General features: G+C 35.6%; 1 protein-coding gene across 2 annotated transcripts; it reads left to right on the top strand.

Annotated features, from left to right (window-relative positions):
• Positions 1 to 23,184: 23,184 nt before the first annotated feature.
• CABCOCO1 (ciliary associated calcium binding coiled-coil 1) lies at positions 23,185 to 126,759 on the top strand. Of its 2 annotated transcripts, XM_054436566.2 has the most exons (8): positions 23,185 to 23,484; positions 33,139 to 33,242; positions 41,618 to 41,787; positions 46,515 to 46,659; positions 51,049 to 51,121; positions 120,487 to 120,609; positions 121,291 to 121,431; positions 126,365 to 126,759. In XM_054436566.2, exons 1-8 carry the CDS (start codon positions 23,395 to 23,397, stop codon positions 126,437 to 126,439), a joined length of 921 nt encoding a protein of 306 aa, XP_054292541.1. In that variant the 5' UTR covers positions 23,185 to 23,394; the 3' UTR covers positions 126,440 to 126,759. The 2 variants fall into 2 exon arrangements, with proteins under 2 accessions (XP_054292541.1, XP_063526012.1); XM_063669942.1 differs by lacking the exons at positions 120,487 to 120,609; positions 121,291 to 121,431; positions 126,365 to 126,759 and adding an exon at positions 71,273 to 72,633 and having other exon boundaries at positions 23,202 to 23,484.
• The last annotated feature ends 17,420 nt before the right edge of the window (positions 126,760 to 144,179 follow it).

Genomic DNA, 144,179 nt, shown 5'->3' with positions numbered 1-144,179 from the left:
TTTTATTTCACTTTCCAGGAACGTATTTATTGAATATGTGAGCATTAGGTACTACTTTTGTGTTGACTTGCACTGCCCTCCCATGAGAATTTTCTTTCTTAACCAGATTGTTCCCCTCTGACTACTGAAAACATTTAACTGTATTAAATCATTCACCATATTTACATACTATTCCCTCACCTGGAACTGTATCCTCAACCTTGTCACATTTAAAGGACCCAACCTTTAAACCTAGCTCCAATATTGCCACTATCCCCCTCCAAAACAAGGGGTATCTGTTTGCCTTTTAACCTCAGGAGTCATTGTCTTCATGATACTCGCTTGCCTCAGTTTCAAATGTGCCTCCAATAAGCACTAAGGAGCCTGTTTCACTTGACTCCATAACGTACATTGCCTGGACCCCCCACCTGACACTGCTTTTCATTCTCAATTTTCTTGCTATGTGTTGGGTCCTCTCTGCAAGCAGTTCATAAGCAGCTTGGAGATAGACACCATGCCTTGCCTCTCTCAGCATGCTCCACAGTATGTAAGACAATGACTAACCATCCCAGCTCACAATGTAAATACTGGGAGGATGACTTAGAGAGGCAGCATCTTCTTTTTCCTCATTCACACTCAATTTGCAATTAATCACTAAATGCTACACAGACCACTTTGTATCTTTATATTCACTCTGCCATATCACTGGTTATTTTCGAATTATACTGGAGTTGGGAGGTGACATCAAGGAATCAGCTCTTTTGAGAAGTTTGGCTAGGAAAGAATGAATAAACCTAAGTTAATTGCTTAAAGAGAAGGCTGGATCAAGAAGGATTTTATGAGCAGGGCTTGGAGGGAAACATGAGAGTGTTTATAATAAGATGCACAAAAGAGGACGGTGGAGCAAGAGAGATGGATAGGACACAAGTTAGGATTCTGATGGGTAAAGTGTAGGAAAGAGAGAATGCAATCAGGTGGAACAGTTTATAAGCTTTTTTAAAAATACACATTCGTGTGCTGGGAAAAACTAGAGCACATCTAAATTTTCAAACAAAGCAGTTAGGTGGATGTCCATTTGAAACCTAATATGCACTGTGAATACAGTGGATCGCCAGCATCATTGTGGGATATTTAGCATGTGTTGAGCGCTCACCATCTCCCAGGCACTGTACTGATGCGAGCTTACATACATTATCTTATTCAATTACCACCTTAGCAATTTAGCATGCTAACACCATGAAGTATTAAATGCAGCATAAAAAACTTCCACTAGGAAAGCTTATCAAAAGGGTTATTTTGCTTTTTAACTCAGTTGTAGCAGAATGTCTCGGTGCCATTTTATAGGAACTGAAGAGATGTATTTACATAGTGACTGCAACCAGAATAACTCCCTCCAAGAAAGTTCCCATGAGGCAGTTACAGTGCTCTTGAGGCAGTTACAGTGCTCTTCTGGAGTTGCAATAAAGCAAATGATTCAGTAAGTTCAATCCTTCCATTGTGTGATTAACAAAGACACAGAACATTACACAGATCACCAAACTGCAGCGTGCTCACAGCAAAGCACCATAGCCCCAGCCTGTCAGCCCAGAGACCGATAGATACCGCTGTCCAGAAAAAAAAACAGCCTTTCAGGTAAAAAAGACTGGTTACGGCAGAATCCAGAAACAAGGTGTTGCTGCTTTTTTGTTTTGCTTTGTTTTGTTTGTTTACTATTTTGTCCTTTACTGTACAGGTAAACCAAGCACCATTTTCTAGCGTTTTTTTTTTCTTAAGCAACATGTACATTTCTCAGATAACCCCACTATATTTTTCAATAATATCATTGAGAAATACTATCCACAAATATATGAACAACCTGGGTACCTTTCACTCGTGTCAGCCATCATATTTGTATTCTGAATTCATAAATCAGAAAATATTTCATAACCGTTGGGATGAGTTTATATGTGGAAATGCAACCAAGAACAGGTTTTTTAAAAAATCTATGGAATATTTCAGAGCGTATGTACAGAAGGAAGTAGAAATAAAGGAAATTTAATTTTAAAAGACAGTCTAAAAGCAAGAAACCAGGCCTAGGATGCATAGTTGCTTCATCAAAATCGCTGCACACCTCTACATGAATGTCCACGCATATGCCCTTTATTCTCACAGAGTTATAAAGAATAAACCCGAAACTCAAGAGAACAGTCTCACCTCACACCCCAGACTACACTAATCCATGCACCAGTAGTCTTGAAACATAATGAAATTGATTGAGCAAGACAAAACACAGAGAATGAAATATTAGTCTCAACAATAACTGTAGCATTCCAAAATCCCAAAGAAAAAAAAATTATACTGTGATAGGACTGACAAAAAAAGAATATACATATATTTATTTATTGCTTTAACTCATACAGTAGAAAGATTAAATTACATCTAGATTTTATTATTCTATTCAACACACATGGATTATTGAGGTACTCTACCTACCTCGTATCAATAAATAATATTAAATGAAAGAAGACTGATTCATGACCGGCATAAATTTTTTCAGTATTACTACTTTCCATGGACATTGCTGCTTTAGTGTTCTCTCTCTGATACCAACACACACATACCACAATCATAACCATAAACTAAATGACTACATACTCCGAATAGATGGCTGTTAGAAAATACTCACACTAATTGATAATGACATCATGCTGGTATGCACATTACAATGTAAATGAGGCTTCCAGACTCATTTATGGCTCTTTTATTCAAAGTTTAGTACTTATTGCTTTTCTTTCCATGGTTAAGAAGGTTCTTCTTAAGGCTGTGGGATTACTTATTCCTGCTGATTTTGCCCCTTGGAATTGGACCAAGAGTACCAATTTTTAACTGTATTTTAAAACAGATGCTTACCAGCAATGAAGCAGAATTGAAATGTATAATGGAAACCACATTACTGGAAGAAAACAAGTAAAGAGAAAACTGATTAACAGATTTATGCAGGCAGCCGTTTGCTTTGTTAAAAATTGAATTATTCTTTGCATCAAAATACAATATCACTGTTTCCATGCATTCGTCTGAGTGTGTACAAAGAGAAAGCATCCAAATGAATATCTTTTATTACAGATCGATTTTGAAAGGTGGCTTAAAATCCATCTCACACACATCTGTAGGCTTAAGTGACTTCTCAGGGTCATATGAAACATCTAGGAATAAAAAGCAGAACTCTGAACTTCCCCTGAAGTGTTTGTAAAACTCGGCCAGATTTAGCAAAACCTGGAAAGAAAACAATGCTTGATATCATGCCCAACTTTTCTTTGGCTCATATCTGTAATGATTCACAGCAAGACCACATGGTTTGCCTATGTCTCAACTCCTTCCTTTTCTACGAATTCATGTTTCGAGAAGCCTCCATTATTCTCTTCAACACTATAGAGCATGGAGGAAAATTAGAGAAATGCAAAGTTACGATCTTGATGGAGATGTAGGAATCTTTTTTCTTTTTCTTTGTAAGTAAACTTGAACAAAGCTAATCAGTCACATCATTTGGTAGTAAATACTTAAGTACAAGAAGGCTTATGTTCGCTGCATTTAACCCACTTATAAGAACATTCCTCTATGTTTAAAATAATTGCACATTACACATATAAATCATAACAAGTAACTCATTACCTAGACATTGTTCACTTATTACACTGCTCATGATGGAGGGAGGAAACTGCATGTGTTTTCATTCTCAAAGAACTGAATAAGTTTTTTTTTTTTTTTTTAATGCATTATATGCTCTACCAAAGTGAAGGAGGAGAAAACACTTCATTACCGAAAATAAATTACTGAGATGTAAAATTGGGATCGGAAATGATGGAAACATTAAGAGAAGTAGACTGTGATGATCTCACCAAGTGATATCACTGTAGTCATTTTTCAGTGCAGTAGTAATTTGGCAGAGGAATGGTCTGACAGTAGCTCTACATTTTGCTTAGCTGAGAGCTTCCCTTGTAGCATAATACATCATGGAATTGAAAGCATTCAGCTTTGTTTTGCAATTCACAATTCAGCCCAGGTGGGCCACTATTACACAATAACCGTGCAGCTGTTAGTATCATTGCCTAAATTGCCCTTCCTTTTTAAAATTTACAGTGTAATCTGCTCAACCAATAGATACTAATGTCCAAAAACTCAGCTCTTATTTACCATTTACTCCCTGTAAAGGTCCAAAATAACTAACAAATCATTCTCAAAGGAATTCCAATTATGCTGCTTGTTCCCTTAAAGAGTATAAAGGAGTAAAATGTCAGCATTGTGTGTAAGAAATAAAGTGCTCACAACACCTGCTAACAATACATACTGTATAAAGCACTTAGCCTGTAATGCGTTTCTGGAAATCATTTCAGAAATTTACAAACATAATTTTTGGCCTATCTTCCCACCATTGTAAAGACCCTACCATATGCTACAATTTTCATCTGAATTGCCTGATTCTTTATTCTTGATGTTAATATGGTGGGGGGAGCCTACAGATACATAGATTTTTGTCAGACTTAATGCTCATAAAAATTAATAGCTTCTGTTGAAACTTTCTGATCCCAATGAAATTGTTCATTTATTTCACTGATAGTGTTTGTCTTCCTCCAAAAGCTGTTGAGCACATCCAAAGAGCTTTGTTCAGTCTGACAAATGATAAGTAGAACATGTGTTTACTCATTTGTTTTCAAGGCTTTGAAAACATTTTTTTTGGTTCTAAGGGCTTTCAAAGAGAACAATAAATTAAACAAATAAGTGGGCTGAGAACAGAAAGGTCAAACCTAGGTGTAATCTATGATTTGTCAATAGATAGTAACTAAAATCACACAGAATGACATCTTTATATTTTACAGATGAGACTGACTCATGCTAAAGAGGCCCTTACCCAATATTTTCACTCTTAACCAGTTCTTTTGGCAACTTTTATAGGATTTTCTTTTTAATCAGGGAAGCATTTTTCTCATCAAAAATCTGCCATATCATGTTTAAAATTAGTTCAGAAACAAGCAAATTTCCTCATCCTATTGCCCCATGCAAGCATCTCTCTTTGTTGTTCACACTGTCTATGTGAGCTTAAGACCAATTCTGTGACTGAAGTGATGTTTCCCTCTGACATGGATATTTCTACATGACAATATTTCACTAACAAGTATATGAATATACCTGACACAGCTTTAGGACTCTAATCTCTATGAACAGTTTCTCAGTATGTGTTATTAAAAAGTTATCTGATCCTGGTTCTGTTGTTTTCTGCTTCTCTGAAATAACTCTCATTCATTAATTATTTATTTGATTTATATAAAATGTGTTCACTGCCCAAGGACTTCTGGGCTTTTGCATAAAATTTAAACTAAATCTGGCAGCTAAAATCCCTCTTAAACTATAATGAAATTACCAAGTTAATGGAGCGGTGTAATCAAACCAAAGTTAATAAATATAGTGTGGCCTTAATAGATGTCATAAGAACAAATGTCAATAGATATTGACAATTTGCCATGTGAATGCATGACATTTATTATGTTTATGCTCATGTTGTCATGCATTTATTATTTTTATGGTCCAGTTATACCCAGTGTATTGGAACCACAGCATTGGGCCTCGCAGAAATTGAAGAAATAAACAATTTCCACTTTCCAAAAGTAAGTTATCCAGGATTTTTTAAAATAGCACACATTAAAGTTCACCAGAGGAGTTAGTCCATCAAAATGCACACACTCCCACTAACACACACTGTGAAAAATGTGCCTTTAAAGCTCAGTAGAAACACACGAGTCTAGAGGTGAGGTTTTTATTTGGAAATATACTAAATGGTGGTTGATGCACCTCTTTGTGTCTTTTATCCTTCAATGGGGAAAATACTTAAACTCACAGGAGTCTGTTTTTGGCATGCAGGCACATAATCCTTTGGAGCACCCATGGTTCTTACCTTTTTCTAGAAGCTCCTTATAAACATCTGCTTGCACAGCACAGACTATATTTCGAATTCTGAACTGAAGAATGAAAGTGCTCCCAAAACTGATTGCAGAGCACAGAGAGACAGCCCTTTTACTGAAATGTGTTTTACCAAGTTCTGCTCTGATCCCTAAATTAGATGAAAAGAGATGGCAAACACACACACACGACTGGCTACATCACCTTTTAGATCTTATTATTCTTAAGTTTCTTGTTTATGTGTTCAAAGAAACAGTAATAAACTGCCAGAAAAGCTATGTGTTTTTTACTGGGATAAAAAAATAAGAAATCACATTATTGATTTACTATTTTCATTAACAACACTGAAATGCTTTTAGCTTTCTCATACAAACATTGTTGGTGAGTAGGCCAAAGCTTTGAAAACCAGGACTTGGGCAGTGGAAACACAACATTTTTCAAGGGAAAATATAACAAATTCTTTATGAAGAATTACAATTAATAATAAGTTGCTCCAGGAGGTTTGAGCACAATGGTTTCTGCATAACTGAACTTTTAAAAAATATTTTCCTTTTTCTTTTTAAAGAAGTGTAGTAGATAATTGTTGAAATGGGAGGAATAGCTACACAGAAGTTCATTATACTACTCTCTCTATTCTTGTGTAAGTTTGTAAATTTCTCTTAAGAAGTAAAAAATAACATTGCATATATATTGTAGAAAACTTGCAAAGTACAAATAAGAAAAAAATCACCCAAAGACATTTAATATTTTAGACATTCCTCTAGTTCTTCCATTAAATAAACATATATTATTATAATTATACAGATAGATACACAAATGAGTATCATGTTGTATATATCTTACTTTGTAATGTATTCTCCTAATTTATCATTAACAACCTCTCAAACGTGATACTTTGTAACCATCTAAAATTTCATTTTATGAGTCTGACTTGATTTATTTTATCATTACCCCATTACTGGACATTACCTTATTTCTCCCTTATCCCCTACAATTATAAACAATGTTAGACTAAAAATTATAGGTGTATTTGCAGACATTTATGATTATGTCCTTAAGACACATTTCTAGAAATATAATTTCCAAGTCAAGGGGTATGCAAAAATTTGTGCATATTGTCAAGGCGTATGCATAAATTTTTATGCATATTGTCATACGAACATCCAGAAATATTACGAATGCACATGCCCACAAAAAGTGCATGAGACTGTCCTGCCCCCATGCTTGCTAATGTTGACAGGCAAGAGGAGCTATGATTGTTTTAGCTTGCACTTCTTTCAAAATTCGTGAAGTTGAACACTGTTCATGTTTTTCTTTTCATTATTTTTTTCTTTTGAGATACACTCATTTACATTCTTACTTATTTTTCTATGGGGGTAGGAGATTTGTCTTTTTCTTATTACCTCATACTTATTTCAATAATTCCACTAATGCAATATAAAAATTGGTTAAATTTTTATGCCTTAATTGCCCCATATCAAGACATGATTTCCAGACAGGTGCAGTGGCTTATGCCTATAATCCCACGCTTTGGGAAGCCAAAGAAGGAAGATCACTTGAGGCCAGAAGTTCAAGACCAGCATGGTCAACATAGTAAGACCCTGTCTCCACAAAATACTTAAAAATTAGCCAAGTGTGGTGGCATGTGCCTGTAGTCCCTGCTACTTAGGATGCTGAGGCAGAAGGATCACTTGAGCCCAGGTGTTCAAGGCTTCAGTAAATCATGATCACGCCACTGTCCTTCAGCCTGAGCAACACAGCAAGACCCTGTCTCAATTAAAAAAATAAAAAGACATGATTTCCATACAAGTGAAACCATGCTAAATATATTAATTGGCCACTGAAGACAATTCTCTGTAGTGGCCAAAGTAATAATTATGGAAATAATATTATGAATGCTCACCCCTTGTATCACTGACAAAAAACAACTACTTTCCACCTATGTAAGTGGACTTTTTACAATTTTTAATTTGTATGGGTACATGGCAGGTGTATGTATTTATGGGTTACCTGAGATATCTTGATACAGGCATACAATGTGTAATAATCACACCTAGGTAAATGGAATATCCATCACCTCAAGCATTTATCATTTCTTTGTGCGAAAAATATTCCAATTGCATTCCTTTAGTTATTCTAAAATGTACTGTAAATTACTGTTGACTGTAATCACCCTATTGTGCTATCAAATACTGTATCTTATTTAATCTATTTAACTATATTTTTGCACCCAATTACAATCCTCACTTTCCCCCTCCCCCCTGTTCCCCACCCTTCCCAGCCTCTGGTAATTATCATTCCACTCTCTATCTCCATGAGTTCAATTGTTTTAACTTTTAAACTCCCACAAATGAGTAAGAACATGTGAAGTCTGTCTTTCTGTGCCTGGTTTATTTCGCTTAATATAATGACCTCCAGTTCCATCCATGTTGTTACAAATGACAGAATTTCATTCTTTTTATGGCAGAACAATGTTCCATTACGTGTATATACCACATCTTCTTTATACATTCATCTGTTAATGGACACTTAGGTTGCTTCCAATCTTGGCTATTGTGAACAGTGCTGCAATAAACATGGGAGGGCAGATATCTGTTTGATATATTAATTTCCTTTCTTTCTGGGTATATACCTAGCAATGGGATTGCTGGATCATATGGTAGTTCTGTTTTTAGTTTTTTGAGGAGCCTACATACTGTTCTCCATAGTGGCTATACTAATTTACATTTCCACCAACAGTGTAAAGGGTTCCCTTTTCTCAACATTCTTACCAGCATTTGTTATTGCCTGTCTTTTGGATAAAAGCCTTTCTAACTAGAATATGATGACAGCTCATTGTAGTTTTGATTTGCATTTCTCTGACAATCGATGTTGAGCACTTTTTTATATACCTGTTTGCCATTTGTATGTCTTCTTCTGAGAAATGTCTACTCAGAACTTTAGTCTTTTTTTTTTTTTTTTTTTTTGAGACACATTCTTGCTCTGTCACCCAGGCTGGAGTGCAGTGGCACGATCTCAGCTCACTGCAAGCTCTGCCTCCCGGGTTCATGCCATTCTCCTGCCTCAGCCTCCCAAGTAGCTGGGACTACAGGCGCTTGCCACCACACCCGGGTTTTTGGGGTTTTTTTTTTTGTACTTTTAGTAGAGACGGGTTTCACCATGTTAGCCAGGATGGTCTCCATCCTGACCTCATGATCCACCCATCTTGGCCTCCCAAAGTGCTGGGATTACAGGTGTGAGCCACCACACCCGGCTGAACTTTTGTCCATTTTTAAGTTGGATTATTAGATTTTTTTCCCCTTAAGTTAATTGAGCTCCTTATATATCCTGGTTATTAAACCCTTGTCAGATGGACAATTTGCAAATATTTTCCCCATTCTGTGGGTTGAGTCTTCACGTTGTTGATTGTTTCCTTTGCTTGCAGAAGCTTTTTAACTTGACATGATCCCATTTGTCTACTTTGGATGTCTATGCTTGTGGGGTATTACTCAAGAAATCTTTGCCTAGACCAATGTCCTGGAGAGCTTCCCTAATGTTTTCTTTTAGTAGCTTCATAGTTTGATGTCTTAGACTTAAGTATTTAATCCATTTTGATTTGATTTTTGTATATGGTGAGAGATGGGGGTCTAGTTTCATTCTTCTGCAAATGGATACTCAGTTTTCTCCAGTACCATTTCTTGAAGAGACTGTCCTTTCCCCGTGTGTTCTTGGCACCTTTATTAAAATGAGTTCACTGTAGATGTATGGATTTATTTCTGGGTTCTCTATTCTGTTCCATTTGTCTATCTGTCTATTTTTATGTCAGTAGCATGCTGTTTTGGTTACTATAGCTCTGTATTTGAAGTCAGGTAATGTGATTCCTCCAGTTTTGTTGCTTTTGTTCAGGATGGCTGTGGCTATTCTGGGTCTTTTGCAATTTCATGTAAATTTTAGAATTATTATTTCTATTTCTGTGAAGAATGTGATTGGTGTTTTGACAGGGATTGCATTGAATCTGTAGATTGCTTTGGGTAGTACGGACATTCTAACAATATTGATTCTTTGAATCTATGAACATGGAATATCTTTTCCTTTGTGTCCTTTTCAATTTCTTGCATCAATGTTTTATAGTTTTCATTATAGAAAACTTTCATTTCTTTGGTTAAGTTTATGCCTAGGCATCTTGTTTTATTTGTACCTATTGCAAATGGGATTACTTTCTTGATTTCTTTTTTCAGTTTGCTCCCTGTTGGCATATAGAAATGCCACTGATTTTTCTATGTTGATTTTGTATCCTGCAACTTTACTGAATTTTTTCCATCAGCTCTAATACTCTTTTGGTGGAAAGTTAGGTTTTTCCAAATATAAGATCATATCATGCAAACAAGGATAATTTGACTTCTTCCTTTCCAAATTGTATGCCCTGTATTTCTTTCTCTTGTTGCTGTAGTTAGGATTCACATTCTATGCTGAATAACAATAGTGAACATGGGCCTCTTTTTCTTGTTCCAGATCTTAGAGAAAATGCTCTCAGTTTTTCTCAGTTTTCAGTATGATACTAGCTGTGGGTCTGTCATATATGGCTTTCATGGTCTGGTGGTATGTTTCTTTTATACCCGGTTTTTTAGGGTTTTTATCATGAAGTGACATTGAATTTTATCCCATCTTTTTCATATGATCAATTGAAATGATCATATGGTTTTTGTCCTTCATTCTTTTGATATGATGTATCTTATTGATTTGTATATGTTGAACCATCTTTGCATCCCTGGGATAAATCCAACTTGGTCATGATTAATTATCTTTTTAATATGTTGTTGAATTTGGTTTGCTAGTATTTTGTTGAGGATTTTGCATCAATGTTCATCAGGAATGTTGGCCTGTAGTTTTCTTTTTTTGATATGTCATAATTGTCTGGCTTTGGTATCAGGGCAATACTGGCCTCATAGAATGAGTTTGGAAGAGTTCCCTCCTCCTCTGTTTTTTGGAATAGTTTCATTAGGATCTGTATTAGTTCTTTGAATGTTTGGTCATATTCAGCAGTTAAGTCATCGGGTCTCAGGCTTTTTTTGCTGGTAGACTTTTTATTACGGTTTCAATCTAATTACTTGTTATTTGTCTTCAGGTTTTGGGTTTCTTCATGGTTTAATCTTAATAGATTGCATGTGTCTAGGAATTTATCCATTTCTTCTAGGTTTTCCAACTTATTGGCATATACTGGCTCATAGTAGCCTCTAAAGATCCTTTGAATTTCTGTGGTATCAATTGTAATGTCTCCTTTGTCATCTCTGGTTTTATTTATTTGGGTCTTCCCTGTTTTTTCTTAGTCTGGTTAAAGATTTGTCAATTTTTTCATCTATTAAAAAAACCAACTTCTGTTTGTTCATGATTTTTACTGTTTTCTTTGTTTCAATTTCATTTATTTCTGCTCTAATATTTGCTATTTCTTTCTTCTGGTAATTTTATTATGGTTTGTTCTTGCTTTTCTAGTTCTTTAAGATGCATAGCGGGTTGTTTATTTGAAGTTTTTCTCCTTTTTTGATGTAGGTGCTTACTGCTGTAACTTTCCTTTTAGTACTGCTTTTCCTATATTACATAAATTTTGGTATGTTGTGTTTTCATTTTCATTTGTTTCAAGAAATGTTTACATTTTCTTCTTAATTTCTTCACTGGCCCACTAGTCATTAGGAAGCATATTGTTTAATTTACATGTGTTTGTATAGTCTCCAAAATTCCTCTTGTAATTGATTTCCAGTTTTATGGATTTCTCTCCACTGTAGTCAGAGAAGATCCTTAATATAATTTCAATGTTTCTGAATTTTTTAAGACTTGTTTTGTGGCCTAACATATGGGCTAACCTTGAGAATGACTTGTGTGCTGAGGAGAATAATATGTAGTCTGCAGTCATCAAATGAAATGTCCTGTCAACATGTATTAGGTCCACTTGGTCTATAGTGCAGATTAAGTCCAATGTTTCTTTGTTGATTTTGTGTCTGGATGATCTGTTCAATGCTGAAAGTTGGTGTTGAGGCCTCCAGCTATTATTGTATTGGGGTCTATACAATCATCTGTCCTTTAGTTCTAATATTTGCTTTGTACTTCTGGGTGCTGCAGTGTGGGGTGCATATATATTTACAATTGTTATACTCTTTTGATGAATTGATCCCTTAACTCATTATATAATGACCTTATTTGTCTCTTGTTATATTTTTTGTCTTGAAATCCATTTTGTCTGACATAAGTATAGCAATTACTGCTCTTTTTTGGTTTCCATTTGCGTGGAACATCTTTTTCCATCCCTTTATTTTCAAGTATATTTGTAACTTCACAGATGAAGTATATTTTTTGCAAGAACAGATCATTGGGTCTTTTTTTTTTAATCCATTCAACAACTCTACATTTTTTGATTGGAGAATTTAGTCCATGTACATTCAATGTTGTTATTGATAAATAAGGACTTATTCTTGCCATTTTATTTGTTTTCTGGTTGTTCTGTGGTCTTCTCTTTCTTCATTCTTTCTTTCTTGTCTTCCTTTTTGTGAAGGTGATTTTCTTGGGTTGTATGTTTTAATTTCTTGCTTTTTATTTCTTCTGTATCTGTTGTAGGCTTTTTGATTTGAGGTTACCATGAGGCTTGCAAATAACATCTTGTAACCTATTATTTTAAACTTATGACAACTTAACACTGATTGAAAAAAAAAACAGAGAAACTAACAAGCAAGCAAAGAAAACTAATAAAAAACTCTACAGAAAGACCTTAGTTGTAGGTCTGCAAGTGAATGGAAGGGACAGGGTCTGTGTACATAGCAGTGGCAATCTTAAACTCAAGTGAATTTTCCTTTACCCCCACCATTCCAGCAATTATCCCTATCCAAGTTTAGTCATCTATCTGAGAAATGAAATTGTGAAGGTTTTCATATTATTTTACTTCCTTTAATGGTACAATTATACAGATTAAAACAGGTGAGAGAAAACAATTTTTTTCTTTTTTTTCTTTTTTTTTTTTTTTTGAGACGGAGTTTCACTCTTGTTGCCCAGGCTGGAGTGCAATGGGCAATCTCGGCTCACCGCAACTTCCATCTCCCAGGTTCAAGTGATTCTCCTGCCTCAGCCTCTGGAGTAGCTGGGATTACAGGCATGGGCCACCACGCCTGGCTAATTTTGTATTTTTAGTAGAGCCAGGTTTTATCCATGTTAGTCAGGCTGGTCTCGAACTCCCAACCTCAGGTGATCTGCCCACCTCAGCCTCTCAAAGTGCTGGGATTACAGGCGTGAGCCACTGCGCCCGGCTGGGAAAACAGATTATTTTGGTCATTGGACTATTTATTTTCACAAAACGTGCAATATTCCTTAGCTTCAGTTAAAACAAGTATGTGCACAATCTATGTTTTCTATTTCCTTTGAACAGTAGACACCCCTCATTTTCAGGGATACATTCCAAGACTCCCAGTGGATGCCTGAAATTGCAAGTAGAATTGAACTCTATAAATACTGTTTTTTCCTACATATACATACCTATGATGAAGTTTAATTTAAAAATTACTCACAATAAGAAAGTAACAATGACTACAAAATGGAACAACTATGACAATATACTGTAATAAAAGTTACATAAAAGTAGTCTCTCTCTTTCCCCTCACGCCACACCAAATATCTTATTGCACTGCACCACACGTATGAAGAGCAAAACCATGGAAAAGGGGGGATTACTGTGGTTGTCATTTTAGAAATCCATGTCCACGTTTACATCACTGGATTTTACCCCATTCATCTCCCTTGCTAATGTTTAAAAAACTAAACTTCAAAGGTAAATAAATGAATGTGTTATATTATTTATATAAATTATTGTCCACAGTATATTTTAATGTATTTATTATAACTATAAACATACATTTACTTATTGTAACATACATTTGTTTATCATTATAAAAGCTAGCGTAATGAGACTCTTCCAGCTACATCAGTCTCAACGTCAAATTTATTTCAATATTCTGACTTGGTTTCATAATACTAAAATGAATTTTTGAACTACATAAGTAATTACAAATGATAGTTTGAAAAAAAACGAAAACCTTCCCTAGTTGTCTCAGGATACACTTCAATTAGGTAATTCAGACCTTAAAATAAAATCAAGGTTTAATCACTAATTGTATCCCAGCTTTTCTCAAAATAAGGCAGGCAAAAAGCACCTAAACCTAGTAACACTAGAAATACCTTTAATATCACACTATATAATTTGTTATAGGTTCCGTCGTTAATGAGTTGCCAATGATTCCACTACGATGTGAACATATAACCACCAGACATACTTGATTCTACTCCATGCTATACTTGAGCTGTTAAGCAATTTTATGTAAACAGGCATGCTAAGGCCTGATTTTTTTTACATTATGAAAAATTAAAACACCCTTAGCCAAGGAAACATTTACATACTGTTCAAATGCATAGAGACAAAAAAACGTTTGCACATCTGCAACAAGTACCTACCTAACATAGTTTAGTAAGCTGGGTCCCTCCAATATGTTAATATGTGGACTATAATATATTTAAGTATGTGCTTTTTAGTATGAAAATATGGTTAATAATAGATGCTTTAAAAGCTAATAAATAATATCCTGGTGATCTGTATTTATAAATACAAATACAGTTTGTAAGCTACTGCTTTGAGACAGTACAGTGTATGTAACTTGGGTTCTTGATCAGATAGTCCTGAGTTAAAATTCTATTGTCTCTACTAAATAGCTGTGTAATACTGGGTAGATAATTAACTTCTTTAAGCCTGGGTGTCCACATCTGTTGCAAGGTTTAAGAAAGAAACATACAAACGGCACTTAGCCAGAATGCTACTTATGATAATAGCGATGATACACTTTGCTCAATTCTCATCTTTTGTCTAAGGCCTATCCTGATTGTCCTATTCAAGACTGCAACATACCTTGATTTTCTTAACCCCACACTTCTGATCTCCTCAATCTGCCCAATTTTTCCCACTTGCTAAACAAACCATTAACCATCAGCCCATAGGATTTCCAGTTTTAAAAAATCACATATAATTAGGCTCTTTGTAGATCTTAACTTCTCAGAGTCACAAAGACAGGATGCCTTCCAAAATAATAATTAGCAAGTTCATAAATCTTCAGATAGAATATAGATTTTTCAACTCATCAGAATAGAATTTCTGAGAGGACAGAGTTTTTGCCTCTTTTGCTGACGATGCTTAGAATAGTACCTGATACCTATACAGTAGTCCATAAATATTTGTTGGATGAATGCATGATAATAGGAAAATGTCTCAGTGTGCATTTTCAGCAATTTTACCTGGTCTTAAATTGTGGAAAAAAATTCTTTACTCCATTTTTTTGTTCCTGATTCTCAGTGTAATAGTATCATTAAGCACTAATCACTAAAGGTGGAGTTAGAAACCAGGCCTTAATAAGGAGTTTGACTCTCCATGTATGGATACAACCCAAGCCAGCTTCATTGGTGTCCCCCAGGATTTACGGTTTGCATAAGGAAGAAAGGGACAGCTCTCTGGGCAAAGACAGAAGCTAAAGTCTACAATGTTTCATCTAGCATATGCTGCTGCCAGAGAAAAATTATTGCAACATTATGTGTCCACAAGAAAAATGGGCCCTTCTTTGTCCAGTCAAGGAAGGAACAGCAATTTTGCCAACGGTTTTTAGAGGATGCAATAGCAAAACGAAATCAGAAGCATATTCTGCTCTGCTGTCTTAAGCTGTCCTTGGACCCTGTACCAGTGACCACTGGAGTCTCCCACTTATGGAGTCCATCGAGTAGTCTGACTCTTCTTGAGTATGGCCCAAGATTTGATGGGAAGGCTGCCACATCAAGAATGGCCAGACATTCAGGAGAAGACTGCCCAGGCAAGAGCAACCCACCAAGCCTTTAAGAATCTGTAGTTGAAACATATCTCCACTGCCTAATTCATCTGCTGAACTGCAATCAAGTTGCATCGGTCAGCTTTGCATTTATGGCCATGGCATCAATTTAAGTCTAATGTTCAAATGGGAAAAAAAGTCTCATTTCAGAGTCTCATTTGTGTAGAGGATGTAGGTCCCAAAAAGGGCATTGTCCTAGTGACCTTCCTAGTAATTACAAGGGTGATTCCTGAGCAAAGCAGAATCTACTGGAATTCTGTCGCCCAATCTCATATGACTCCTGATGACAGCTGTGCGATCTCATGTCATGGTGGTTTTGACTCAGATGTTCCATTTGACTCCATTTTCTCTGTCCAAAGTCTGAACATCACTTCTGTTCTGCCATCCACCTTCCCTTCTTTTCTCTTTTCCAATTGTCTACTTTTGTTTTTCTGTGCAAACATTCTAAGTTTGTATTCCTTAGCATAAGGAACTGTTTAAAAATTTTCTGAGAAGAATCATCAATGTTACACAGAGATAGAGTAATTTTTCCTAAGGTTTCTCAGCTGGTCAAAAATATCCCTCAACCTTCACTATTCTAAATTGCACCAAAGCTACGCCTATCTGTGTACCAGTGACCATGAGTGGCACCATAAGGGGCATAATGAGACTATCATCAAAATAACAGGCTGGAGACCAACCATTAACCACCAAGAGGCTATGATTTCTAGTTTCAGAAATATCATATATAATCTTCTCGTGCTCTTTACAGACCTACATTTCCAGCACACATAGGCAAATGGTCTATTTCCTCCCAAAATTAATGACTTCTATTATTATAAGATAAAATAAAATAGAAAATGGCTAGTAAATCCTGCGATCATTTGTTACAATCTTCTGAAAGCTGCACAATGGCACCCTGAATTTCTCTCATGTAAATGCTTAACCTAGCTTTGAGGCACATGAAATGCATTTCATTAAAAAGAAGGCACATGGACCTTTTAGCTATGTAGAAAAATAATATTTAAATTTTTCCTGCTGGTCGCAGTGGCTCATGCATATAATTCCAGCATTTTGGGAGGCCAAGGCGGCCAGATTACTTGAGGTCAGGAGTTTGAGACTAGCCTGACCAATATGGTGAAACCCCTTTTAAATAGGTGAAACCTCTATTAAAAATGACAAAAGTTAGCCAAGCTAACAGGTGGTGTGCACCTGTAGTCATAGCTATTCAGGAGGCTGAGGTGGGAGAATCACTTGAACCTAGGAGGCGGAGGCTGCAGTGAGCCAAGAATGAACCACTGTACTCCAGCTTGGGCAACAGAGTGAGATCCTGTCTCAAAAAAAAAATAATAATAATCCATGTAGTGTACTAGAATCAAGATTAACCACAGCTACAAGAATATTTTCTACTGATTAATTTACTTTTTTCATCATCATGCTCTACCATTTATTGGATGCTTAGCAAAGCACTGTAACATTCTGTGGAGGGTAGAAGAAATCATCATAACAGCTTCTGACACTAGTAAGTGGAATAAAGCTGTCTCTCAGGTGAAGTCTTTGAAGGCACCAGAAAAGACCTTCTGTTTTGAAAATATAAGCCCCACAAGTTGGCAATCCTCTATTAAAACCTCGTTCATTTGAGCTGCAAAAGAATTTTCCATCTTCAAGAGTCTCCTAGTACAAAACAAAACAGATGCCTCCTGATAAGTGCTAAGCCATATCATCTCATACTTTAGTTATGACTACATACCTGGGTTGATAACCTACAAGAGAAACACACTAAAGGATTAGCAATTATTGTGAAGGCCTTGGGGAAGTGGGGAGTAGGGGGTGAGAGGAGAGGCATTGAAGGAGAAATGGAAAGACTCCAGAGATAAATTTCATAGACCCGGCCAGGGTCTTGAGCACACCACACAGCTGAGGTAGCGTGGCATAGTGAGCAGAGTGGGTAGGCTGCAGAATCATAGAAACTAGTTAATACCTGTGCCTGCCTGCCACATACTTAGCCATGAGACATTAGGTCAGTTACCTTGGCCCTCTGAACCTCAGTGTTCTCGTCTGCAAAACAAAAATAATACTATCTACCTCTTAGTGCAAGTCTGCTGATTACATGAAATAATGCATGTTGTTTCATTTCCCTGGAATTATAAATGTGCAAATACACCAGAAATGTTTAATAGCAGTAATGCTTTGTATTTACCAAGGTGAATGTCTCAGGCAATGAATTCTTTGGGAAATTATATCACAATAGAATTTTCAGAGATGAAGCTTCCTTAGAGATTATCTAGTGGCTTTTAAACTTCTTAAAGCTCAAAATCCTTCCTTCTAACAAAATTTATAAGAAGCTGTTATGTAAAACAAGTAAAACTAGAATTGCTATTTTTCAAAGTTGGGGGGGTGAAAAGTGGTGCAGAGAAGAGGGCAATAGTTGTTCAGTCGAGGCACTTCCCAGAATCTCCTAGAAGAGGTTTCTTCAAAAACGTCTTCAAAGAGCAATGGAGTCCCCTGCCATTAATTAAGTGGCACCCAGTGACTTTTAGGCAGTTTCAGAAGGAAAAAATAAAAAGTCTGTGAAACTGTTTGATCATAGATATTTTGCAAATTTAAAGTGCAGGATGAATTTTGATTTTTACAAAAATTCTTTATGGCTAGCTCAAATCATCTGTTTAAAAATCCTGCCTTTGCTTTAGGAATTTGGGTCAGTCTACCTCGGCTAACATTCTGGAAACAAGGTGCAGTGTTTTCTCAGCTGAAGTATTTTCACATAATACGTATGTCCCTGCTTAGGATTGTTAACTTGTTTTTTGCATTAAACTACCAGTTCGCAAACATGGATCAGTGACCTAAAAGTGGTTCACTGAAGCATAAAAGGAGTGATGAAAATACTAACGTAAATACTGCCATAAAGAACAATCTGTAAATGGAAATAATTAATAAGACTCAAGTGCAAATATAGTTTATGAATCTAAATGTGCTGGGACAAGTGAATGTGTGAACGACACGCATTCTCACAAGCAGCACCCCCTGCCAGGTATACTCCTCGTAGTTTCCAAATTCACAACTTCCTATGACATGGGATAGGTTTTATTGGGAAATGTCAAAGCTTCAAGGCCAGGATCAGCAAGAACGAAAAAGGAAGGCACTATTGTTTCCCAAACACACCCCAGCATCTATGGAAAGGCTTGCCAGGGCCCAGGAGCCGTTCTTTTGACTTTTTATAGCACAAATTTTAAATGAGTCTTGTCAACAGGGGGACTATACTACACAGTCGCTTGACATTGGAAAGTTAAGATGTGGGGAACCACCAATCTACACAAGTTGTCTGAGACAGCCAGCTGTCTAAGACAGGGATAACACAGGTCCCCTGGGTAGTTACAGTCCCCACTGTCTGCCATCAGTCCTGAGGGTAATTGGGTGCAGCCCCTCCAGCTGGAGAAAGGGGTTGGCTGGGGTGCAGCCCTACCTAGACAATTGTGCAAGAAATCCACAATAAGTACCCTGAGTCACTTACAGACAATACTGCTTGCTGCACAGCAACTAACCAACGGGCAATAACAACGGTGTTGAACAAGCCAGACATCTTCCTTATTAAATGTTTTGGAGTTAGTTTTTGCTAAAATCAGTCAAAATCCAAGCAGGAAACAGCACAAATATGGTAACTGAGGAGAGCTTGTTAAAGGAACTGTTCACAAACAGGTAGGCAGCCATAAGTAAAATCAACAGCAGCAGGAGGAAGCCATTACCACCTCTAGGCCTGAAGAGGCGAGGGGAAGGATGATTACCAAAACCCCAAGACGGCTCTAGCTGTGGAAGGGGCTCAAGGACAGAAGGTGGCCTTCAGGGCTTTTGGTGCAGGTATCCAGCTACTTCTAATCTGTAATCCTGCAGAGAGGGGACTGGGAGAATAAATACCCTGATTCACTCTTCCACCTTCCAACCCCGTGGTGATACTCCCGTTGGCAAAACCCAACCACAAGTCAGAGGGCAAGGAATGTGGCAAAATGAGCTGATGAGGCCCATAAAGGTTGGCACGAGACCAAGCGGAGATGGGGAGAGAGTGGATATGAAGAGCAAGCGAAAAGTGTCCACATACTAAGAAAGACAGGAACCAGTGGCAATTTTTGGGAGGTCGGCTTAGGAGAGCTGAGGAGATGAGAGACTGATTACAGAGCTGGAGTGGGTAAGGAGAGAGGATAAGAGAGGGACTACTTTTTCAATATTTTGATCAGGAAGGAAAGGGAAATATCACAAAACTATCTTAAAGAGATCTCTGTAGTAGGAAAAGATAGTATTGTCTGGTTTGGAAAAAGGACTTAAGTTTCATCTGAAGAGCAGAAGGATCCATTTTAAAGGGAGTGACTAGAGAAGGAAGGACAAACATACGGACCCAAAATGGAAAAGGACAGTTTTGAAGACAAGTATTAGTGTTACATAAATATTCTCAAAATAGTATTATACCAACTGTTTTCTGGAAATCATTATCCCACCCCACAATAATTACTCACTCTTAGAATGTATACTATGGTATGTTTACTATATCATGTCCTAAGTGTGTTTTATTAAGGTAAGACTTCACAATGTTCTCACATATGACCTGAACAGACTATAGTACTTGGTTGAAATGAGAAGATCAGATTTAAGGATTAGGTAAAGGTTAAGAAAACTTTAAATACATTTCAAAATTGGTTAACTATTGGAATACTTTCTTTGCTAAAAATAAAATATGTAGCCAAAAGTGAAGGCAATTACTTACAAATTAAATTGCTTTCAGTCTTTTTTTCATTCTATATCTATCAAGTTTCATGGATCTCAAGGCAAGAAACAATGCGCTGTCTAAACTCCATCTCTAAAATGATGAGATCTCTCATTACCATTTAGGGGCATACTGAATTGTTTCCTGCCTGATCTTCTTAAGATTATCATTATCTATCACTTAATAGATTGAAGACCTCAGGAATCACAGTGTTTGAACTACTAACATGTCATTAATCTCATTAATGGCATTATTTTGTTCATTGTTGAAGAACCTCATCATATTTAAAATGAGCCAGAGACACAGGAACCATGAAGAATGGAGTAGAAATGTTTACTCACCCTAAGAACACAGTTAAAATCTGTCAGTATTCATTGCCAAATATTGCCACACCAGACTGTCAATATCCATTATAAAATTATCTAGCCCCCTCTTGAGTGTTTTCCTGGCACTTAAAAGTATGCTTTATTTTAAACATCCAATACTTGGTTAAACTGGTAAAATTGTGAAAATGCCCCGCTTCAAGAGAACCTGATTTTATTTATAAAGTGTTGTGCTACTCACAGGTTTATGGATATGTTGATTGGAAAACTTTCTTTAGAACAGGAAACTGAATTTAATTGATCAAGTAATATCAAGCTATCCCACATTTCAATGTGATGTAAAAGTCAGTGGTCTTTTAAAAAAATAACTGTGAACTAGACCCATATGCTTCCTCTTCTCTTCCAATCCTAAAACAATAGACTAAGATAGCAAATGGAATTTTGCAGGCTTCGGTTAGAGGCCTTTATCTTCAAAAGAGACCTAGGAAGGAAGACTTAACTGACCTTTCCACGTAAGAAAGTATATCACCTACTGAGATCTGTCTTTCTTGTTGGCACCTACCTACAAAAGAAATGGGAGGCTAAAATCAGCTTCAACTTGTGCAAATTAAAAGTACATTCAGGCTAATGGGTTTTCAACATCACTTCTTACTGAGCAAAACATTTGTGTCCCATAAAATTAAATTACCTCCTCAAAACTGACTTCTCTAACAAATTACAACATTAAATTTTTTAAAGTAAAATTGTAATTCCTACAAAGCAATTCCCCTCTCCCTGAGGTAACCCTCCTATTACTGTTAGAATTGATTCCATCTTTAATGGAGTTTTGCATCTAGTTCTGGGGTCCAAAACCAAAAACAGGAGAAGAAAACCTAAAAACTGTCAAAGAAATGGCAGCAAAATTAAAGGCCTGAAAAGTAAACCAAATCTTTGAGAAAACTGGAACTCCACGTTAGAGAAATAAATGCTTTATCATTTTATCAAACACTAAATTCAAGGAATATGGTAGAGTCCTTACCTTGAAGAAGGTGACCAGCTATTTTCAATTTCTTTGGAGTGGCGATCAGAAGGAAGCAATGAAAAAGATTAAGCACTGTAATGAGTGGTGGCTTTTGTACTAACTCTAGCAATCACTAAAAAGTGACTCTATTTTCACCAACTGAAGAAATTTTAATGCAGTCCTATTGAAATGGGGTTGTAAGTCATAAACTTATTGTTGCATGCATTCTTTGTACTGAGAACTAAACTAGCTCCTTCAGAAGTGAAAATATCAAGGGAAACAGTAAAACCCACTTGAAAAGATGGGCCATACATTTACAAGACTAGAGACAACTCATAAACACAAGTTGACAGTACAAACTGTATACTTTGAACTATGAGACAATTTGAAGGAAAGGCACAATTATCATGAGGTTATATAAAGCTAATGTGTTACATTTGGTCTAAAAGACAATGGGCTAATATAAAGGAGCGGTTCATGATGAAATATTATCCTGGCAGCTGTGTACAATATGGACTAACATCACGAGAAGCACAATATTAATACTAACACTAATAATATCAAAACACAGACCACTACTAGGTGTCAAGGCTGATATAAACATTTTCATATATATATAAATCTGTCAAATCCTCGCAGTCATGATTTGAGGCCAATACTGTTATTTCATTTAACAGATAAGGAAACTGAAGCACTTAAATGATATCTGATTTTCACAGGAAGTGTCCTGCATAGCAACCTCCATGCAGATAAATACAAGCCAAGTACATTTCATTTTCAAAGCAGGCATTGATCATCCAAAGAAGTCAAGAATACTCATGCTGCTATGTAATATTTCTTATTGTTTTTAAATGATTTTGTTGTGGAACACTTCAAACATATACAAAAGTAGAACAGTACACTTTCTTTCTAGTGTACTATTAAGTGTACTGTTAAAGATCGAACCCGTTCCATTCACATGCCTAATCTAGATTCATCTGCTATACCACCACTCATTTCCTGTGCCCCTCCCTCATTATTTTGGAATAAATCCCATATTTTCTATCATTTCATCATCACTAAATTGTTCGGTATGTATCTCTAAAAGATAAAGACATATTTTTCCTTCCAAACATGACCACAATACCATCATGATACTTTAAAATTTACAATGATTGCTTAGTATCAAACATCAATCAGTGGTTGAAGTTCTAATAATATATCTTACTTTAATATTTATTGAAACTTGCAATGTGCTAGCATTATTAGGTACTTTGACATATATCATTTCATTTAAATTACTGCTACTTGAATTGCCTTTTCCCCACTTTCACTCCTACTAACAGGAAAGACTGTCTCTCCCAGAGGATTCAGGGCCTCCGTAGCGGGCTGCTGTCCGCCTCCCTCCCGGCCTCCTGCTCCTCGGCGCGTTCCCCAACCCTGTACCCGGCGGGCCCATGCTCGGGCCCGGCGCCGCCTTCCGCTGGGATCTGTTCCCAGGCCCAGGGACGCCGGCCCCACCCCAGTTGCCTAGGTGACAAGGGGCCGCTTCTCTCGGCCGAGATCGCGGCAATGTCGCAGGGGACGACTCCTTGGGGGACGACTCCTTGCGGGCCGACCCCGGCAGGGCAGACCCCGGCGGGAACCACGCCCGAATCGGAGGTACGCCGCCCCTTTCCCTTCCCGGTACCGGTGCCGGTACCAGCGACCTCCGAGCGCTCATTCCCCGTCCGCGAAGTCCGCGGCCGAGCCAAATCCGGTCTCCGAAGAGGGGCCACACGTCTGACCCCGGCTGGTGAGCGGCCCGGGAGGGCGGCGGGGCTGGGAGCTGCGCTGTGGTCGCCGAAACCCTCTGCCGCCCGGCGCCCCCCAGCCGGCCCCGGCGCGCCGTGCACGGTGCCAGCGGGTCTAAGTGTATGAATTCTTCCATTGGACGGCTCCGTGCCCAACGCCCTCATAACCACGCGCTTCTACCGCAGGTTTTGTTTTTTGGTTTTTCGTTGTTGTTTTTTTTTAATTCTAGGTAAAATAAGTGATCTCAGATTTTTAAATGGGCCAGTCTCTTTTGGAAGTTGCTACTAATTCTGTAATGATTACAGTGTTGCGATTGCTCAAAAGGTGTCATGAAATAATAGCTGTTTACTGGTGTTGGATTGATTAATATTAGAAGATTGGTGTTTCCATTATTTTGCCATTTTTCTAAAATAAATACAGGTCAAAGGACACTGGCTGGAAAATCTTCTCTGGTTATGGCTTTAGTTGCTCATCAGCTTGACTTTAGGAAAGTTATTTAATCTCCTTGGACACCGGTGGCTTCCTGTGTGACAAAAGGTTGATCTTTAGGCCCCTCCCATCACCAGCTCTCCATAGTAAATGGGTTTTAAGTAACTTTACTCATAAACTTAATATCCTGAGATTTTAAGAACACACCTGCCGCGCCAGATATTACAAAAAAATGTTTAAATCTTTGCACACGGAGTCTGTTATGATTGTTCCTAGGAAGTTTTTTTTCCTCCGTTTTGTTAAGGCTCTCAAGGTGAATAATCATGTCTTAATTAACATTGCTTTGCTTGACTTCCTTATTCGTTGGTCTAAACAACATTCTTTGTGCAGAAGATAAGTGTTAGCTGCAATTTTATAAATGAGGAAACACAGAGCCAATAATTCCATGCCTTGCTCAGAGATATGTAAGCTGTTCCCAGTCGAGATTCCTACCAATACTAAATGCAGACCACTAAGGCATGCGGACTCTCATATGAGCCTTTTGAAATTAGCAGACATTAAAAGTACATTTTAACGTGATAAACTGGTTACTAAGCCTGTGATCGCTAATGTAAGTAATACAATTTCAAAAGTAGCACAGGAAATTTTCCAATTAAATTGTGTTATTTAAATATATACCAAGCTTAAGACAATGCACAATTATCAGCGTACACGTACACATGCTCACCCACGTAGATCATGTCCTTTCCAAAAAGACTGATCATTTGGGAGTTTTAATGAATCTGGACTTTAAAAAAATACATAATTTTTTAAAAGATGTAAAGAAGTGCTATGCTTCAGGAAAAAAGAAATCATTTTATAATGGTTGAGTCAGATGAATGAGCTAGTTATAGACCTTAGGTGATTATCTACCCTCTTAGGATTGTCAGCTTGCACATTTGTCAACTTCTTGGAGGGCCAGGTATTCTCATGACATGCAATTCAGGATGTGCTCAATCACTTAGTAACAAACAGAAGAAATCAAGTTGTAACAGTGACTCAATTAGCAGTGCTCATTTACTAAGATAACACGCTAATTCGCTGCTTGGTGGAAACTCCATTTTCCGTTTTAATGAAAGCAGAGTTTCTGTAGTTCATGGGGAATATAGTTGATGCATAGAGCTGTGTCACTCATTAAAACAAGTCCTGCCTGCCACCCATTTGTGCTGATTGGGGGTGTCGTATGTTAGATAGAAAAATGGCAAGATTCTCTCTTGTGGTCTGTTCCCAAGGCCACCACTTTTTAGGTAAATACCGAAAGGTTCTTCTCAGATCAGATTCTTTACAATGTTGATCCCCCAACAGCTAATCACTTATAGTGTCATTTCTAATAAATCATGCTGCTATAAAGACACACGCACACATATGTTTATTGCAGCACTATTCACAATAGCAAAGACTTGGAACCAACCCAAATGTCCAACAACGATAGACTGGATTAAGAAAATGTGGCACATATACACCATGGAATACTATGCAGCCATAAAAAATGATGAGTTCATGTCCTTTGTAGGGACATGGATGAAATTGGAAATCATCATTCTCAGTAAACTGTCGCAAGGACAGAAAACCAAACACCACATGTTCTTACTCATAGGTGGGAATTGAACAATGAGAACACATGGACACAGGAAGGGGAACATCACACTCTGGGGACTGTTGTGGGGTGGGGGGAAGGGGGAAGGATAGCATTAGGAGATATACCTAATGTTAAATGACAAGTTAATGGGTGCAGCACACCAGCATGGCACATGTATACATATGTAACTAACCTGCACATTGTGCACATGTACCCTAAAACTTAAAGTGTAATAATAATAAAATAAAATAAAATAAAATAAAATAAATAAATAAATAAATAAATAAATTCTGTATCCAAAATGACTTAGCTAGTAGCCCATGTAGTCAACTGAGCCAAGCAGTTCTGAATTATTTCCTTTCTTGCCAAGTCTATCAGAAATAAATCATAAACTTTCAGTAGTCTGATGTTTCCCATTTGTTGTTTGTGGCCAATACCTAGAATAGAAGTAATTATCCCAATCACATAGTAGGCACTCAATAAATTATGATGACTAATTAAAATCATGGATGGTCTGAGGCATGCCAGGAAAGGTAGTTGTCTATGAGTTACTCTATGAGTTACTGTGAACAAGCAGATATGAGATGCAGATCCAGGGAAATAATTTTTTCTGTGACACTGAATAAGTCCTGCTTGCCAACCTTCTGAATTCAACATCCTGAGTTCTTTAATAATATTGGAGGAAATGCCTCCCTTTACATGGTAAAACTAAACTTTTGGCAGATATCTGTATGAATGCACAACAGAAAAAATGACAAAAATCTGAAAATAAATATTTGTTATGCATAGACCAGTAAGTGAAAGGAGTTTATAAATGTGTACTTGGAATTCAGTGATCGATTTTGTATCAATGATTTTTTCATATACTGACTTTCTTAATATCTTCAAAAATATCTAGGGAATAGAATCATAAGTAGTACACTTACAAGGAATATACTTCAACTTACATCAGAGACCTAAAAGAAAACACAAATGATTATTTCCCAACTGCTTCTTCTGAGTAATGTCTCTTAAAGTGTTACCACATCACCCAATAGGTGACAATTACTCAGTGCATTCATGGCTTTATCAGGACAGGATGCTTACATAATTTTGAGGGATAAGATGATGTAACCTGTCTAGGAGATCATCAACATGTCCTGAAGCAGGCCATAGACAACTCTCTCTACATTGGGTGGTCCCTAAAGACTTCAGAAAACGGACCCCACCATCGTTACAGAGAAAACTCAGGGCTCAATTGAGCAGCAAAATTATCAGTTTCCTGCAACATCAGTGTCATTCAAGAAGTATTTCTTGAAATTATGAAAAATTCAATGTAAGTGAACACATTATAATCACACAGTACAGATCAACCTATGCATGCTATGGGGACAATGCCAAAAACGTCACTTAAAATATTATTGAGAAAACAGTACTAATGGACCTCAAAATGTGAGTACATGGTAGCTGTATTTATCAGACACTTACAACCTGTAGCAAATTCTGGCTGTAGCATGGAGATATTGACAAACACTTAGGCTTGTCATTCTTACTGTCGGTGTTTGGGGTTACCGTCTTATTTAAGAAGTCCTGCTCCTCCTCTCCCTTCTGTCTTCCTCCCTAGATGGCACAAATAATCTTCAAAATTTTTCTAATATTTAAAGTTTTATTTTACTATAAAGTTTGGTCTTTAGCAAGTCTAGAATTTTTTTATATTTGAAATGAGGACCTAATTTTATTTCCTTCTAGAAGTGCATTACCGATTATGTCAGCTTCATTTACTAAATAAACTATTTTGTCTCTTCCCATTGAGAACAGACTGACTGTTGCTATCCCATTATACGTATACATGAATGGACAAAATAGGCAGCAGAAGAGAATAGCAAATCCAAAACTATGTGTGTATATTATATATTATATATAAATTTCATATATTATATATAAATATAATTATATATTATATATAAATATAATTATATATTATATATACATTTCATATATAAATATAATTATATGTTATATAAACATTTTACATATTATATATATATACTTATAAATTATATATTTTATTATATACATTTTTATTTAAAAAATTTTATAGATGCATACATATACACATATTTATCTATACAAAATAAATTTTTGGATTCATTATGCTTTTCCACGCACTAGTTTGTCCATTACTGTGTCAATATCATGTCGTTTTACATTCATCTTTAAAATCTATTTTGGAAAGTTCACTCTATTTTTTTTTTGACAAGTATGTCTTCTTCCATAGGAACTAAAAAGTTATTTTGTAAAGTTCCAGAATAATCTCATTGGGGTTTGAGACTGTCATTACATTACATTTATAATGTAGGAAGGACTTAGTTCTTTGAATTTGAAAGTTTTTAATAAATCTCTTTTATCAAGTCTTGTTCTTGAAATTTTTATAGTTTTATAATTTATATAGATATTATACCTTTCTCATATTTATAACCAAGTATAATTCAATCAAGTTTTTACCATTTCTGTTTCTAATTAGCTTCTTATATAGGAAAAAACTGGCTTTTATATATTTATGTTATATAGAACCATCTTGCCAAATTTTTTATTAGTAATACCTTTTTTGTTAGTACAATGTCTGCTTTCTTAGATATGCAACCTTGTAATCCTCAAAAAAGGAGTTTCAAATTTCCTCATTTCTGCTATTTAAGTTACATATTTAGTTTTCTTATTGTATTAGTTAGAACCTCTATAGTGTGTTGAATTACAATAATGTTGGCATCCATAACCTTTTTTTAGTTCCTTGTTTTCATAAGAATGACTTAGGATTTCACTATTCAATATGATGCTTGCAATATGATTTTGGCAAATAGTCTTTTTCGTGTTTAGCATTTTGTTCTTTTCATATTTTACTGGGAGTTTTGCTGGTGAATCTTAGTAAGTTCCTGTTTATTATATATTTAAATAATCATATAATTTGTACCATTTAGTTTGACATAAAAATTATATTAGACCTGTTAATGATGATCCAACCTTGGATCTCTAAAATTAATCTTATTTGGTCATAGGTATAGCTTGTAATTGTTTTAGTATATTTTAAGATTTAATTTTCTAAGATGTATTTTAATTATAATTTTTACATCTGCATTGATTGGTGATTTTGGTTTATAATTTCCTTTTTTGTTAGTTCAGGGTTTTGTGTGTAAACTATGCTGGCCTCTTAAAAATGAACTCTTTATAGTCTGTAAATATTAGACTAACATAGAATTTATGTTTTATATGATTAATAAGTAAAACTACAAGTGTAAAACCATCTGGGCATGGTGACTTTTTGGAAAGCAGACTTCCGGTTTAGTTCATCTTTGATCAGATCAATTTTCTCATCTAACCTTGATCAATTTTGAGAACTTACATTTTCCCAGGAAATCACCCATTTTCTTAAAATTTTCTAATGTATTGCCCCTGAATGTGACACAAATTTGTTTTCTTTATGTTTTTGTCACATTTGCCAAATATTTGCCTATTTTATTAACTATTCTAAGGAATTACCTCTTGCTTTTACTTATTTTTCTTTCACTTTTTTATTATTTTTTAAAATACTGGCTTTTTAGCTTCATAGCAAGACTATGGTAAGGTGAACGAGGCACTCTCCTTGGGCACAGAATTGAAGGAAGTGCCAAAAAACTCAGTAATCAAGATAAGTTCTATTTTAATGCAATACTTTAAAAAAATCAAAACTAATGCTCCCAAAAATCCCTGATGGATTAAAATTTTCAATAAAGACCAGATCTGTATTACTGGTTTTTCCTTTTGCTTCAGCTCCAATATGGCTTAGCACAGCACTGCTCCTGCTCCTTGGTTCATTTATTTTCAGGCTTGGAAAAAAAAAAAAAAAACACCTTCCAAGTCTAGAATTTGCAGACCAGTCTATGTCCTCTGTGACTAGGAAACTTCTCTTTAGTAATCTTTGGTGAAATCTGTTATCTTTCTTTTGGTGAATACTTATTAAAAATCTTTTTTATATAAAGCACTACCAGTGATGGATACAAAGATGTCCCTAAAAGTTTACATTCTAGAAAGAAAAAATATATACAAATGTGAAAAGTTTAGTTGACATTAGAGAGGGAAAAAAATTAGAGAAAAACATCATCTGGCAGATAATATCAGGCTTACAGCTTTATTGCTCTTGGAATAACTCTTAAAATCCACCAGGTGGTGGAGTAAAATGAATTAACAGTGCCATTTAGCTTACATATTTTCCTAGTTGGAGATGTAATTTTACAGAGAAAGCCACAATTACATATCCACATATTTTAGCTTATTTATGAATTTTCTATTATATCTTTAATTTTTACAAAGCAGAATGTATGTGTTGAAAGATTAAACATTTTTAGCCATCTGATAGCCTTCTCATGCAAGGTACTGTATAAACAAACAAAAAAAGCAGTCTGGTTTAAAATAGGTCCAGGAATGTAATTTAAAACAGAAGAAAAACCCAGAGGCAAACTCCCCTAAAAGATGATTATATTAAGCCTGCAAATTTTAGTAAAAGAATGAGGCTCTAATATTAGGCATCTTAGCTAGAATTAGTACTGTCCAAAAGGTTAAGATTATTGGATTCTCTTTCATATAGTTCTTGTGTGACCTACTTTTCTCCTACCCAGAGATTTTTCAAATCAGATAAATTGATCTGAATGTCTGTATAATTCACTTTTCATGTATATCTTTATTCATTATTAATATGACAGTAATCTTGTGTGTATTAAAACACATAAAAATGATATTTAATATGAATTCAAATTTAGGTTCAAATGACTTGCCTTAAGTCATAAAATTAATCAGTAGTCAAACTATCATGAGATCTGGAGTTCCTCTAAGTCCTGCTTTTCATCATGCTCCACTCTCTAACAATGTCATCAGATGATGAAGATGAATTTAGACAGTCAGTTAGCAACGTATGTTGACATATCAAGAACTGCAGAATTCTAAAAAGAAATAAAAGATTGAATGACTGTCCCTGAGGAATTTACAATCTAATGGGATTGACACTATAGGAATAATTATACTTTACCACTAATAAAAATATATATAATGAAAATCATTTAAACAAATATATAACCATATATTATAGATCAAAACAGTATCTTAAACAAAAACTGGGTGCATTTAATTCAATTTGTAAATACCTGAGTACCTACTAGATGCAGCATACTAAAATACTTTTTTCTTAATGAGTTTATAATCTAATTATATGACCTAGTTTAGATTAATTGGCCTGCCGTAGCTTACAAAAAAAGTGGCTAATAATGTAGCATATTTTATTTCTAAATTAGATTTTCAAAGATAAAAATGTAGCACAATAACCTAATACTAAATTACAAACATTAAGCCAATTACCATTACCAATAAGTGGTAGGTTTGAGATTTTTCCACTTTTGAAAAAGAAAAAGAATTTGGTATGTTATCTGGTAAAGTACCGCAAGGCAGTTTTTTTTTGCTGCCCTTATCTTTTGTGACTCAATCGCACGGAAGGCTCAATAACTATTTGTTGCACTGAAAAACATTTGCCCTCTTTCCCCTCAAAGTCTCATAATTTTTTATTTTTGTGTAGCTGCTGCTGTCTTGCCTCTATTTCCCAGTCTCCTCTTCCATCTCCCCTTCACAGCTCTTCTCTTCATGCCCTGGCTTTGAGCAGTCTCATCCATTGTCACAGTTGCAGTTGACTCCTAAACCAATGTCTGTAAACTTGACCTTTGTGACTCCAGCATTTCTAACTAAACTCTAAACATTTCTTTCTCGCTATTAGTATTCCACCTTAAACTCAGCCACTGAAATCAACTCATCATCTTGCTCTTTAAAAACTAGCATCATCTTCCAACACTCTATTTCTGTCAGTATAAAAAGGGTTGCCTGGGCACCGTGGCCCACGCCTGTAATCCCATCACTTTGGGAGGCTGAGGCAGGCAGATCACGAGGTCAGGAGGTCGAGATCATCCTAGCAAACACAGTGAAACCACGTCTGTACTAAAAATACAAAAATTTAGCCGGGCGTGGTGGCAGGCGCCTGTAGTCCCAGCTACTCGGGAGGCTGAGACAGGAGAATGGTGTGAACCTGGGAGGCGGAGTTTGCAGTGAGCCGAGATCAGCCACTACACTTCAGTCTGGGTGACAGAGTGAAGCTCCGTCTCAAAAAAAAAAAAAAAAAAAAGGTTTGACATGTACAGTTATGCAGGTTGTGCTCTGAGCAAAAGCACTTGGCTGAGGGGTGAGTGGGGGCTAAAACTAGACTCTATTCACAGGCAATACGCTTGGACACAGAGCTGTGTCAGCATTAGGGAAATCTTTTTAGCACTTCCTCCACCCAAAGAGGATATCTTTGTCTAACTCACACAAAGGTGGCATATGTATTATTAGTATCACCACCATTTCCTCCAACTCACCTATTTCAGAAACTCAGAATCTCCATTCTTTCTCCCCTCTTTTAGGCTCCCATAACATGACTACATTCACCACCTTCTTTTCATCCACACTGCCAAGGAGACCGGAGCAGCCCAATGCTTCATCCCTGCACTGTTTAAATAGCCTCTTTGTTTAACTCTTCCTCTGCTCCTGTCTTTCCTTCACCTTCCAGTAGATTACCCTTCCTTAAAGCACAGTTTTGTCTTGTCATTTACCTGCTCAGAACCTTCATGGTTCTGAGCACTGTCTGTATTACTAGAAACAAACTTCTCAGACTACCATTCTTCAACCAGCCAGAGTCTAAAATATTGATGATGCCTTGCACAATGTCCTGTACCTTGTGAACACTCAGTACATATTTGTTGAATCATTAAATTTAAGATTGCCCACCGTACCTTTCCAATGCCCACTTCCACCTAAGTCCAACTAGTCACCCTCATGTAACCTTGGTAACATTGTGAACCGCTGATATTTACAGAACTCATTCCTAGCTATCCTATCTTCATAACCTTGGTGTTGCTGGTTCATTCACATGGGGCATTGGCCACACCCAACCTTCCAAATCCTATTCCTGGAATTCCTGTCTATAGAGTTTCCTTGTCTTGTGCCTATACTTGTCCTTTCTTTTAGACTGAATGCCGCATGTATTATGGCTTACTTGTGTTCTTTTCTTCTTTTAACATCAACCTAGGCTTGTTTCTCTCACTAGATGTTAAGCTTCTTGAGATTAGCACATCTTTCTTGTTTGTATTTGCCTCCTCATAAGCCCCAGATTCAATGAGGAATGTGCAGATAATAAATATTTGTTGAATTGAAAACCATCACCCAGTTGTACATATGCCCCAAAGACAGATTGACTAGCCATTTGACTTTTCAGGTGAAAGGTACCATTGCATAATATGGAAAAGAAAAGATACCATCTCGAAGATTGTTGTTTTTAAATGTTTTTCCTGACAGCAACTAGACTACAAGAAGAACCAACTTTGTTACTATCGTGTTTAATATATGAAACGTACAATTAAAATAACTCACTCCACATTGTGTTTTGGTAGAGAGACGCTGAATTCCAGGAGCATGAAAAGATTCTGTCTCCGGATTTTCTTTCAGTTGCCCAAATCACTGATTTGTTAACGGAGGACATCGATGGAGTTCAAGAGTAAGCATTTCACTATTACAATCACATGTAGAAGAACGGTTCGAGTTCTGCCTCTGTAAACGATTGTGATTACATATTTAAGCTTTTTTCACAATATTTGTTGTGATATTATGCACTGAAATATATCTGGACTTCAAAACACAAAAATTCTCAAATAAGTGACTTTTGGCACTACTCAACAGTCTCCTTTATAAAGAAAATACATTGCAAACCAACTTAGTAATATTTACCAAGAGCAGAGGTTTGTTGATAGAAGCAGGCTCTAGCATATGCTGTCTTCTTTTCTCTTTCATTCATAAAACTGTCAATATGCACATTAACTTAAAGGATGTTCTCCCTCATTGTAAGAAGAGTAAGTTGTGTTTTCTGTAATTATAGTGGTCAATGCATTTTATTATTTTGGAAATCTTGAGTATTTGCCATCCACCTGTGATTCTCATCAGAAATAATGCTATACTAAGTACTCTGATTGTGTACATGTTACTTAAAAATGTGAATACAATGGAATTTATAGGCAGTAATTCCAATATACGTACATCTCACTCTTTAGGCCATTTATTTCTATAGTAGATCATCTATTTAGAACTTTTGTCAGATACATCCAACAACATAATATCCTAAAAGGTGTTTTTAGTAATCACCCATTTAAAAAATCATCCCACTTTAGAATGGAAGCCTAATTGGCCATCGTATGTAGAGAGTGGGGATGATGTCATGTGCTAGCATCTTGGTATCAGGTCTCTGCAGGCCAGTCCTTGGGACACAAACAGGGTGTCACGGACCATAATGGACAAATAGAAAATGACTCTGTCAGTGGTTATCACTGACAAATCTTACAAATGTTATAGCATAAAGATGACTCTGTACTGAGAAGGGAATATGACAGATGTCCTGGCTGGAAGAAAAATCCGAGAAGGGAAGGTTTATCAAGAACCGGTGAATAACACTGACAGGCCTTTTCCCGAGCTGTTCAACTCTAGCGCTGGCAACCTCTGCTGAAAATTGATGATCTGTGATCAGCCATACCACTTACTATCTGCATCTCTACAAGTATGAGTGAAGTTAAAATTTCACAGATTTTTAAGCAAGTATCTCCTGATGATTTTACCATTTTTATAGAAATTAAGATTCATTAGGAATTCTGTTTCTTAATGTAAGAATTGATCCACAATACCGCTGATCATGTCTTAATGAAAAATGTTATTTTCCATTTCCAGGTAACCCCAAATGTTATTGATCATTGCAATGCAAAACAATAGGTATTTGATACTAGGCAAAATAGCACAATGCGAATAGCAGACATTTTATACAGTTCATAATTTATTTATATTAAATGTCAAGTAAAAGATATTATATTAAATACAATTAATATTAAATAAAAGGTGTTGCATATAAGTGCTTTTTAGAATTATTTCTTCCCACGTTGTAAATTGTGCTGTGTATCATACTTTGTGTGACGATTTTTTAAAAATTATTGGCTCTCTTTGTTGTTAAATATCTAAATTCTGAACATATTTTTAATCTTTAGGTGGTAAGGCCTAGGATACAGTAAGTGATACAGAAGGTGATGCAGAAGTTAGCAATATAAAAACAGCCAGGCTCAATAGCAAGTTGACCTTTTTAGACTGTCTCATTAATGTAGAAATCACCTGAAGTGACCTCAAATTTTATGACATCATCTTTGGATAAATAACATCAGTATTATATTAGGAGCCATTTCTTTGTAAAATGATTTTCTTGAGATTCTTTACATGATTTTTGTAATAGTAATCCTGAAATATTTGCAATCAGTCACTCACTTTCAATTTAAAATAGCATTATTATAAATGGGGGTTATATGCTTTCAAAATGACGGAAATATAGTTTAAGTATCCTATCACCAAGTGACAGAAAATCATAGAGTCTACAAAGTTATAAGCCTATTTAAATAAGTTAGAAGAAATCAGCACATTTCCCTACCTCTTAAAATTAAAAATTGCTCTCCATGAAAGCTGCCAACCAAATGAAACATTAAAGTATCATTAAAACATATTTCTGAAATTCACTTTAAGCAGTTAAATGTCTGGGTACATTTCTCATGATCCCTTAGCTGCTATCAATCATAAATATTTCAATGTAACCTTGACTTTAGTTATAGATCCATCTCAATTTTTTTAAAAAAAAGAATAAGGACTAAAATGAAAGTAACTATATAAGCACAAAAATAACACTGAGACATTTTTAATAACCTTTCGGTAACTGGGCCTCCATGAGCTATTTAGCTCTTGCCTTGAGGTTTATTTCTGCATGTCATATTTAAGAATTAAAACGCACCCCATTGTCAAGAACATGCAAGAATAATGTAATATTTTTACCCAAATTCTTGGTGAGACAAAATAGATAGGTGTATCACCTATCATCACTATACCAAACTTCCTAAAACACAGTGAATCATCTTTCTCTTTCCCTACGTTCTCTCATGCTACAGCCATAGCCATCTCTCCCCTCTCCCCTGTTCCAGCTCCCCTTATTCCCAGAGAAAAAGTTTACGTATTTGCCAGTAAAATACTGGAAACTTTGCATTCAAACCATAGCAATATCTTGCTCCAGATGCCTCCCTACATAATCTCCTTTGGAGTAAAATGACTGAGCAAAGAATGGAAATGATAAATCCTTAGCCCTGTGGTTCAAGTTAAAAGGGAAGAGACAAATGGTATCAGGTAAAGTGGTGGAGGAATTGTGGGGGACAGCAAAGGTGAAAAAGGTCAAAGAGATTTCACCAAAATATTCTTTGGCAAGTAGTTACTGTCATTCAAACACAACTAAACATTGAAAAGTAAAAATAAAAAGCAAAGAACATATGCAAATATTCAGAGCAAATATTTAATTAAAAATATGTAGTGTGCAGATGGCAGATGATGAGTACACTTAGAAGGAAAACTAACTGCTAGAAACAGAAGAAAATGTTAGGTTAAAGCTAATAATTAAAGAGGGCATCAATTTCGCAAAACAAGAGACCAAAAAAAAAAAAACCATGGTAAAATATATAAAGAAGAAGCTTTTAGAACTAAGGCAAGGAACTAAGGCTAAGAGTAAAACCAATGTAGAACTTACGTTGCTGAAAATCAAGTCAGTAATGTGGAAGACAAATTTAGGAAAACTTACATAAAGTGTAGATTAAAGCAATTATTCGAAGAAGTTAGAATATACATTCAACATAGTGAATCAGAAAAAATTAATCTACCCTTCATAAAACTTTGATTTTAATATTTTAATAGAATAAAACCTGCTAAATTTTTGCAGGATAAATTTAAAGCAAGTCACCTAAACAGGAAAATAACAGGTCTCAGACTTTTCCTTAGCAAGGTTAGTCTGCAAAAATCAGTGGTGCAACAAGTAACCAAAATGTAGGAAGTCAAAAGAATATGATTGCAAAATAAAATACTAACTTTGTCTGATGTTTAGTTATAGTGGCAACAAGACATTGCAATATAGAGAACAACTCAGAAAATACAGTATTCATGTGGTCTTATTGAAAAATTTACTTCATAACCCAGCTGAAAAATAAATCAGTTCATTGGTGAATTTTAAACAACAAAAACTGCCAATGAGAAATTGTGATATAAGAAGCCTGGCAGTAAGTATGGATCATTTAAAATTAAAATTAAATCCAATATGGTAATAATAGACTGAAACAATTATTCTAGAACATCAACAAAAATAGGCAAGCACATGAGAAAAAAAGTAATTGAATTTCCTTTTCTCACCAAAATAAAATTGAATTGAAGCAGATGACCCCTATTTGTAGTAATGCTATTTAAAATTGAAAGTGATTGCAAATACTTCAGGATTCGTGTTACAAAAATCACATAATCACAAGAAAATTGCTTTAAGAAATGGCTCATAACAAAATGCTTTTAAAAACTTGTATCATAAATGTAAAGGGTTAATATCCCTAAGTATGTGAAAAACTTTTATAAACTTATAAGAAAAAGTAACCAATAGAGGACATTAAAAAGAAATCCAATCTAATGAATAAGCAAATAAATATATAAGATAGTAATTGTTGGCCAGGCGTGGTGGCTCACACCTTTAAACCCAGCACTTCGGGAGGCTGAGGTGGGCAGATCACGAGGTCAGGAGATCGAGACCGTCCTGGCTAACACGGTGAAACCCATCTCTACTAAAAATACAAAAAAAATTAGCCGAGTGTGGTGGCAGGTGCCTGTAGTCCCAGCTACTCAGGAGGCTGAGACAGGAGAATGGCATGAACCCGGGAGGCAGAGCTTGCAGTGAGCCGGGATGGCACCACTGCACTCCAGCCTGGGCGAAAAGAGTGAGACTCCATCTCAAAAAATAATAATAATAATAATAATAATAATAATTTTTTCTGTTAGATTAGTAGATGTTAAGATTATGGACAAAATCCAAAGTACATTGGAGTATAGAGAAGTGGACCTTTCTGTGTGGTCTTGATAAAAGACTTACTTGGCACTGCCTTTCTGGAGGGAAGTTTAGCAGCATATCTCAGCATGGCCAATATAACCCAGCGGTCCCAATTTTAGGAATTTATTGCAAAAGATAATTGGAGTTTCGGAAAGATCTTAATTGATCATTTCTCTTTACTTTAGATTCTTAACCAATGGAGGACATCAAAGCCCATGTGGGAATACATATTTCTGATCTATTATTAACTGTATTTAAATCTCTCTCCTACTGATAAGACTTAAGAATGTATGAAGGCTTCCTATTTCTCCTTCCTTACCAAATACTAATCCTTTTTCAGTTATGTTCATTACCATTTTTTTTCCCAGTCTGCAGCTTGTCTTTTCTTTTTCTTTTTTTTATTATACTTTAAGTTTTAGGGTACATGTGCACAACGTGCAGGATTGTTACATATGTATACATGTGCCATGTTGGTGTGCTGCACCCATTAACTCATCATTTAACATTAGGTCTATCTCCTAATGCTAGCCCTCCCCCCTCCCCCCACCCCACAACAGGCCCTAGTGTGTGATGTTCCCCTTCCCGTGTCCATGTGTTCTCTTTGTTCAATTCCCAGCTATGAGTGAGAACATGCAGTGTTTGGTTTTTTGTTTTTTGTTTTTTTGTCCTTGCAGCTTGTCTTTTCAATGTAGTTAGATTGTCTCTGGTTCTCCAGAATTGTTTCGTCTGCTTAACAAGGACGAATTCATTAGTCTTTTTCTTTATGGTTTGTATCTTTTTGGTGTCACTTTTAAGAAATTTTGACCTATCCAAATGTCAGAAATATATTTTTTTATTTAAAGTTTGTAATGTTTGCTATTGCCATTTAAATCTTTAACCCACCTGGATTTCATTTTAATGTATTATGTGGGATGGTATTTTATTTTATTTTCCATTTGGATAACCAGTTCTCCCAGCACCATTTTTGAAGAATTTATACTTCCTCTACTGATTCGAAATAATACCTCTGCCATATACCAGGCTCCCACATATATTGGGTCTGTTTCTGGACTTTCTGCATATTCCACTGGCCTACTTATTTATCCTATAACAATACCACAAGTTTTCATTATTGTAGAAGTTTTCTTACTGACTTTCACTTAAGAGTGAACGATACTGTACATTAAACATTGAGAAATAAATCTTGCCAAATGATGTCCAGTGCAAATTAAAGATCCCTGGCTAATAGAGTAAAATCCTACCACCACCATCATCAGGATGTCTATATCTGCCAGTTGAGGTGAATGCCTGAAAAAATGTGTCAAAATGTATAGTGACATGCAACATAAAAAACTGACCATATTGACCTAAAAATTAAAAATACACAGTGTTCACATATATACATATATGTACATATATATGACATAACAGGAAATTCATAGATAGATTAACTTCAAAGTTAATTGAGTCAAGGTCTAAATAGTATCATCAAAAACTGAGGCTTACTCTTAGAACCCATTTTTCTTAGGGTTACAAGATAACTGGCGGTAGCAACTAAAGCCACTTATTCACTCTTTCTTATTTTTATTCAACAGAAAAAAAGAAACTTCATCCTCTGTTATGAATTATTTAGAATAATTTAGGAGCAAGCCCATCATAGGACAATAATTATTATTAAGACATGCCATATACCAAATGGCATTATGGCAAGGGGGTGAAATTAGTATGATTAGCTTAGAATAATCAGAACTCACTTTTGGGTTTGAGTGAACTATAGATGAAATGCATGTTGAAGAAATAGACCCATCTCGACATCAGCTTTATTTGTTCCCAAACTTGTTCAATCTTGCTGTATTTATTAATCTGATTATATCACTTATTTTGATGTTAAGAATAATAAGGACTTCCATTTTTGAAGATGGCAGTAAAAAGTTGTCACACACATATCACCCCTCTCAAAATCACATAAAAGCAACAAGGAAATACTACCTTCATCTTTGTCAAAACCAAGAGAATGCTAATGGTCCAAACCACAAAATATAAAGATGATGGCCACTGTCATTATAAATCAACCAGAAGGGCAGGAGAAAATATAAGGAAGGATGCTCGTAGTCACAGAGCTTAGAATGAGCTTATATCTATATCTATATCTATATCTATATCTATATCTATATCTATATCTATATCTATATCTATCTGTCTACCTATCTATCTGCTTAATCTCCCAGGAGGAGAAACCTTAGAGTACCATTCTAGGAACCCTTGTCTGCAATAGCAGGACCAGGGTGTGCAGGCTTGGAGCAGATCCTTTCTGTAGCACAGGAAATTGACTGTTTATATGATAATAAAGAGAATCTATTCATTCTTTTCTTTCTTTTTCCTTACCAATTAAAAAAATAAATAAATGCTAGAATAATTGACACAAAGTTACTTCATACAGAAAATGTCTGCTAGTTTGTAACTTGGCTAGGTCTCCACCTCCAGTGTATTTCTCGAAAGTAGGTATTCAAGGACAAAAACTCCCTTCATCCAAAGATAAGGTGTAAACAAAGAATATGCATTCCAGGACACTGCAAGAAAAAACAGAAGAGGAACAGGAAAGAGAAATAGCAAATCAAACACACCAGAAAGATATAACCATGAGCAGACAAAAAATATAATCAACTATTTTATCATGAATTTTAAAACATATGAAGCAACTACAGAAAGCATACAACAGAGATATAAAAGCTCAAGGAAGAGATAAAGAAAGAAAAGATTATAAAACAGTATCCAAAATGAAAAGAAAATAGACTTGAAAAAATTTTTAAGGTTGAAGAAAAAATTATAACTCTAGAAAAAATGAGTAAAATGTACATAATTGGAATGCTTTTTAAAATATAGCAGAATGAACTGGGTGCGAGTTTCACGCCTGTAATCCCAGCACTTTGAGAGGCCAAGGCGAGCAGATCACTTGAGATCAGGAGTTCGAGACCAGCCTTGCCAACGTGGTGAAACCCCGTCTCTACTAAAAATACAAAAAATTAGTCGGGCGTGGTGGTGGGTGCCTGTAATTCTAGTTACCGTGGAGGCTGAGGCAGAAGAATCGCTTGAACTGGAGAGGCAGCGGTTGCAGTGAGCCAAGATCACACAACTGCACTCAGCCTGGCCGATGGAGCAAGGCCCTGTCTCAAAAATATATATATATATATATTTAAATATATTATATATATTAAATATATATATTAAATGTATATTATTTATATATATTATTATATATAATATATAATATATATAAAATATATATAATATATATAATATAATATATATAAAATATATATATTATATATTATATATATAAAATATATATAAAATATATATATTATATATTTTATATAATATATATATAATATATAATATATAATATATATAATATATAATATATACATAATATATATAAAATATATATATTATATATAATATATATAATATATATAAAATATATATATTATATATATAATATATATAAAATATATATATTATATATATAAAATATATAAAATATATATTATATATATTAAATATATATTTAACAATTTAGTTCCAGAACATTTTCAGAAATAAAAGAAACTTAATTTTATAAATGAAAAAAGACATTGAATTTCAGAGAAAAATATACTAGTAAAATTGCTATACATAAACAGGGAAGAAAGAAGAGGAAGGGGAGAGAAGGAGGAGAAACAGAAAATAAAGAGAAAGAGGAGGAAGGAGACCAAAAATAGAGTTTGCTCCCCCCTCCTCATTCTCTCTCTCTCTCTGTTTCTTTTTTGAATGTCATTTTGGTCTTATGAAGCTTGATGTAACTGAATATTTTCAGATTATGGGCATCATAGAATTTTCATTAAAGAAAAAGACCTGTTTTCAAAACTTAGGAAAGAAATGGTTCAATATCTAATCTGAATTAATGTGTGGATTTTTCTTTTATTTTACAGAAAACTGGGAACATTTTTGAATTTCAAAAACCTTGAAACTTGTTTAAAGGATGCCATTCTGCTAGATTATTATGTATCTGGATTTTTGTGGGCTAGAGGAATGGATTTTTCTATTATTCAATATTCAAAATTTATGACTTTACTAGCTATGTTACTTCAAAATCTTAAAAGTAAGTACACTATTTTTCTTTGAAGTAAAACAAATTTAATTTACCATATAAATTGAGGTTCTTAAGCAAAAGTTACAGATTTTATTGTAATTCCTTTAATGAAAAATACGGGTTTTTCCTGAGTATAACAAATATATAGTTCATATCTCCATTGAGTTATAAAACTTCAAGTAATACTTAACAAAGGCTACAGTTTTCTTAATAGCCAATTTGCCAAAGATATGTTAATTTCATTTTAAAGTTGTATCAGTGCCATCCACCCTCTAAATATCTGAGGACTCTGTGATATTCTTGTGACCTTCTTGTAAATTTAAAACTACACTGAAATTAAAAGTTTATCAGAAACTATTAGCTATCTCTAGAATAGAATACCAGGCAGCTATAACAAGGAGAAAATGAAGAAACTTTCTGTGTACTGTATGGGAAACAATATATAGTTATCAAGTAAAGCAAGGTGCAGAACTACATGCTTTTATTTATAAAAGAAGCAAAAATAAGAATCTATCCATATTTTTATTGGTGTATACACAAAGAAATGCTGGAAGATAGAGAAAAAAATAATAATCCAAATTCCCTGGGGTGAATGGTAGTAAGAACTGGGTATGTGGGCAACAGATATTGGAGGAAGTCTTTTCACAAGATTTATTCGTATGTATTTTTGAAATATGAATACATCACTTATGCAAAACTTAAATTTTAAAAGAGAATATGTAACATGGACAGTCCTAAGCTTTGGCGACTTCTGAGCTGAGTATTCACACACTAGAAATAGAATAAAGGAAAGTAAAAATTTTCATGGACCTCACATCCCAAATTTGAGAAGATATTTCTTTTTTAAACTTTTCCTGTAACTTACAACTGACTCAATAACATTTCTTCTATGTGAAACTTTATATTGTTGGTATTATTGCAAACATGAATTTCTAAAACCTGAGCAGGATCCATCCAGCTCCTCATAAACCATGAGAGAGAAAGTACATATGTAGAACCTAAGCAGAAAAAAAGCAAGGAATCTAGTTTTTCCTTCTGGCAGAAAAAATTTTAAAAAAAAAACCCTCCACACTTTTAAACTGAACAAACTTATAGTCATCATTAGGAAAGAATGCAATTTTAACCAAATGTGCCAAGGAAAAAGGTAAGGTATGTTTACACTTCAACTAGGTAGCAGTAGAGTCCTGAGCACGTAGCCAGGTCCATAGGCCTAGATGGACTCCCCTGGTGTATGATGTGAATGTTAGCAAGTAACTGTAGAATATTTTTTATTTCTTATGATTCTAAATTGGTTTTCCCCTCAATAGGAATAGCAAATTCAGGTAACATTTCTGTAGATTAACTTATGCCAGTCACAGTGCTATTTGCATTAAAAATATTGTCGTATTTAATTCACATGCCAGCTTATGAGAGAAATTGATAAGGGTCAGAAGGGTTCAGTGACTCCTTAAGGACACACAGGGTCTACACTAGCAAGTGAGGGCCCATCCTCTTGAATATGACATCAAATGTCCTGGCTTTGGGCTAAATCTAGAAAGCAGTATACACAGGTAATAGTACCAGGAGTTAGTTCCACATGAATTTTTTTTTTTTTTAAGACGGATTGTCCCTCTGCCGCTTGGCCAGGCTGGAGTGCAGTGGTGTGATCTTTTCTCACTGCAACCTCCGCCTCCTGGGTTCAAGCGATTCTCCTGCCTCAGCCTCCCGAATAGCTGGGACTACAGGCACGCGCTACCACGCCCAGCTAATTTTTGTATTTTTAGTACAGATGGGGTTTCGCCACGTTGGCCTGGCTGGTCTCGAACTCCTGAGCTCAGGTGATCTGCCCACCTCAGCTTCCCGAAGTGCTAGGATTACAGGCATTAGCCACTGTGCCCGGCCATGAATTCCTTATTTAATCCTCCCAACAGCACTATAATTTTGAAAATAGGTATTGCAGTTTTCTCATTTTACATAGAAAGAAAATGAGGCCAGGTGTAGTGGCTCATACCTGTAATCCCAGCACTTTAGGAGGCCAAGGCAAGGGGAGCATTTGAGGCCAGGAGTCCAAGACCAGCCTGGGCAACATGGAGAAACCCTGTATCTAAAAAAAAATTGGATAATTAACCGAGTATTGTGGCCCACATCTGTGGTCTCAGCTACTTGGGATGCTGAAGTGGGAGAATCACTTGAGCCCAGGAGGCTGAGTCTGCAGTGACCCATGATTGCATCACTGCATTCCAGCCTGGGCAACACAGCAAGATGCTGTCTCCAAAAATAAATAAATAAAAAGAGACTCAGGTCACCTAACTACTAATAGTAAAGGTCAGTTATAAGGTATCATCCTACATTTTCCAATTAATTATAAGTCTAGTATGTTCTTTCATTACTCTAAATTTTCAAGAATACATTTTATTTCTAGAAGCTTTTACTATTTGAGTGGCTTAATCTTTTATATTTTAATCACATCAGTAAATGTGATTTTTAAAGGAGCAAATATTTCAGTTAGATAAGTGAAATTATAACTTCCCTAATTTTTAAAGCAATTATCTACAGAAAGACATTAGACATAGAAAAACAGTTTTAAAGATTCAACTATTTTCAGAAGGAAATAGTCATATAAATGTATTTTTGTTTGATAAGTATAATTTCATCTAGAATTATAATCAATTATCTAAGAATTTCTCTTTTCTCTGCATCGCTAATTAATATCATTTTATTAATAAAATAATTCCGATTTTCCATTCATTTATGAATTGCTTTTATCCAACAGATTTTTCATTTCTGAAGCTACTTCCACTATTATCAAAAGAAGTTTATCATGGAGAGAGAAATGTACAATAATAATTGAATTCCACTTAGAATGATATAGGAAAACCTAGTTATCCAGAAATAATTCAGTGTATCTGACATACATAAAAGATGATCTGGAGGGAGGCAATGGGAAATGAACCAATTGTAATTCATTAAACCAGATTTTAATTGTTTTATGTAGTTTTATGCTTCTTTCTAATTCCTATAAGTAGATAAGAAGCTATACTAAACAAATTACAAGTTTGTGTTTATAGTGTCTTCCTAACATTTTTAATTACTTTACTTTCACCTTATTAGTAATTTTGGTATTTAGGGTAGAGCACTTACACACCAGTGGGAAAGAGTAGCTGTGTAATCCAGAAATACCTGGTCCAGCAATCAGCCTATGTTCTCATAACTTTTTTTAATCTCCACCCACTCCCTTCCAAATCAACATTACAACAAGTGTAATGTTGACTGATGGTTTCAGAGAGAGACAGAGATTTGGTTGGTGGGGTCCACATTGAGCAGCACAATTCCCCCAGATCCCACATTCAGGCCCCCCACTGACATTCATCTCCCCCAAGCGGCCAGTCCAGCCTGGCTTTAGTATCTTTCTCCCCTCCACCTCCAGCATCCTCTGTTTTATGTCCACACACCCATCGCTTTTCCGCAAACAGAGGACACTCTTTCCAGTCCACTTACCTGACTCCATCTTTCCAGGGGAAGGGTGGATAGTGTGTGTGTGGGTTGTAAATAATATTTTATCTGTCACAAGTAACACTGAGCATAACGGAACCAAACGAGAAAAGAAAATGGAATTATATTTTTATTACAGACATTTTAAAAGTTAAGTCTAAGGTGTTCTTTTTCAACTGGACAAATGCAATGCCACAGAAGACGGTTTCGGGTGTTTGTTTTCATTGGTGTGTAGCTGTGAGAGAATAGACGAGAATCACTGAGCTGTTTACTTCTGGTAGTGGTGGCCAGGTTGTGTCACTCTTTGTGCATTTTCATCGGGCTCTCGCCAGCACCACTGGGCAGATATTTGAGAAACAGCTTACATGAGTTATAAGTCAGTGGCTGTGGAAAAGAAAAAAAAATCTTGATGTTTTACATAAAAATCCATATTTCTGACTTCCACTGAAAATCTTCAGACCCAGATTTACACATGGAAACAATTGGCTAAAGCCCAGTGTTGATTGACTCCATTCATTTACATTTTCAGCTCTAAGTTCAGCTCTGCTGTCTAGTAACTGAACCTCCCATCTAAGTCTTCCATTCCTCACCAGCTGTCAAACATCTTTTTTTGCAGTTTTCGTGCTTTTATTCTGAGATTGTAGAAAAAAGAAAAAACAAACCCTTTTCATTTTAAAGAAAGATTTTAAAGTACATTTTGAATTTTTTTCTTTTTTTTTTCATCCTAAAAGGGAAACATAAACTCTGCAGACAATTGTGTAGCATTATAGTAATTTACAAATATTGGGGCAGGGTCAGCTGCTATTCCTGAGACAGTCTCACTGTGTTACCCAGGCTGGAGTGCAGTGGCACCATCCCAGTTCACTGCAACCTCTGCCTTCCAGACTCAAGCCATCCTTCCAACTCAGCCCCCCAAGTAGCTGGGACCACAGGCGTGTACCACCATGCCTGGCTAATTTTTGGATTTTTTTGTAGAGACAGGGTTTCGCCATGTTGCCTTGGCTGGTCTCTAACTCATGGGCTCAAGTGATCCACCCACCTTGGCCTCCTAAAGTGCTGGGATTAGAGGCTTGAGCCACCATGCCCAGCCAGCTGCTATTCTTTTGCATAAAATGTATAAATTTATTAGGAAGAAACAAGAGTTTTACCATTTATCCTCACAAATACTTAAAGTAAATTTTGGCACATTAAAAACATCTTGGATTATCTTATTCTGAAAACATCTATCAAAATAATAATTAAGATTTCTCTGGATTTTATTTCAGCACTACATATGTCCTTAGAGGAAAGCATAAAATGGCTTGGAGAAGTTATGGCTGAAATAGGACCAACACATTTGCAAAAAAGTGAGGACTGGAATATCTTTGATGTAAAACAAGCCAATGCTATCATTGATTACTTAAAAATCAGGTATGGATTATTTTCAGTAACATTTATTTTTCATTTCACGTCTTCTAGAAAATGTCTGTTAAGTAAAAAGCAATTCAGTTTTTAGCAAATTCAGATATTTACAGAATTTATGCCATAATTAGCCCAACCAATAATTAGGTACTTAAATCTTCTTTAAATTAGGTGTTCAAATCTTTCACCTAATAACTAAAAGTCGAGCAGTGAACAGTTTGGCTAACTTTGCATTCCCAAAAAAAAAGATTTGCGTTTGATAAATATAATTTTATCTAGAATTAAAATAAATTAAGAATTTCATTTTTCTTTGCATCTTTAATGAATATTTATTAATAGGATGATTCACATTAATCATCTGCAATTACAATAGACTCTATGTTTTAGGTAGTTGATCTTTCCAACTACCTAATTCTACATTTTGAAGAGCAACATTCATTGCTATTTATATATTTATTTTGAATGGTTTGTATTAGAAATTGAAGAGATTTATGAATATACTTCCTCAAATTTATTACATACCCTGAAATATCTTGTAGTATTGACCAATTAAACTCATTAAGTCTTTCTTACTGCTTAGAAAATGAAGCTGTGTGGAAGGAAAGTATTTTTATTGCAGTGATTCTTCGTTGGTGAACTGAGAAATTTTTCTTTTTATATAATCTGTCCGAGATCTGCAGTGGAGTCATGCATCTCTCTAAAGGGACATTTTTAGAGTTTGCAAATATTCAAACAACAGTGGGTTAAAATCTTTTGTCAAGCTGAAAGCTCCTGCATAATATTTTTGTTCCTCTTATACTATATACTCCAGTGTTTTTCAACTTTAAAATTTAAAATTCTAAAATAAGAGTGCTGACTGATATCCTAGACATGCTCATGATTTGCTTGGCAAGGATTCTAGCTGAAATCTAGAAAGCTTTTTAAATACTAGTGTGTTTAATATGATAAAGTTTATATATTGGTTTGTGGTATGAATTAATAATGTCATATGATATAATATGGTTTTTACATAATAACATTTAATATAATGTGGTTTCTTAATATTAAAACATAGCTCCTAAGGGGTATCTCTCAATAAAAGCCAGAGTAGTTTTCATGTCAATTAAAGTAAAGCAAGGTCCTTGTGTTGGGGGAGACAATGGTAATCCGGAATTGGAGGAGAGACTATTCCTCAAGGTCTTTCTACCCATCAGGGTTGGAGAATCACTGGGCAGAGGAATTCTACTTTGCACATTGTATTAGCATCCTTATTTTCCTTCTCTATTTGAACAGTCCCAGTTTCTCTTGCAGAACACATTTTCACAACTGAGCTCTAAGCCCAGGAGGTTTCTAATGGGCACAGGGACTGACAGTTAACCAGGGCCACGAAACCTATGCAGGTGCCGCAATGACCCCTTCTGGAAGGTGAAGGATGGCAGCTCTTTTCCCCTTCATCTCGTCTCTCTGGGCAAATGTTCATCTACATATTTCTAGACATTGTCCTTCAGAAAACAATTAAGTTAAGAGGGAGTGTCTGTGTTAGTCATCTTTAGATCCTAACCAGGGTAATTTCACATATTATAAATCCCTAATATTATTACTTCACTAAAAATAAAACAAAAAGCAGTATTTAAGAAATTAGTCAAAGTAAATCACAGCAATTGTTGATGCTGTTAAGTCTTCATATTGTTATTTCAAAGAAATTATGCAATTTAAATGTCCCTATTACAGAACTATAAAATATCAGTTAGTAGGATATCTGGAATTGATTCTGCAGTTGTATAAAAGAAAATATGCTTCTCTACAACACCTGTTCAGAAGCCGTCAAAGGTCCACAAATGAAAGTTTAGGGGGAACTGGGAGGAGGGGCAGCATCAAGAAGAATAGCTAATAGATGCTGGGCTTAATACCTAAATGATAGGTTGATCTCTGCAGCAAACCATCATGGCACCCGTTTAAACCTACACATCCTGCACATGTACCCTCAAAGTTAAAAGTTGAAGGAAAACAGTTTAATGAATGAAATCATACAATATTTTTCATTTTGATGACTACAAAGCAGTTTTATAAATATGAAGGTAACCCAGTTATCAAAAGTATAAGTGTTTGAATTTAACCCGATATTAAGTTTACCCAACCACTAAAAGCCCTAGTCAATTTAGGGAGAGCAGTTTTTAGAACATGACCCAGACCACATGAAACTTAACTGACAATAAAATGGAAATTTCATTTGATGCCCTTAACACACTCTGTCATGTGTCTGGGATTTGAAAAAATCTAATACCAAATTTCCTCCCCCATATGACTGTAAGTACTGGCAAATCTAGTTGTACATTTTTACAGTGTATTGTATCATGTATACAAATATAAATACTTCTGCAGCTTTTTAGTATAAAACATCATTTACATATATATGGCCCAAATACATGTCTGTCATTGTGGATTCTACCTATTTTTGGGAATTAGGCGATAGTAATCTCAGGTGTACACTCAATATAAGAGGCATATACCCAAAATAAGAAAATCAACCCTGCCCCTCTGTAAACCACAAGGTATTGCACTTCCAGGCATCGAGCCAGACATCTTGAATTATTTTCACTTCATCTCTCTTCAATTTAGGACTAAGACTAAATGTTTGACAAAATAATCTAGGAAGTTGAGTCAGTCAGAAGTGGAAGAAAATGCATTCTCGCAGCTGAAGTGTCACTTTCTTCCCATGCAGCGCCACCTAATCGCTCCTGGTAAAGCTGGACAAGGCCCTAGTCCTGGCCTTGCCCCCAAGCCTGCAGCTTTGACCACCGCATCCAAATCATGCATTTTATTTTCAGTGTTAAGAAGTGAATTTCCCTCTTGGCATGGGACATCCTAATTCCTCTATGCAATGAAAAGAATAAGGCTGAAAGATTATGAAATTTCAGGAAAGAAGATCTATGAATTAAGTTCCTTTGTGACACAAGAAGGAGAAAGAGAAATTTTATGCTGGTTCACTGAGAGGAAGCCAAGCTATTTCCAAAATACTCTATACTCTTTAATTTTTCTACTTAAAATCAGTTATTGCCAGTCTAATATTTTTGATCTTAAGGCTTTCTCTAGATAACCAGTGTAAATTAGGGAGAGTTTGAATTTATTTTGCATCATTGAATTATCAAACTTCACTAATCTTGATGTATTTTTCTAGCCAACAAATCAAAGTAAAGTCAAAAGCTAAGTTACTTTTCTGAATGTTGATGAGTAATTTGAATGTACAAGAGGTTTTTTTCCCCCAAAATACCATGACAGACTCTGCACACCCATCACTTTTTAATGGATTGTGTTAGTAGTGAGATCAACTGCTAATATAACTCAGAGAGACTCAGCTGCCTGAGGATTTCTTCATTGATTTCAAATGAATTGAAACTTTGATCCATTACAACATCCAGGAGAAGCCATTATTATACATGCTCTGTAGCTACATTTTGCAAATGTTAATTTCTCAGTTATATTAAAATCAATTTCCTTAAATAGCAAAAGGCACCAGAGTGAAAGAGAAACCACTACGACAATTTTTTGTTCTTGGGCATTTTGCTGTATTATGAGTCTATTAATTTTCTCAACCAGCAGGAAGAGAACTAGAAAAATTCAAATATTATCACAAACAGGATATTAGAAGTCAGCCCTTCAGTAAATTTTTAACTCTTAATAATGCATTGCTCCTTAAACTTACTAGAATACTTGTTTTAAGGACCTCCTATCCTTTGGTTCTTTATAGTTTTTGTATGCTGACCACCTAGTCTTTAGGGTAAGAACTGAAGAAATGATCTTTCTTAAATTAATTTTTCCCTTTCATGTGTGACCGAATATTCTGCAGAAAACTCGGACATTTTCTAAATGGATTTTAGTTCATGCACCATTTTTCAGGTATTATTATAGATTAATTTAATCTTGAAACAGTTTAAGAATGTGAGAAGTAATTGATATAGAGGTAGATTATATAATTCAGTGCCATTTGTACCAGAGGAAATTGACTCCTGTTTGCAGCAAAACAGCAAATAATGTAAAGTTTCATGTTATTTAGGAATGGTGCGTTATTTGCTTTTAAGCTAGGAAAAGTCAAGATACCATGTAATTTCTCCCTTACTCCTAACTTACCCACTCATTACAGACGGATTTACTGATATTATTCTAGGTACTGTGTTATATTGTCCATTTATATTGTCCAATATATAATATCCATTTATATTTCCTTAAAGAATAAAACTCTTAATTTCTTAGCATTTCTGGAAAATTTCTTTTGGAATAAAGGAGGATGCTAAGACTATTTTAGTGTTTGATAGCATTATCTTGGTCAATATGAAGTTTCCTTTAATAAATGTCTTTACATATTGTGTTTTTTTTTCCTGAAATCAACTTATCAGAGTGCACATTTATTTTATATTTCAGCTTATTTCAACACTACAAGCTATACGAGTTTATGTTCTACTCTGCCAGGGAAGAAATTGTGATAGGAACTGAGGTATGTAATTTATCTAGATGGAACCAATTAAGCAGAATCACTTAATGCATGCTGATCAGCATCTGGATCTTTAACTGCTTAAAGCAACTTCTTGTCAAGATTATTCAAGTGTTAATATAATCAACTTGTAGTTTGCAAAAAGAATAATTATATAAAGTGATCTTTGGATTAGGAAAATAAGCTGTCTTTTGGCATTAAAAGCGTTGTTAATCGTTTATACTTTGTGTATTTATGGATTATTTGACAAAGTTCAATTGGATAAGGTACATATGTCTTCATACAAATAAAATCAGAAAAAACCAACTAGGAATTTGCAAAAAAGAATAATTACATAAAGTAAATGTAATGATAACTCAGTGAATTCCCTTCTAATTTCACATTTTTTTTCGTTCTACTTATTGTTTAAGACCTAATTTAAATCCCACTTCCTCAGTGGATCAAACCTACCTTAATTGCATCATAATCTCAAACAAAAGGTTTAGACAAACTCTCTAATCAATCCTATTATTGTGTTCCAACTGATCTCTTATTGCTGAATTTGGGCTACTGTTGCACCAATAAGCATATCAATATTCACTGTGTTATATGGTTTCCTAATTGTTTCCTGTGGATTGATATAGTCAGTACAACTGAACAGTAATTTTCTTGAAGACAAGGATATCTGCTGCTTTTCTACTACAGCATATAATATAATGTAGGATACAGTAACCCCTCAATTAATACTACATAAACAATTCAATGCATAGGACAGCAGTTCTACAATGAAAGGTCTATCTGGAGACACTTTCAAACAGACTTACTTATAAAAACATATTTATAATTCCTAGGAATGAATTCTGAGTAGGAAAACATGTTTTTACTTTATTTTGTTTTATTTTATTTTTTATTACACTTTAAGTTCTGGGATACATGTGCAGAACGTGCAGGTTTGTTACATAGGTATACACATGTCATGGCGGTTTGCTTCACCCATCAACCCACCATCTACATTACATATTTCTCCTAATACTATCCCTCCCCTTGCCCCCCACTCCCCAACAAGCCCCAGTGTGTGATGTTCCCCTCCCTGTGTCCATGTGTTCTCATTGTTCAACTCCCACTTATGAGTGAGAACATGCGGTGTTTGGTTTTCTGTTCCTGTGTTAGTTTGCTGAGAATGATGGTTTCCAGCTTCATCCATGTCCCTGCAAAGGACATGAACTCATCCTTTTTTATGGCTGCATAGTATTCCATGGTGTATATGTGCCACATTTTCTTTATCCAATCTATCATTGATGGGCATTTGGGTTGGTTTCAAGTCTTTGCTATTGTGAATACTGCTGCAATAAACATATATGTGCATGTGTCTTTATAGTAGAATGATTTATAATCCTTTGGGTATATACCCAGTAATGGGATGGCTGGGTCAAATAGTATTTCTGGTTCAAGATCCTTGAGGAATCGCTACACTGTCTTCCACAATGGTTGAACTAATTTACACTCCCAGAAACAATGTAAAAGCGTTCCTATTTCTCCACATCCTCTCCAGGATCTGTTGTTTCCTGACTTTTTAATGATCACCATTTTAACTAGTGTGAGATTGTATCTCATTGTGGTTTTGATTTGCATTCCTCTAATGACCAGTGATGATGAGCTTCTTTTCATATGTTTGTTGGCCACATAAATGTCTTCTTTTGAGAAGTGTCTGTTCATATCCTTTTCCCACTTTTTGATGGGGTTGCTTGTTTTTTTCTTGTAAATTTGTTTAAGTTCCTTGTCGATTCCAGGAAATCATTTTAAGAAGACTAAAGATGCCATTAAAAAATAGTGCTTCTGTAGGTCCACAATTATTTTAAGGGGCTTTATTGCCTCCTAGAAGTACCAGGGGCAGGAGTGGCCATAATCAGAAATAAACAGTGAGTAACAGGATATTCACATTATCTTTGTAATTTTCCTGATATTAAGAACCACATGGAACATGCCAGCTATTCTGACTTCCTGGGTATTGTTATTCTGGAATTTATAAATTACTTGCTTCATAAACACCTCAGTCACCATTACTCACTCTTCATTTGGGTACTTGTTCTAATGCTAGACTTTTAAAAGTGAACTGCCAGAAAACAAGGAATCCTTTTTGCTTCTGACTTTCATAAAAATTACTTCTTTGCAGTCTCCTCATACTGTAGCTTAAATTAGGTGTCACTTGACAAAGTTTCACTGAAAAACGTTTCCATTTCAGAATTACATCATATCGTGTGACAGCCCTTGCAATAATTATCAGTTTGGAATATAATCCTATCTCATCTATTCAAGCAAAACTTTGGGAAAATGATAGTGGCTTCAGTAACAGCATAAGTAGATATTTAGAGTGATCAAGAAAAAATTTCAGAAAGAACTCCCTTTTCCTTTGTTAATTACACAATCATGCCTTTCTTCTATATTGTAAGGATATATTTAGGTGACATTTATGCTATGGAAAGATAAAGTGGAGAAAGTAGACAGGTTTGGCTGCTTTATTTTCCATTGTCATTTGTATTTTCCCCAAGCTGACCAGAGCAATAAAAAAAAAAAATCTTTAAGAGAATGATATTGGGTCTTCAAGAATTAGGCCACTCATGGCAGTTTAAAGGATTAGTGAACGTATTTTATGACATTTTAGAAGTGTTTGCTAACCCTTGGTACAAATACCTGTTTTTTAATTAACAACCTTTCATGGAGGAGGTAGGGGCCTGCCCCAGTAATGTGATTATTCATGCTGATCTCAGGGCTCTGGGACCAAATAATGGCCACAAGACAAACACATGAATGTTTGAAATTTAACTCTTAGGCAAGCATTCAAGTTAGATAACACTGATGAAATTTAGTTTCTTTAATTGTGGTAGATGAGAAAAAAACACAAATCCCCTCTAATCATAGAAGTGTCCATTTCGTAAGTGAGAAAAGAATGATGAAATAGAATATCACCATTTGTCAACCTTTAATAAAAAAATAGATCTAGGCAATGATGATGAGTGGCTCCTGACATCACAAAAGGAAAACCAGACATCGTTGCTTTTTAATAAAATTATACAAAACCCCATATGTATTGCTCTTGCAATTTGAACTGGCTAGTCTTTTGGTCAGTCTTCTAACACTAACTTCTCATTTGCTGGAAATATGGAAGATAAAGGAATATTTTAAGGATATATCACAAAAAGGCAATTAGCAAACCAGGGTATAGGAGATTCTATAGGGCAGAAGACATGGAATATTCAAGAAATAAATTGCAAAGAAATAAAAAAAAATAACAGGTGAACCTATAGATTAAAAAATGACTGAATCAAATTCAATGTAGGTATCTTATTTGGATCCTACTTCAGACAGACAGATAGACAGACAAAACCACAAACACCAAACAGTTATGAGATAATTGGGGCATATGAATATTGGCTGCATAGTTGATGATGACTGTTACTAATTCCTGAAACTTGTTAGTGTATTACTTTACGTGGTAAAAGGGACTTCACAGATTTGATTAAGTTAATGAATTTGAGATGGAGCGATTATTCTAGATTACTGAAGTGGGATCAATGTAATCTCCATATAAGAGAAAGAGGAAGGCAGGAGGATCAGAGTCAGAAAAAGGGAGATTTGAAGATGTCACCTGTTGGCCTGGAAGATGGAGGAAGAGGCCACAACTTTATCAGCTGTCTTGTTATCTAGTATGGCAATACCTTCTCATAGTTCTTTTTAATACTTAATTATTATTATTCGTTTTTCTTAAATATGAAATTTAAAAATAAACCTGTGCATACGTGGATCTTTAGTATGTGGCATATACAAATATTTAGTAAATTGGCATGTAAAATTACTTGGGATAATTTGCTATGTGTTTGTTAAAAAGAAATTAGATTTTTACCTTATACCCAACTTAAAAATGAATCCAATTTATTAACAGATTCATTTCCCATAATGGAAGACATATTCCATAATGGCAAACTATAATTTGGTCAACACTTCCACAGAGAACAACTAGAAAAATTGGACAAGTTTTTTTAAGACTTAAATGTTTGAAAGCTCAGCTAGCAGAGCTCAAAAAAGATTATGAGCCTGACACTCGGGAATGCTTTCTCTCTATAGGCATCAACAAGTTTGGAAAAGGTGGCTAAGAGACTTAAAAGCTGAGAAGTGAAGCTTTGGTAGACACGTGGAGCTAGGAGAACAAAAATTGGAGGAGGAAGAGAATATAGCAAATTTTACAGGTAGCATATTGGGTCTGCACACGACCACATTTTAGGAGATCAGCCCTAGCTACCATGGACTGAACTTCAATTCCAAATGTTCTCCATTTCTGGTGGATTTAGGTTAGCTGTGTATAGTGTTGTTAACTTCCTCTGTAAAATAAAATCATGCTACACTCCAGATTGTATCAACAGTTTTTCATAACCAGTGTTTGCCACATAATAAAAATCACACAGAAAACAAAAATAGACCACAAGTGCTCCAGATGATGGAGTAATTAGTCATGTACTTGAAAATAATTATCCTTAAGAAATAAAAAAATATAAAATATATAAATTTTAGCAGATAAAAATGATTACAATATTAAATGGATGTTCTGTAATAGAAAAATACAATAAAAATTAAAAACCAAATAGATGTGTTTAACGAGTTAGTCCATAACTGAAGAGAAAAATTGGTAAAGTGGAAGATAAATCAAAAGAAAAAATCTAAAATAAAGCATGGGGATGCAAAAGCATGGGGATGCAAAAGCATGATAAACACAGAAACTGGGTAAGAGAGTATGGATATAGTAAAAGGTATAACGAGAGTACAAAAGTCAATTCTAGAATGAGAAGATAGAAGTCACATGTGAAGCGTTAATTTTCCAGAACTAACCAACACCATTAGGACATAGATTTAGGATTTACTTGAACCCCAAATACATGTAAATCTACACCAAAGCATATTACTTGAACCCCAAATACATGTAAATCCATACCTAAGCATATTATAGTAAAATTTCTGAAAATGAAAGATGAAGACAATCTTAAACCCAGCCATAGAAAACAAAAGACGTATGTCCTTCAAAGAAGTAACAATAAGACTGACAGCCAACTTCTCAATAGTAATAACGAGAGCCAGAAGACCATGAAGTAATTTCAAATTGTCCTAAGAAAATAACTGTCAATCTAGAACTTCATTCCGAGAAAAAACACTTTCTGTGATAAAATAAGAAAAAGGCAAAGAAGGCAACAGAAACATGGGCAAAGAATATGAACAGACAATATGAGGATTTTAATAGATTTTTAGATTAAAAAAAAGAACAATTATTACAAACAGAAACACACTAAAGGAAGTACTAACAGGTGCTCTCTGGGCATAAAGAAAATGATTCCAAACAGAAAGTGAGAGAAATAGAAAGGAATGAAGAGCAAGTGAAATGGGACAGATTAGGATGGATGGATGGGTGGATAAATCGATCGATGAATCTAAATAAATATAAAATGTGTTATACAAAATGTTTTGTGAGGTTTAAAATACACAATGACAATAGCATATAAGTTCACAGCAAGGTAAGTGGGTTAGTTTTCTAAGCCCTTCCCATTGTTTGAGGAAAGTAAAAGTACTCACTTATAAATATTTAATAAGTCAAGGATGCATATTATATCCTTGGGGGAAGCATTGAATAAATGATAATGCTAAGCTAAGAGAGGAGGAAGATCGAACAATAAAATCAGCTGAAGTACTAAATTTAAAATGCAAAACTATAGTAATAAATATGAGAAAAATATGAAGGAAAATATTTTTAATTGTGGAATTGGCCATATACATTTTTTTAAGATGTGATAAAAAATACTGTGAATAAAATTTTTTAAGTCACTGGGAGAAAACATTTGCAAATTAACATATGAAGGTCAATTCTTTTTTTTATCATTTTAGAGATAGGGTCTCATTCTGTTGCTCAGGCCGGAATGCAGTCATGTGATTATAGCTCACTGCAGCTTTGAACTCCTGGGCTCAAGTGATCCTTCGACCTCAGCCTCCCATGTAGCTGGCACTACAGACACACACCCTCATACCCCGCTAATTTTTTATTTTTGTTTTTTTGGTTGAGATGGGGGTCTCACTTTGTTGCCCAGGCTGATCTTGAAGTCCTGGCCTCAAGTGATCCTTCAGCTTCAGCCCCCTGAAGTGCTGGGATTACAGGTGTGAGCCACCGATTCCAGCCCAAAAATATTTTATACACAAATAGTTTCTTTGATAAAATAAGAAAAAGGCAAACAAGGCAACGGAAACATGGGCAAAGAATATGAACAGATAACATACTTTACCAATAAACAGATATAAAGATATCCAACCTTAATAGTTATCAAGGACCTGCAAAAAATATATATTTCTTAAATATAAGATTAGCTAATAGTAAAAAGATTGATTAATAGCTTGTTAATGAGGATGCAAGAAAACATAGCTGTATTTAGTTGGTGCAAGGTTAAATTTGTAAAGCCACTGTGGAGAGCAGATTGGCAAAATCTATAAAGTTCTTGTGAATGTGAATATCTTTCTTCCCTAAATATCTTCTCTGTAGACATATGTACTCATATTATATAAAGCTTTTCATACCTGAATATTCATCAAAGCATGGTTTATTACAGCTAAAAATTGCAGAAGGTAAATCGGAAGGGAAATACTTTATTTAAATGAAGTACTCAATAAATACTTCTTGTGTACATTCATTTAAATAAAATGAAGTATAGTCACACTATAAAAAACTATCAAGTCTTTAGAATGAATGTAGTAGATTCCTATGTATGGTTATGTTAATATCTCTAAAATACATTCTTAATTTAAAAAGTGTAGAAGTAGAACAATATGAATAGTGTTCCCATTTATTTTTAAAAGCAAATAAACATGAAAATATGTAGACATGTATATGCATGTAAGTGATTGTATAAAAACCAAAAGAATTTATACTAACAATTAATATGGCTTACTTTTGGGTAGTTGGGTGGAAATAGGAATGGAATAGGATGTGAAAAGGGACATTTTATTCTGTGTATTTCAGATTTAATGTTAGTCTTTTACAATGTGAATGTCTTCACATATTTTTGTACAATAATAAAATTGTTCCCTAGTTCATTCCCAAGAAGTATAATACTAAGGCACATTTCGTAAATTAAGTGCAGCGTATAAACAAGCTTGTATACTAACATATTGATAGACAGAGTGACTTCATCTGGGTTTTTACAAGATGAAAGGCTGCATAGGAAAAAATACTTGAACTCTCAATCCATAAAATTAAGTGCTTTACAAGTGTGTTGCTACTATATTTAAAATTTCAATATAAACTAGGTTTACTAAAAAGTCATTTATAGAGTAAAAATCTGGTGTGGTGCTATAACATCCCAAATTTTCCCCAAGAAAATAAAATTTCTATCATGAATTATGCATATTTCTCATATTGTAAAAATATTTATTCAGCTTAATTTCACCAAAGTGGTAACACATCAAATCTTAGATCATTTGTATTTTCAAAGGTTATATCCTATGTATGCATTTCAACATACACACACATATATACACATTTGTGTTTGGATATAAAAACATAAGATTAAGTCTGCTTTAATAATTTCTCTAACTCACAAAATGTGATAGATAGGTATAGCTTTATTTGTAATCATTTAAGCCAATTCAATCTGTTTCAAGATTTTATTTTGCAGCATGGGCATTTTCACATAAGCCCCATTGCACAACTCCAGGGGCACCATTCACATTGCAGTCCATGTGTTTAATGGAGTTGTGCATTGTACAGATCGTGCAGCCATTGGTGGAGGCCCTGTTTTTGAAAGCGGTTCTGTAGCAGAATCTGATTATAATAAATATGATATACTTAGAAAGATATTTAAAGAAAATCATAAACATGCCTAAGTGGTTACCTTGACTAGAGTCACATTTTGGCAGCCTTTCATAACCCAAAATAATACCACTTAAGGTCAATAAATGCAGGACCTCTCTAAAGTCAGTGAACGTCAACTGTATATAATTTCATGTTCTGAGCACTTATTCCTATAGCAAAAACAAAATAAAACACTTTTCCCTTCCTTATTTCAAAACCCACACAGATTGTGGGTGTTAATGACACTATACTTAAACATTGTTAGCTTTGTGGAAGAAAATAACCATATAAAAACATAAATTTTATTTTCTTTCTTTAAACTATAAAGTTATAGTGTCCTGAATAAACAAAATATGAGACTTATGTAAACATCCACCCTTTTAAGAAAAAAAAAGACCAAAACAGCATTGCACATTAGATCATATTTTGGAAAGGAGGAAGGCAACTGAAGCATAGCTATAAAGCTATCTTTTTTTCTCTTCAGTTTACCCTTGAGATGTACCTATCAAAATAATCTAAACTTATCCAGATGATGTTTTTAATCTTGAAAAAGGCTTTTTTCTTGTTGGATGATCCTATTAGCAAACTGCTGGAAGGGAAAATCATACAGGGCATAATTTGTAGTTTGACCTACTCACATTGGGTGTTGCTAAAGAAAATCAATCAGAAATTGTTGTGTTAAAATAACTCTATCTGCTCTACCTGGCATGTGTGACTAACTGACTTTAGAATCTATCATTTAAAGAAAATGGTTGATGCTTGGATATACAATTTATCAAACTTCACTCCAGTCCTTTTTCTCTGAAGCACAGAAAAATAATCATCCCTCTCTAAATATAAATCTTTTAAGAGAAATTCAAGGAATCTGTCTCCAGCAAAATAATTGATAAATGGCAGAAGCATAATTTAAAGATGATTTCCATCACAGATCACATGATGTCTCAACTCTTGAGTCTGTCACCCAAGTCTTTCCATCTGTTGCCCCACGAGCATCAATCTCAGCTCCTCTGTGACCAGTTCTCTGATTGAGCTAGGTTGGCCTTTTCGTGATTACAGCTTTCTCATTTCCCTCTGCCTTGCAGTATGAGGCTGTTCTTACTGCCTGAAAAGTTCTCTAACATTTTGCTACCAACCCATGCCTACTATCCCCTCATAGCTTCGTCTGAGAGACACTTTTCTTACAGAAAAAAAAAAAAAGTGAGAGAAGAAGGAAGGAATAAAAAGTACTTTCTCTTACATTACCTTTTACTTGTTATTTCCCCAACATTAAATGTCTTGTTCAAAAATACTGTCAGCATCCACTGTCCTAGAAATTGACTTCTAATTATAAAGTGATATCTCAAGCAACCTATTACTATCTATAATTCCATGAGATCTGGGTAACTGACATTATTGTTTCTCCTGTTTTTCTGAGTATAGGAGTTACATACATTCACCTAGTGTTCAATAATTGTTTACTAAATCAATTAATGTAAAGGAGGAAAGTTTTATTTTATTGATTAATTACACAAAGTTACATTTGGAAAATATTATTTTGGTATGTAGACTGAAAAACCTAAATCAATCTCTTAAATTATTAATCTTTAAGCCCATGACCAGGAAATTAAAAGCTGGTAATAGAATAACACATGTTTATATTAGTCATGTTTTCTGTTATAGAGAAACTGCCTTATATGGACCACCTTGGGAAATGGCTAACTGTTGTCAAGACTGTAAGATACCAGAGGCCACTAATATTATTGACTATATCAAAATTTAAAAATTTCTATTCTAGGGGAGGGAAACATCATAAACAAATTTAAAAATCAAACTCTAAAAATAAAATTTCCAGTATAAATGACAGAAAAGGCATAATAGTCTTAATATTCTATATAATCAATAAGAAAAAGGTTACCACACTAATGGGAAAATTAACAAAGCATATTTACAAGAGAAAATATAAATAGCCAATAAACTTATGCAAAGATTTTCACCCTTTACAGTACTCAAAGCAATGTAGATTCAACAAAAATCAAATTCTCAAAAATTAAAATGAAACCATTGGCTTGTGAGAATGTGATGAATGGCATTCTCATATACCGCTGGGAAGAATGTAGATTGTTAAACTTTCCAGAGAGTGGTTTGGCAAGATACATCAAATTTTTTATCTGTATTTACCTTTTGAGCCAAGGATTTTCCTTCACTGGTTTATCCCAAGTAGATAATCAGACAATGGGCAGAAATATGGGTGCATGTATTTGATTATAATGGGAAAAACTGTAGAGTAGCCAAATGTCTGTTATTAGAAGAAGTTTAAAATTCTTCTGATGCCTCTATATAATTCTATCATCATTAAGAGTATTCATATAGTGTTGTACTTACGATGGAAAGTTATTCACACTGTTAATTATTTGATAACAAGCTACTAAATGTGTCCATTGTGACTGCAGTTTATAGTTTTACATCCACATCTGTGTATGTATATGTATACGTATAGATACATGTATACATATACATACATAGAGAGAGAGAGAACGGGTCCTGAAGGACATACATCAAATTGTTAGCAGTAGTCCTGGGTTGTCAAGAAAATGATGAAAATCATTTGATGTTAATGGTATACCAGATAATCTTCGCTTTCTCTTTCCTTTATACTTGTCTTTATGAAATTATTTTTCTGAAATTATTTTTTGCAATCAGCATGTATTATAGCATATATACATGTTCTCATTTTTAAAAAGTAACAGTTTAAACTACCAAAGTTTTAGTCTGTTCCCTTTTATTTTCCTTACTCAGCATTATTTCTTTTTTCCTTGCTTATTTAACTTTTAAAAAATGCATAACATTATAAAAATGTCTGTTTTATTTTGAACAGATGCATTTCATGTTTATGTGATTAGGCAGTGTTCTTTTTCCCTAAAGCAAAAGGTTCTATTGCAAATGAGGATTTAATTATTACTTGAGGATGAGTATGTTATTATTCATGAGTTATATAAGTCATAAAAAATGTCCAGGGTGATAACAATATGACCTAGAAAACAAGGGCTTTAGCTAAGGGGATTTACTCTGCTATTTATGATACTATCTGGCCAATAGATGGCAGGACTTGGGGGAATGAATGCAGGCTAAGAAAAATCATCATGTTTCCATTCTATGATTACAAACCCGCAGAATCCATTAATAATCCACACTTCTGGCTTAAAGTGTTCTTTTCAGTCTTTTCTAGAATGTCCAGATATGCGTGCCTAAAGTAAACTGTATGAGGTTCAGCAACCCACATTTGAAAGTGGACATTTTCAAATCAAAATGTTTTCAAAGAAAAATAACCTGGATTTTCCAAGACCAGAGGCCTCTGAAAAAGAAAAGATTCAGAGTGGATATAACTGTCTTCAAATCTAAAGGACTAGCAAGATAAAGAAGAGATTTGTCTTGTCTGCATAACTCCCAGATGGCAAACCAAAGATCGTTGGATCTTCTAGGGAGGATTTTTACTAGATAAATGCAATCACTTTCTAAATATAGAAGTAGCTAGAAATGGAAGGGATGAGATGTGGGAGGGCAGAGGCTCAGGCCTTCCTCAGTTTTATACTACCAACTCTCAGCACAGGTCCTGGCAGACAGATGGCACTTTAAGTTTTATGGAACGAATTGAGAGATAATAGGTTACATCTTCATTGAATATATTTCAAGTTTAGCAATATGGCTTTTGTTGAGTGATATTTTCTGAAGTTGTTTAAAGCACTAGAAGGGAAATTGAACTAGATGATCTATGAGTATGTGACCATCAAACCCAGATTTTTCTAGGATTTTTTAGGACTTTCAATTAAAACTATTTTGTCCTATTCTTCCCATGGGTGTATTTCCAAATGTTCTTCTCATTAGTAAAGTCCAAAATTTATGATCAGCCAGTCTTACTCTGGGTAGCAATTACTAATAGAATGACAAAGTGGATTCCTTTCTATGGGCTGGAAATCATGTAGGATTGCTTACAGTTGGAGTGGATAAATGCAGTTGTTTATAACTAAAAGGTCACTTAACATAAATATATAGCTGGCTTTATCTTGGTGAGTGCAGACTTACATGTTAATAAATATAATCAATGTAAGTCAACCAAGACTCTAGGGTTATATATTTTTATTGATCGCTTTTTTTAAAAAAGAAGATTTTGATCACATTTCTATAATATTGGGCCACATACCAATGTTTTCATAGTGTTCAAGTTGGCTTATGAGGCCACTCTTTAGGCTTGGTGAGTGTTTGACAGATGGCTGAGAATATACAAGCAGATATGCATTGTGCATGAAAGCACGCAAGTGAAGAGTCAATTAAGAAAGAATAAACATGCTTAGAAAGAGGCCACCTGATTGGTATTCTGACTACAGAATTGAGAAACTTTCTATGCAAATTATGCAGCTGCATCAGCACCATTGACATTATAGGAGTGAAGAGGAGAAGAAAAAAAAACAGGAAAAAAAAAACAACAAAGTTCTCTGTGGCAAAATAGTTCTGTACTCGATCAAGGAAATAATATAAAGGGAGATGTGGTAGAAAGAAGTTACTTTTTCTTCTATTTGCCTGAACCACTAATGACTACAGCAGAAGTAGCAAGTTTAACTGATGAATATGGAGTTTCATAGCTCCCAGAGCACTGACTTTGGACTAAGAAGAATTTAGATGGGAGATGCAACCTACTTTCCCTTATTTCAAGATTTGCATGCCTGGTACCTACAGTATCATATAAATGTACAAGGCTTGTGAGGAGACACACACACACACACACACACACACACACACACACACTCTAAACAGCAGGAGCACCAAAGAGGTAGATCATCCATTATTCAAGGAATTTTTTTCGCCCCTATTCAATACACAGTAACTTAAATAATAAGGGACTTTCATATAAAAAGATAAAGTATTTTAGATGGGAAAAAAAGACAATATAAGCTAACAAATGAACCCAGTTATTTTGCTTCATTTAAAGAGCGGAAATCTGACTTGAATGATCTTTTCCTCAATAATAAGCAAAATACATTAAATAAATATAACATACTAATATTCATGACCTGGAGCAACTCATGTTTCTTCTATGAAGACTTTTCTGACTTCTGTAGACCATGCTGAATCCTCCCTCCTGTAGACCACCATTGATTTGAACTAAGGCACTGTGCTTTTTGGTATCAGTTTATATGTAATCTGACTTCAGCTGGGCTGCCTTCAAGCCTGCCTCTACTTTCTCTTTCTCTCTCTCTCTCTCTCTCTCTCTCACACACACACACACACACACACACACACACATGCATGCACATAAACTCCTGCTGCCCCCTACACACAGTTGATTCCTAGGAGCTTCAGGGAAATGGTGACTTCTTACTATATATCTTTAGCTTTCTTTAAAAGCTCAGCCCAAAGATGATACATAGGGCATCACACAGAGACCTGGAGAGTCTCCTAAGTTTTCTGTGGGTTTTAAAAATATGTGCAAGGGTCAGGCGCAGTGGCTCACGCCTGTAATCCCAGCACTTTGGGAGGCCGAGGTGGGCAGATAGAACACTTGAGGCCAGTAGTTCGAGACCAGCCTGGCCGACATGGTGAAACTCCCGTCTCTATTAAAAATACAAAAAAAAAAAAAAATTTAGCTGGGCTTGGTGGCAGGCACCTGCAATCCCAGCTACTCAGGAGGCTGAGTCAGGAGAATCGCTTGAACCTGGGAGGTGGAGGTTGCAGGGAGCCGAGATAGTGCCACTGCCTTCCAGCCTGGGTGACAGAGTGAAACCCTATCTAAAAATATATATATATATATATGCCCAAATTCTTCCAAATATTCTAGAACTTAATTTCTTTCCCCTTGAAAGTGGGCTGGGCTTAGTGCCTTTCTTCTGGTGAATACAATATGGCAGAAATGGCGGAATACCACTTCTAAGATGAGGCTATAAAAAACCTGTGGCTTCCATCTCGATTCCTTTCTTGATCTCAATCTTGCACTGGTGATGCCGATTGCTATGCTATAAGGACACTTGGCAGCATCTGGAGCGGCCCACCAGGCCAGAGACTGAGGCCCACCTACAGATGCCTAAGTGAGCTTGGAAGTAGATCCTCCTCTAATTGATCCCTGAGATGAATGCAGGCCTGATTGACAGCTTCAGTGAAATATCATGAAAGACCCTGAGCAAGTACCACATAGCTAAACTGTGCTCAGATCCCTGACCCACAGAATTATGTATTTCTAAATATTTGCTGTTTTAAGCGCCCAGGCTTGGGGTAATTTGCTACATAGCAATAGATAACTAATACATTTCCCATTCATAACAGCAGCTGAAATCTCTCTCTTTTGCCCCATATTTCAATCATCCCCAAAATGCTTACTCCTTTTTTTTTTTTTTTTAATTTTCTCCCCCCCTGTGTCTGGCTGCTTCTTGCACAACCCACTCTAGCCTCCTGTTATTGCTCTTCAATCTCAGAAGAGCCCCCTTGGATTTCTGGTTAAAAAAAAAAAACAGTTCTCCTCCATGAATGGCTTGTCTCCCAAACCATTGTACATAATAGGTGCTTAATAAATATCTGTTCATAGTATAAGCAAACTTCAAATTCTTTTGATTTGTGCAAACGAAATTTATTCATTTGAAAAATATTTTCTTAACAATTGAGACTAAAGTTATGGAGAGAGGTGCTTCAGTGTTTGAAGCTAAGTCTTTTGTGAGCAAGACTTGCTACTGGTAACTCTAAAACCTTATCTGGTACTTCAGCCAGACAGACACTGGACTCCCTGTACTCTTTGGCTTCTGGAACAGGAAGAAGCATACATTTTAATTTCACATGATCAAAGCTGCTGTACAGTTAAAGCTCAGCAAGTACTTTCCACTCAGGAACAATTCTGGGTTGAAGATCATTGTCTTCTAAATGCATTTCCAGGTCAGTGTCTGTTGCCACCTGATTATCAAGGTGTTTATTGAACAAATGCAGTATGCCTACCAGCATTCCCAGTACTCTGGAGACTTTCTGTCAGTCAGTAAGTTTCTGTACAAATATTACTTTTACTGCTATCGTGTGACACTGGCTAGCAAAACAAACACAGTTTCAAAATGCTCAGAGCCTAGCAAGAGAAACAGACATTAATTTAGTAAACCCGCAGGCATATAATTACAAACCAAGTACTGTAAAGGAAAAATAGAGGTTACTCTAAAGAGGTATATTAGAGAGCTTCTTATAATCAGTGGATCAAGGAAGGCTCCTCTGAGTTAGTTATCTTTGTGAAGAGATCTAGGCATAACATGTTAACTAGGCAAACGTGTAGGGCAAAGGGAAGTGGAGTTAGTTGAGCATTTACTGTATGCTAGGCACTAAGCACTTTAAATATTACACACACATAATCTTCACAACAACCGTAGAGGGTGAACACCTCTTCAACCATATTTTTAAAACATGAAATCTATGACTAACGTCCACAAGCTTAACTACTGTCTGAAGCTTCCTCTGCAAAGACTTCAGTTAATCCTTAAAAGTATCAAAGACAACCATGAATGAAAGAGACTGTTTAGATCATTTTTCAGTTAAGCACCATGTGATATTGATTACCTATAGAAGTTTCAACAGTTAAAACCCAAACAAAATAGAACATAGTTTGAATTATTACCTTCTAAACATACACTCCAAAAGAATAAAGGATGATATAAATAGTAGTGTAACGAAGTTATTTTAAATTATTCTTTTACAACCCTTTCCATTTCTTTATACTTTCTACCCAAGAACCCCATGGTGTTCTTTTTATGTAATAAATACTGCTAACCAAATATATATGTTTCAGTTTATGTGCAGTTTATGAAAACGAACACTGTACCATGTATTAAATTACAGCCAAAATTGAGAAAAGAGAGGGGAACGCAGTTCATTATTCTTTGTTAAATAATGAATGTTTTTGAAATAATATGATCATTAAATGCAAATGAGCATAACTCTGATATAAATGTAAATTTTTCAAAACTTGAAATGTTCCTTAAGATAAACTCTTTGGCTGAATTCTGAATATTTAATTGTTCCGCTTTCACAAAATGAATGCAGTCACCTATTCAACATAATTAGTTATCTAGGGAAAAACAATTATAATTGAACATAGCTGCTTCCCAAATGCATTTTAAATAACATAAACAGTCCTATGTTAAATATTTGGCCCGCTGCTTGGATATCTTGTATTTGCCTCTCCAGACCCCTTTTTCTACCCTACATTGTGCCTCAGAATGCTAATGTTATGGAAACCATCCAGAGGCTCCCTTGCTTCCTGGGCTTCTACCTATGCTGGCAGGGTGCCTGGGTGGGAGAAAGCGTGAGGCTGGGGTGGTTTCATTCCCAGCTCCCTCCCCATTGAATCACTACATGTTGGGTGCATCCTTCACAGGTTATAGTTTCTGTCCTGTCTATGCAGCTCTTCTCCCTGTATTCTGGAAACTGTTCCTTCCTCTTTCCCAATCATCCAAGGGATAATAACGGAGATAGGGTGCTATGCCATCCCCGTTACTTTCCCTCAAACCAGCCTGCACCTTTGTATGAAGTCCTTTTATTAAACCCTCCTCAATGACCCATTTTCAGTGCACTATTTTCTCTTAGAACCCTAACTCTATAGTAATTGATACCAGGAGTGGCCTCAGGAAACTGACCCTCAAATGAGATTCCAATTGGGTTGTTCACGTATGTGCGTGGTGTCCAGAAAACTTACTGGGCAGGAGTAGGTGTAGGGAGAAATTGGGATGCAACACTGAGGAACATGACTGAGCATTGACTATAAGGATAGCCAACAGAAGATAATTAAATAGCAAGTTAGGCAGGCGAATGTGCTGATGTGTATGCACTCAGGATTTGGGATTTGAGAATGGGGGTCCAGCACCCAGGAGTGGCACTAAGAGTCTGCTAGGCTGCTAGGCTTGCCATACAGTCAATTAGGTTGTTGTGGCAGAACTTCCCTGGCAGGATGCAAAGAAAAGAAAGGATTCTGATAGTTCAGGGAGATGAAATAATGTACTATCTGTTTAGCCTTTTTCTACTTATCACCTGTGAATGTCCAGAGGATACACTCCTCTTATCTGGGCATTCGAGAATCCCTTATTGGGGAGGTTTTCATCATCACTGACCACCCCAGTAGTGGCTATTCTCAGTAGGCTGACTTCTAATCAGAGGCGTGAGATGCTTTGAACAATGTTTGGGATGAAGAGCGTGCTAAAGGGAACAGTCCACACTCACCATTCTAATGACAAGCTTATGTGTTTTTAATCACTAAATGAATCTTCAGTATTAGTGAGAAAAACGTGTTGCAATGGAACTTTTTTTAAAGAAATCTCCTGAAAATATACACTGCTCACTAACCTTGAATGAATGTACTCTGTATAATTAACACAAAAAAGTGTGGAGAATTATTTCAAGTTTTGCACAAGGTAAAAACAGAAGCTGATACATGAGCTTGGTTCAAAAGTAAGCCCCCCACCACAAGTAGTTGGATTACCATTAACGATTTTCTTAATCTCTATGAAGTTCGATTCTTCATCTACAAAATAAGGGGACTAATAGCTGTCTCCCATTGTTGTGCAGATAAACAAGACAGGGCCTGGCATAGGACAGCATCTTAACTAACAGGGCAAAGTAAGTTTGCCTTGGGCATTCCTCTCTCATTGGCATTTGCAATCTATTACTACATCTTATACTGTAACCTTGAGGTCAGGCTCCACAACTACTTATTTTACATCCCTCATGCCCAGCACATAGACAGACACATACCAGATCCTAACTAGTGAGAGTGATTGAATGAATTCATGAATGTGTTGTTGTGAGGATGCAATGGAAGTGGTTACTTTAAGGTGTACCTTTCTTTCCTTCCCTCTATTGGTGTTTACATTTCACCTCTTCATTTGTTGCCTTTATAGTCAAGGACAATTTACTTAACTGCAGGTTTATGGTAGGTTCCTCCTCATTAAAATTAAGATGACATCTCTCTTTTGTCCATTCAGGCTGCTATAACAAAAATAACATAAACTGGATGGCTCATAAGCAACAAGAATTTATTTCTTACAGTTCTAGAGACTGGTAAATCCAAGATAAGGCACCAGCAGATTCCTAGTGTCTAGAGAAGACTTGCTCTCTGCTTTATAAGGAGTGCCTTCTTACTGTGTCTTCACTTGGTGGACAGGGTGAACAAACTCCCTTTGGCTTCTTTCATAGGGCATTAATCCCCTTTATGAGGGTGGAGCCATCATGACCTAATTGCCTCCCAAAGGCCACCCCTCTTCACACCATACGTTGGGGACTAAGTTTCAACATATCAATGTTGGGGAGATGGGAACATTCAAACCATAGCAATCTACTACCCTAGTAGGAGTGCTGTGAAATAAATTAAATAACAGTTTAAATACCTACAAAATAGGGCGTACTCCATAAATTTTATTTTCCTTTCTTTTGTCCAATTTGTATTTCAAGGACTCAGCACATTATAGACACTGAAATAAATGTTGTACATGATGGACCACGCATAAACTTCTAATTTGGAAAGTTTATACACTGTTCATTTCTTTAAAAAAACCTCCCAAATATCAGATTACTGCCCATGGGATTGCAAAATATTTTTATGCCTTTTATGGTTAAAATGCTGTAAGAATTTGGAAGAAGTCCTACTTCTGAAAGTTATTTCAATAAATCCAAAATGAATAGATGTGGAAAATATTTAACATTCAACAGTTAATTTTGAATAAGAGAGATATGTAGTTGATTTTATCCCTTCTATTTCTACAAACCATAAGAAGAAACAGTTTGGACAGGTTCCTCAAAAGAGGCTCCCCAAATCCTTTTTAATGGGATACATCAACTCAAGTGTCACCCAAAGATTATTCCTAACAAATGTACATATTGTTTGACTTTGCTTGGAATAAACAAAAAGCTTAAAATTAGATTATTGCTTAGAAACAGAGCCATTAAATTAAAATAAGACCAGACATTTGGAACTAAGTCAGTTTAAGAGAGTCACCTTTCATTAAATTATGGCTACCATGTTTGGATTGTTTTATTAGCTTTATGCCATAGCCATAAAAACTCTGTTAAAATTTCACAGTTAGTGCCTAGTGCCTTCACACAAATTCACAAAATCAGTGCCTTTAAACAAATTCGTTTTTCATACTAAAGGAAATGCCAATAACCACTAAATCACTAAAACTAAAAGGCAAAAAAGTGGAAAATTTTTTAAAGTCATTTAAATCGCTATTGGCCTGACTTACTTGTCCCCTTCAAATTAAAAAAAAAAATGTATATATATCAACAGCAACTCAATCCTGCTTCCCCTCATTTCTCTCATTTTTCGTAGGGTTCCAACACTGTATCACTATTTGAAATGTAACTAATTTAAACTTATTTAGCAAAAGAAGCTCTATTTATAGCCTTATTTGTGCTGAGCAGCTTTTCAAAAAACACATTTTTCAGATTAATGGAAATGTTTGTGGTAACATTAGCTCTACTTGCCATTCGAAAACTATAAAATGAATTAAGAGGGGGAACGACTTGAATTAAAGCATGAGTGACTTCATAAAAATAAACACTTTACATAATTTGTAAATTTAAATTTTTGTTACCTCAAAATGTAGGCAGAATGATTTATAAACATAATGCATTTATTTGCCAAAAACAAGAAGAAATTTGCCTGATTACTGATAAAAATTATTTTAAATTATTTTTCCAGTGAGTTTTTTGTGAGTATATCACTGATGGAAAATTTTTATTCTGTGCCACAGATTCTCATTTCCACATACAGTTTTGTGACCGAAGACTTGACATGCTGAATTAATGTTGTGTGTGGGGGGGAGGGGGGGGAGAGATATAAATATAGAGATAATGATGGAGACATCATTATAATAGCTTCTTTAGGGAGCTCTTAGAGTTAACTGGAGGAACCCTAAGTTTCATTGAACACAGTTTGAATCCTAAAGTAGTTGTGATGCTATTTATATTCTCCAAATATACTGTAAACACAAAAATATTCCACTTTTTAAAAAAGTGGAAATATGTTAACAATAAGGCATAAAATTTACAAATAATTTTATCTTTCAAATATGAAAAACGCTTCATCCAAAAACTAATGATGCTGGTCCACCTGGTTTCAGCTCTGATGGACTATCTTGTAAGAAACCATGCTCTAATCAAGAATACATAGAAAAATGGATACTTTTTTTAAAAGTAAGTTTGAAGGCATTGGAGGTTTTCCAAGGTAGTCCGGATTTAAGAGGCCACAATCCTAGAGAGAAGCAAAGATTTTTGAAGTGAACCCAATATTTGTGTTGCTCTTCCTCTAGGGGAATCAAAACTCTGAATATGAGCATGTCAAGGTGGCCAGGATCAAGAGGACAAGATTACAGGAAGAAGATGGGTACACAGAAGTGAACCTGATACTGTGTGACAGCTTTTCACTCCAGGGATTTGCTGATTCTTAAGCCATGGTGGTCAAATGACCCAAATGTATACTACAAACCCCAAATCAATCACCAAAAACAAACAAAAACTTATAGCTAAAAATCAAGCAGAAGGGATAACATTAAATACAAAAGTACTCAATACAAAAGAAGGCAGAAAAAGAGAACAAAGGCGTTATGGGATAAATAGAAACAAATAGTCAAGATGGTAGATTTAAACCAAACTAAATCAGTTATCACACTAAAAAGAAATATATGCCTAACCATATAAATTATCACATTAAACATAACACCTCTTGTGAAAAGAAAAAAGGTAAAGATGATCAGATTGTCAACTATATCACCCACTATATAATCCCTACAAGAATAAGGACATAAACAGTTTGCAAGTGGGGAAATTATGGAAAATATGTATACCATGTTAACAGCAATCATAAAAAGCAGGATTGGTTTTATAAGTATCAGACTCAATAGCTGTCAGAGCAAAGAATATGACCAGTGAGAAAGAAGGTGATTTCCTAATAAAAAGGGCATCAAATCATCAAGAGGACATAACAATCTTAAATGTTTATATACTTAACAGAGATTGAAAATATATGAAGCAAAGGCCAATAAACCTACAAGGAAAGTAGAAATATTTACTCTTATAATGGTAAATGTCAACACTCTTTTAGCAATTGATAAAGACAAAGTTAGTAAAAATATAGACAATTTGAACAAGACTATCAAATAGTTTGACATCATTGACATTTATATAAGGAGAACAACAGAAAACATTCATTTTAATTGCACAAAAAATATTTACAAGTTAGTTCATATTCTAGACCATAAAACAAGTCTAAATTAATTTCAAAAGATTCAAATCATACAAAGTATGCTTTCTGATCAAAATTGAATTTTAGAAGTCAGTAACAGAAACTCCCAAATATGTACAGACTAAATACACAGTTCTCCATAACCCATGGATAAAAGAAGAAATAAAAAAGGAATTTAAAAAGCATTTTGAATGGGGTGAAAATGAAAGCACAAAATATCAAAATTTGTGCTATTGTGAATAGTGCTGCAATAAACATATGTATGCATGATCTATAATCCTTTGGTTATATACCTAGTAATGGGATTGCTGGGTCAAATGATATTTCTGGTTCTAGATCCTTGAGGAATCGCCACACTGTCTTCCACAATGGTTGAACTAATTTACACTCCCACCAACAGTGTAAAAGCGTTCCTATTTCTCCACATCCTCCACAGCATCTGTTGTTTCCTGACTTTTTAATGATTACCATTCTAACTGGCGTGAGATGGTTTCTCATCGTGGTTTTGATTTGCATTTCTCTGATGACCAGTGACGATGAGCATTTTTTCACGTATCTGTTGGCTGCATAGATGTCTTCTTTTGAGAAGTGTCTGTTCATATCCTTTGCCCAGTTTTTGATGGGGTTGTTTTTTTCTTGTAAATTTGTTTGAGTTCTTTGTAGATTCTGGATATTAGCCCTTTGGCAGATGGGTAGATTACAAAAATTTTCTCCCATTCTGTAGGTTGCCTGTTCACTCTGACAGTAGTTTCTTTTGCCATGCAGTAGCTCTTTAGTTTAATTAGATCCCATTTGTCTATTTTGTCTTTTGTTGCCATTGCTTTTGGTGTTTTAGTCATGAAGTCCTTGCCCATGCCTATGTCCTGAATGGTATTGCCTAGGTTTTCGTCTAAGGTTTTTATGGTTTTAGATCTAACATTTAAATTTTTAATCCATCTTGAATTAATTTTTGTATAAGGTGTAATTAAGGGATTGAGTTTCAGCTTTCTACTTATGGCTAGCCAGTTTTCCCAGCACCATTTATTAAATAGGGAATTCTTTCCCCATTTCTTGTTTTTGTCAGGTTTGTCAAAGATCCGACGGTTGTCGATGTGTGGTGTTATTTCTGAGGCCTCTGTTCTGTTCCATTGATCTATATCTCTGTTTTCGTAACAGTACCATGCTGTTTTGGTTACTGTAGCCTTGTAGTATAGTTTGAAGTCAGGTAGCATGATGCCTTCAGCTTTGTTCTTTTTGCTTAGGATTGCCTTGGCAATGCGGGCTCTTTTTTGGTTCCATATGAACTTTAAAGTAGCTTTTTCCAATTCTGTGAAGAAAGTCATTGGTAGCTTGATGGGGATGGCATTGAATCTATAAATTACCTTGGGCAGTATGGCCATTTTCACGATATTGATTCCTCCTATCCATGAGCATGGAATGTTCTTCCATTTGTTGGTATCCTCTTTTATTTCGTTGAGCAGTGGTTTGTAGTTCTCCTTGAAGAGGTCCTTCACATCCCTTGTAAGTTGGATTCCTAGGTATTTTATTCTCTTTGTAGCAATTGCGAATGGGAGTTCACTCATGATTTGGCTCTCTGTCTGTTATTCGTGTATAAGAATGCTTGTGATTGATTTTTGCACATTGATTTTGTATCCTGAGACTTTGCTGAAGTTGCTTATCACCTTAGGTAGATTTTGGGCTGAGACAATGGGGTTCTCTAAATAACAATCATGTCAACTGCAAACAGGGACAATTTGACTTCCTCTTTTCCTAATTGAATACCCTTTATTTCTTTCTCTTGCCTGATTGCCCTGGCCAGAATTTCCAACACTACGTTGAATAGGAATGGTGAGAGAGGGCATCCTTGTCTTGTGCTGGTTTTCAAAGGGAATGCTTCCAGTTGTTGCCCATTCAGTATGATATTGGCTGTGGGTTTGTCACAAATAGCTCTTATTATTTTGAGATACTTTCCATCAATACCTAGTTTATTAAGAGTTTTTAGCATGAGGGCTGTTGAATTTTGTCGAAGGCCTTTTCTGCATCTATTGAGATAACCATGTGGTTTTTGTCTTTGGTTCTGTTTATGTGATGGATTACATTTATTGATTTGCATATGTGGAACCAGCCTTGCATCCCAGGGATGAAGCCAACCTGATCATGGTGGATAAGCTTTTTGATGTGCTGCTGGACTCGGTTTGCCAGTATTTTATATAAGAGGATTTTTGCATCATTGTTCATCAGGGATATTGGTCTACAATTCTCTTTTTTTGTTGTGTCTCTGACAGGCTTTGGTATCACGATGATATTGGCCTCATAAAATGAGTTAGGGAGGATTCCCTCTTTTTCTATTGATCGGAATAGTTTCAGAAGGAATAGTACCAGCTCCTCTTAGTACCTTTGGTAGAATTTGGCTGTGAATCCATCTTGTCCTGGACTTTTTTTTATTGGTAGGCTACTAATTATTGCCTCAATTTCAGAGCCTATTATTGGTCTATTCAGAGATTCAACTTCTTCCTGGTTTAGTCTTGGGAGGGTCTATTTGTCCAGGAATTTATCCATTTCTTGTAGATTTTCTAGTTTATTTGCATAGAGGTGTTTATAGTATTCTCTGATGGTAGTTTGTATTTCTGTGGGATTGGTAGTGATATCCCCTTCATCATTTTTTATTGTGTCTATTTGATTCTTCTCTCTTTTATTCTTTATTAGTCTTGCTAGCGGTCTGTCAATTTTGTTGATCTTTTCAAAAAACCAGCTCCTGGATTCGTTGATTTTTTGAAGGGTTTTTTTGTGTCTCTATTTCTTTCAGTCCTGCTCCGATCTTAGTTATTTCTTGCCTTCTGCTAGCTTTTGAATTTGTTTGTTCTTGCTTCTCCAGTTATTTCAATTGTGATGTTAGGGTGTCGATTTTAGATCTTTCCTGCTTTCTCTTCTGGGCGTTTAGTGCTATAAATTTCCCTCTATATACTGCTTTAAATGTGTCCTAGAGATTCTGGTATGTTGTGTCTTTGTTCTCATTGGTTTCAAAGAACATCTTTATTTCTGCCTTCATTTCGTTATTTACCCTGTAGTCATTCAGGAGCAAGTTGTTCAGTTTCCATGTAGTTGTGTGCTTTTGAGTGAGTTTCCTAATCCTAAGTTCTAATTTGATTGCACTGTGGTCTGAGAGACAGTTTGTTGTGATTTCTGTTCTTTTACATTTGCTGAGGAGTGCTTTACTTCCAATTATGTGGTCAATTTTAGAATAAGTGTGATATGGTGCTGAGAAGAATGTATATTCTGTTGATTTGGGGTGGAGAGTTCTGTAGATGTCTATTAGGTCTGCTTGGTGCAGAGCTGAGTTGAAGTCCTGGATATCCTTGTAAACCTTCTGCCTCATTGATCTGTCTAATATTGACAGTGGGGTGTTAAAGTGTCCCATTATTATTGTGTGGGAGTCCAAGTCTCTTTGTAGGTCTCTAAGGACTTGCTTTATGAATCTGGGTGCTCCTGTATTGGGTGCATATATATTTAGGATAGTTAGCTCTCCTTGTTGAATTGATCCCTTTACCATTAGGTAATGGCCTTCTTTGTCTCTTTTAATCTTTGTTGGTTTAAAATCTGTTTTATCAGAGATTAGGCTTGCAACCCTGCTTTTTTTGCTTCCCATTTGCTTGGTAGATCTTCCTCCATCTCTTTATTTTGAGCCTATGTGCATCTTTGCACGTGAGATGCATCTCCTGAATACAGCACACTGATGGGTCTTGACTCTTTATCCAATTTGCCAGTCTGTGTCTTTTAATTGGGGCATTTAGCCCATTTACATTTAAGGTTAGTATTGTTATGTGTGAATTTGATCCTGTCATTATGATATTAGTTGGTTATTTTGCCCGTTAATTGATGCAGTTTCTTCATAGCATCGATGGCATGAATTTGGCATGTTTTTGCAGTGGCTGGTACCAGTTGTTTCTTTCCATGTTTAGTGCTTCCTTCAGGAGCTCTTGTAAGGCAGGCCTGGTGGTGACAAAATCTCTCAGCATTTTCTTCTCTGTAAAGGATTTTATTTCTCCTTCACTTTATGAAGCTTAGTTTGGCTGGATATGAAATTCTGGGTTGAAAATTCTTTTCTTTAAGAATGTTGAATATTGGCCCCCACTCTCTTCTGGCTTGTAGGGTTTCTGCCAAGAGATCCGCTGTTAGTCTGATGGACTTGCCTTTGTGGGTAACTCGACCCTTCTCTCTGGCTGCCCTTAACATTTTTTCCTTCATTTCAACCTTGGTGAATCTGACAATTATGTTTCTTGGGGTTGCTTTTCTTGAGGAGTATCTTTGTGGAATTAAAATAAATGGAATCAAATTGTAATATTTAAAAATATTTTCCACAAGCAAATTTCCCAGCCTAAATTGCTTCATATTTAAGATGATATAAAACTATAAGAGGTTTTCGTATAATTTTTTAATATTTAACATATTTTTTTCTATATTTCCTATAATGCCAAAACATGACAAGGACATTCATTGTAAGAAAAGAAAATTACTGACATATCTTCATTATTGACACACAAAGTAAGTTTTAGGATATCCTAAAGGTGAGGGCTGCAACAGGGAGGAAGCAGAAGCTGCCAGTCCTCTTAGACACTTCAGTCTTGTTGCATTGGTTAAAGCAGTCACAGAGTCAGCTAGGACGCAAGGGGAGCAGAAATAAACCCCACCTTTCAATGGGGGGAGTGACAGGGAATTTGCAGGCACCCACAATTCATCACATCTTCCCACCTCTCTCAAATTTATGCTTGTCCAAAACCAGCTCTATCACCAAAGTTCATTTCAAATCCTCTCTCGTATGAATTATTAACCCCTAAACTGAAAATAGCTCTTCCATTTTCCCCTGTGAACTCTCATTTTTATCTCTACCTTTCTTGGGGCACTTTTAACTTTCAATCTTGAATTATTTATGTAAGTCTTATATCCTCTACATTTTAAATAACATTTATTTCTAGTTACTGAAATAAGAAATTCATATTGTAGAAAATTGTCAAGATTCATTTCTGAATAATACCTCTCTCAAACTGCTTTGCAAATATGAGATGCTTGATAAACATTTAATAAGTGAAGATTGTAATAAAATCCAAACTTTCTAATAGGTCAATACTAGGTATTTCTGAGATTGTTTGGCTTGCGGCTTTCTTCTGTATACCAATCATATATATTTAAATACAGATAGGCAAAAATGAAACTAAATAATAGTTGTGTGTATTTTACCAGACTCAAGTTGGGGAGAAAAAAAGAAAAGAAAAAGAAAATAGTGTAATGGCGAACACTACTGAATTCTTAACTATGTGTCAGGCACAATTCTAAAAACTTCATCCTCCTAACATCCTGCAAGGTTTTGAAGAAAAGGAAAAAATTACCAAGGAATGCAAAACAAAGGAAACAAAAGAGGCAAAAAAAATTATCCTATAGACCTGAAGAGCTCCAAAACATCTGAAATTCTGACGTAAGTTGGCTACACGGTGAGGGAAGCCGGCTTCTAAGAACATACACAGGAAAGAACTTTGGAATAAAGGGCACTTTTCCTCTGACTTAATCTATTCTTTTCATATTTAATGGAGTACTATTTTATGAATTCTTATTTTTGAAAATAAATACATCAATTTTCTGGTGATTGGAACTTTAAGGTCTTTAAATTACCTTCATTTTTAATATAATGTTAACATCTTTAACCACCAGGAAAAGAAAAGCCTAATGATGACTTAATTTTTAAAAAGTGTGCTGTACCTAGAGATCCACAACTACAATGAGACAAAATTAAACAAATTTCTGATACTTTTATTTAACAACCAAAAAGTATTGCATGTTCAGTACTATGCTTTATAATGGTGGAAAAACAAAAAAGGAGGGTAATACGGTACCAGACATCAGAGAATTATGCAATCTATTTGAAAAGATAAAATTAAATATTTAGGAAATTAACAGGAAAGCTTTAGTTTAAAAAACAAGATAGAGGTCAAGAAAGGGAGGAATCACTTCGGAATATAACAGCAAAATAAAGTTTTGTTGGAAGTGTTGGGAATTGAGGTGGGCCTTCAGAGAAGGGCAGAATTTAGAAAGGTTAGCAAAGAATATTCCAGATTTGAGAAGGTGAAAATTAGTAACTGCACAAGCAAGGGCATAGAGACAAGAATGATTGTAATATTTTAACCCAATAGCAGGGAAGAGACAACTCATCTTGAGCAGGGTTATGTATTTGAGATTACTGGAAAATAGAATCTAATGGGTAAGGTAGATTATGACAAGCTCTGAATGGATGCTGGTCCGCGTGGTTCAGGCTTGATACAATAAAAACAACCTGAGGCCGTTTTCATCCCTGTCTGCGAGAGTATTTAATATACTAACGGAACCTTTACTGCGTTTTGACATAGGAAAGTTCCTCCCAAAGCGTAGTTGGAATGAAATCTTCCTACTTGTTTTCCATAAAATCGGTATGATTTTCCATAAAGAGATTATTATTTTTGACATGAAGCAAAGGTCAGAGTTTGGGTGTGTATTTGTGTCCGTGAACATTATGATGTGTGTAGGTGTTTTAATTTCCAAAGTCAGGGTCAGGAGGCAGATTAGGGCTACGATGTCATGACAACCAATCAAGTTGTTTGTTTCAGTCCAAAAAGTAGTCAATTCACTGGAAAATGCTCAATCAACTAAGTGTAAATTAAAATAGTTATGAATTGTTTGTAAAAAGCAACCACAGTTTGTTTTAAAAAGGTATGAATAATTTTGCATATGCATAATTTTCCCTAAAGGTATTATTCTTTAAACATGAAGCAAAGGTCAGAATTTGAGTGTGTTTATATGCATGTGTATTTGTGTTTTAATTTCCTAAATGGGGGTTAGGAGGCAGATTAGGACTGCAAGGGGCCAAGGCAACCAATCAAGTTGTCATTTTGGTCTTTGTCCTTGTCTACAAAGTAGACAGTTCACTGGAAAAAGTTCAAGCAATTAAGTTTAAAATAAAATATTTACCAATTCATTATGAGAAGTCACCTTAAGTTTATCTAATGAAAGGTATTAATATATCTATTATTTTACCACATCTAACAGCTTGTCACTCTATTATATAAATAAATTTGATTAAACTGAGGGGACATATTTCCCACAAAAAGGTGTTCATTTCTACCCAATACCTATATCTTCTAGGTGCTTAGAAATTGATTTCCAATTCATAATAAAAAGTCCAGTAAAAATGTCAAATGAAAAGCTTTCATCAATTACTTTTCATTTTATAAACGTGCTTTGAAAACACCTTGTTAATTTTACAGAAAGTCATTAGATTGCATAAATCACTTTTTGGGTACATTTACTAATGGAATAAAATAATTCCAATATATCGTTTGCTTCTGAATGCCTCAGAGTTTCAGGAAGGTATTAATAAGGCCCTGCTTCCTGTATCTTAAACCAAACATTTAGTTTGATCATTGCTTTCTTGAGTCTTAGAAAAACAAATTATGAAAGTTATGATGGACTTCTTGGAAAGGTAATGACATAAGGGCATGGTTACAAAACTGTTTTGTTTGATTTCCAACTTAAACTAAGAAAGGCTAGGCCTACTTTATAAACTCCAAAGAGCAATTATTAGGTGCAATTTATTTAGACAATATTGAGAGTACACATTGAGTTGCTAGTTTAACCTAATCTCTCCAGTTAATGAACACAATATAGTTACAGGTTACACATGATTAAAAAAAAAATCTAGATTCTCACCCCCACACCCTCCACACACACACATTTTTTTGGTTAGCTTTGAAAAACACAGAAAATACTCAGCATAGGGTCTACACTTGCACTGCTGATGAGCAAGATGGGAAATGACTTTTCAAAACAGCATCTTGTTATGTTTGACCTGTTCTTTTCATTAAGAGTGGTGTCATCAGGCAAGTGCAGTGGCTCATGCCTGTAATCCCACCACTTTGGGAGGCTGAGGTGTGTGGATCACCTGAGGTCAGGAGTTCGAGACCAACCTGGCCAACATGGTAAAACCCCGTTTCTAACAGAAATACAAAAAATTAGCTGGGTGTGGTGGCGGGCATCTGTAATCCAAGCTACTCTGGAGGCTGAGGTAGGAGAATCACTTGAACTCAGGAGTCAGAGGTTTCAATGAGCTGAGATTGCACCACTGCACTCCACCCTGGGCAGCAGAGTGAGACTCCATCTCAAAAAAAAAAAAAAAAGACAAAGAAAAAAGAAAAGAAAATCACACAAAAACTGTGAGGGAATGGACATAGAAACAAGGATTGCCAGAGAGCCAAGAAAGATTCAACATGCATAGGACTGCCGTCTCTGAAGGAAACAGTAGAACAAATGGAATAAAAAATCATTCAAAGACATCATTGAAATAACATTTGGGCAAGGAAGAAACACAGGATCTGAAGAACAACAGGAACCACTGTTCTAAAAGACAAAGATAAAGAATGACACACTGAGATGTGGTCTCACGAAGTTATTGAACTTCAATTTTTTTTAAGTATGCAAGCAATAAAAATGTGTCACCAACAAAGGAAGAGGTAAAAAATAAAAAATAAAAATAAAAAAACACTGACTTACAAATTCATGTTAGCAGCTTTACATGCAAAAAAACTGTGGAACATTGTCAACAGGATTTTGGAAGAAAAGAGATTTGAATTATATACTCAGTCAAACTGGCATTTAAATGTCCAGATGATAGGAAATTATCTCAAATGTACAAAGTCTGAGGAAGTATATCTCCCACATATCCAGGTAATGTTTTTAAAAAATCTACTTGTCACAATCTAACCAATATACAGATTAATCCAAATAAAAACGACAGGAATGGGAAAGTCACAGGATGAGAAATGGTAGGGGATTATTGAATTCAGTTGAACATAAAATTAAGGCCAAACAACTAATTAGTGTAAAACAGTATAATGTTTCTAATTCTTGAAAGAAACACTACATCATGTGGTGGAGGGGGCAGGTAATGAGGAGAAAACCTTCAGAGAATACCACAGTATCTATCAGGATTCTGGGCATGAAATAGCATCTTCAAAAAGACTTAAAGAACAGTCTATATAGCGGTGAACCTCCATGGGCTGGTAAGCACCCATGTACAAACAGTAGTAGGAAAGCATAATATTCTTGTTAGATTGTATTGCTGGTCACCCATCTCTGCTTTTTCTTTTTTTTTTTTTTTTTTTTGAGACAGAGTCTCACTGTGTCACCCAGGCTGGAGTGCGGTGGCGCGATCTCGGTTCACTGCAAACTCCGCCTCCCAGGTTCACGTCATTCTCCTGCCTCAGCCTCCCGAGTAGCTGGGACTACAGGCGCCCGCCACCACGCCCGGCTAATTTTCTGTATTTTTAGTAGAGACGGAGTTTCACTGTGTTAGCCAGGATGGTCTCGATCTCCTAACCTCGTGATCCGCCCGCCTCGGCCTCCCAAAGTGCTGGGATTACAGGCGTGAGCCACTGTGCCCGGCCCCACCTCTGCTTTTTCTAGTGGAGTCTTATACTTCCCTGCCCCACTTAAAGTTAGACTTGCCCATTTACCTGAATAACATGTGAGCTGAAATGTCATGAAACAGATGGGAAGAAGCTTCTGAAGCCGGTTTGTGCTTCTCCGTCACGTGAATCCCCAGCTAGACATCAGGAAGAAGCACCACAACCAACCCGTGATGGATATGTACCACGAACAATAGTTGTAAGTCATTGATATTTGGGAGTAATTTTATAGTAGCAAATCTAACCTTTCCTCACTAGTATACTACTCCTAAGCCTGAAGAGGAAAGGGAAGGGCAAAGTATTAGTAGAGTCTAATAAGGGATGGGATCATGGAAGAGGAGCCACAAAAGAGGAACTGAAGTCACAGAGTACAGCACAGGCCACAGCCATGATGAAGCAGTCGGACGTGGAGCCATAATACCCTAAGTTCTCTTTCCTCCCACCATTTTACTTCCTGCTTGTGGCTCCCTTTCACCAAATCCGGCTGGAAGCAGAAGACTGAGGAGTGATGCATTCCATAGAATTCAGTGTCACAAGCCAGGTTTCCCATTATCAAATGCTACGACAGATTTTGGGTGCAAAATCTTTATTAGGAATCAACACCTGTGAAGAGAAGGGGGAAGAAGCAGGATTGGACAGAGAAAGCTGCTGAACGTAATTATGCAGACAATGAACTACAGAACCTCAGCCAGTCCACAGGGGAGCTCTGACGTAAGGATTATCAATAAAAATCTTCCGCAGAGGGCCAAAATGCTCAGCCATGTGTCCATCATGACAACCCTGAAAAAGGCTGATGGCCAAAGATATTTGTTGTCAATTGGATGAGTCTCTTTGTCTACTTGTTTGTTTAGTTCTTCCGTGGTGAATGGTCTCTGGTGGGCATTAACATGTGACACATACATACACACAAACTATATCTATATTTCCTTTTTTTACCTACAGAGAAAACATTATTTTAAGCAGCCATCACAAATTTTTAAATGTAATATTTTGTCCACAAAGTAAACCTCAATAAATTCCTATATTAGAAATAGTACATAATAAACTGTCTGACAATGATGCATTAAAGTTAGGAATGCAAAACATATGTATAAAGAAACAATACAACAGATGTTGCAAATTTTTAAATTTACTGGAACAACTCTTTAGCCAAAGAGTAAATCTAATGAAAATTGCTAGAAAAATAATAATCTACAAATTAATTGCCAAACCTATGACACGTAACCAGAGCTGTACTCAGGTCCTTAAAATTGTTTTAATGTGAAACAATAAAAAAATGAATAAAGCATTTACTCAAGAGTTTATTTAAAAAGTTAACAGCAAAGAAATCAGAAGAAAGTCATTAACGATCACAGCAGAAATAAATGAATTTTTTTAAATAAATGAATTTTTTAAAGAAAAGTGGTAGAACTCATAAATTCAAGAATTGCTTCTTCTAAAAAAAAAAAAAAAACTAGGTAAAATACTAGCTCGCCTAAATTTTAAAAAGAAAATTAAAGGATAAGCACCAATACAAAAAAAATACGTAAATTAGAAAGCAGCAATGGCCATAGATCACCGCAGAGTAATGTGGTTGAAGGAGAAGTAAAAATTATCAAAATAGACACTAGATTATATTGAAAGCCTAAATCAACCAATACCTATGGGAGAAAAACTGAAAACAAAGAAGTCTTCAGAGGGGAATTTTTAAAGCTTCAAATAATTGATAATTGACACGTATTTAACAAGGCTAGAGAAAGTAGAAAAGCTGCTCACATTTTTTATAAATGAAAAATAATGACTCAAATTCTGTCAAAAGTATGCTAAAAGGAAAATTACAAGCAATTCACTTCTGAATATTGGTACAAATGACCTAAATAAAATGTTGGCAAGTAGAATTCAGCAACACTTTAAAAGAATAACACGCCATGATCAAGTGGAGTTATTGCAGGACGGCAAGGATGGCTCATTGACATAAGTCACCACTTAGTAGACAAGAAGAAAAAACTGTTACAATTTTGATATCTTCTTGATAAACACTAAAAAAGGCTTGATACAATTTAATATTCTCACACATTGCTGATAGGGGCTTTTACTAAAGAATATAAGAATATTTAACATTTTTATAGTATACATTACCCAAATCAAAAGTGAAAATATGAAATACTAGAAGCATTCCCAGTAAGAATGATGCTAAGACAAGGTCCTACATTATTTAACATTTACATGACTGGCTTTTACTAGTCAATGTAATAAGAGAATGAAACAGGCAGTGTATTAGTGTGCTCAGATTGCCGTAGCCAAGCACCACAGGCTAGATGATGGAAACAATAGAAATTTGTTTCCTCACATTTGTGGAGTCTGGAAGCCCAAGACCAGGGGCCAGCATGCTTAGCTTTTGGTAAGGGGTCTGTTTGAGGTTTGCAGATGGCCACCTTCTCACTGGGTCCTCACAGGGCAAAGAGGAAGAGCTAGCTCTCTAGTGTCTCTTTTAATAAGGACACTAATTCTATCAGATCAGGACCCCACCCTTAGGACTCATTTAATCTTGATTACTTCCTTACACTAAATGCAGTAACGTTGGAGGTTAAGGCTTCAACATATAAATTGAGGCTGGAGGGAACACAACTGATCATGGCAAAAAGTATTAATACTGGAAAGAAGGTAAAATTATGATGATCTTTAAACTGTATAACTATTTATCTGAAATAGCCCAGAGAATCAATTGAAAATTCTGAGCAAAAAAAAGTAGCATTCAGTATGCTGGCTTTAAAAACCAAAACACAAAAGTCAGTAGCATTTTTATGTTTAAGCAATATAATTACAAAATATAGCAGAATAAAAAGTCCATTCACAAAAGTAAGAAAAGTTTTAGATAGCTATGAAAATCCCAAAAGAGTGACCCAAATGATCAAACTATAAAGTTTCCTGAAAATAAAGGAAGACTTTAACAAAAGAAGCATACTTTCTTCATTGATAGAAATACTCAATATTGTACAAATTCAAGCCCTTTCTTAATGTTTAAATCCAATGTGATGCCAATCAAAACCCTAACAAAATTTGTGACTGGAGTATCCCCATTCAGGATATGTAGACTGAGAATAGAGAATATTGCAAAATTATTCTTTCATCTGGAGAAATAAACATATGATGTAAAGAAAAACTGACTATACCATATACAATGATACAAGATATGGAAAAGACCAACAGATCTTTGTAGCACAATAAAGAGTTTAGAAATAGCTGTGAGCCTTTTCTTTATCTTAATATCTGATAAACATGGCATTCAAATTAATGATTGAAATATGGAAAATGGGAAAACACTCCCATATCTAAAACTTAGATACCAGAAGTAGATTTTATATGAGTGAACATTCATAATTTGTTTATAGTTTTAGATGGGAAGGCCTTTGAAAATGTCTCATCAGCCACAAAGGAAAAGATGGATAATTGTAAAACATCAAAATTATATTTTTAATTGAATCAGGCACCAAAAACAAGCTTGAACTTTTTTAAAAAAGAAATATTATTTGTAACACATGTTAAAGGGTTAATATCTTCAGCATCTCATACATCAATAAGAGAAAGGAAAACACCACAACAGTAGGGGGGAGGGATAGCATTAGGAGATATACCTAATGTAAATGACGAGTTAACAGGTGCAGCACACCAACATGGCACATGTATACATATGTAACAAACCTGCATGTTGTGCACATATACCCTAGAACTTAAAGTATAATAAAACAAGTTCATCTTACCGAATATCTTTTTCTTATATTAGTGGACATTTTCTTTCTTCTTTTAGGAAATGCCTGTTCATGTTGTTTATTTTACTGTTGTAGTGTTTTCCTTTCTCTTATTGGCGGTCATTAAAAAGTCAGGAAACAACAGGTGCTGGAGAGGATGTGGAGAAATAGGAACACTTTTACACTGTTGGTGGGACTGTAAACTAGTTCAACCATTGTGGAAGACAGTGTGGCAATTCCTCAAAGATCTAGAACCAGAAATACGATTTGACCCAGCCATCCCATTACTGGGTACATACTCAAAGGATTATAAATCATGCTGCTATAAAGACACATGCACACATATGTTTACTGCAGCACTATTCACAGTAGCAAAAACTTGGAACCAACCCAAATGTCCGCCAATGATAGACTGGGTTAAGAAAATGTGGCACATACACACCAAGGAATACTATGCAGCCATAAAAAAGTATGAGTTCTTGTCTTTTTCAGGAACATGGATGAAGCTAGAAACCATCATTCTGAGCAAACTATCAGAAGGACAGAAAACCAAACACCGCATGTTCTCATGTGTGAATTGAACAATGAGAACACTTGAACACAGGATGGGGAACATCACACAATGGGACCTGTTGTGGGGTAGGGGAAGGTGGGGGGGATAGCATTAGGAGATATACCTAATGTAAATGATGAGTTAATGGGTGCAGCACACCAACATGGCACATGTATACATATGTAACAAACCTGCACATTGTGAACATGTACCCTAGAACTTAAAGTATAACAAAAAATAAAATAAAATAAATAAATAATAAAAATATATCTCTGCATGTATTGACATGGATAGATATCTACAATGTCGAGTGGATGAAGTGAGTCATGAAACACTATGTATAATGTGGTTAATTTTTATAAAAATAAACACTTATACCAAGAAAAAAAAAGAAAGAAAAAGTTATTCAGGCTTGCTAATAATAAAAGGGATATGAACAAGATAATATGACACTGTTCCCCCTTTATCAGATAGGCAACTTTGTATGTGATCCTTGTGTGAGAGAAACTCTCATACTGTTTGTGGAATCTTAAATTGGGATTCCACTACAGTGCGATTTTTTAAAATCTATCAAAATTTTAGGCAGGCATACCCCTTGACATAGCAATTTTAATTTCAAAGCTTTGTTCCAAGAAGTTAATTCAATATGTGTAACAATATGTCCATGAAGATTTCTGTTCTAGTGTTATTTATTACAATCATGAAAATTTGGAAAATAGCGTTTCTCAATAAGAAATCGATTAAGCACACATTTGTACATGCATCCAATATAAGGCTACATACCAATTAAAAATTATAAACTTGTGCATATTCACAGGAGATTGACATAACAAAATTACAAAATACCTGTGTCATACTACCTTATTTATTAAAATAAATATATATATAATATTAAGTGTCACAATATAAAAATGTGGGCTATATTTTTACTTGATTACAGAGCAAAATATCTGGAAAAAATGTTTATCCAATTATTTACAATGAGATTTGGAGTGATTTTTAGTTTTTTTAAAATATTTTTACTACTTGTATTGCTTGAACTCTTTTACAATGATTCTGTTTATTTTTATGAATAAAAAGCAATAAAGCCCCTTTATCTGGTGGGGAAAATATTGTAAGAGGGGTTACTTTGTGCATTCATAATAGTTAGAAAATATTATTCATGGAATCATATATGATGGCCCAGAACTGGATGACCTCCTTTTTACTCCTACAGCCTTCATTTATGGCACTTGTATAAATTATAATAATAAGGCCAGGCACAGTGGCTCACTTCTGTAATCCCAGCACTTTGGGAGGCGAAGGGGGTGGATCACCTGAGGTCAGGAGTTCGAGACCAGCCTGGCCAACATGGCAAAACCCCGTCTCTCCAAAAAAAAAAAAAAAAAAAAAGTACCAAGTATAGTGGCGCACACCTGTAATTCCAGCTCTAGGGAGACTGAGACACAAGAATTGCTTGAGCCTGAGAGTCATACGTTGCGGTGAGCCAAGACTGTGCCACTGCACTCCAGCCTGGGCGACACAGTGAGACCCTGCCACACACACAAAAAAAAGTTATAATAATAAGAGATAAAATGTGATCTTAGAGCTATAACCTTCTATTAGATTATAAACTTCTTGAAGGTAGGATTATTTCTTATTTTTTAGACTCCCATAGATCTTAACACGGGGAAGTACTCAGTAAATATTTATTGAATTGAACCAATTACACTTCTACAACCAACAAAAAAAAAATCATAATCTCTATACCTACACTAATAAAACTGGAATTTTCAATTATCTTAAAATTTCAAATTTATCTAGTTACAAAGAGAAAGATGTATAAATTGTTCATTTCATAAATCTCAAGAATAGTTTTACATTAATAAGATTTTCACTGATATTCTCAGAATATTGAAGAAAGATTTGAATTGTTTTAAGTTAATTAAAACGCATCTGAAAGAGCTCTGGAGTTCAAAGAATGTATAATCAAACCCTTTATACACAGAATTTCTCTCCTGTAAAAGAAGAAAAAACTAGAAATGTCTGTTTTCGTCCATAACTCTCTTCAAATAGCAGAAGCTTGGTTAAGAAAAAAATAAAAAAAGATTTTTGCATGTTTCAGGGATAAAAGAAAAGCAGAAATATTTTCCTGATAATTGTCATTCTATTCCTTTTCTGTATTTTCTGTAGTGTGTATTTATGTTGACTGGGAACATTTTACAATTTTGCAAATTATCAGCATGACTCAATAAAAAATAAATCAAAATAATTTTGAACACCTAACTGGTAATATTTTTAAATATTCCTTGAGCTGGAACAATTAGATATTTGAATTACTTACTCTGAATGCTAATGTATGAATACTTTTCTCCTGTTCCACATTCATCCCTCTATATATAAACTATTTAAGTCACAGTATAATTATGGAATATGTTAGTAGAAGGAAGGCAAAGTGTTTTATCAATGCCTGTAAGCATCATTTACATTAGCATCTGTTACAGAATTGGTTTTAAATTTTATTTCTAGACCCTTAAAACCTGTGGGTTACACACATCAGTATTTTTAGATATAATTTCAAAGGACTAAACCCATTTTTGAACCTTTGTTTCCACATGCTTTTGAAAGCATATAAAGACATGGGTATTTTATCTTTCTGGTTTTTTGTATCTTTCTTTCTGATTTCTTTAGCTTCTTTTAGATCTGTAAGTCTTCTTGTGTATTGTTGGTTTCTCTATTTTTTTGTTTGTTTTCCCTTAAATGTATAAAGTCAGTCCTTACCTATGTTTATGTACAAGGCCTTTAACACTTGACATGTCAGTTCTGCAATATTTGGTAATAAAATACCTTTCCTGAAGTATGGAATTGTGGAGACAGAGCTGCCAGCATTACAATCGGCCTGTCAGTCTTTGCAAAGCAGCACCAAATATCACCCAGCCCCTGCAGATCTCTGGGCAAAAACATATCAATCCTCATAAGTGAATTCAATAGAATTCTTCTTGACAATTACAAAGAAATAATAATTTGTATTATCTCTTCACATTTATATCTTCCTTAAAGGTGAAAAATGTATTGAACCCTTGAGATTAAGAGGAATTACTAGTTTTTAAAATACACATACATAAGCAATTTGTTTCAATTAATATTAAATAGATCCCAAAAGATTACTTCAGAATTTGAATTTTCAGAAATTTTGACCAAGCTAAGCTTCTGCCAGCACAACCAGAAGGAGGCTAGCAAGATGGAGCTTATCCATCCACGAGCCACCTTTGAGTCAACACAACTGGCAGCAGTGTAGGGGACTACTATAGCCAGAGCCAAGATTCCTAAGCCTTTCCTTCTTCCTCCTTTCTTCATCCCATTTCCATTCTCCTTCTTGAAGTCATGGCTGGGGCACTGGAGAGAGGGGAATGCCAGCGCATGTCTACAGTCAAGATTTTCATAGCACAGCTTTGAAATGTGGTTACATGTGGGGGGAACTGGGCAAAAAAGTAAATATATCAAAAAAATGAGCTTTGTGACTGTAGAAGGGAGTTATATCTGTGGTAAGGGGGAAGACTAGAATAAACCATGTGGTTACACGTATCAGTGTGAACTAAGAGTTTTAAGACAAATAGATAAGTATAATAAGACATAATATAATATTTTTTCTAACTTTGACTTCTAAGAGGGCCGGAACAATACCTCATTAACAATGAGCAAACTTAAGGATTATGATTCACTTTGAGATTCTGATTACTATAATCTATGGTTGTATATGATGAACTATTTCATTTTCTAGTAATTGTTGTTGTGCTTTCATTGAATCATAAATCCAGTTTAAGACATTTCTACAATGAAGACAGACAAATAGCCAATAGGTATATGAGGAAAAAAATGCTCAATGTCACCAATCATCAGGGAAATGCAAATTAAAACCACAATGAGATAATCACCTCACACTCGTCAGGATGGCTATTATCAAAAACAAACAAAAGACAAGGTGAAGATGTGGAGAAATTGGTACCCTGGTACACTGTTGGTGGGCATGCAAAATTTCCAGCCACTGTGGAAAACAGTATGGAGGTTCCTCAGAAATTAAAAATATAACTGCCATATATGATCCAGCAATCCCACTTCTTAGTATTTATCAAAAAGAATTTAAATCAAGATCCCAAAGAGATTTTAGCACTCCTATGTTCACTACAGCACTATTCCCAATAGCCAAGATGTGGAAAACCCTAAATGCCCATCAACAGATAATGGATTTTAGAATGTGGTGTATACATACAATGGAATATTACTCAGCCTTTAAAAAGAAGGCAATTCTGCAATATGGACAGCATGGATAAACCTTGAGGACATCGTGCTAAGTGAAATAAGTCAGTTACAGAAAGGCAAATTCTGTATGATTTCACTTATATCAGTTATCTAAAATAGAGGCCAGCAGGGAGAGGAATATGGGGAGTTACTGATCAATGGACATAAGGTTTCAGTCAAGTAAAATGAATAAGCTCTAGAGATCTCCTGTGCAACATTGTACCTATAGTCAATAATGATGTATTTTAGACTTAAAAATTTGTTAAGAAGATAGATCTCATGTTGCGTTCTCACCACTAAAAGTAAAATATGCCACCCAAAACAAAACAATGAGCACTCTTAGCACCCAGCTCTTGGTTTCTAAATACCATTGTCCAATAAAAAAAAAACTAGGGCTTCTTAAGAAATGCCTGACTTTGGGTTTGGGAAAGGAAAAAATTAGATGGTCTGGAATATGTTATCATCACAAAAATTAAAAAAGAATGATGGGATCTTGCTCAAAAGACACAGGATCCAGCTTGAAGGGTCTCCTAATAGCCAATGTAAACATCCAAGTAAATTATGATAGGAGCAGATTGTAACTATTTGAGCAAAATACATATCCATGAAGCACTACAGTTACAAACAGGTGAATGAAAAAAATAGATACATGAAGAGGAAGGAAGAACATCAGTAGAATGACAACTAATAAATCCACAAGAAACAATAGAGTTCGAATATTGTCATTTACTAACCATCCCAATAATTGATTTAGGAATGAATGATCAAAGAGTGCTGAACTTGGTAGGTGTAAGTTTGGTAAAGAAATATTTAAAAAGTGCCAATGTATCTTCCCATAAAATTATTATTGTTTATTAAGTAATAAATATAATGTACTGAATAATTAATTTCACAGTTGAGAAACTTGGCAGATATCATTTGATCTAAGTAATAAACATTCATAATACAAGTAATAGTGCAAATTATTATTGTTTCCTCCTCATATACTGCATTGAGAAAAACAACATGAATTCTGTGATATTCCTGTCAAAAATGCATAAATCATGAAGAAACATCAATCTCCCCAAAGAGGGAGATTCTAAAAAGTAACTGTTGTAGGCTCTTTAAAAATGTCAAGGTCAAGAAAAATAAGGAAAGGCTGAGGAACTCTTGTAAATCGAAAGAGACTAAAGGAATATTTAAATACAACATATGCTCCTAAATTGGATATTGGACTTATAAACAACATTCTTGGGATAACTGGTAAATTTTATTGGAGTAGAGGGATCATATGGCAATATTAGATCAAAGTTAATTTTAATAGCTGTTTTCTGGTTATGTAGGAGAGTGTCATTGTACTTAAGAAATGCACATTGAAGTATGACAGGGGATGCAGCATTAGGCTGCAATTTATGTTCAATAGTTATATGGGAGCACTATGTATTATTTCTCTAACTATATGTAGATTTGAAGTTATTTCCCAAAAAAAAGTAAAACAAACAGAATTCCCGAGGTCATGGGAATTCTAGGAATGGTCATCTGAGCTATCAGGAGAAGCTGCTTCCACACATACTGGCTCTTGTTTTCGTTGGGTTTTGTTACCTAATCCTCCGAGGAGGCATGGTTCTTTCAGTCCTTCACCTGAAGATGAAACCCACATAAAATCCAGGATCTTCCTCTTATCTCCCTTGCACTGTAGAGGTTTTCAGTATTTACCAAATCTCATATTTCACCTTCTCATTTTTTTTGTATTAAGATAAATGTAACAGTTGCCTCTCAAAATACTTCTAAGGAGTCAAACTTGGAAATTAAACACTTTTGCAGCAAAATTTTGATTAGTGCTTAATGGAGCATTTTGCTTAACTAAAATTTGCTTTTGACGTGATATTTTATGAAAAATCTGTTGGCACAGTTTTCTAACTGGAAAAACATTAAAAATGGAAGGGAGGGAGGGAGGGAGGAAGGGAGGGAGGAGAGAGGGAGGGAGGGAAGGATGGAGGGGAAAGTTTGTTTTTTAAAGGGTGATCTTTTAGTACCTCAAAGTCATATAAAATCCAGGAGAAATTGCTTCACCCTTAATATAGTTGCCAGAAGTTGCATTATTTTGAGTGATTGATATCAAGCCATTTGACTACAATTTACCTGTTCTAAAATTTCTAAACAATGAAGAATCTCATAATTAAAATGTTCTGATTAACTAGATTCCAGATTTTAAAGCAAAAGAAAATTTTGAATATATATGGTTCTATTGTTTGTTTGACTGTATAAAATTTGCCAGTTTTATATAACAATATTTAAACGTAATTTTATTATGTGAAAGCAGATTACCCAAGTCTTTCTTTAAATCTACTTTTTGAATTCTTTATTGGCATAAAGATCTGTATGAGCTGAAAGAAAAGATATTTAAATTAATACAGTCTGCCTGGATTCCCCAGGGGAGTGATGAACTAGCATTTTAATTACTAACAAATTTAATTATTCAATCCAGGTGTGAACCATCAAAAATTTAGAGAACTCCTTTGCTTTAAGCAAGTACTTTTCATTTCTAGGAAAATATGATGCCATCAATGTCTAATCTAGAATGCAGGTTCAAAAAGCTGTCAGATTTGTACTGTGGTTACATTATTTTGTTTCAATTGTAAATTCCCAGAACATTAAATCTATCAATAGTCGACTGTAAAGACAACAACTACCACCCAAAAGTTAAGCCCTGCTGATACAGCCCACTTTAACTTTTTACCAGCCTTGGATTTATCTAAATCCTTTTGGCAAAACTGAAAAATGAAAAGTTTCCTTACTGGAAATAGATTTGCTATGTAAACAGTTATTAGAACCATATAATCTGTATCTATACCTACTGCTCCTGCAACTTTTCAAATTTAATAAAACTGTCTATTCCATACAGCTTTCTTGGATTTGCAAGGCTCTGTTAGTCCTCAAAATAATAAGGCAAGGCTCACAAAGACAGATGGCAATTGCCAAGATTACAATTACTTTTATATTGATTTTAAAAACTCTAGTAAAATATCAAAATATGTTATCTCCTGGAGAACAACTTGAAAATAAACTAGTGAAATTGAAAGTTAGGATGAGAAACACTTATTAAATCTTAATCTTGGCCAAATCTCCATCTTTATCATTACAGTGAATGTTTTTAGAGCTTTTATTGGGATCAAGTGAACCAGTTTGGAAATGCTTTGATATTTATGTTTGGATTCTGTTTCTACATTTACTAAGATTTATGTAACTATCTACCATCTACTTAGCTAGATGTACCATTGTAAGTAGTATATACCATGTTTAACTGATACCATTTATATGTGCTTTTTATAAATAGTATCATTTATATGTAATACATGCATTTATCTGTTGTAATGTCTTTTGGTTTTGATTGCTTAACCAAATGTTCTAAACTATCTCTGTTATTTTAAAGCATTATATAATTTAACCTATTTATAGTTTATTTCATTCAGAACATGTATCCTGCCGTTTTTTGCTGTATTTTGAGATAAGATTTTATGTTAAATACATGCCTCAAAAGAAAGATTAAATTACCTACCTAATTTAGCAAAGAAAAAATATTTACCATTTATGAAGTCTACCTAGCTTGAGTTTTGAAATCCAGAATTTTCTAATCCAGGAGCAGGACTCACTATTTAAGGTGTTTAATCAAGAGCTGAAGAAGGACAGAATGAATTGCTATGGCTGCAACTTACACCAGAGTCACACTATAGTGCCCTCCTGTGGAGGTTTGGTTAAAACTTCATTTTTGTGCCCATGAGAATGATTTTCAAACTAAGTGACAAAGTCATCACATTCAAAATTGCCAAAGTTCAATATAGTTTTGTCATTTTTTTCCTTTGCAACTAGACATTAAATTACTTTTAAAATATGAGAAACATTCACAGTTCAGAAGATTTGCAGTTCAAAATACAAACTGAGACTTGTCAGCATTTTATCTACGTTTCTTATTTTATTTTAGTGGATTTTACCTCAATTTTTACTTAAATAGTTGAATATTAAAGAGGAGAGAGCATAATCAGTTCCTGAACTAGGAAGATAAATTCTTCAGCTAAGATATTTACAGATTTCTGTAATAAAAAGAGTTTTCTTGTTAAAAGCATAAAGAATATAATATTGTATAATTGCAAAAGAAAAAATAACAGCAAAAGTTTAGACTATACACTCATTTATATTCATCAAAAAATGTGCAGTGATTCTTTTTCAAACTGTTATGCTTCCCGCAGCTTACCCCTAGTTGAAGAGTTAACCTTTTTTCTGAAGATAAATTAATGCTACTTATTAGGTATTTATTTCAAAATAATTTGGTTCATTTGTTTTTTCTCTCCACCCTAAACCTCTTTTTACCCTTAGTTTCAAGGGTATGAAAATGTGAATTTTATCGTATGTGGCACATGCACCCTCATATATGCCCTGAGACTTCTTTACACATTTGTCATTTGTACACCTTTAAAATCAAGTTTCAGTGTCTACAAAATTCTCAGATCGATGGATTAAGTATTTCCTTTTGCATTTCCTCTTTTCCTCCCCAGCCCAATGCTCCACCACCCAAGCTTTTCTAATTTGCGACTGCCAGGGGTGCCTGTTAACTACTGAAAACCTGAAGCCCACCTTCACTCTTCAATGGGATATTAAACAGGTGTTAAGAATCATAGAACCTAATTAAGACTTTATTCAAGAAGTAGGAAGGGGAAAAAAAAAACACTAAAAAGACTTAAGAGAAAAAACCAGAAAGTTATATGCAGCATTTTATGTCAACAAGAAACACAATGGATTTTTGTCTCTTCACATAAATCTTTTTAAATCTGTCTCCTGAAAATGGGAAGGAGAAAACATTGGTTTTTCAAAGTTTAAATGTCTGTAATTACAGACCATTAGCTAACTGGCAACGTTCATAACTAAAGAAGTAAGTGGAGCGCTTTCTGTAGGAATGGCCATGATCAAAGAGATTGTGAGTGAGCTCATCCAAACTAGAAGTGTTGGATAAAATTTTAAAACAAGAACAAAAATAGGATGAGAAAGTGCAGAACAGGGTGGAAGATGGTGTTCGTTTCCTTTAGTAAAAAATGGCTTAATTTGTGAGACCAGATTAGATAAGAAACATAACTGAGAAATTCAGCCTAACCTAAAAGTAACCTTAAAATGTTAAATAAAATATGCTTAGTACTGCGCATTCTTGTTGTCCTGTGTTCAAAAGAGAATTTAGAAGAATGAGATTTTTCCAAGGCCAGGAATACATAAAGTTCCATTAATGAGCGAAGTGATATCTAAGATGCCTCTTTAGAATAGTCTCAAGAGAATAAAATTGGGAGCCAGCTAGAAAATTTCCCTCAAAATGATCCAGGATAAACCCCCAAAAGCCATTTATAAAGTAAGCAAGCATCACAGGGCTCAAAGTCAAAAGAGAACGTGTGGGGCTCAGAACACATCCTCTCCAGAAATCTAATTTAGTATCATCAAGTACTTGGTTTCCTAGACTCCACACAAGTCTGAGAGCAGTTTTCTATCAATAAAATCAGATAAAGTCATTGAGGTGAAATCATCTAAGACGAGGTAGCTATAACCCTTAAATCTTCAGTCCTAGTTTCCCACCCTGGAGCAACCACAGTTAGACGGAGAGCTACAGTCTGGTACCAATATAGCTTATTCCCCCACCAACCCCTCTGGAGCTTCTGTTGTCCTATGGAGGTCTTGCTGAAAAAGATGAGGGCCTTGCCTTCAAGGAGTTCACCTTACAGATGTGAATGTTAGATTTTATCTATCACCTAAGTTTATTTTAGAAATGTTTTTGTTTTAATCCTAAATTACATTTCTCTCTGTATGTCTTCTGTCACATGAGCCATGGCAAAAATTGCTCCAAAGGCTTGATGAGAGTTGGAGAAGAGAAGAATATGTAACCAAGTCAGATGAGTGAGGGAAAGAAAGGGAGGTTTGAAGAGGTGCTCACAATTCTCACTCAATCTTTCCTATAATTCCTTCCCATAGCAGTTTTGAAGTAATGTGGTTCAGAACCCCAACCATGTAGCTGAATCACTTGCAGAGCTTTAGAAACAAACTACGCTTCTCAATTATCAGTGATATTGAGCTTTTTTTCACATGCTTGTTGGCCGAAAGTATGCCTTCTTTTGAGAGGTATCTGTTCATGTCCTTTGCCCACTTGTTAATGGGGTTATTTATTTTTCTCTTGGAAATCTAAGTTCCTTATAGATGCTGAATATTAGACATTTGTCAGATGTATAGTTTGCAAATATTTTCTCACATTCTGTAGATCGTATGTTTACTCTGATAGTTTCTTTTGCTGTGCAGAAGCTCTTAAGTTTAATTAGATCCCATTTTCAATTGTTGCTTTTGTTGAGATTGTTTGTGGTGTCTTTGTCATTCCTAGGTCCAGGATGGTATTGCCTAGATTGTCTTCCAGGATTCCTATAGTTTTGGGTTTTACATTTAAGTCTTTAATCCATCTTGAGTTGACTTTTATATATGGTGTAAGAAAGGGTTCCAGCCTCAATCTTCTGCATATGGCTAGCCAGTTATCCCAGCACCATTTATTTAATAGGGAATCTTTTCCTCATTGCTGTTTTTGTCAGCTTCATGAAAGATCAGATGGTCATAGATGTGCAGCCTTATTTCTGGGCTCTCTATTCTGTTCCTTTGATCTACGTGCCTGCTTTTGTATCAATACCATGCTGTTTTGGTTGCTGTAGCTATGTAGTATAGTTTCAAGTTGGGTAACATGATTCCTCCAGATTTGTTCTTTTTGCTTAGGATTGCCTTGGCTATTTGGGCTCTTTCATGGGTCCATGTAAATTTCAAAATAATTTTTTCTAGTTCTGTGAAGAATGTCATTGGTAGTTTGATAGGAATAGAATTAAATCTGTACATTACTTTGGGCAATATAGCCATTTTAATGATATTGATTCTTCTTATCCATGAGCATGGGATGTTTTTCCATTTATTTGTGTCTTCTTTGATTTCTTTGAGCAGTGTTTTGTAATTTTCATTGCAGAGATCTTTCACCTCCCTCATTAGCTGTTTACCTAGGTATTTTTTTTTTTTATGGCTGTTGTGAATGGGATTGCCTTTCTGATTTGCCTCTCAGTTTGGTTGTTGCTGGTGTGTAGGAATACTAGTGTTTTGTACACTGATTTTGTATTCTGCAACTTTGCTGAAGTTGATTATCAGCTGAAGGAGCTTTTGCACCAAGACTATGGGGTTTTATAGATAGAGAATTATCATGTCATATGCAAACAGAGATAATTTGGCTTCCTCTCTTCCTATTTGGATGCCCTTAATTTCTTTCTCTTGCCTGATTGCTCCAAAGAAGACATACATGCGACCAACAAGCATATGAAAAAAAGCTCAATATCAGTGATTATTAGAGAAATGCAAATCAAAACCACAATGAGATAGCGTCTCACACCAGTCAGAATGGCTATTATTAAAAAGTCAAAAAATAACAGATGCTAGTGAGGTTGCAAAGAAAAGGGAACCCCCTCTACACTGTTGGTGGGAGTGTAAATTAGTTCAATCACTGTGGAAAGCAGTGTGGTGATTTCTCAAAAAGCTAAAAGCAGAACTGTTAACCATTTGACCCAGCAATCCCATTACTGGGTATATACCCAGAGGAATATAAAGCATTCTACCATAAAGACACATTCACGCAAATTTTCGTTGCAGCACTATTCACAATAGCAAAGACATGGAATCAACCTAAATGCTCATCAATGACAGACTGGATAAAGGAAATGTGGTACATATACACCATGGAATATTATGCAGCCATAAAAAAGCACAAGATCATGCCTTTTGCAGGAATGTGGTCGGAGCCAAAGGCTATGATCTTTAGCAAACTAACACAGGAACAGAAAACCAAATACCACATGTTCTCACTTATAAGTGAGAGCTAAATGGTAAGAATTTATGAACACGAAGAAGGAAACAACAGACACTGGAGTCTACTTGAAGGGGCAGGGTGGGAGGAGGGAGAGGAACAGAAAAGATAACTATTGGGTACTGAGTTAAGTACCTGGGTGATGTAATAATATGTACAACAAACCCCTGTGACACATGTTTACCTATGTAACAAACCTCCACATGTACCCCCAAACCTAAAATAAAAATTTTTTTTAAATGATATCCGGGGAAAATGTGGAAAATATCTTTGCTTACCAATTAAAGAGTATACAAAAAAAAAATAAATGTCTTCTTTAAAAAAAAAAAAAAAAGACACCTCCCCCACCACTATTCTAATTCAATAGGTCTGGGGTAGGGCTTGGCATCTCTAGTTTTTAAACGCCCCATGGTGATTCTGACGCACAACCAGTGGCTGAAAACCAGCAAATTAAATTTTGCTGCGACTGTGTATAATTTGCCAGCATACGTTCATCTACCATCTACTCCCCCAAAGAGACAGGAATGGAGGTCAGTTACAGGAGCATAAAGGTAGCAGGAGCCTAGATCCCATAAGATTTTGTGAAAAGCAGAGCCACCATACAGCTTGGTACTGCCTATTTCTGGATTTTTATGTGAAGGCAAGATAAAATATTCTCATGTCAAAGCTGCTGGAATTTTGGATTTTCTGTCACTTTAACAGCTACATATAATACCATCTAAATATACCAATATCACTACTTTATATTGCTGGTAAACAAATATATTTTTGCTAGTAAACAAATATTATATTGCTAGTAAACAAAAATTAGCCACCTTTAATTTTTAAATATTTAAATTCAAAACTTCTTAATGATAAGTCCAGAATCACCTCTATTATAACATATTTTGTCTTCTCAAAAAAAAGTTGTCTTATAATTGTAACTAAATATTATTGTAGTCTACATTATGTCTTAAAAATTGTATAATAAATGTTGTAGTGGCTTGAACCTTCTTGCAAATTATGCACAGTAAAAACTATATTAAATCAAGCCCAAATAACTTTGAATTTCAAATGTATCAACTTGGCCTGCACTAATAGTAAATTTTGGTCTATAAAAAAACAAAGACACTCATAATTTAGAGAATATTACATAGAGGCTGTTTATAAACCAGCTCTTGCTCTCTTAAGCAGAACAGTTTGAATTTGGCAGCATTTGTTGTTTATATGCAAATGGACATTGCTAATTATAAGTGAGTTTTTTTTTCTTGAGTCATTAAGGTATATCCAGAATCTCAACTTGTAACCTTTTATTAGCACTGTCAGTTACTATACCAGTCTTTTTTAATAGGGACCTGCAAGAGAACTACATTCTACAGAAAACAATTAAATGACTATTTTCTGAATTTTCTCAAGGATAGTTGCATAGCTAGTAAGATTCTAGATGCATAGGAGAGAAATTAACTCATTACAAAAGTGGATGCCTTGGCCATGAGGGATAAATTCTCTAGGAATCTTGCTTGAGAGGTTGAGAATTACTACCACTTGACAGTGAAGTTTTATTTAGAAATATTCTATAATTCAGACTGCTCTCAAATTTAGACTAGCTTTCCCCCGAATTCATCCAAATTAAAAGTATTTACTAGATATGGAAGTAGCTTTAATTCTTCAGAAATTTGAGTTCATTTTTTAAATTCTATCTTTGGTAAAAGTTCTCATGTAAATGTTATAAACAGCAATTTAGATTGCAAGTTTTAAGCATGAGACTGGTATGATAACAGCAGTATTTTGAGCAAAGTAACTTGGCAATGTTATAACAACATTTTGAAATGAAAAGTGATTAGGGACAGAGAGATTAATTGGAAAATTAGGAAATTGCTAAGTTTTTTTTTAGTGCTAGCATATAGCAACGGTAATGGAAAGGAATGGACTTATGTAAAAAATATTGGCTGGGTGCGGTGGCTCATGCCTGTAATCCCAGCACCTTGGGAGGCTGAAGCACGAGGTCAGGAGATCGAGACCATCTTGGCTAACATGGTGAAACCCTGTCTCTACTAAAAATACAAAACTTTAGCCAGGCATGATGGCACGTGCCTGTAGTTCCAGCTACTCGGGAGGCTGAGGCAGGAGAATCACTTGAACCCAGAAGGCAGAGGTTGCAGTGAGCAGAGATCACGCCACTGCACTCCAGCCTGGGCAACAGAGGGAGACTCCGTCTCAAAAAAAATTATAAAGGAAATTTAACATAGAAGTTGGTAACTACTTGGATATAAAAGACCTGAGAAGTTAAGACAAACCAAAATTTGCACACATTTGAACAAGAGGATCTAAAAGAGAAGTTGTGCCATTAACATAATTCAAAGCCAATGTTTCATAATAATAATAAGAGATGTGAATATAAATTTAGTTTTAAATACATTAAGTTTAATGTGATATTGGAATGACAAAACATAAACTTCCAACAAACAGATAGGACTGGATATGTACATTAGAAAGGTCATTGCCTCAACTGGGGGAGGGAACTCTTGTATAATAATCTATAGCCATCTTTGTACAGATACAGCTTCCTGTACCATCCACTGTGACATCATGATAGAAGGATGATAGGTCCTGTCTGTGTGTCCTTTGTGGGCAGGCTCTGGACATGTGTGAGTAATGGAGGAGAAACCAGGTTTGAAATGTATGGAGCTAGCAGCAAGCCTACGGGATATTCATCTAAACATCAGCTGTGTAAAAAGCTATTCAAGTCTTGCCATGATTTAAGTGACATTTTAAGAACTCTAAAATATATTTTTGAAGACTTGGAATAAAAACCAAAGTGCAAATGAAATGCAAACATTTTATTCAGTAAATTTTGAATATACCATTTTAACTGCAATTTGGGCAGACTTTTGGAATGTTTTAGTTCAACAAGTGAGAAATTACAACTTCTGATTTGGAATTATATGCAGTGTACCTTCTTTTGTCATCTTTACATTGACTTATTTACTGAGAACTGAGAAAAAAATTTAAAATATAGTGGAATGTGAAACGAACAATATAAATGAGCAATAAAATCAATAGAAATTAATTTAACATGAAGAAGTAAACCATAACCCCCCAAAATTGAGGTCGTAACTAAAGTAGGAATCCAATAAGAGGGTCAGGCGCAGTGGCTCATGCTGTAATCCCAACACTTTGGGAGGCTGAGGTGGGAGGATCATTTGAGGTCAGGAGTTCGAGACCAGCCTGACCAACATGATGAAACCCCATCTCTACTAAAAATACAAAAATTAGCTGAGTGTGGTGTGCACCTGTAATCCCAGCTACTCGGGAGGCTAAGGCAGGAGAATCGCTTGAACCCAGGAGGCAGAGGTTGCAATGAGCCAAGATCGCACCATTGTGCTCCAGCCTGGATGACAGGAGTGAGACTCCATCTCAAAGAAGAAAAATAAAATAATAAAAATAAATAAATAAATTTTAAAATCCAATAAGAGGAAGAAATACATTTTAAATGGAAGCAATGAATAAGTTTCTACATTGCTTATTATTAATTGCCAACCCAATTAATAGAAGTGAATCATATGACAACATTAAAAATAGATTTAAGCTTCTTGCATTTTTACAAAAAAAAACTAATATTGATGAAGGTGGCATAAATTGTATAATATGCCTTTCCAAGGAGGGCATCAACACAACTTGGTGAATGAGTGCCACCTATTTAAGGAGTAAAGAGTATTTTAAATTGTTTCCTGCATAAAATAACCTGAAAAGAAGCTTAAATCTTGTAGCTAATGTATGAAGAAAACTTGCTAAATGTTTTCTGAAATTGGACATTAATGCTAAAATCTACATGATGTTACCAATAATAAGTTGTGAGGCTGAAGCTTTCCTAAACTATTAATAATTTAAAAACACATCCATTAACCAAGCTAGAAAAAAGACTGACTAATTTTTCTATTTTTTCTATGGAAAATAATATTCTAATGTTGTTGTACCTGAAGGGCTGATTAGAATATGAAGCCCAAAAAAGTAGGGTTAAGTGTATTGTTGAGATAGGTTAAGCACTTAATTTTTAAATTTAATTTTTAATTTTGTGCTATTTTTGGAATTTGTTAGCTTTTTAATAAAAGTAATTTGTTGTTCTTTTATTATTCTGTATACCCACATTTGTGAATTCTATAGATTCACTTCTGTACCTAATTTTGTGTCCTGATTTAGCTTCAGGCTTCACAAAATCTTCTCTGGCTGCTGTTTGTACATGGTTCTTACCAAATGTGGGGAAGCAGGGAGACCAAATAGAAGGTAATGGCTGTGGTCTGACTCACATGGAACAGGATAGTGGCATGGAAGGTAGAGAGAAGTCGATTTCAATTTTATTTCAGAGCATATATAACAGGACTTGCTGAAAAATTGGGTGCAAAGAATGAGCGAAAGGGAGGAATTAAGAATGCCTTCCAGGATTTAGTTTGAGTAGCTGCAAGACTTGGGGGGAGACAGGGCTGAGTGAAGAAAAAAAGCTTCTTTGCCAGGGACATTAAGTTTGTCATGTTTTCACCATGCTGCCTATTGTATTGTACTTTATAGTGCCACCCACATTAGACTATAAACTCAAAGAGGGCAAGAACTGACTGCTTTTTACTCTCATGACATAAGATTTCTATTCAATTGAATTTAACATGTGTTGCACGAACTATATGCAAGATGCTCCACCAGAAACTAGATTCAAATCCTTTGACTCAAACTCAAACTACAAAGAAAAAAAAAGGCAAGTGGATAAGAGCCCAGATTTGGAATGAGATAGACCAGACTTAGCACCTTAGTTCTGTCACCTGCTAATTGTGGGGCCTCGGAACAGTAACATCACCTCTCAGAGCTTCTTGTTCCTCGTCTAAAAATGAGAATGATTATCCCTGTCTTATAGGATTATCACAAAGTAAAAATAAAACAATGTGTGCAAAATGCTTATTACAGTGCCCAGCATACATTAGCACTCAATAAATGGTGGGATGTACTTGCATTTGGTTTTCCTGCCAATATAGACAATATCTATAGCACAGACATCACAAAATCAGTGTACTAGAAAATGTTGAGAGAGAAGTTATTTTTTTCAGCATAAGAACATATCTTAAATAATTTCAGGAGAAGATAATAGGTTTCTGTACTCTTCTAGTCCTGAAAAGGTGGGGGACTAAAAGGCACTGTGAGCAAAAATAGAATGAATTTACCCAATTCTTTACTGCACTATTTAACCTCTGCTTTCTTAATCATATGCACAGCAGGGGAAAGGATGTGCTAAAACAATTCATGTGTCATGAACAAAGCAGCCGCAGATTTTAGCTCAAAAATCACACTAGGAAAACCACCAGTTGGAAGTAAAGTAATAAGGCCAAATTTATTTTTTTAATTGAGTCTTGAGTTACAAGCAACCCTTTAATTATATTAATCAAGCAGGCTTCCTCTCAACAAATGATGAGGGAAATATGTTGTCCTAACTTTTGCTAAACTTGTTTTTTAAATTGCTGGATATTACTTGGACATACGGAAAATAAATCCCTTGATTTCTTTTTTATTTTTTTCTCCATCTTTCAATGTAGCCATAGCAAAAGACAAACATATACTTACTTCTAGACATGACTTACTCTGTGAAAGATTGTAAATCACATTTTAAATTTAAAACGTTTACATTTCAATATTTAAAACATTAGCACTCGACTAAATTTCACTTTAATTTCCCTTTCCATTTTTCTAATTTTTGCATTTTTATATATGTGTCTAAGAAAATTGACTCTACCAATTTTTTACTATCAATCAGCAGGTCATTTGTCCCATTTAACGGATGGAAAACCCAAGGCTTGTAGGAGATGAGATGATTTGCCCAGAGGTCTTGTAGTTACAAAATACCAAAGCTGGGGCTAAACCCAGGCCTGTTTGACCCTAGCTTTTCACCAGTGTCACACACATCTTTTGTTCTAGAATGTTCTCCTTATGTATCTATTCATTTGTACATGCCACTTCCTCTGTCTGTCTGTCTATCTGGTATTTTCCCTCCCTATCCAACCCCATCTGCATGCTAACTCCTATTTCTCCTTTGAGATTCAACCCAAGCACCATCTCCCTTTTTAAGCTTTCTCTGAATCCCTTCTTCTCTTCCCTCCCACCAAAAATCAATTGGCAATCCTTCTTCTATGTTTCTAGAACACTCTACATATACTTCTAATAATTGTTTCATTCTTCAAATTGTTATTCCTACCAAGTGCCCCCACCACCCACACAATAGACTGAGACCTCCTTAAAAGTCGGAGCCTTTGTGTTGTTTGTCTCTGAATCCCCATGACCTAGTACAGTACTTGGCTTGGAGTACATGTTCAGTGAAGGTGAAAATGATAATATAAATGAGAGTTTATAAAATATAAAGTTCCTTGTTTTCTGAAAAAATATGAAAGCTTTAAGTAATTGCTAAGAGTTTAACTTAACTTTTGACGATACACAGGATTTATAGAGGAGGGCAGGAGGAATGTTAAAATCTAAAACAAGTGATTTGAAATAAACCCTGAATTGAATTGAAATTTCCAAAGTATAACATTATTACAGGAAATGTAGATAATCTTAATTTATATTTCTATCATTTCAGTTATACTTTGAGGATGCAGTAAAATTGTTCATATTTTATAGTGAGGGCTCTAAACATGTACATTAAACATTTTGTGTTTCCTGGCTTTTAAAAATGATTACTACCATGTAATTTACACTTTGTTCAAGCAAATGAACAAACATAGCATCATTTTAATCAGGGTCATCAAGCAGCTCAGCAGCAACCCATTTGACCTAATATATCATTAAACTTGTTTGAGCCAGGTGGTAGTTCTCAAATAACCACATACCATCTCAGTTTGTGATGAAATAAAACTAGTCTTCCAGTACATGGCACTCCTATGTTGTGCTGGCATATCAGCCCTCCTCACACTAGGAGGTGCTAGAGAGTCAGACCTATTGTCCTCAGAAAAGAGACAACATCAGCCCTGGTACTTACTGCCCTACTGTATCATAAATCAGCTTAGGTGCTACCTAAGAAAAATGGCAAACACCATAGAGGTCTTAGTAAGAGAATTAAGTTAAATAACACCAGCAATTCAATAAAATTAAAATAAAATATGGCAAACACTTTGCAAGCAAGGTGAAATGTATGAGTTCGTTTCCAAATGCACACTGTATTCTGCAGACCTATATTTCCATTTGCTACTTTTTTGTTGAATTAATGTCTAGTCTTTTGAAAGGGTAGCAGCGTTTCAGTGCTATTCCTCTGTGTATACAGTCAGTAATGTTTGTCAAGAGCTTTGGGAGGAAAGGACTACATAAATGTCAGTAGTTATTAATACTGGGATTTTTATATCTAGCTATCAAATGTGTTTTTCATAGTCTATGACCAGAGGTCTATTTGTATCCATCTAACTGTAAACGTTTTAAGTAAAAATAACCATTGACCAACAACAGTATTTCTTCTGTTCTTCTTTATAATCAAAGTAATATTTATCAGAAGTTAACAATTATGCTCAAATTCTTCCAGAGCCAAGTTTATTTTGACATGTTTTTATATTCCAGGTCACTTAATGCCACTTATTCCTCTGGCTTTGGGTAACTATTATGAGGCATAGCTAGCTGACAAGGTCCACCTACAAACCCCACTATGCCCTCCCTGTCCTTGCTCTTCTCTTTGTCTGGCCTATGCCTAACAGGTACATTGTTTTGTTGTCAGCTAAAATCAGGGACTCACCCAACAGTTCTCTACCCCTATGGCCCAACTGTAGCCGTTTTTATGTAGTGTTACAAATGAACTGTACAGGCATTTGTATCCCTGCCTTCTTACTCCACCTTCAGACTGTAACTCTTTTGAGGCAGAAATCCTGCCTATGCCATGTTTTGCACATGGAACGCACACAGATCAGTTGAATTGAACCAAAATCTGAATCTTACGCAAAACACAAGAGACTCTTCTTTTAAACGTGTGATGTGCTGCAGCATAAAGCTTACTGGCAGAGGGTCACAGCAAATCCAGCAAGATGGCTTTTCACTTTTTTCTCAGATGTATTTCAACTCCATTTTCTTTGAAAGACCCAAAGTGTTCTTTAAAAAGGAGGAGATGAAATAGTTGGGTTGACCTACAACTGGTTCTCTGAGACTAGAGTTCAAATCTTAGTTTGAATTAAAAACCAAGATGGATTTGAGGGACTCTTACCACAAACCCTATCTGCTAATGCATTTTTTTAAGGATCACACAAATTCCCATGTTTGTCATGTACTCATAAGAACCAGAATAGGTCAACATATATTGGCTGAGTTACACAAAGGAGTCTACAAAATATAGGCCTATGCTCTTTCTGGCTCTGGCCGGCAACATTAGCCCTTCACTTTTATATGCACTAATTTTACTCTAGTTTTAATAACAATCACAATAAATATATTAATAAAATCATGTTTATATAAGAGGTTCATCTTGTTTAAAATGCACTGAGAATCATAGTGCTTTATAGGACACAATTTATGCTCTCCTTGGTGATTTAAAGGTGATAACTTCATGTGATTCATTGCCACCTAGTTCTGAACTTTAATAATATAATGACTCATTATGATTTTTACATTTCTTAGAGAACCAGCTTGGTAAAAAACTTTGCAGTTGTTTTGACTGGGGTCATCTGAACTATGATTCCCAGAATGTTTATGAAAAAAACATTCTTATATATTCTGAATGGCTGTAACCTATCATGGCTGGTGCTTGGTGTGCAGATTATGAGTTTACAGTGTCAGCCCAGTGAATTAAAGCTTTGTTGCATATCAGCTTGCTACACAATTATTTCCAGTTCATATCATATAAATCATCACTCTTCACACAACAATCAGTAATTTCCATCTTGTGTTCTAAGCATCCATGTTTTGTCTTAATGGCTCCGTCTGATTCTGCACCTAGAATGGTGTGACATGACTGGTACTAATAGCTTAGAAAATAAATTTCACTGTCACTAGAGCCTATTTAAGGAATATTCTATGTTCTCACTGTTTTTTGCAAAGCTGTTTTGTATATGTTGGAATAATAGGAAATGAATTTAAATAGAAACACTTCTCATGTCTTATCTCTGCAAACAAAAAAAACATAATTTACAATAAATTAGCACAGCAGTTGTTAGTGTAGCTCAGCTTTATTTTGCAATTCTCACACCTAAGCTCACAAGATGACACTTTTTCTCATAAGGTAATCTTTATAAGGTAGTTCTGTAGGTGATTAAATCTGACAGATGCTAGTAAGATGGTGAAGTTCAGAGATATAACAGCAAACACTTTAAAAAAATCTTGTTAAAATAATAAAATGTCTTATGCTCTACCAATAGAAAATCGATCTGACAAAAGAATAAATTAGTTATAATGTTGTATTTCTGTGTCTAAAACCAAACTGAAATTATTCACCAATAAGTAGATAAATATACCAATTATAACAAAATACACTGCAAGGAAACTGGTATTTTTTAGATAAAGAATTGGTGTGGTAATATTACCTTCCCAGTCATTTCATAGCATTTACGCAGCATTGTTGAGCAGAATGAGAATAAAAAGCTTCTAACACAAACAGAAGCTAAAGAAATAGAATGTGTCATTTCATAACATTTTGATAGTCTATCTGTTCTTCAAAACATACCTTGCACACCAGATCTTTCAAAGATACAACCTTCATCTTTTCCTGGGGCAATGACGATAATCAGTTGGTTGGTATTTCCAATGATACTAGCAATCTGAAATATGTTAAGGCTTAATTGTAGATTGTATAATTAGATTAAGCCAATTAATGCTATGGTTTGGTTTTGCAATGTTCCTTTATTATTTGAATGTTTTTAGCCCTGGTTTCTTGTTTCTAGCAGAATTTCCCAACAGTAGCTCATTGTCCTTGCTTGGTTTTGATTACTTAAACCATGTTAGCTTTGCTAGAGTCGATTGATACTTCAATCTGCTGAAGTTCTATGTTGCAGAATGTGCTGTTTTCTGATTTTCTTATCTAAATATTTGTTGCCTAATGTACAGAGTTAATTTATAAATACTGGGAAGTTCCCTGAATCAAGTAAATTAACATACTGGGCCAGATTCACTAGCTTCATTAGCAAACCCTCATATCAAGGCTGTCTTCATACAAGTGTGAAAACCAGAACGACCCTTCAAAAGTTTTCTTGGCCAGAATAATTCTCTCATCAGATAATAGGCTATACTCATCCTAATATTCCAGTTTTACCACCACAATCAATTCATTCTACATAACTTCATCTAGCATGGACACTTTTTGGAAGACCATTAGCATAGGAGGAATATGGAAAAGCCAAGGAGCAGGATTGGACACCCAGATGAGGAGCAGCCTGATGTATAGGTTGTACTGGGGAGATGAAGAGGGGGAGATACAGGAAAAAAAACCCTAAAATTTGGCACTATTAATCAAGAGACTATATAACAGGGGAAAATAGCAATATATAGTGACTTACTGACCATATAAAACTACAATTATTTCCTGCATTTAATTCTGTAGTAAATATTTATTATTTTCCCACTATATCTTAGCTACCTGCCAGGCAGTGAAGTTGGGAACAAAACAGACCAAGTCCTTACCCTCAGAGAGCTTTGTTTAGCATTGTTGTAGACATAAATATGTGACATGGAAATTTAAAAAACAAAAAGCCTCACACTTTTAAGCTTTTTCTACGTGCCAGGCACTGTGTGAGTACCTTCCACATACTGATTTAGTCCTCTGAAGAAAACACGCAGTGGGTAACCACTGTTATGGCCATTTTCTAGACAAGGAAACTGTGACCCTTGCTGCAGAACTGTGAATGAACGTGAATCCTCAGAGAGCTGCAGTTATGCCTTTGACTAGTGACAATGACAGTGTTTTGACCTAGCAGATGATACAGCTTTTTTGGTGTTAGAGTTTTAAAATAGTATTCGTGCAGTAAGATCGCATTCTCTGTTTCCCACTCAAAAAAATAAATTATTCAAACCATGAAAATAGGTGCCTAAAATCCACAGGGCAGAAGCAGCACTCTAGGCCCTGTGGGACCACTGTTGAGAAAAAGCCAATGCAACCCTGGGTCTCTGTTAGAAGAGTAACTTGATACAGCTGTGTAATTCCTTTTATGAAACGGATGGGTCTGATCAGGAATCAGAGCCATGGGATGGACAATGAGACTCATCCACAACAGAACTAATATCTTATTCACCCAGGTTTGACTTTAAAATTATATCAGCCATGAAAATTATTTCACTGCCTTCTGTGGTGAACAATCGGGCTATATTTAATTTTAATCATTAATATGTAAAAATAATAAAAGCCACCAAAATAGTCTATAGTCAATTTTCTGATAAAAGTAAATTTATTTTTTCCCCATTTGTGATTTAAATGGCCTCCAGAAAGTTTTTTGGAAGTAAGTGTTAATTAAAAATATGGAAATGGATTTAAAGCACATTACAGCCCACAGTGGAAGAATAATCACAGGGGCTTTGGTCACACGACCATCCTCATTCCTCTATGTATTTTTTAACTGTCTAGGTTATTGGTTGTTTTTCTTCATGCCTGTTCCTAGAGAAAACTATGATTCCAATGAAAACAGTAATTACAATTTTAACAAATAGGACAAATTGCTGTTTGAGCAGGAACATGCAGTTTTAGTGGCCAAAAGCAAACTGATGCCCCTACCCTTTCCTGTTTACACAAATGAATTAAGCATGTTCTCAGATTTCTTTATGCACGCAATGCTTTTTATATCTTACCATCTTTAAAAACTATTCAACCTTTCATTCCTGACTTTCATTGACTTATTTTGGAACAATGCACTGTAGTTAGTGCCAACACGATGTAGAACCAGTGAACAAATTCTCTTTCTGAATTTATCAGAGAATGCCTGCTTTCACAACTCTAGTATACACATGTCATTCTACTTTTCTGAACCTGTATTTCCTCACATATAAACTAGAGATAAACATTTTTTGGAATCCATAATGAACTACTAGTGACAGTGCACCTTCCCCTAAAGTTAGGTGCATGGGTTTCAGAGTCAGATAGATCCGGGTTCTATTTCTGATAGAATTCTCCATTTTCTAGTTGTGGGGCATTGGCTGAGTTATTTAACCTCTTTGAGCTTTTGGCTCTTTCTCAAAAAATGGAGTCAATAAAACCTTTCCTCCCAGTGCAGTATGACTTGAAGGACCTACTATTTATAACGTGCTTTCTAACTAGCCCAATGCCAAACACAGAGTAAGTTCTCAATAAATGAGAGCTGCTTTTTTTTTTTTCATCATCACAGTTTATATTCCCAAATGGTGGCCAGCACTGACCTTAGGGCCTCCCCATTGAACAACTCCAGTGGGTACCTTTCACATTGTACTGTGAGTGGGGGACCAGAGGAGGCTCATGGAAAGCAATGTGAATCGTGGCCCCTAGAGTCAGGCAACTTATCAGCCCTCCTAGAAATTCGCTTCTTGATGTTACTTTCATCAGGAGCTAGGGGAGGGGTGTGGTATCTCTGAGGAACTCTTTATGGTTTTAAACTACACTGTGTCTATAAAAGAGTTTAATGATAAGTCAGTTAAAAATAACTATTGGGCCAGGTGCATTGGCTCATGCCTGTTATCCTAGCACTTTGGAGGCCGAGGCAGGTGATCACCTGAGGTCAGGAGTTCAAGACCAGCCTGGCCAACATGGTGAAGCACTGTCTCTACTAAAAATACAAAAATTAGCCTAGCGTGGTGGCGGGTGCCTGTAATCCCAGCTATTTGGGAGGCTGAGGCAGGAGAATTGCTTGAACCTGGGAGGCAGAGGTTGCAGTGAGCCGAGATCGTGCCACTGGACTCCAGCCTGGGCAACAGAGCAAGACTATGTCTCAAAAAAAAATAGTAACTATCAATGAAGTCAAATAAGTGAGAATCTCTCTGGTTGTTTGGCATTCTGCTAATCAAACAAATACTCTAGGGCTCCATTGATACGAAATACAGATAGTTGCACTGATGCAACAATACAATGACTAGGTTTGCTTCTCCAAGTGTTACCATTTTTCAAGAAAAATATTTAAACTGACTTGTAGCTGGTCTAACAAACTAGGCAGCCCTGAAGATTTTTAAATGAATGGATAGATACTCTGATGAAATACTCAACATCCAATGAATGCCCCCCGTGTATAAAGGCCTGAGCTAGGGGTCCTTAAGATGAATATGACGTGCCCCATGTCCTCAAGTTGTTTCCACACAATGGCGAGAGATCACTCTACCTGGCTGTCACTCAAGGCCAATGTGACAAATACTATGAAGTTGAATAAGCAAGATACTCTGGGAGCACAAGGGCGATGAGGAGAAACTTCGCAGAGTTGATTGAGCTGGGTGGAAAGTCCAGGTGGATGAGATGGGCTGGCAGGATGCAGGGAAAAGCGCCCCCAGCAGAGGGAGCAGCACAGGCAAGACAGGGCTGAGACCACAGCTTCCTCCACCCCTTGCTTTGCTTCGCTCTGCTTTGCTTTGCCTTGCTCTCTCTTTTTTTTTTTTTTTTTCCATATAACAATTATGGAGCACCCACTCTGCTGCAGGCACTGGGCAAGCAGGGAAAGAGTGAGTAGTCTAGTACAGCTGGAGCTCGAAATTTGTGAAGGCAAGAACATGGAGTTGAATCCTTCAAAAAATAGAAGAGCACAGGTGGGACAGGCATCAGTAGGTGCCCCCAATGAGTTTTATGGCTGACTTAATGTTAGGGACAAGGGAGAGGGAATAACTGAAGACAGCTGCAAGGCTTTGAGTCCAGTAACTGAGAAGCTGGTGATGCCACCAAAAGACAAAGGAATTGGAGGAGGAGCAGGTTTGGAGAAGGTAATTAAGGAAAAATAAATGGACAAGCTTCAGCCTGTCGATGATTCCAGTAAGCACTAAATGTGTAATTCAAATGTTCTTCTACATCATGACAGAAAAATACTGAATCTGGGGATCTACACAGGCAAGCAACTTTGAGTTTTGTATAAATAGAGAAAAAGCCACTTGAAATTTAGTAACATAAGATATAACATCTGTAGCTGGACTAGAGATGACCTAGTCCAACTCCCTAATTTTACAAACAAAGAAACCACATCTCAGACCTACTCTCAACTGAGCAGCAGAGCCAATCCAGAACTCTGACTACACATTTAAGGGGGAAAAAAATCTACATTTTTAGAACATTCAAATCTGGAATCAAGATACCACCTAGATTTTTCAGAGCTGCTGCTATTTCAGTTTGTTTATTTTTAACTAAACTAGCGTGATTCGGAGACTGTAGGTGAAAGGTCTCTTTTGAGAACATGTATTGCTATGTACACCTTTGTCCACAAAATCAGTTTTGTAGTTAATTTCTAAGATTTCAGATTTCAAGAAAAGCCAGGGAAACTTAGAGTACCTAGACCCATTCTGTATAAGGGAAGACATGCTTCTTTAGGTCATTGAAATAATGACATCTGCCATATATGGAATAAAAGGCTGCCTTGCCTAGGTGGAAGGGCTTGGGTGCTCACTGAAAGTGTCCTGTTTCTGGAATGCCAAGCACATATGACTAATTGGCAGTAGTTTCCTCCAAAGCAAGAAAATCCTGCCTGCTGACCAGAGAAAAGTGCCTAATACGGTTAAAGAATCAGTAAGTGAGACTTTTTTATAAAAAAGGAAAAAAAAAGGGTAGGGGCTAGGGAGAGCTAAGCAGACAGGGAAATATTTATAACTGTAACAACATGTTTCCTGGTAATAATTTATGAGCCTACTGGAGAAAAGGGAAACACACAAACTATGAATAAAATATCTAAACGTAAACATCATGCTTTCTGCAAATTTTCTTTAGTTAAAAATTAAGGCTGAGGTTGACTAAAGTAAATGACTACATTTTCATGGTCTCTTATTTCCTTGATGCTAAGGGTTACCAACTGATTTACAACTTCCTGTGTTGTTTTTTAAATCTATATTTGTCAGCACATTTTTAATGTCAGATTACTTAAAATAGACATCTTGGCTCTAAGAGGTCAGAAATAATAATATTAGGTTGACTTCTCTAAAGATTTCATAGCACTTTACAAGCATTCTAATTTAGCACCAAAAGCTTTTTATTTCTAAACGAATATGGTTTTAAGAAGTTTCACCCCCACCTTTCAATTGTGGACTTCGGGACTGAAGTGCAGTTCAATCAGTATGCTTTGAAGTTAAGTAAATTACATGATAGCTTTATCCAAATAGTTTCAGCCTCCTCCTATTCAGGTAGTTTCAACTGTCAACAGGAAGTGCATGAAAAAAAGAAAGACTTGAACCAAGGACCTAGAGTTCTTCCATTGCAGTTTCTTTCTGTTCTAACCATTATAATTTATTATCTCATATGATTTCTGCAAATTATAGGTACTTATTCAAAAAGAGTATTCTCTAATATGAGACCCATGAAATAGCTTCATCTTCATATAAGCTGTCATAATATGTAATGAAAATGCAATGTCCATAAAATAAAATTTTTAAATATTAAAAACCTCAATTTTAAATAGAATGCTCTAGAAGAAACCAACCAAAAATCTATGATTAGAATTGTTTGAAATATTTTATACTGAGTTCAAGGGTATGCTTTTTAGAGTATAACCTAGTAAGCTAAACAAATATACTCTGAGTGGCTTGTAAAAAATATTTTGAAAAGCATTCAGTTTTTTTAACTATTTATAATGGAACCATACTTTTCCATCTCTCACCCTGAGGAAGTTGCAAGGTAAGGTCAATCTAAGAATCAAAAGTACAATGCTGAATTTAGTAGTTGAAGAGCTCCGGTATTTCATTTTCACAAGAGAGACATGTTGAAAGTTTGCCCTGTAAGCCCTGACTCTTTACTTTTGACAAAATTTGTTAAGGGAATCTTTTAAAAATGAATGCAATCAGGGCAACCGCAGGCCGTATTTGAAGCTGAAAAACAAAAGATAAAGAGAGTGATAAATTGGGTGGGGGAAGGGGAGAGGCAGATTTTCTAATTGGAAAGTTAGGTGTAAACACTCTCCTTTTCTATATAGGTGGCTTGCCCTAATCCTGATTATGCTACATATCTACCTCATTATGTCATTCTATCTAGGTCTCAAAAGAGAAGTTGTTTGGGACCAAGGAACTCTTCAAATAACGTGATACTGAATATATGTTTGATATTTTAAAGACTGTCACTATATGGAAACAGAATGATGGCATGTCCTCATTAACAAATTCTTCCCAGTTAATTGGGCTGCTTGAGCAATGTTAACAATTACATATAAAAATAGCATGGACCAGCATCCTCAATATGGCTACTCTAGTCTGTCTTTCAATGATGGCATTAGAAAGATGATCCTTTCAATAATAACAGTAATTATAAGTAATAATAATAATACACCTTGAGGTTTAATAATACTTTCCCTTTGAAGAACTCCCAGCATTTTCATCCACATTATCTAGTTTGTGCTTGAAACAATTCGATGAAGTAGCCAGGTAGCAATTATCATTATCTTCCTTTTACAGATAAATAAACTGAGGCCTAGGGATTTTCTTAGCATCCCACAGTTAGGAATAGAGCCAAGTCTAAAGCCTATAATTCAGTGATATATCTTCCAGATTATTGCATCTTTAGAAAATATCTGGGTATCTGAAGGACTGCTCTATCCCTCAGGAAATGTTTGCACCACGGCCAGATCAAAACATCTTTTCCTTTTAAATTGCATTTACACTACAAGAAGGTGCTCCTTTTCTGATTCATTAGAGAGGGTTTTATTGTCTGAGGTATTAAAATAGGAATACTTAGATTTCTTTCCAAATTGTAGTATTGGCCTTAAGCAGGAGTACACTTAAAAAGTCAAAAGACATCTAAAATACTCTGGAATCAGTTACTTTAATCATCTAACTTTTTAAAAAATGATTATTTGAAACCCAAGCGAAACAAGATCAAATAAAGAGATAAATAAAAATGGGCAAAAGGTGTTAACTGGAGTGTCCTAGCCAGATTGCAAATTGGTTGGCCGTGGCCTGCCAACTTAAATTTCTCCTTGCAGCTTCAGCTGGAATGGGTAATCTTCATTTCCTGACCTAACTTGTTGTACTGTGTTACCGTTCACTGTTTAGGTGATTAGCATGTGTGGATCTGATGGTCTCAAAGCTCTATTAAGTTATAAATGTTCAAACTACCAGTATACTGTGGATAAAAATAGAACTTGCTATTAGATGTCTATTCATACTCTGCAGAAGCCTGGCAACATTTTGAACCTTTTCAAAATGTAAATACTGCATATTAAGCATAGGAAAGAAAATTAATGTGCTGCATTTGCAAATTTATTTCCAAGTCAAAAATGCAAAGGAGGAGGAGGACTGTTGTTAGCAGAATTGATATTCTACATTTACAGAGTATATTAAGAAGTTTATAATGGCCCTATCACAAAAGAAAAATACTTTAAAAATGGATTAATTAGTTTCTCTGATAATGTTGGCTTTTGAATTTCCTCTTTTCATTTAAAATTTATGGCCTCAGTATGACATTACTAGAGTTTATTGCATTTCGCAGGTGGCATTCATATGTTGTTACTTTATGTGCCGTATATTGTGGGCAATGGGTTGCAAGTTTTTGTTAAAAATTTCCAGAACCACACAAGTACTTCTTAATTAGACTTGCAAATGAGTAATTCCTTTCTTCAAGGGGGGAAAATAGTTAAAACATTACAGGAATTTCTGCGCCTTTTTTCCCTTAGTTAATAGTCAGGAAAGTTTGCAATAAAGTTTACTTTTTGAAACTTTGACATTTTATAGTAAGTTCTGATTTACATATGAAGTCATCATCTGACAATTCCAAACAAATGTCTTTACAAAGCAAACCAGTACTTTGTCTATGTGCCTGTGGCTCAGAAAAGCTTGAGCAGATTTATCTTGCTTTCTGCTATTCAAAATATTGGAAAGTTGTAATCTCAACTGCATATTTAATATCTCAAAAAATTTAATAATAGATTTTAATAATTTAATAATGATTCCCTTAGTCATAGATTTTAGTGGCACAAACACTACACACAAATCACTATACTTTCTCCAAACAAGCATTACTAAAGTAAAACAATACATCAGAGCTCATACTATTGATAATGTTCACATGGAAAATAGAAAAAAGAAAGCATGAAGTGATAAAATTTTCAGATAAAATCTTTATACCACTTCTCAGACATAGTAAGATCTAGAAGCAGAGTCTAATTCCTATAAGCATGTTTTTAGATCCATACTGACTCTGTACTTGGTTCCAAGAGAGTTCAAAATTCTTAGTATTTATTCCCATGGCAGATGTCCATTTCATCTTGAATATGCAAATTTTTAAAAGATTTCTTACGATTTTATTTGCCATGTAAATAACGACCTTGATTTTTTAAGATACATAATGTTTAGCAATGAAATTTTATACTGACGAGTATTAAATTATGCCAAAAAGCCATTTACTTGATATTCTTCAAATGCCATAGCACAATTCAACTTAAAGCACAATTCAACTTTAAGCACAATTCAACTTTAAATACTGTAGCACAAGTCAAGTAAAGATGTAAACCATCTTAAATAACACTAATGCAATGTGCACGTAATGAACAATATAACTAACTTAATTTTCATGTAACAGATAACATCTGGGGGAAATGTATATTGGCAAGTTATGCAAAACTAATTTTCTAGCAATCACATCTGTAGATGTTATTTATTGTATGTTCACTTAACAGTCCATTATTCTGTTTAGAAATCTATTCTCTTCTTTATTAGAGCTTTTAATGTACTCACCTTAGTTCAAATGGTCTGCTCATTATCAGAAAAAATATAAATGGCATTCACATGGAACAACATGATTGTTTTTATTATATCCATTTGTGTTCAAGCATTCAAAAATGGCAAGAGAAACACATTTATTGCTTTACATTCAAAGTAATATTTAGGGGGTATTTGAAAGTCAAGCAAAACCAATCATTTGGCCAAATGGATGTATGTGTATAATCAGAAACTCCTGATTTTTAATCTCAGCATTAGGCCTCAGGCAACTCACTTAAAGGCCTTCCCTTTGTTTCCTGAACTGAAGATTATGGGTGCTATTCTCATATAGAAAAAGGGAGGTTGCTAAATCAGGGTACCAAATAGGAGTGTTTTTTTAATAAACATTCTTGATCCTTTTCTGTTTTTATTTTTCCAGATTTAAGAGGTAACATATTAGACTTTTGAGGGAAAAAAATGAGACAATTACAATTCTACAGGAATGTATAAAAATAGTTATAAAACTAGCTTTATTTAATTTGCTTCAACTATTCATAGACTTGAGGAAATTATAAAGTTCTTTCAGAAAATCTAACTTAATAAAGCTGACCATGTCTCTCTGTTTTTAAATAGATTTTATTACAGAACCAGCGATGTTGTAAAACATGAGGTTTTGTTAAAAAAAAATACAAAGGCCTAATTGTATTTTTTAAAGAAACTATTGCATCAGACGGTTTCATTTAAACATATTTTCTGGCTCTGGGCTCTCACCACAATTATTGATTCTAATTTTCCTTAAACTTGCTTTTTAGAAAGGCTACCATTTTTAATGTGAAAAAAATCACTGCGATGCTTCTGGGCATTAAGTTTATTTCAAACCATATATTTGATAATGTACTTTATTATTATTAATGAAAAGACTTTATATTTACCCTCATCTGAAATTGGGACATTTCTTTCCCTTGCAGTATCTCACTAACACAGCTAAACGTAATTCTTCATAAAAGAGAAAAACAGAGCTAGGGTTTGGTTCACTAATAGTACGCAAAACACCCTGAAGAAAAGAAATTCTCACCCCCCAGTTTTTGTGCACCAATTAAATCAAATTAATAGTTATATGGGCTACACTCATAAAAATCAAGGCAAAGAAAAGCTCAGCTCTCAGTCAGAACTTCGGGTTCTTGGGAGTTTCACTCCACCAAAGAAATGATGATGTGGAAGCTGGGAAGTTCCAAGTTTCCAAGTGTGTGCCCAGTACACACACACACACACACACACACACACACACACAGTGCCAAAGACCAGGAAACTGGGTAGTTGTTGAGTCATTCAGATGAGTCTTATAAAGAAATCCAGAGGACAGGGATGTGAGGGAAAGAAATGAAAGAATTGGACACAAATACCTGCTTACATTTAAGTGTATGATGTGATGGGAAATGGGTACAAGCAGAAAAGGGCCAGTGGTAGAATCTGCTACTACCAGGCTAGAGAGGCAACCTGTTGAGAACTTCCGCAGTGGGTGAGGGCAAGTGAGCAGGAAGACCTAACCTGTGTATGGCCAAGCTCAGCAACAAGACAAATATGGTGACAGTAGACCAGAAAAAATTCTACTGCATTAAAAACAGCACTTTTACCTTGCAGATTATCTCAGTGCCTGCAGTAAATTCAGTAAACTCCATTCAATTCCTTTCTCTCTTCTTTTCAACGTCTCACTCATCCCCACCACCCCCACTCCAAACTTCCTGTTCCTCAGTGTATATTAAAGTCTATACCACTAAGTAAATACTTCATCATCTTCCCTTGTCTCTGATTCCCATGTGCAGCTTACTTATTTTACCTATAATGTTTCAGAGGCCACTAAATATGTTTAGCTGTCTCCTTTTCCTAGGTTGGTAAAATAAAGAGCAATAGAAGGTAAGGGAAGGATGAAAAACAAGAGTGCTGAAAAAAAGGTACAAATCATTTCGTGAGAAGATGAAATTATTGTATGCCCCATTTAGGAAAAATGCAATGGCTCGTGGAAGTGCATAAGAGAAAAGAACTGTTCTGATACGTTTTCTCAATATTCTATTTTGATTAACATTTAGTTGACTTAAGATAAACAATCTGGAATGATGTCACCTAACAGAATAAAAATTAAGTGCTTGATAATAGCAATAATTTCCAAATATGGCAACTTAATGACGTATTACAGTTTACTGAAAACCACAAAGGACAAGAAGTCAGCACACCAGGCTTTAACTCCCAGCCCTGTCAAGAAGTAATTATTTGACCTTAGGCCAATCATTTAACCTCTTGGTTTCCAAATCTTTTTGCCTATAAAGTTAGGACACTTTGGGGCTTCTATATAGTTACACTAAGCAACAACTTTGTATAAAATCAAGTTAAAATTAATAATATTAATTCAATGCAAAACACGTAAGCATTTGTAAGACCAAAAACAAAACTTAGCTTCCAGTGCATTTCAAAACCTATCTAAATCAAAAACATTAATATTTAAATGATGACATGTAACATAAATATTTATTTGAAATATTGTGGAGACATTAAAAATGAATGCATTATTATTTTATTGGGTGTTTTTTCAGGCTTCACAGTATGATAATTATTTCGTGAATTTATGCATTTTCAAAATTTTGTCTTCAAACTTATGTTTGAAGCTCTAATCTCAGGGCCTGACTTTGTCAGCATACTGTGGGTGGCTTCATCTCTGGGCCACAATAACAAGCTCCTATAAAGCAAAACAATTTATCAGTTTACAATGAGGCATGTAGTAGGCATGAAAACGAGAACCCTCAAGTGGGCACGTCTCTACAGATCAATTGGGATGGGAATTCAAATTATAATCAAATGTTGCTTATTAGACATGGAATTAGAACAGCTAATTAAATGAATCAAATGTTTAATGTTATTAATACCCTCATCTCCCCTTTCCCTCCCCTGAGTCAGAGTGAGATGAGCACTGCCAAAGTTGGCTTCCTTGACTCTCCTTTTCCTTCATTTCCAGTGGTAACCAACCATCAGCCTCCTTCTGAGTGGCACGCTGTTGCTAAAGAATTGTTAAATACTCATAGTGAAGTCTTCCCTTGCCCTCTGTGTTTTTGACAAATCTCCTTCCTGATCTACTGCCTTCATATATTAATCTTTGCAGCCCTTATTGTCTTCATCACCAAGTTCTTGATGGCCACTTCAACAGCTACATTCTGCCGAGTAATAGCAGTCCCCATCAGGATGACATTAAGTGTATTAAACACCTAATCCTCTGCCAGAACTAGAGAAGATACATAGAGCATCTAAAACTTGGTTCTCCACCTACAGAGGGCTTGTAGTCAGGAGAAAGGGAATACTGAAGCACAAAACAGTTAAGAAGGAGGAGATACTACATGAAATCCTAAACCACAGAGTATAGAAAGGAAATGAGACAGTGGGAAAACAAAGTGTTAATTTTGAGAAATTGAGCTCAAAAAGCACTAGAGGACAAAAAGGGCAATGGCATCAAAAATTCAAAGGATGTGGCACTTGAAAGATAACAGACTTGGAACTATGGTACATATATAACGGAACTGACTGAAACTGTGGTTGCTCACCAAAGGCTCTGTCATAATTCAACTTTTTTCTTCCCATCAGCAAGTGATAGAGGTTGTGAAGTCTGCATATGGCCCTTTCCCAAATCCTCTGGAAGAAGGAATCTCATTTGATATATATTCAACATTCATAGAGCCCCCCACAATATTGGATACAGAAATGAAGGTATATTTCTTTTTGTCTTTTCATTCACCCTACCTCATCATTATATTCTCTTGGGGTGGGAGGAAACGAACTAAATGTTTTCTTCATTTTCTTTGCCTCTAATTTTTCCCAACCAAATACAAATATTTCTCTAACTGTCGATTCAAAGATGAGTCCGCTGATGGTAGTTCAGCAATTTTAATCTTTTCCACCCTACCCTCCCTAATCTCCACCTTCACTTTCCCCTGGGCACCACATTGGTACCATGACTTGATCTGTCATAACCCTCATGAATAGGTATATAAATACAGAGTAACATCAAATCAAAATCTCCCCCCAGATTGATATTGTTTCTGCTAGAAAAGTATCCAATAGAAATTTGAGGTTCCAATGAGAACACATGGACACAGGGAGGAGAGCAACACACATCTGGGCCGTTTGGAGGGTGGGCAAGGAAGGGAAGGGAGAACATCAGCACAAATAGCTAATGCATGCGGGCCTTAAAACCTAGATGACAGGTTGATAGGTGCAGAAAGCCACCATGGCACATGTATACCTATGTAACAAACCTACACATTTTGCACTTGTATCCTGGAACTTAAAGTAAAATGAAATAAATTTAAAACAAGAAGTTTTAGGTTCCATATAAATCACCGAATGCTCTAGAAATCACCTGAGTGCTATTTACTTTCAATATTCTAGAGGTTGGATCAAGAACAAGGCCCTGAGGAGTCTCAGCCAGAAACTGACACCTCAAACATGGATCCTTTAGTTGGTTTCACCATTGAAGATGTAAAATCAGTGCTGGATCAAGTCACAGATGACATTTTAATCGGCATTCAGGTACTCAGTATTGATAGTATGCTCACTTACTTTATTACTGGTTAATTAGCCAACCTTAACTTTAATGTCTATAAACACTCCCCACACTGCCAGCATGAGTGATGCTTATGACGAAGTTCAATTTAACAGCTTCACATAATTCTCAGTTGAGTCATCAGAGATTCAGTAAGATCACAAAATAGATTTTCCAACAGCATCTAGTGTGGTGCATGTTATCAGTTAAAAAAATCAACAACAAAACCCAAAAAATAACATGGTAAAGGCTTCATGTCTTGTCAAACTGTAAACGTTGCTTATGCAAAAGGAATTGGAATGCATTTCTAAATGGTAAACACTGAAGATCAAACCTTAATCCTCAGCTAAGTCTTCTCACCAAATTTCTAAAGGCTTTCAGATCTTTGAACTGCCTCTCAGACAGTTTGTTCCTTTTGACCTATCATTAATGGCTAAGCAGTTTACACCAATAACTACATGGACATGGTGATGGCAGCAGCCGTATGAATAGCAGCTGCCAATGATTTATTAACTGGCTTAGGTTTATGCTTAACTCTTTCTCATCTCATTCTGTTCAAAAAACAAACAGCCATTTCTACCTCAACTCAAAGACTTATAGGAATTCACATAATTTTTCAGGCCAAATGATTAAATAAGTAAAATGTATATTTTGAGTACATTTGCAATTTCTTTAGAAATGGCTATAAATCAGGAGGGCAACCTAGTGCATATTTAAAATATTAATGCATCTCAGGAGAAGATTTAGTTGTCTTCTGAACATGAGACCATATATTAAAAGCCCACTGTATTAACAACTAATTTAAAAAGAGCAAAAGATTAGCTTGGCATAAGCATACCTTGTTACTTGTTTAATCATCAAATGTTATTGCACTATTTACACGAACATTTAATGATTTGGTGCCAACAGACTCAGCCAAAGTCCTCAGCTTAATAAGGGGTGTTTAGTGTTTACCAGAAATAGTGGAAGAACACGTTTTACACAAAGCTTTATTGTTAACAACTCCATGAATGTAATAACTGGTTATTGTGTAGAAGGGCAGAGAGCAGTTGAATTAAGCTGAGTTCAGAACATATCTCCTTTTTAGATTTGATAACATTTCATCTAAATATAGTTTATGTATAATCATGGCTCTGGGCTCCTTTGCAATCCTACAGCTCTGAAATTATTGCCGAGGAACTACTAGACAGTAACTGAATTGTTTGCAGGCCCAAAAAATTGAAAACGTCTTTACCAAAGCTGTGTTCCATGCAGTGAACAGTACATTTTAACTATTCATTGAAATGATTTTAAAATTACAGTCTGCAGCATTTATACCGCTATTCTATATGATAGCTGTGTGTCTATATGTTATCTTCCCATTGGCCTGAAGCCATCCTGGAAGTTCAATAGCTTGCTCACCTAAATGTAATTAGGCATGGAGAGGATGTGGACCAGAGGACAGGGATGCAGAATCGCTAGGTGCCACAATCATTTCCACAGTAAGTGGATTTGTAGACATCAGCCTGGGCCAAATTACTGCCAATTTTTCAATGAAATATTCAATGATGATGTGGATTTATACAATGGCTCAAGATGGCACACCCCTTTATGTATTTTCTGTCAGTAATCCTAGTAAACTCCATGTGAGTTAGGCAGGCACTTCCCCTGATAAATTGAAAAAATGGGACACAGAAAGACTTAAGTTATTTGTCCAGAGTTCCCAGGGTTGACAACTGATAAAAGACCCTGAATGGGAGCTGTGACCTGGGTTCTAGTTCTAATTCCAGCGTTATCCACAAAAACCACATAACTTCTAATATCACAACCAGACCACTTTGGATTTTAATACTCCCGTGGTATGGCACTTTTTCCATGTTTACCCTTGTGTCTTGGTCAAATTCCAAGTTGGGTAATTACTCTCTGCTTACCTAAATTCCTCCTCCTATTTTAGATGTGTAGGTTATTTTCCACTTCTAAAACCTGCCTTCCAGTGTTCCTGGCTCTAAGAACTGCCATATCCCTTTTCAAAGGTAGCTATGTGTCAGTGGTCAGTGTATATAAGCCATTTGAACACACTGACCTGCTGTAGGAACATTTAATGAATCACTACTCGTAAGATGTTTTACATTTTCTCACAGATTTTTTTCTCCTACTTTGTTTAAAAGTCATACTGTTATTACAATTTTTGCAAAAAAAAGGCAGTGAATAATTCATGTTCTAAGTACAGTTTTTTTCAAAACTCCTTTTCTATGTGGTCTCAGGCATATTTTACCTTCTCTAATACAGAAATTTCTGAAAATGTAGTGTGAATCCATAAGTTTTTTATGTTAATTCACTTATTTTCCCATTGACTCACTTTATGGTTTTAGAGATTTATTAAGAATGAAGTTATCTTGGCCCTGAGATGTTAATTAAAATTATACTGAATAGAGCAAACATTTTAAGCCTGTATAGTTTAGGCATTTTAATTTTAAAGATACATTCAAAATGAAATTATTTTGGCCCTGAGTTGTGTAATAAAAATTATACCCAATGGAGCAAACTTAAATATATTTAAAGAATTACATTTCAGAGAAATATGAATGCTAACACTAAATTCTTACATTACATGTTGGCTGTTGGCCCTGTCTAAGCAATAGGGTAATGTAAAAACTTTGAGGGAAGTTTGCCATCTTGGGACCCTAGATGTTTTTAGGTCAACTTGAATTTTCCAGGTTAGAAAAGCTGAGCATGAGATCATCTCAAAGAAGTGGTCAATGAGAGACTACTGAACCTATTTTTTTTTCCTTAAAAAAAGAAAAATAGAACCAGGCTCAACCATAGTATTTGCAGGATTGCTTGTCTGTTCAGCAAGGTTCTGAAGAATGACAAGGAAACACGGCTAATGACAGCCTGTTCTTGACTAGACGTGGAGCCTTTAGATCCAAACTCTGCTGGTTGTGACTGAACTAAAGTACTAAGCCTAAGGTCTGGAGATCTGAGACATTACTCACCTCTGTCAGTATGCCACTCTCTTAGGTGCACCTTCATGAACCTTTTCCCAAGGCCTACACTTGTTTTGATAAATTCTGTCTCAGTAAAATACCAGAAAGGCCTCCAAGTGAATGTAAAATCCCTATGTGGTAGTGAAACAGAAACTGGTAGATGATAAGCACATCAATCCTTAGCTGAAAAGAAATGAGATTACTGGTGGGCATAGAGGGACATTAATAGAAAGTGGGAAGAATTGATTGTTTGAGTGGAGCAATTCTTCCCAATCCTTTGAAATTGTGGTAAAATTATTTCAAACCATTTTAATCCCTATGTGGTCCAATATGTTGTATGCCATAAATTTATTTTAATAAGGCAGGAGTAACAGATTTTTAATTATTTCATGACATCATAACAATGAAAGATAACATTGGTAAAGTATATCACAAAATTGGAAGTTGAATTATGAATTCAAAAACTAAAGTGTGATGTTAACATAATCCTATTCCCCCATTTAATTTTTAAGATAAGAGCTAAAATCCAGGTGGTGAAATGACTTACCTAAGGTGACGTAGCTGAACTAGTACCTAGATCTTCCCAGTCCAAGACCAGTGCTCCTTTCGACCCTACCTAAAATCATGCATAGATGATGATTTCTTTAGAGTCAGTGCATCCTAAAGGAAGAGTTCCTCTGTGACCTGGAGGACCGCTCCATCCCTCTTTGCCTCCTCCACCCAACCACCAAGAAAGGAAAAGATAAGAAACCAGAGGCCAGAGCTTGATCCCAAAGTTTACTAAAGCTTGAACCAGAAGAGACTGATACTTATGTGAATTCTGAACCCAGAATTGTTGGCACACATACGATCTTTCCAGAAATATCAAATCTTACTGTGAGGTGAAATCAAATCTCATCAGATAAGGCAGCATGGACATGTCACAACTATCTGTTATAGTTACACTCTCGTAAATAAATATGAAAAATTATATCTGGGCTTAAAACAGTATTTGATTTTTTTAAATGTCTTCTATCTAAATTAAAATAATAAAAGGTTTGCAAAGCACAGTTACCCTGAAGCCCTCAAATAATGTTATAGCTATTAGAAATCTAAACTTTGAATTTATTAACACGTATGTGTATAAGCTACTCCTTATACAGTGGTAGACATTTTAAACATCACCTAAACAAGAACAAAAACATCAATTTTGCCACGTCAACCACCACTGGTTTTTCTGTAGGTAATTGTATTATCCCTTGTGAAAAAGGGAAGACATTTCCAGGGCTACTAATGTCCAGATAATGCGAACGTATTTATGGAATTGTGCAGGTAGCAATGTGAGTCCGCAGAAGATCACTGCCAGAGGCAAAATGCTATCACCACCTCAGCAATCACAAAACCTGAGAGCAATTGCTTACTTTTTTTACCAAAAATATATCACAAAGTGGCATCATTCCAAGAGTTCTAATGTATGATGAATACTCTTAATTATGGGAATTGTTCTAATTGTAAGATTATTTGTGCTGTTATTTCACAACAGAAGCTTCCTGGGATCTCATTTAGAATGTATTACACAGGAGACACAGACATCCATTGCAGATGGGTGGAGGGACCCACAACACTGCAATAACTGAGCCCAAAGCAGTTATTCTGATTCGGTGCTTATTGGTAAAGTCTGTGTGAAAATACAGATAAATTATCCTATCTTCCAACACAAGGCTATGTGAAAAATGGCTGTCCAAATACCACTTCCTGTTCATAGCAGACATGCTATACATTGGAAATGTGCAGAGAAATATGATAAAGTGTTATCACATCACTACAGGCTGAAACACAGCTATGTCTGCAAAACAGGAAGGTGTGTGAGGGATAATGTCTGTCTTTAGGCACTATAGTATGTCAAAACCACAAAGACAATGTGCAGCAAAAGATAGCTCCATCATAACCACATTTTTTATGATTGTCTTCACAGACCGAGATAAACGAAAAACTGCAAATACAGGAAGAGGCCTTTAATGCACGAATAGAAAAATTGAAAAAGGCCTGAGGACTCGGTACAAGGAGAGTGATGCTAAACTTCACAGAAACAAACAAAACCAGCCAGAATAATAGACTCTCTGGAGCGCCGTGTCTCCATCACTTAGTTGTGAAAGGAAAACCAAGCCCCACTTTTTATTTTCCTAAGTAATTAGAAAAGTATTGGTCCCAATTTTGCTATCTCCCATCCCGTAACAGCCTCTGAATTTATTGCACCAAGTGTAATAAGAACATTTTGTATACAAGAGTTTGGAGAATTATATATAAAAATACAATTACTTTTATGATAGTCCTTTGATGTTTTGACTAATAAATGCTATTCATCTTCAAGGAGAATGAAACCAACTTTTTAAACAACCAGAAATAAAGAAAGATGATAATAACTTTATCCATTTTGACCCAAACGAACTGCCACATTACTGGAACACTGTGAAAAGATACCAGTACCACACTGTTGAGGATAAAATTTGTTAAACAATAGCAATTCAAATGCATATATGAGGTTTTTTTTTTGTTTTTTTGTTTTTTTTTTTTTACTGAGATCATTTGGTTTTCTTATTTAAACGTTTCAGTGTGAAACCAATTTTCTGAAATTATGTAATGCAGTTTGAAGCACTTTAATTTATTCTGTACTGTATTTGTTATTTCTAATCTTGTTACTCTCCCAGGAGAATACATGACCTATATAAAAAGAAGCAATGTATAAATGGTTATTAAAGGCCAACCTATATATAGATTGTAAAAATCTTAAATACAAATCAAACTCATAGAGTTCCCAGAATTAACCATTATATTGCAGTGGAATGATTTTTAAAAATCTCAAGTCTTTAAATACCTTTATTAAAATATAATTTCAAAAGAAAAATATCAATTTGCCAGCTGATTGTCCCCAGTTGGACAAATTAATTACTACCAAACTCTTTTCCAAAGTTCTTATACTTCAGAGTATACTGGAATGGAGAGCATTGCTAGGAGGTAGCAGTTTCTTCAAAAATTTTCCAGGTTATACAGTACTTGGATCTGGGTGACATTTGATTGAATATCAGCTTTAACCCTACTTTCTCCATCAGTTCAAAGAAACTGCCCAAAATATATTCACTGGGGGCACAGGCAGATCTGACAGCATTTGGTAATTTTCTAACTACACTGATCAGCAAAGTAAGAGTACCCCTTAAGGTAAAACAATGTTTATTGTTTCTGTAGTTCCACGACTAAAAGGTCTAGAGATGTGTTTCTTCTCTGAGCTGACCTTCCTGAATGAAAACGTTGATGGCTGCAGATCAGTAGGAGGGCTCATGAAGTCTGGATTCCATCAAGCAGTGTTTTCTCCAGAGCAAACTGAAACTGGGGAGACTGCAAATGTGGAATAAAGGAGCTTCCAAAAATTACCAAAAACAGCTTCAAGTGCAATCGTTGGCACAGAGTAGACCTGCATTTCTAATAAAGAGTGCTTACTTGAGCAAGGGTATCAGTCAGAAGTATCAGGACTTTAAGACTGAATCAAAATAGCACTAGGATCCCTAAACACTATATAGAGACAATATATGTAAGTGTGCTTAAAGCTGTGGTCTCTAGACTGAGACTCCCACAGTGTGATATTGGCTTCACACTGGTGAGTGTGTGACCTTGGACACGCTACTCAACTTCTATACACTCATCTATTAAATGGAAGTAATACTTATTTTTGAAGTGGTTATGAGGACTCAATATGCCACTGCCCATCCCTAATACCCATTGCCCAGTTGCTTGATTAGGCTGTCTGCCAGAATTTCAGGGCTTCTCTGTCTCTCCACTGCCACCTGTGGGGCAGCATGTCCTCTCCCTCTGTTGAACTCATCCCATGGTAGCCATCCTGCCACTCTGAACTCCTGTATTTTCCATGGTGGAGGAGCCCAGGGATCTCTCTGGCAACCCAACTTTAAGATGTAATAATAGGAGTAAGAACAACCACAACTTTCAAAAGTATTTTTTGCCCATTCAAACAACTGGATACATGCATAAGTGGTCTTTTTTTACACAATTAATATTGCTTTTTACATTCCTTTTTCATCAAGTAGTGTATCTGAGAGATAATTCCCTATCAGTACATTTTAACAACCATGTAATATTTATCAGTTTCACGATTTTTTGATGGGTCCTCCTGCTGAACTTTTTTGTTTCCAGCAGTTTGTTATCACCATGCTGTATCGCCACCCTTGTGCACACATCTTTGTGAATGTGTATGATTATACCTATAGGTCAAAACTCTAGAAGCCGAATTCCTAGGTCCAATTGTATGTGCGTTCCAATATTCTTAGATATTGTCAAAGATATTTCACCATTTTGTGTGCCCACCAACAGTGTATAACAATACCTCTTTCTCTACATTTTACCAACAACGTACATTAGTCGATTTTTTGTCTTTGATATTCTGGTAGAAAATAACGTCACACTATTGCTTTAATTTGCTTTTATTGTTTTACTCTACATGGGTTGAACACCTTTTCATATGTTTATAAGCAAATATATACATATATTCATTTAACATATATAATGTGTGATGATAATATACATATTATGGTTATTAGGAAGACTATATTCATTTAGTCTTCCTAATAACCGAGAGAGAGAGACAGAGAGAGAGAGAGAGAGAGAGGATAGATAGGTAGATACTATTAGCCTTTAATAGTTAGCCTTATTTTATAGTTATGGAGCCTGAAGCTTAGAGGGATTATTAACCTAAACCAAGATACACATTTAATAATTGGTGGGACGGGGCTTCCAAACCAAGTCTGACCTATTTTACAGATGATGAAACTGGAATACAGAGAAAGTTTAGGTAACTCTCCATGATCGTACCACCAGTAAGTGGTGGAATTAAGTTTGGAACTTGGGCCTGTACGATCACAAAACCCACGTGCTTAACTTTTATCTTCATCTGGCCATCTCATAGTTGACATGAAATCAAGGGAAAGCTGACCTTTCCTTTCCTTATTATATAATAATATTATTAGAATAAGCAAGTTTGTTGTTGTTCCCTTATTACTATAAGGGAACAAACTTGCTTATGCTAATGAGTGCATTAAGTTTTTGGAAAATGTATCCAAGGATAGAATATATAACTCATTTCCATTCATCTATTCATGTATTATGTATTTGTTGAGCACCTTCTATGTGTCTGGGCATTTAGAGGTGAGCCAAATAGACGTGGTATCTGCCCTAATAATTTAGTGGGGGCAGTTAATAGTTAACAGTTAACTGTGATAAAGACAAGCTCAGGGAGTTAGGAGAATATAGGGCAAAGGAGCTTGGTGGCATCTAAGAGGTCAGAGAAGCTTCCTATGGGTAACTTCAGGGCTGGGCCCAAGAAGTAAAATTTAACCGGGGGGAAGGTGAAGGAAGATGTTTTTCTGACAGAAGGAGGCATGTGCCAAGTCCTTGGGACACAAGCTGAAGCCAAACAACTGTCCAGAGCCAACGCTCTTGTGGGGTTGTGGACCACATTACAGATTTTTATTTTTATTTTCTATTTTTTATTTTGTTTTATTTATTGATTGATTTATTTCGAGACGGAGTCTCGCTGTTGCCCAGGCTGGAGTGCAGTGGTGCCATCTCGGCTCACTGCAAGCTCCACCTCCCGGGTTCACGCCATTCTCCTGCCTCAGCCTCCCGAGTAGCTGGGACTATAGGCGCCTGCCACCACGCCCAGCTAACTTTTTTGTATTTTTGGTACAGACGGGGTTTCACCGTGTTAGCCAGGATGATCTCGATCTCCTGACCTCGTGATCCGCCCGCCTCGGCCTCCCAAAGTGCTGGGATTACAGGCGTGAGCCACCGCGCCTGGGCACAGATTTTTATTTTTAACTTAAAAACAATGACTCATTGTTGACAAATGTTAAGTAGCAAGTGACATCAGATTTATGTTTTTAAAAAGGTTATCTCTCTAGTACCAAGACTTCTATCTATGGAGACCTGGAAAAGGGAATATTCTTATCAAAAGAGTCCTACTGCTAATGATGCCATAGCACCACTTCACAGCAGTTTCTAAGACAGGGAGAAATAAAGAAAATGTTTGACTTTTTTAAAGTGACAGAGTCCACCTACTCTAAGTGGTCTTTGGCATAATGGTTGCCCTCTGAAGAGCCAATTTAAAAATAATACCAACCTATCACTTAGGAGAAGCTTTTCTCTCATCATCCACAATAAAGTATGTTTCTTCCATTTGCAGGAATAATTTGGAAAGCTTTTTGCATAGATCCCATGATAAGTTTCAAAGAGCAAATATATTCATTATGTTATAAACAAGCCACAGACTGCCACTATTTCAGGTATTTGCAGGCACTATTGTGCCTAAATATAACTGTGGAGTCATTTTTCCAAAATCTGAATATAAAGCCTCTATTTCTATCCTTCATTTGATTGGAACCATTCAATCATCCTGGTAGATAATAAGTTTGCATGTTCTTAGATTGCATTTCATTATGCTTCAGTTCCCCTAGAAAATAAATGTGCTCCTTTTCCCAACGATTGTAGAGGAGAAATACTTCTGACAACTCAAATTTCAGCCTCTGGAAGACGTCCCTCTTCTGGACATGAAAGTCATTTGTTTCCTGGACATTCATCTGTTAAATAAGAGAAGTCAAGACCCCCTCATGACAGCCAAAATACCTATTAATTTAAGTTTCCAAAGAAAGATGAATCCAGATCAAAATAATTCCATCCAGATCAAAATAATTCCAAACCAAAGAGAGAACACTAAAAATTCCTTTCACTTTCAGGATGACTTTCCTTTTCACAGAAGAACCTGCAGTGAAGAAGATTGGTTTATCGTATTTTATTTGTCAGAGCTGCCAAAGTGTTTTATGTTAATATAATTTTTAACTTCAGAGAATGTTCATTGAAAATGTCTTCGATGGTCATTTGGTGCTTGTTTCTTCCTTTTAATCTAGCTTGTAATTTATTCTGGGCTTTCTAAGTACCAGAATGAAAGAAGACAATTAAGGTCCTTGACTTGCGGGAGTCCATGGAATTAATGACGTTTATAATCTAGAGGCAGATGACACACAAGTGAATGTTCTTTTTCAAAAGAACATGCAGAATTATAACCACAAAATGCTTAGAAGGATAATCCCCAAACCCAGATAAACCCACCTATTCAAAATAATTTTGGTCCAAATCATCTTTGCAGAATTCCAAATAAATTATGTGGATACTCCACTCCAAAGGAGGAGGAGTATGACTCCACTGATGTATGGGCTGTACATAGAGACTTCCAAAGAATATAGTATAGAAAAAGTAATGCTTCCATAGTTGAGAAACCTGACAAACACTGCTTCAGCCAGGTGATCAAGGTCAACATCAACAGTCAATAAATCATGTTAATGCATGTACCCTTGATATGAGGTGAAAATAGTGAAGATCTCTGTGATCTTCAGGCCAAAAACTTAAAACCCCAGTCTAATCGTGAAGAAAACATCAGGCAAATTCCAATAAAGGAACAGTCTATACCTGATTAGTACTCCTCAAAACTGCCAAAATCATCAAAACAAGGAAAGTGTAAGAAAATGTCACAGCCAAGAGGAGCTTAAAGAGAATGACAACTAAATTGTAGCAAGGTATCCTGGATGGGATTCCAGAACAGAAAAGGGAAATCTTAAAAAATATGAATAAATTATGAATCTCAATTAATAAAAATGTGTCAATAGTAGTTCATCAGTTGCACCAAATGTACTATACTAATGTAAGATTAATAATAATACTAATAGGAAACTGTGTGCGGTGGTGGAGTGGGGACAGCATAGGGGAATTCTGTACTATCTGCTCAATTATTCTACAAATCTACAACTATTCTAAAAAAAAATCTAAAACTGTTTTAAAAGAATAAAATCTATTAATTTTTTAAAAAGAGTCTTAGTCAAAACAAAATTAATTAGAAGAAAAAATGCCCACAGTCAGATGTCACTATTAATAAAATGATACTCCCTTGTAAATGTCACATGAAAAATCAAATATAGTCATCTTGCAAATTAGAAAAAATATACTCAGAAAAAACAGAAAGTAATATTTCCCATTTTAAAAGGGTAATTGTAATTTTCATCTGTTCTGGGCCTCTTCATACCTTCTTACTTCCATAGTAGAATTCGAAACTTTCCAAAAATATGCATACTTCATAAAAGCAGAGTACATTGATTTCTTTTAGTACCAAACTCATTGTATAACACAACATCATAGTATGTTCTATCAGCTAATCTTAAATAGAGAGATCAACCAGGCTGGGTACAGTGGCTCACCTGTAATCCCAACACTTTGGGAGGCCAAGGCAGGAGAATTGCTTTAGGCCAGGAATTCAAGACTAGCCTGGGCAACATAGAGAGACCCTCGTCTCTACAAAAGAAACTTTTAAAAATTAGTCATGCCTGGTGGCACATGCCTGTAGTCCCAGCTACTTGGGAGGCTGAAGTAGGAGGATCATTTGAGCCTAGGAACTCGAGGCTGCAGTAAGCTATGATTGCACCACTGCATTCCAGTCTGGGGGACAGAGTGAGACCCCCATCTCTAAAACAAAAACAGGGAGAGATAAGGAGATCAACCATTTATAGAATGGCCCCAGTCTCTCAAGTAGCTCACAATGAGGTAAGGCTTCTTTAGATTCTGCTAAGACTTCTCTAAATGAGCAGTCCTTGTTTTATATAACATGGAAAACACAATAAATACATAAATAAAGAAATGCTATCCAGCTAGTTAAAATCAAGCTTGGTAATAATCATATCACCTGCCATCCTATCACCAAAAAAAGAGATCAAAATAGCCTGGTTATTAATATTTTCATTGAATATTCATCTCAAAATCAAAAAGAGGAAAAAGTAACCCTTGTTTTTAATATGAGTGACATTTTATATTAATGCATTGTCAATACATGGATAGCTTTCATAAAACCAAGGCCCAAATTCAACCACAATAAAAGTAACAGTACTTATCTTCCAACCTCATGCGTGAGTTAAACTGTTACGATGACCAACAAAATATAGATTTTTCTTTCCTTTTTTAGTATAAAAATTGATATTATTATTTTTGATTAACTCTATCCAGTCCCTTTTTGCGTTGTTATTGGACATTATGGATTAGAATAAATTTAAAATTTGCATTGAATTTGTAATAGTCAAAAATTCCAAATAAAAAGCGTTCTCACTCCATTTTGCCAGACGCAAAATTGTTGCATTTGCTTAGTATGCATAACTGAATGATCGAACAAAAGCAATGACCAATAAGATTCAATTTAAAAATAGTACTACTGCAAGACCATGGTGGTAAAAATCCTAAACATCTTCTAGTTTAACCCTTTCACAGTAACGCTTACTTTTCCTGAGGGCCAGGAAAGTGAAAAGACACTGTAATAACACAAGTAATTTATGACAAAGTCCAAACTAGCATCCACATTATGATTCATTCATTCAAACATGGTTATATTCAACAAATGTTTACTGGGTGTCTTCTGTGTGTCGGAAGCTATGCTAAGCATACATCAGCAAAAACAGATAAAACCACTGCCTCATGGAGTTTATAGTCTAGGAGAGGTAGATTTTAATCGATCACATAAACAATTATTTTTTTAAAAAACTATAACACATTCTATGAAAAAGGGTATACCCTGCAACAAGAGCTTACATAGAGAAATTTGACTAATCAAGGAAGGTTCTACTGGAGAGTCACATGTCAAGGATGAATTGGGCACTCGTTAAGCAAGGAGAGGAGAAAGTTTTTAAGCAAAGGGAACAGCAAGTGCAAATCTCTGTGGAAATAAAATATGGAAGGCAGAGGGTGTGAAAGGAGGCCTGTGTGGCTGAAGTCTCTAAGTGAGAAAGAGCATTTTTCAAAGTTGAGGATGAATATAAATGGAGATTAGATAATGCAAAACCTTGGAAGTCAGAATAAAGAGTTTTGTCTTTCTCCTAAATACAATCAGAAGTTACTAAAAGATTTTAAGCAGAACTTGGAGGTGGTTGGTGAAGGACAGGCATTTTGCATTATGCAAAGATTACTCTAGCTGCAGTAGGGAGAATGAAGAAGAGACCTGGGAGGATGGGGTCACCCCAGTTAGGATATTTTCCAGCCCAGTGCTCTTTCTATTACCCTATATATGCATCAGAATCTGCCCACCAAAATCCATTTTCCCGTTCTCCCTAACCATGTGGTTGGACTCCATTTCCCAGATCCCTTTGCAGTTAGGTATGGCCATGTGATGAAGTTCTACCCAGTGGAATGTGGGCAGAAGTGAAATTGGCTATGTTAAGGGCTTTGCTGAAGACCAGGCAACACCTCCTCCATGTTCTCTCCTCTCTTCTTCTGCTGGCTGCATAGCAGTGAGGACAATGAGAATTTGAAGGTAACAGTGCACTTATCAGCCTGGGTTCCTGAATAAACACGTTGACAGGAGAAACTCACCAACCTGGAGCACACATCCAGACTGTCTGATGAGCAATAAATATAAACTTCCACTTCTTAGAGCCACTTCATTCTTAGGTCCATTCTTTACAACAACTTAGCCTTTTCTAATTAACTCAATCGATATGTCTTTCTGTGTTTAGCATACATAATATGTCTCATATGGGTCAATGTCTATAAACTGGAAAAAGCAACTAGCATATTCATTAACTAGGGACCTGCTTATAGTTTTCTTATATAAGGTAATTACTTCTTAGTTTATATAAGCCCACAGTCCCTCCTAAACTGGCATTCTATGAAATAATTCACTGAGCCTCACAAGTATGACGAATTGCACACTTAGGAATTTTCTACCAGGGTCCACATCTTAACTACTTTCTCCTTTAAGTGAGGCTAGTAATTTTTAAAATGTCTATGATTGGCTTGGGATTTCTCTAATAAGAAATGTAAAAAACAAGGCCCTAAATTATTTTCTAGTAATTTTCCCCTTAGGCCAAGGTCATTTCTTCAGCTGTTATAGTCTTTAATTCACTAAAAATTATTTACTAAATACCTACTCCAAGAACATGGCTAAGTCCCTTAGCAGAGCCAATATTGATGTGTTGGCTGCTGTGGTATTAATTATATGCAGTTCTAAACACTAGTATGTATTTCTGAAGTATTAATCTTGCTTAGATAGTAGACAGTTCCATAGGTTAAAATAAAAGGCACAGCCAGATCATACACAGAGCTGGAAAGAGAAACAGAACTTTGTTTTTCCCTCCCGCAAACATGCTCAGTCACCAGTTGTTCACTTGTGATGGGTGCCACCTGAATCAGTTGGCATGTTCTTGGCTGCAAGCAAGCAAAATGCTAAACTCAAAATGGCTCAAAAAATAACAACAATAAAAAATGTAGAGACCCTTCATGACATCATGGAGGACCCAGATCATTTATCTGTGGTGCCCTCACCAGCACCTTGGCTTTTGTCCCCAGTATTGTTCCTTTATAGTCCCAAAATGGCGGCAATATCCTCACAAATGGACTAAATACTCAAAAAAAATTTTTTTTAAGAAACATTTTTTTCCTCTTTTATATCTCTTCTTAAGAACAACAAAAACTTCCTAAAGCCTGCCAAGAGAATTTTCTGTGTCCCTTTGGCCAGAATTGTGTCTCATGGTGAACCCTAAACCAGATATTGATAAGTGAAGTAGAATTGTCATGATAGATTTAGTTGAGTTAAGATTTACTAACCAAGGCTAGAGGATGGCCCTGAAAAACACAGTCAGCCAACACTTGAACAAAATTGGGATTCTGTTAGAGAGAAAAAAAAGAACAGCTATTGGGCAGGTAATTGCCATTTCTACTCCACAAAGCGATCTTTCCTCTGTAATATTTTATATCTTGGAATGACCTAACATTCTCTTCATTCTTCATTTCCAAATTTAGAATAGATAATAGATAGGTAGATAGACAAATAGATAGAAATTTTCTTCTTTTTCAAAGATTATGCTACTGGTGCTAATTATTATGTCTATGTGTGGGTGTGGTTTAAAAATAATTGTCATACAAAAAGCTACTGCATTCTAACATGTCTGTGAAAAATAGCTAGAAATTTTTGAAACCAAGTCTATTCAGCTCTTAGGGTGCTGGCCTCATATTGAATTATTTTTGCCATTTCCTTTCTGCTGAAATTTTGATGACATTTTCATCACTCATTCAACCAAGTGTGGCTATTTCAGATTTAGTTAAGTGTCTTTACTCAAGGTCCTCATAGGCTCCTTTATTTGTTGGAACTATTTCAAAATGAATAGACAGATGAATCACCAGAGCACTGCACAGCACTAAACGGAGGAAACAAAACAAACAAAATAATAAGACAATTACAGATTTGGGAAATTGTTTATAATATACTATCAAATGATAAAGGGTGAAATCTATCATTTAGTATGACTTGTGTTTGTGCGGGAACATTGATAGGCAAAGAAAAAGAATTCAAACAGATTGGAGGGTTATCTCTTAGTGGTGAAACTACAGGTGATTTTTTAAAAATCTTTCTGTGTTTTTCATGCATTCTATATTGACTGTTTTATGAAGAAGAAGAATTAAACACTGCTTCCGACAGGTGTATGCTGCATTCCAGCCTTCAGTGTCATTTGCCAGCCTCCAGATCAACCCACTGGAAGCGTGGAGATTCTCCTTTTCCAGTAGCAATCATTAGAATGCAGCAGGTACTGTTTTGACCCAGGGAAGCCCAAAGAGCATCCCAGAAACAGTTCTTGTTCTGGAAAAGCTTCCAATCTAAGTTAGATACATTGACAGGTTCGTGACATCTGGTAAATAGACACATTGCCCTTGCAGTACTGAGATAAATTCTAGAGATGGATTCCAGCAACGATTCAGTCGAAATCAATGTCATGATGGTGGGCCTGTCACATCTCCCCAACTAAGCTTCAGGTTTATTGTTTATAAAATGCATGAAGTTGAAAACAGGTGAAAGGAGGCAACATTGAGAAACCTTTTCCTAAAACTCAAGAGACACACCGACTTTATTTTAAAAAACTAGAAAACTAGTCTTAGAAGAACACATCTTAAAGAATATCTCAAATTGACTAAAAATTGAAACACCAGATGCATTCTCATTAAAATCAGTAATGAGGTAAGGGTTGTGATTTGAAGTAATTGTATTATTCCATGTTTAATGTCTGTCTCCAGCCCAGGCTGTAGCTCTAGAAGGACAGAAGCTGTTTCTATCTGGTTTGGTGCTCTATCTCCAAGGTCGAGCACAGTGTCTGGTGCAGAAGAGGTACTTCGTAAATCTCTTGTGAAAGTAAGTGCAGAAGGCAGACTGATACGCTGGTTGGTTGGCTGTTTTCACCACTAGTATTTTGATTTTTCTACCACTGCCATAAGACAGCATGTAGGACTTAAAAGTATAATTAACACAAAGCCAAAATCATTATTGTTTGTAGACTATAAGACTATCTACAATGAAAACCCATGAGAAAATCATTCTAAAAATTTCAGTAAGAAGTCAAATGAGAAAATAAATATTAAAATAAATAAAGATTGTCTGGCTGGGCTCGGTTAGTGGCTCACGCCTGTAATCCCAACACTTTGGGAGGCCAAGATGGGCAGATCACTTGAGGTCAGGAGTTCACGACCAGCCTGGCCAATGTGGCAAAACCCTGTCTCTACCCAAAATACAAAAATTAGCTGGGCATGGTGGCGCACACCCGTAATTCCAGCTACCCAGGAGGCCGAGGCAGGAGAATCGCTTGAACCCAGTGGGTGGAGGTTGCAGTGAGCTGAGATCACGCTACAGCACTCCAGCCTGGGCAACAAAGTGAGACTCCATCTCAAAAAAAAAAAAAAAAAAAAATAGATTATCTGTAAATTAACAATGGTTAGAAAATATAATGGAAAAAAATCTCTTACAAGAGTGACAAACATACAGAATACTTAAAGTGGCAGTAAGATGTAAAGGGCTTGTTTGAATTATAAAACTCTTCTAAAGGACTTTTTGCTAGATGCAAAGTTTAAATATAGGAAAGATGTCAAGTTTTAAAAGTAATTCCATTGAAAATCTTAGGAAGTATTTTTGTATTTGCTGATGTTAGTCTGAAGTGAACATGAATATTGAACCAGTGAATATTGAACCAGTGAGAGTTCAATATTTAAAAAGCTGAAGAGTAATAAGGTATGACACTTTCAGTTTTAAAAACATTATAAAGCTAAAATACTTAAAAGTATGATATTAGTGCAAAAAATAGAAACCTAGTTAATGAAACAGAATACAAAACCCTAAAATGACCTTAACACTAAGAATTTGTTTTATGGTAAAACTGATTTGGGTGACTGAGTCTGTGGACTTTGGAGTCACTCTATCCTGAGGTTGCCTCTCAGCTCTGCCTCTTAATGGATAAGCAACTTGAGCATCTGTAAAAGGGGATTTAAAATAACTGCTAGACTGTTGTTGTAAGAACCAAATAAAATATATATGCACTGAAATGAACAATTCATTAAATATATTTAGTACTGTACCTAAGTATACAATAAATGGTAGTTATCACGTATTTTACAAACCAATTAGAAAGTAATATACAGGAAATGATGCTAGGACAACTATTTGAGGAATAATGTTTATATGTTATATATTTATATTTTGTATGTTACATTTTACAAAGCATACCAACAAGTGAAAGCAGTAAATGCAAATATTAGAACTACAAAATAGCTATAAGAAAGTATGAATAATTATTTTCCTGACTTGTAATAGGGAGAGCTTTAACAAATAAAACTGATGAAACATCATCACAAAGAACAGAAAAAAGGAATGACTTTAATGTTTCTGTAGAAAAATTTTAAACTGCCCCATATAAAAGAAAATTAACCATAAATAAACATAAAACAAAAAACAGAAAAACACTTTCAGGAAATTGTATGACAGATATGGAGTTAATAACTTTAATAAAAAACATCTATTTAAAAACAATACCAAAAAAAAAGCCAGCAACTCAGTAGAGAAGTTCACAAAGGATCTGAAAAATGATTCACAAAGAATTAAAGAATAAGTACAAATTGTCAGCAATAATGAAAAAGTGTTTAATTTCATCAATTCTGGAATTTAAATACATGGAGAATTTAAATTAAAATTTCAGTGTATTTAAGTCCAAAGAAATCTATAAAGGGAAATGCAAAAGTAAAAATATTTTGTACACTGCTATCTTAGCAACTGCCTAAAATTGACTCAAATATGTGAAGCATTGTGCATCTCCCATTTAACCCCTATGTGTTAAGGAGAACTTTAAATTTTCAAATGAGATTTCAGAACTCATTCTTGCTAAACTGCAATATGCCACACTCTCTGCCACTCCATGTTCTTTTCACTTTCATACTACCAATAATTTCCATGTCATAAATGTCAATTCGCATGAGCATGAACTAAGTACATGATGAATGACCCCTGAGGAAACATGTAGAGATCCAGTTCTGGGCTTGACTCTCTTACCACTAGCTGTGAGGAAGGCCATGGATGAGGCCTGTCACTCCTCCAAATGCAAAACAACTAAGTCAGCATTTCTCCCAGGGAGGTCTATAATTCCATTCCTGCATCCCATTCCAGACCTTCAGAATCAGAAGGCACGATCTGGAAATTGACATTTTTTTTAAGAAGCACCCTAATTAATAGTTAAGTACTTTAAAATTTGAAAGCCAGTATAATGGCAGACTTCTAAGTCCCTTCTAACACCAAAAATCAAGTTCTTTAAAGAAAAAAATATGCATGCTGAAGAGTGGCTCCACTCTGCACATCTGAGAGTGACCACCCACCTCAACGCTCAAATTTGGGTTCTCAGATCCTTGTTACATTTGAGGTGATATCTCTTTAGGTTTGTTCTCCCAATCCCATACATCAAATTACACTCATCAAAACTACCAGTCTACAAAAGGGCTCGCAGAAGGCACATAAATTCAATCCCAAGTCCTGATGATTCAGACACTTAATCACACCATAAAGTTAATGGAATCCAATTTGAATGTAGACACCTCAACAGCTACATTACATTGAATTCACAGCATTCATAAAGTGTGGATTTCAAAGTGAATCATCAGCCTAATGGAAAGTTCAGAGCAGAATGCTGCCCTCTCATTGGTCACTGTGCAGATCCTCGGCTGCCAGGAAAAGGACCAGAGCTGTCAACACAACACTGTAGCCCAGGCAACCAGCCACACTGCTAGGAACTTTTCAACACTTGAAAAAAAAAATACAAGTTATTATAGAAACTTTCAGGTGCTCCATAGGTTGTTTGGACACCTCCTGGTTTGTAACAGTCATGATGTTTAGACTTCAGACTCTGCCTGTCAGTTTAGGACCTCCCATCATTAACATCCCAGAAACGGGTGGCTCTCTGGCTGCTCCTGATTTGACCCAATTGTCATAAAGTGTGTTCCTGCAGCAGAGCAACTCTGGGGTAAGAGGAAATAAAGACTACTTTTCCAAGATCCCCCAAATCTATTATTTAAACAGCAGGAAATAAAAATGTCATTGGCCCACTAAACATCCAGATGTGGTCTCAGTGATGTTTGGCCTCCACTAGATGAAGACATCTGGATGACTGTCTGAGCTTACCATCCGGGTGGTCTACGCAAGTGGCATCTCAACTCTGAACTGAAGGTGGGTGGGGTTTGTAGTTATGACGTCGCTGTGTGAACTCCTTCTATTGAGAATGTCTTTTCACATTAGCTTTTCCACCTCGGATAGGGCAGCTTTGCCTAAAAGAATCTCGAGGTCCACAGAACAGCTTAGATCCACCTTCTCAACTAGGCTTTGTTTTTCAAACATTTGCAATTATTGTGAAGCTAAGTGGAAGGTAGACCAAATCCTTTCTTAATTTTTTCCTTAAAGACAGCTGCTGGAATCCACTCATTCTTAAAAACTTATTTACCTGAAGTAAGAACTATGCATATAAAGGAAGGAGACAGGGACTCTCAAAATGTCTTGTATACTTTTTGAGTCTAATGTGCTGAACTGCAAATTTAATCCACTGAAGTGGTTTCATGCAAACGCTCCTCTCAAATTCCTTTTGTACAAAATCTTGATGCATAATGTATAGAGTCTGAAAATGGATTAAACTACATTTGGATATGGCTTGAGTTGTTTTTTTCTTAAGCAAGCAGCAAAAATGAGCAGGTTTTTTGTTGTTGCCTTTTTTAACCCTTCTTGCTCTCAAACAATCACACATGGATTATGTCTTCTCGAAGCTGCCTTCCACAGAATTTTTCCTTTTTTTTCCTGTCAAAAAGCTTGAAATGTAAAAAGTTTTAATTAGAAATGTGAAGGGTGAATTAAACTCATTTCCTTCAGATCTCCCAACTAAGGCAGGCAAATAGAATGGTAAAACCTTCTAATGTATTCCTGGAAGATAGTTCAGCAACTGAATAAGCAAATGAGTATAATCTTACTGAATAAAATATTTCCTGTTACTCCACAATCTTAATTACCCTGAGGACTGTGGCCATAGACAGAATGCCAGTCTGTGTACTGGGGGAGGCAGGTGTGGTAGATGCTCGCAGACATCTTTTCACCAGTGCCCAATCAGGGCCAGAAGGGTAAGAAAGGAGGTGGCCAAGGGCAAATACCAAAGTCTCCACGAGAATCGCAGAGACGTGGTTACAATCTTACCCTTATGTCTTGCAAAATGCTGTGCTTCATTATTTGCTTATTTTTTACATATCGTTTGAATACTAGTAAATTGTAATGGAAAGAGTTACGCTAGAATGAGATTTATGCTCGAGCCCTGACCCTACATAGTTATGTGACCTTAAACTCACTCACTGTCACTGGTTTCAAGTTCATCAACTGTGGAATGAAGAGAACCATCCTCCATCTAGCTACCTTTCTTCATCCTGGGGCCACTGAGAAGGACAAAAGAAAAGGATGGGAAAGTACTTTGTAAAGTCTCAAGCTTCATCTACACTACTGAATTCTCCTCTGCTTTGAGCTAACCATCATTTCCTGCAGAGATAATGGTAGCCTCCTTGTCTTCTCCCACCTTCTTCTTCATCCAGGTTACCCAATGCTGTGGGTGAAATGAACAAGTTGTCCTAGGGGAGACTTCCAGCTGCTGCACAGCCAACTGCTTCCACTGGGCTCCATGTATGTGGCCTAATAAGAGCTGTTCAGCTGACAGCCCCCTACCCATTACACTGAGAAGCAGGGCTTGAGATAAAACAGCCACCCCACTCACCACCTCCCAACGTTCCTCACAGTCTACTTTCTGAACCACTCCCCTTGACTCACCTTGCTCCTGACCTTGTGACATCATTTTGCTTTTGTTCACCACACCCTCCAGTTTCATAGGTAGTTCCACTTACCTGGCTTGGACTTTTTGCTTCTCTTCTCCATCCTGATTTAATTGATTCATTGAATCATACTGCCTTACTGACAACTGGTCCCAGCACCTTATACTTCAGCCCTGTGAATGGGACACAGACAAACAGAAAGTTTTATATGCAGATGTAGGAACTGAGATGTCTCCCCCAAAAATAGGCTGTTTAAGGACTTCTACCAGCACTTTGGGTATTTTCTCTTTTGGGGCAAAAACTTGGTCCAACTGAACAATTTCCAATTCTATGGAACAGGTACCTTGGGAAAAGGTGATGAGGGGAGAAGGGGAAGTTTTCCCCCCACTCATCTTTTATTCCTATCTTAAGTGGAACCACATACTAGCATATGTCAAAAACACAGAGGAACCATCTTCTGCTCATGCCTCTCCATATAGATGTTGACTCAGTAGACGAAGAGTGCTGAATGAGAATGGGACTTTAACTTAAATTCATTCCCTATAACTTCACAATAATATAGACACCAAACTTAAACATTTTTTTACAATGTACTGAGAGCAAGGGCCATGTCTATCTTGTTCACTGGAGTATTTCTAGAACCTAGCACAATGTCTGGCACCCAGTAGGTGTTTTAAAATATTTGTTGCCTGAATGAATATATAAGAAGAAAAAAAGTAATAATCTGAAGGATTTCTTATTATCTGATGCTGATAGAGAGTAGAGTTACTGATTTACAGAACAAGTATCCAGCAGTACACCTCGCTAATACCTTTTAAAACGTGTTGATGCTCATAAATCCAAAATAAACGACCTGTAAAATCACTTAAGAAGAAATAATACGCATTTAATCAGGCTTCCAGAGGAAAGTCTGAAGAAAAAGCAGAGAATTTCATGAAGAATTATTAAATCCCTTCAAATTCAATTGCTGGCCGATCACAGACACGCCACATGTCCCTCTGCCCATGGGGCCATCACTTTAGGCGGTCTTCCTCAGTGTTTCCTTATAAAACTCCTAAATTACAGCCACCTCCTGGAGCCACAGAAAAAGGTTTTGGATTGACTGAAAAAAGGGCAAGTCCTCTTACAGGTCTAGCCAGCAGACTTTTCCATATTCCACAGAGAGATCTTAAATAAAGGGGGAGAAACTGAACACATCACCCACATACTAAAGCCAGTATCTTCAAAGTCCTACACACAGCTTTAGCTTCATGTCAAAAGGGCTCTTCCTCTGGCAAATAAAATTCAAAACACTGTGAAATGCCAGTCTGCGCCGCTGCTTTATAATCCTGTTGAAGTTTCTGGAATTTAACAGTGTTCTGGTACCTTCCATTCCATCCTGGATTTTGCCTCTTAGTCTGCTAATGAGAGTGACTTTACCTTTCCTGGAGTTTGATTAAGGTCCTGAGGGTGGCAGTAAAATGGATCCATGTTTTTATTACAAACTCAATTAGCAGAAGTTGGAATTGCTCTCTTCAACAAAGTTAAATAAATTGTTAATGAGAAAT

Source organism: Pongo pygmaeus, chromosome 8 (assembly GCF_028885625.2).
Source record: "Pongo pygmaeus isolate AG05252 chromosome 8, NHGRI_mPonPyg2-v2.0_pri, whole genome shotgun sequence".
NCBI lineage: Eukaryota > Metazoa > Chordata > Mammalia > Primates > Hominidae > Pongo > Pongo pygmaeus.
The sequence above is the reverse complement of the archived record's forward strand: the minus strand, read 5'-3'. Positions and strand labels throughout refer to the sequence as shown.

Excerpts from the sequence above, each read along its gene's own strand:
- CABCOCO1 (XM_054436566.2), top strand. The coding sequence starts at position 23,395 with ATGTCGCAGGGGACGACTCCTTGGGGGACGACTCCTTGCGGGCCGACC. Across the intron at positions 33,243-41,617 it reads GACATCGATGGAGTTCAAGA|AAAACTGGGAACATTTTTGA; the intron begins GTAAGCATTTCA and ends TTTATTTTACAG. Across the intron at positions 41,788-46,514 it reads GTTACTTCAAAATCTTAAAA|CACTACATATGTCCTTAGAG; the intron begins GTAAGTACACTA and ends ATTTTATTTCAG.